Source organism: Ceratotherium simum, chromosome 26 (assembly GCF_057802395.1).
Source record: "Ceratotherium simum simum isolate JZ-2026a chromosome 26, ASM5780239v1, whole genome shotgun sequence".
NCBI lineage: Eukaryota > Metazoa > Chordata > Mammalia > Perissodactyla > Rhinocerotidae > Ceratotherium > Ceratotherium simum.
Genome location: NC_141925.1, coordinates 38,628,438 through 38,772,616, shown reverse-complemented (window position 1 = coordinate 38,772,616; position 144,179 = coordinate 38,628,438). Strand labels below are relative to the sequence as shown.

The following is a 144,179-nucleotide window of genomic DNA, read 5'->3' as shown; positions in this document are numbered from 1 at the left end:
CAGGTTCTATTTTTATATATGGTCTGGCTACTGTCTGTTTTTATATTCAGTCTCTCAGCTCCCTTCCTTCTTTCTGGTCTCAGTTTTAAATTTGACTTCCTTAGACTTCTTCCTTGTGCACCAATTTAAAGTAAGTCCCTTTGTTATTTATTCGCATTATACCCTGTCCTTTTCATTTGTGATATTTCCGAAAATTTTTAATTATTTGTACTCTATGCTTTTAGTTAATGTCACACATAGTAGGTCCTCAACAGATATTTGTTGAATACAATGATGAATGAATAAGTGAATGTAGATCAGGGTCTCTTTTTCCCATTTATATCTGACTCTGAAAGGTCCCAGAATTATAGAGTTAGAGCCAGAGGGGCCTTAAGGCTATTTAATCCAACCACCTCACCTTTCCCATGAGAAAAAACAAGGCCCAAGAGAAAGTAGTGACCTGCTCAGGGTCACAGGTAATAGTGGGAAAGCCAGAGCTAGAAACCAACCCTCTGGTTCACAGAACAAAGCACATTCCTCCTAATCACAAAGCCCAATAATGAGGATACTGGGGCAGGCTGAGTTTCTTTATTCTTCATCAGGGGTTCCTAACTTTCCTGTTTTAGATCACCACTGTCGTGTTAAGCTCAGCTTTTTAGTTCCAGCTCTGCTAATAGGTTTGTTAATCTTAGATAAGTTACTGAATTTTTCTGGGTCTATTTTATTTATTTATTTTTTTAGGGAAATACACCTGAACCCCATCTAATTTTTATTTATTTATTTTTCCCCCAAAGCCCCAGTAGACAGTTGTATGTCATAGCTGCACATCCTTCTAGTTGCTGTATGTGGGCCGCGGCCTCAGCCTGGCTGGACAAGCGGTGCGTCGGTGCACGCCCGGGATCCGAACCCGGGCCGCCAGCAGTGGAGTTGCGCACTTAACCGCTAAGCCACCAGGCCGGTGGGTCTATTTTATAATACCTGCTCCATCTTGCTTACAGGGAAACTGCAAATTGAAAGTGAGATAGTGGATGTGAACACACTTTATAATCATTTAAACCGCCAGTACCCTTAATACATAACAAAGCAGAACTTCCCTACTGAGCTACAAGTGCACAGGAAAGAATTGGAAGCAAACTAATATTCTAAGACTGTAACTAATATTCTAATATACATGCTAAGCTGACTTCTTACCCTTGTTACTCAGGTTTTGAGAATAAAAAATCAGGCAAATAGTCCTCCAAAACCATAAGGACCCCCAATTAAAGAGATGATCTCTTTCCTAAGAAGAAGATTAATGTTGAAGATGACAGACAAAACAGGAAAGAAAAAGCTGTTCCATGACCCTCAAGGCTGGGAATGATGCACTAATAATCCACTTTCCATAGCTGCTCCTGCCCTGGTTTGCTCAGAGTGCCTCAGAGATAATTCTGGGGAGCTGTCATAAATTGTCTAAGGTCATACTCCAGGCTTCTCATTCCTGGACTAGGACTGGCTAGGGTCCCAGAATGGAAGGCAGTTTCTCAACATCTTGCTGTCTTAAGGGAGAGATATGGCAATACACTCCCTTTTGAGGTGAACACTATGCCAACTGAAGCCTCCCTGGGAGGCTGGGAACATGCAAGGAAACAGCCCCAAGTCTCCACATCCCAGTCAACCCTCCTTATCTGGAAAGATGTTGGAATGGGGAGGGGAGATTCGAGCAATTTTCTGCCAGAATGAGAGAATTAGAAAGCTGTGAAAACATCATATCCCAACCTTCTTTTCTCCCACTGTAGTGTAGAGCACTACCTAGGTTAGGATTTGGGAGACCTGAGGCTCCAGGCTCCATTTCAGAGTTATGGTCAAGTCATAATATCACTGTGCCTCCATTTTCTTCATCTACAAAATGGGACTATATTGCTTGCTTTCCCTGAAGAGCTTTTGAAGATCATATGACAATGCTTTGGAAACTTAAAGCACTATATAGAGCATAAACATTCATCGAAATACATAAGAAAAAAGATACTCCACATACTGCAGAGAAATAACTCAGGCTTCAGAGCTGGGTACATCAGGGTCATAGCCTTGACTCCAATTCTTGCTACCTATCTGACCATGGACAATTTATTAACTTTCTGAGGCTCAGATTGCCCAACTGTAAAATTGGTATACACTCAAGTAGTTATTGTAAATACATGGTAAGCCATGTGTTATGGACTGAATTGTGTCCCCCCAAAATTCATACATTGAAGACCTAACTCCCAGGATGACTGTATTTGGTGATAGGGCCTTTAAGGAGGTAATTAAGGTTAAATGAGGTCATAAGGGTGGGGCCCTCATTGATAGGACTGGTGTCCTTATAAGAAGAGGAAGAGACACCAGGAGTGCACACGCTCAGAGGAAAGGACATGTGAGGACACAGCGAGAAGACAGCCCTCTGCAAGCCAAGGAGACATGGCTCAGTAGAAACCAACTCTACAATTTCTGTAGAAACCAACTCTACCAATCTCTGATTTCCAGCCTCCAGAATGGTGAGAAAATAAATTTCTAAGTCCCCAGTCTGTGGCATTTTGATATGGCAGCCAGAGCAGACTAACACAACATGTAAGGTACTTAGCACAGAAATAAGCACATGATCAGGTGCACAACAAATCTAACTTTCTTTCTCTTAGAAACAAGATTATACTATTGTCCCAACGGCTTGTCAAGGTTATTTATCTAGGCCTGGTGATGGGTTTGTGCTAATCCAGTCATATTCTCTCCTGGTCGCCCTCATGATCAGTGGTATATATTTGTAATATTTCCAGCCAAGGATAAAACAAAGCAGTTACCATATTGCATCAACTCATGATTCATCGTGCTCATCGTTCTGCCTCTGTCAGAGGCACCAAGGGACAGACAGGTTGTGAAGAGGTAAAATTGTCCTTGACATCAATTCCAAAACACACTAGTTCCTCCACTTTGGTGCTCACCCTTGAATATCCCTAATTTTTTATCTGCTATATTTTCTGTATCTCTGTAGGTACTTCATTAGTTTACTACCCATGGAGCAAGTGTACTTCTGATAATTTTTCTCCTAATCTCATTCCGATTTCAAGGAGTGTCTCTTAGTTCTACTATCTGTGATTTGGCAGGTTCAAATCTGTGACCACCCTAATTTTTGTAGCTTCCTTCTTCTGGAACTTCTCTAGGTTGTTCTTTCTCCTTGGATCCAAACCACCAAAGCTGCACTTGCTGGTGAAATTTTCCTATGATTTGTACAAGGGCAGAAAAATACTAGTGTCTTGTTTTGTCTCCACTGCCCTTCCTAATCAATCCCATCATTTGGGTTAACTCAAAGTACATAGCTGGATTGGGCAGGGGGAGAGTGAAATGTGGGAGAGGGGCTTCTCTCCACACCCTGCTGGAGCCAAATGCCAGAGACAGTGACTATGCACCTCAAGTCCCCTCCACCACCTGCAGCCAAGAACTCAGAGCCGTGGGCTCGGCCCGGGAAAGACACAACAAGCCGAAGACCAGACCTTCAAGACAAATAGAACAAGTCCTGGAAAGCTTAGCGGAAGTGCGTCACAGCACCGCCCCTCCCCCGAAGCTCCACCCCCTCCGTGTTCTCTAGGAATCCGGGAGGTCTCGCTGTCTCAGTGGTTCCCTGAGCCTTCCTAAATCGAGGAGAATTTAACCTCCTTCCTCAGTCAGGGGAAAAGACAAAGGTTTAGAAGCAGCTCCTGACCAAGGAGATAGAAATAACGGACTGATGGGGAATCTAGCCTCCTGGGTGGAATGTGCAGGTCACAAGTTTTGAGAACTAGCACATGGTGTTTCTAACTGTTCCTTCTGCAAGGAAAGAACCCAAGCTAATGACTGGATCACACTCAGATGGCTCCCATGCTTTTGTAAAAACAACAAAAATTTTTGATAGAATCAACCACAGGCTTCCCCTGCCCCAGTAGTGTAGCAAATATCTCTATCGAATTCAACCAGCATGCTCCATGCACCCATTTACTGATGTAATTGGAATGCAGATTCTACTGTTCTGTTCCTTTTTTGCTTTTATTCCTTTCCAACATTTTGATGTTAAAAAGAATATGTAGCGTCTTGAGAAAACAAATCTTGCTCTAACTTGCCCAAACTTGAGCAAACAAAATATGACCCTAATATTTTGTTTCCCTTTCCTCTTGCAGGTTGAGAAGGGAAGGCTACGATGGATGTGGTGACTGAAGGGCAGCAAAAAACTTTTCAGTCAAATGTTCAAATCATAAAATTGTCTTAATTTTTTTCCTGCAACTAGGAGCAATGAGAGAAAGACGTTAATACTACAGATCAATGTAGTTTTCAGCAGAGAAAGAAGCTTCTGGCAATCAGAGCTGTTTTAAAATAGAAGAGGCTGGGGCTGGCCCGGTGGTGTAGTGGCTAACTGCACACGCTCCGCTTCGGCAGCCTGGGGTTCGTGGGTTCAGATCCTGGGTACGGACTTACACGCTGCATCAAGCCATGTTGTGGCAGCGTCCCAAATACAAAGTAGAGGAAGATTGGCACAGATGTTAGTTCAGGGCCAATCTTCCTCACCAAAAAAAAAAAAGGGGGGGGGGGAAGAGGCTGCCTTCAGAGGCAATGAACTCCCCATCACTGGAAGACCCTCATGCAGAAACTGGATAATCTGTTGCCAGGAAATGTCTTCTCTAGTTCAACACAGTTATTAAGCATTTGTTACAGGCACGTGCCTACAAGTTGAATGGGGACTCCTCCAACCGGTGGGAGGTTGGGTTTGATGATCCCATGGGACCCGTTACAATTCTAAGATTCTCTAATTGTATGATTTTATCACATCTTGGATCAAAACTGTTGTTTTTTGTTTTTTGTGAGGAGATCAGCCCTATGCTAACATCTGCCAATCCTCTTCTTTTTGTTGCTGAGGAAGACTGGCCCTGGGCTAACATCCGTGCCCATCTTCCTCCACTTTATATGGGACGCCGCCACAGCATGGCTTGCCAAGCAGTGTGTCGGTACATGCCCGGGATCCAAACAGGCGAACCGCAGGCCGCCACAGCGGAGCGCACACTTAACCACTTGCGCCACCGGGCCAGCCCCAAAACTGTTTTTCACACAGATGACAAGAACATAATTTCACCACTTTGTAATGCTTGCTGTTTAATAACATAAGGCATAGTATTAAGAGCTCAGCTTTTGGAGGCAAAATGATCTAGGTTCAAATGCTGGTTCCGCCACATATTGGCTGTGTGACTTTGGGCAAATGAATGAACTAATCTGAACCTGTTTTTCCCAACTGTAAAATAAGGGTGCTATTAAGTGCAAATATGAGCAAGTAGTCATCATGTTGTGAGGATTAAGTGAGAAGGTCTACCTAAAGTGCTTAGCATGATGTTTAGAACATGGTAAATGCTCAATAAACATTAACACCAGGCTTTATTGACATCATTCTCAATTAAGTCTTACATCTGACCTTTAGCTCTGTGATTCTGTTTGCAGGAGACAACAGTCTCCTTAAATGCCATCAAGGAGGCCCTCTCACACACTTTGCATTAAGTTGGTGGTTATTTGTCACGAGTGTGTCATTTTTCTCTCTTCAAGAAATTGGTGGCTTTCAGCAAGAGCCACCTATTTCCATAATCCTTATATAATTTTCATTTTTCCCCCCAAACCTTACCCAAGTCAGTATACCCCTTTCCACACGTATCCCATCCCAATTCACCACAGTGAATGTCTCACAACTGAACAGCCACCACATGCCAGGGAATACAGATACTCCGCCCACCATCAGTGACCGGGTCCCCATCGCCTCATGGAGAGTGGCCAACTCCACAGTCCATTCTTACAGTCAGCCTCCTAGGACCACTCATGGCACCAAATGTCTTAGATTGGGTTCCCTAAAGCAGAGCCTGAGACAGGAATTCAAAGCCATGTGACTTGTTGAGGCATGCTCTTTAGGAAAAGTCATTGTGGGAGGGAATGAATCAGGACAGAGAAGGGCAGAGCCAAACACAGATGTAGTCTGGTCAAGTCTAGCCCTGGCCTCATTCACAAAGGGGGGGGGGGTTGGTTCTGGAGCATAAACTGAACGTTTCCCCCCACTTGAGGTGAGTGAATCAGCCTTCTGTACCCCATGCCAATCAGTCATTGGCTGGGGGGTGGGGACGGCAGGTAACTCCTGGGTGAGGCAGCTCCCATCACCTGAGGGCAATTCTCCAGAGTCTCTGGAGAAGAGGGACAGCTGCAAGCTCTTAGCAGCCAAAACTCAGAGCAGCTGGGGGAAGGGTGGGCCAGCAGGGCAACAGGGATCTGGGCAGGACACCAGCGTACAACAGACACAAACAAAAAGTATTTATTGGGCGTTTATTGTAAGCCAGGCAGTCAACAGAAGCAGGACTTCAGCAGAGCCCAGAAGCACTCTCTCCCTCTCTCTAACACATCAAGTTAACCCTCTTTTCCATGTCATCTTTCTCCCACAACTCCTACCCAGACCTTCCCACAAGGTAGGGCTAACCAGGCCATGTCCTCCCCGCTCCAAATTACCGTTTACTTTCAAATCTAGCTGCAACTCAAATTGAAACTCATTCTATCTGCCATTATCCTAGGGGACAGCCCTCTCTCCGGGCACTCGGAATTGGGACACACACTGCTTGGACCACAATTCTTAATTCAACTTAGTCCAATTCCTTCTCTGGATGCAGCTGCCTTCATTCTTGTGGGTCCACAGTGGTTTGGACTGTTTTCTCTTCTCTGTTCCCCTAAGGTCCCTCTCCCCTCAACTCAAGATGCGACTGACCAACACAGCTTCTTCTCCACTTACAATCTTAACTCCTCTTTCTACTAGCTAACCTTGATGCTAGAATCAAAACAGAACAAAAAGGCAGAGAGGGTTCCATGGAGAAGTTGTAAATCGAATAAGGCAGCAGGAATGCATACCATCCAGCCTCCGGATCCCAATTTTGCCAAAATATAAATACCTTAAGTCCATTGCTTTTCAAAGGGTTTAATACTCCAGATGGGAACAATGACTGAAGTATTCTAGTGGCTGGGGTAATCATTTCTAGAAAAGGCTCATTGCTGAGGTACCAAAACAGATATCATGCCAAAGAGCGCTTTCTCTTTCTGTGTGCTCTTCCCTGACTAGATAAGCTGTCAAACAAGGCAGAAACCACAAACAAAGCTTATTTCTACTGCATTCATGAGGCTTTTCCCAGTGTCAATGTTCTGAAATTCAGATGAAGAACGAGTGCCATCTGAAGGCTTTCCTTCACCCTCCATATCCGCAGGTTCTCCTTTGTCTAAAATCTCAAGTATGAAGATGCTAATGAAAGCATTTCTTGACGGGAAAAGCAAATAGATACCTATTTATTGTGCATTCTCCAGTGTTCCTAAGTTCTAACTGAAGATTTCAACATATCTGTAGGTTTGATGGTTAAGTTGGAGAAATGCCTGAAGTTGTTATTACATTCATTACAGGAGTAGGGTTTCTCTTCAGGAACGTTTCTCTAAAACTGCGGAAGAGCTGTCCTACAATAGAAACATCTATACATTTAAGGTATTTATGGGATCTGTCCTCTCATGACTTCTCAGATGTTTAAAGAGGCTACAACTCCAACTGAAACTCATCCCACATTCTTTACACTGAAAGGGTTTCTCGCCAGTATGGATTCTCTGATGTTGATTAAGATGTGACTTCAGAGTGAAGCCTCGGCCACACTCATTACACTGATGGGACTTCACGTTGGAATAGGTTTTTTGATGTTGTTTTAGGTGGGAACACTGGCCAACATTTTCTCTACATACATCACATTTACGGGTTTTCTCTGCAGTATGAGTTCTGTAATGCTGAATAAGGTCTGAACTGTAACTAAAGGCTTTGCCACATATATCACACTTATAAGGCTGCTCTTGTAACTCAATCTTCTTATCTTCAATCACTGTTAAGTTCCAACTATATGCCTCCTCACAAATGCCATTTTTTTCATTTCTCTGACCCATGTGGAGCACCTGATGTTCAATTAGGCTAACATACTGAAAAAAGATTTCTCCACATTCATGGCACTGATGGGATTTCTCTCTAGAGTGGAGTCTCAGATGCCCGGCCAGGTGTGAACGCCTCCCAAAGCCTTTCCCACACTCGTTACACTTAAAGGGTCTCTCCCCACTGTGCACACTCTGATGCTGAACAAGATGGGACCTCACTCTAAACGCTTTCCCACATAAATGACAGGTATAGGGTTTTTCACCAGTGTGGACTCGCTGATGTTGAGTTAGGTGCACACGTTGATTGTAGCTTTTCCCACATTCATCACACTTAAAGGGTTTCTCCCCAGTGTGTATTCGCTGATGTTGAATAAGATGTGCACTCTGAATAAAGCTTTTTCCACATTCGTTACATTTATGCGGTCTCTCTCCTGTGGAAGACTTTTTGTGGACGTATGTGACATCATTGAAATTTATCCTTTTTGAAGAGGGTTGTCCTAGTATCTCTTTCATAGGAATTCCCTGCTTTCTATCCAACTTGCCTTGGTGTTCATGGCCTTCTCCAAAATCTTGACCTTGAGAAACATCTCTTTGGATTTTTCCTGAGAGTTCTATGTCTGCTTCTGAAAATTCTGAAATTTTCTTCTTAACATTCAATTTTGTATTCTTACTTCTTTTGTCATTGCCTGGAAAAATAAAGAGGAAATGCAACTGTCATCAGTTCTTTTACAGAAGAAAAATAAACTGTCAGGAAAGAGGATAATCAGATGAAACTATGATGCAATAGGAGTAACAAAGGGGGCTACATGTATTTACTTGATGCCAACAGGAACAAAAAGAACCTTTTGGTATTTATCCAGTGAAAAAACAAGACTAAGGAGAGGCTTGGGGGCCACGCCGGAGGCACAAGCGGTTAAGTGCGCATGCTCCGCTTCGGCGGCCCAGGGTTCGCAGGTTCAGATCTCAGGCGCACACCGATGCACCGCTTGTCAAGTCATGCTGTGGCGGGTCCCATATAAAGTAGAGGAAGATGAGTATGGATGTTAGCCCAGGGCCAGTCTTCCTCAGCAAAAAGAAGAGGATTGGCAAAGGATGTTAGCTCAGGGCTGATTTTCCTCACAAAAATAAAAAAAGAAGAGGCTTGATTAGAAAGGTGGTGAGAATGACTGAGGTTAGGCAATCATAGGGATAAGCAAAACACTTTTATTATATAGGAAGGAGAGAAAGGAGTTCTGAATTGGGAGTGGAAATGTGGAGGGGATCATTACCCCAACATGAGGTAGGCAGACAGAATGAGATAGATCAGAAATACACAATTGGGTGGTCAGAAATGACATAAAGTGGAAGAATGGGAAGGAAGCAAAGGATTATGAAGGGGCTATGGAGTTGGAAGAATACCTGATTAGGAGCCAAGAAAAAAAAGAAATGAGCCAGTAAAAATATCGTCAAGAGGACGGGTAATATATCAATTCCCGCTCTCTTCACCCTTAGTCAACACTCTAGCTTCAGTTTCCTGCCCACAGCACCCGATACTTCTCCTTTGGGAATGCTCATCACCTTCAGTATCTGCTACTCCCACCAGACCATCAGCTCCACGAGGGCATGAACTGTATCTGTTCTGTTTACTGCTGCATCCCAAGAACTTAGCACTAGAGGCTCTCAATAAATACCGCTGGATGAGCACACAAGGTATTCCTCCTTTGATCAAAAAACATGGAGGGAGGGAGGTCATAAGAACAATTAGTTAATAACTTGTCATAAGAACAATTGCTGGGAAGATATAAAAGAAAAGATACTATTTTAAAGCAATTGCTTTCCAAATCCAGAGTGCTATTGGATGCACTTCCCTAATGAGGCGGCCACCAAGTAGAATGGGGTAGAACTGGCTGAGGAGACAGCTCAGCTCAACCCAGAACTTTAAAGACACTATGAACTTCATAAACTTCTATCCCAAGATGGAAGAGGTGTCAGTGGCGGTGAACATGAATGACAAGTAGCTGGGCTTGGGGACATCAAAGGCATAATTTAAAAATAAAAACTTTGGCCAGTCTTAGAATTTTCTGAAGAATATAAATAAGAGCCTTTAAGTTCACAGCAACAGTTTACGGTGATCTCATCCTTATACAAATCACTTGAAGGGATAAAAAAATAAGTAAACAAGTAGGAAAATTACTCAAACTTATTCATAACCAAATTACCAAAAATGGATATAGCAAAGAATTCTCTTCTGCTTACTCTATTTGTTAAAAAAAATTTTTGATAACCCTGGAAGAAATTTAGTACAACTGATACTCTCATGTGTGGTATGATTGTTTTAGAAAGCAATTTGGCTATATGTATCAAGAGCCATAAAAATGTTTTTGGCTTTTGTCATCCACTAATCCCACTTCCGGGCATCTACTATAAGGAAATAATTCTAAATACATATAGAAAAAGGCATACACTCAGTTATGAGGAAAAAAGAGAGAAAATTAGAAGTTCAACTGGCAAATAGTTGAGTAAATTATGATGTCTCCACACAATGGCAGGTTGTCAAAAATGAAAAACAGGAGGGCAGAGCAACACCGGAAAATGTGTATGTCTAATACTTAATTGTACCCTCTGAGTACACATATATAAAAATAGGCTTATGAAGACAGAAGGAAATACACTAAATAATAATAATTCTACTAGTTGGGATGGTGGGATTATGGATAATCTTTTTTTCTCCCACTTTCTTTCCTCCAAACTTCCTGTTCTATTATTTTATCATTTACAATAAGTGAAATAACTAAATTAGGAAAAGGGAGAAGAGGGAAAGAAGCATGAAAGAGAACCAAAATCCTCATTTACTACAAATGAAGTCAATAAATAACGTCTAAAATTGATGAGTCCAGCAACAGCAGAATTATTTAAAAATATGGAATTACCAGAAGAAACAGGTAAGAGCTGAAAGCAGGTATCTCTGGGGAAAGGGAAGTTGTGGGGATGGTAGAGAGGGCATAGGGTTTTGCCTACTAACTTGACAATGAGTTAAAGTATAAATAATAATAATGAAATAAACTATAATCTTTGCCCCTTCCTACTGCTCCCAGTATCACAATCCATCTGTCCTATTGTTCTAATAAGATAAGTTCTGCCCCCATTTATTCTCCGAATACAAACTCCTAACACATACATCTTTGGGCTTTCTCTCTGAAGTGGCGCTTCAGGTGCTCAATCAGATGGGAGTGCCGGCTGAAGTTTTTCCCACACTCGGTGCATCCATAGGGTCTCTCTCCACTGTGCACGCTGTGATGCTGGACAAGGTGGGAGCTCACACGGAAGGCTTTTCCGCACACCTGACACTTATAGGGTTTTTCACCAGTATGGACTCGCTGATGCTGAGTAAGGTGCACACGCTGATTATAGCTTTTCCCACATTCACCACACTTGAATGGTTTTTCTCCAGTGTGGATTCGCCGATGTTGAATGAAGTTTGAGGCTTGAAGGAAAAATTTACCACAATCGTTACATTTGTGACCTCTCTCGCTGTTTGTGTTTTGCTTACGATTAATGTCTGTGACGGCACCAATATCTCTTTTCTGGGAAGGGCTCTGCCTTGATTTCCCCACAGTGGGGTTTACCTGCCACCTTTCTACCATGCCATGAAGGTCACTAACTTCTCCAAATTCTTGACTCTGGGGAACATTTCTTTCAGTGCCTCCTGATGTCATCCAGTGTGATTCGGCTTCATCAGAAATCTGTTTTACTATGAGTTCCATATTGTCATTCCTGGACTCATAATCTGAAATAATACAAGGAAAAGGGAAAATTAGCTATTCCCTGCATTAGAAGAAAGAAAATGACTGAGGGATATGGGATAATTAAATGAAACCAACATGTGCTAGCAACAAATGACTTTGCAAAGTCATTTGTAAAATGACTTGACAATATAGGGATGGGATAAAGAACATTTAAGCAGGAAACTGAGACAGGTTAGGGAAGAAAGAGCTGGCAAGAATGGTTCAAAGGGATGAGACTGGGAGAGCAGTTATTCTATTTAATGAAGATGATAACCTCTTGGTATGGTACTTACATACAGTACCTGTTTGTGAATACCTGTACAATATTAACTATTCTTAATAAAATTTGTTAATGGGTTATGCAGCTAACCCAGTCTTCACCTTCCTCTTCCTGTTTGTTCAGAGCCTAGAGAAGAAAGAGGATCTTTCTAGCTTTTAAATCCCCAAAGAATCTCAGTATGGTATGAATTAGTCTAAAGGAAAAAAAGGCATTCTTTCCAAACCCAGAGAACCTACCACTGTCAAGAGCTAGCTTTACAGTCAACAGTCATTGACGAATACAGATGTTTAAGAGACTGCATTCAGCTCCCTGTGTAATTGGATTGGCAACATATATTTCACTCAAAACACGTTTAATGTGGTTTGCAGAGACAAATCTTCAGTAATTAACAAAAAATAGGGAATATTATTTTTGAAATGCTAGAGAGATAGATCATGGCCTACTGAGAACTTTCTAATAAAATTTTTTTGTAACCTAATAACAGTAATAAGAGCTAACATTTGCTGAGTGTGTACTGCGGACAAGGCACTACACCCCTAAGTGCTTTACGATTTCGTGGCATTTAATCCTCACAATGACCCTTTGAGGCAGATACTATTACTATCCTTTTTTGAGAAGTTATAATTCTTGTACCATGAAGACAACTCCAATTTTAATTTATAACTATTTTTAGTTAATTCTCCTCCTAAAAAGACATTTTAATAGTGGAAACAAAAAACCATATAAACAAAAAAGTCCTCTCACAAAATCAGACTTTTTACATGTTTGTTCCTCCCCCATTTAACTAGGCAAGTAATCTCAGCTACCAGGGTACTTTTCTCTGTTATCACACCTACTTATGCTCACATGTTTTAAACTTATTAGAATTCTCTCCCATTCGACAAGTCAAACAAACTCGTGGCTTTCTTTTCCTGGGGGTGAATTTGAAAAAAATCAGATTAGCCCAGTGCACCTCTTTGGGGCCATTAACAACTGCCCTTTCCCAGAGAAGGCGATGACACAAGTCGTTATACCAGTCGGCTTACAGGTTTGCTTCGTTCCCCTTTCCCCGCCTCTTCTCCACGTACATGACAAGCTTTCTGCTGATTCTCCTGGTTAATTTGTATATTTGACAGAGAACTGTGCTCCTTGCTCAATGCTATGCCCAGCTGCTTAGTAATGCAGTGTGTGTGTTGGGGGGGCAGGGATAAAAATCCCAATCAGGCAGATTCGGTGCTTTACAAATTCACGCTCTTCAATCTCACCATGTCCTGTCTGACTTTCTATGTTTCTAAGGTTGGCTAGTTTCCCTACTTATTTTTCTCAGCAGCTACATCAAAACATGTCCATCATGATCTCCAAGACATATCATTATATTTAAAAATAGAATAGTGTGTATGGTATGCTATTTTTGCATGAACTTCCATATACACAGAATATGTCTAGTGATACAGTCAAGAAACTGGTAACAGTCACTGCCTCTGTGAAGGACTAGGAGACTGAGGACCAGGGACAGGTGATTCACTCTTCCCTTTATACCCATTTACACTATTTCAGTATTTTTTACTATGTGCATGCATGACCTTTTTAAAACCAGAGTTCTCCACTGCACTCAAACCTCTACTCCACGCCCTGTTCCATCACCTGCTCACTCCCAACACGTGACTTGTCTCCTATTTCAGGGAAAGTCAAAGCTATCCAGTCAAGAACTTGAACATCCTACAACCACAAACTTGCTGGCAGCCTTATTCTTTCATCCTCCCCTTGTTTCATAGTGGAAGAGGTCAATCTATCTAATCAAGGTCCATCCTTCCTCCTGGACCCTGGATCTCACCATGCTGTCCTGTTTTCCAGGGACCTCCCTACATCAATTATCCACTCTTCCTTGCCCCAGTATTTCAAACTCACTCCCTACTAGCTCTTTTCCAGTAGCATTTAAGTACACTTAAAACTGCTCCCACCAAAAAAAAACAGAACACAGAGAAATAATCCATCCATCTAAGCCACGTACTCTTTCAGTGACCAGCTCCCTCTGCCCCTTCACAGACAAAGTTCTTGAACATTTATCTACAAGAGCTTTCTCAAATTTCCTCTCCTTTGCAATCTTAATGAAACTGTCTCTTGTTCCCAAACATCCCAGTCACTCCATGGAAACAGCTGTTTCCAAGATTCCTTTATTTATTTTTTAAAATCTCATTTCTAAATCTGATGGATACTTTTCAAATCTTGACCTTTTCTGATACTATTAGGAACCCATAGGCATGAAAATTATCCAATGTGGCCTTCCCTGAGAAGTTAAGGAGGCAGAAACCACTGAACATATATAGAAGAGTATACTGAAGATGACGCAACGAAGAGATGGATAATGAGAAAAAAAAATCAGAAAGTAAGAATTTAAAACTGCTTGGAGAATGGTAGAGAAAAGAACTGTGCCAATGGCCAACAGGCACATGAAAAGATGTTCAACGTCACTAATTATTAGGGAAATTAAATCAAAACTACAATGAGATATCACCTCACACCCATCAGAATGGCTATTATTAAAAAGGCAAGAAATAACAAGTGTTGGAGAAGATGTAGAGAATGGGGAAACCTCATACACTGCTGGTGGGAATGCAAACTGGTGCAGCCACTATGGAAAACAGTACGGAGAGTCCTCAAAAATTAAAAATAGAACTACCAGATCCAGCTATTCCACTTCTGTGTATTTATCCAAAGAATACAAAAATACTAATTCAAAAAGATATATGCACCCCTATGTTCATTGCAGCATTATTTATAATAGTCAAGATATGGAAACAACCCAGATGCCCATCAACAGATGACTGGATAAAGAAGATGTGGTGTATATATAGACAGTGGAATATTACTCAGCCATAAAAAAGATGAAACCTTGCCATTTGCAACGTGAATGGACTTTGAGGGTATTATGCTAAGGGAAACAAGTCAGATGGAGAAAGACAAATACCGTATGACTTCACTCATATGTGGTAGATAAAAAACAACAACAAACACAGATAAGGAGAACAGATTGGTGGTTACCAGAAAGAATGGAGGTAGGGGTAGGGCAAAAGGGATAAAGGGGGACATTTGTACAGTGACAGATGGAAACTAGACTTTTGGTGGTGAACACAGTGCAGTGTATACAGAAGTCAAAATATAATGATGTACATTTGAAATCTATATAATGTTATAAACCAGTGTTAACTCAATAAAAAAAAAAAAAACTGCCAATAACCTCCAACTCTGAAACCCATTAAACACCCGTAAATTGAAAAATATAAAACAATATTAATAGACTCAAATTAGACAAGTCAGGTATTTGAAATTCAAAAAGAAGAAAATAAAAAGATGTGCATGAAATATGATAATATTTATACTATATAAATAATTCCTTGAGATGAAAGACCACCACTAAGATCCTAATAGATAAACAAGCAGAGGGCATGCACAAGTAAATCAAAGAAAAGGAAATACAAATGCATGTCAATTAATAAAAGAAATGGAAAATTTAAAAGAGCAGCGGTCAATTTTACTTTTTAAATAAAAGCCTATGAGTGAACTAAAATCTTTAGACAATGTAAATTGGTATAATGCTTTTAAAAAGAAATTTGGCATTATACATGTATTTCATCTAAAGTCTGCCACTGTGCTTGATAGACAGTGGTTCTTCTAAAAGAATTCATTCAAAAGAAGCTAAAAGCCATAAGCTCCAAAATGTTTGCCACAGTGCTGAGATTTTAATAAATACTCCAGGCAATACAATCGAATATGTATTAGTTTCCAGGATCATAAGTTAGTTAAAAATAGGTTCAAAACCTCATTTGGGGCAAAAAATCCAAGAAGGGATATGACATGTAAAATGTCGACACCAATAAGGCAAATATCATCAAACACGTATGAGTGATCTGAGAATGGTAATGGAGTGAATAACTAGCCATCCATGCATCAGAGGAAAGGAAAAGAATTAATGCTATTGAGATAGACTGTAATAACTACTATAATGAACGGTTATTCAGCCAAGTCTGAGATGCTTTCATAAATGGGAATTACTCAGTTAAGAATTATTCAATTCATCAAGGAATACAGTACCATGACTGTGGAATTTATGAAAATCCAAACCTGTTAGTTTCAGGCTCTTTTATTTTAAAGTGGTAAAAAGATAACATTTGCTGGATTGCAAATACTATCCCCCAACCATTATCAGTCTTCAATCATACCCTTATTATGATAAAAATAATCAGAATAAGCTGAATAAGAAAAAAAAGCGAAGGCTGATTTACTTTCACAGAAAAAAATAAGCAAAGTCGTAGCAATTAAAACATACATGCTTTTATAGGATGTGCTAGAAATACTCTTTATAACAAAATTTAGATGTCCTAATCCATGCAGATGAAATAATTCTTACCCACGGAAGTAATACTCCCATAATTCTCCTTCCTGTCATCCCTACAGAGGGACTTCTGGGACTGGTCCAAATGTCCCCATTCCTCCAGGATGAAGGACACAGCCACATCAGCCACATCTTCAATTTTCACCAACTTCTGAAACATGAGATCTCCACTAAATTCCCATTCCCTATGTTCAAATTTGGAGTAGGGGGAAGAACTGGGAGCATTACAGAAAGAAACAGGGGAGGGACTATGCTTCAGAGAGGATGGGAGGGAAGGTACTGGGGAGAACGGAAAAAGACACTGAAGTACAAACCCAAGATGGGCCCGGTCTCTGGTGAAAGAGACAGAACTCCTAACAAAGATTCAGGATTAAGGCAGCTACGTGTCCAAGAACAGACATGGGTCCTCACTGCGGGCAGGGATGTCAGCTCACCTGGGACCCAGCTGAGAGAAGTGAGGCTGTCAACTCCTGGCTGTCCTTCAGGGGAAGAGAAGGAACTTGGAGAGCAGGAAGGGCTGAGGGGGCAGAAAAAGAGGTGTCAGTGAGAACATCTCTGCCCAGTTCCAATTGCCACCATGTTCCACTTTTGCTCAAGAATCCACAATGGGGCCCTGCGGCATCAAGGCCAAATTCTTCTGCTTGGCTCTCAAGACCCTCTACATTCTGCCCCCTCTCACACCTATGCTACACTCACACTTCTCAAACACTAGACTCCCTACTTCGGTCAGGCTAATCCCTGCTGCTGACCTCAGATTGTGTCATCTCCTGCAAAGGATGCACTGTGCTCTGCCAATCAAACCTAACCCTCTCAAAGAATACCCCAAGTCCCACATCTCTCATGAAGCTGAAGCACGGCCTAGAGCCCAGGGCTTCTCGAGCTTTAATGTGCAAACAGATCACCTGGGGGCTGGGTACAGGGCAGATTCTGGCTCAGTAGTCAGGGGCGGCCTCCATATTTTGCATTTCTTTTTTTTTGTGAGATCAGCCCTGTGCTAACATCTGCCAATCCTCTTTTTTTTTTTTTTTTTTTTTTTGCTGAGGAAGACTGGCCCTGGGCTAACATCCGTGCCCATCTTCCTCCACTTTATATGGGACGCCGCCACAGCATGGCCTGACAAGCGGTGCGTAGGTGCGCGCCCGGGATCCGAACTGGCGAACCCCGGGCCGCCGCAGCAAAGCGCGCGCACTTAACCGCTTGCGCCACCAGGCCGGCCCCAGTAGTTTGCATTTCTAAGAAGCTTCCAGGCAATGCTGCTGCTGCTGCTCCCTGGACCACATTTTGATTAGCAAGCCCTTAGTCCACATTCTCTCCCTTCAAGGAATTACCATGGTTGGTTTTTAGTCAGCCATTTAGTACGTATTAAGTCTACTCTGTGTGTTATAAGAATAGGCAGATAAAACAATTCTTGCCTTCAAAAACTTCACTGTCTAACGGGGAGGGCAGATATGTAAGCTGTTCCTACTTCCAGCTCAGGGTAAAGACTACTATAACTGAAATTCACCCAAGTTCCCATAAGAACACAGAGGCAGGGCACCTACAGAGTGGAGAAGGGGAGGCAGAGCATCAGGAAAGCCTTTCGACAGGCAGTGACTCTGGGAAGTAGGGGTAAGGTGGGGCAGGGATGAGGGTACTTTCCAAGCAGAACGAATCAAGTGTGCAACACCTAGAGGGTCTGATCTCTAGAGGCTGGTGACCATCTGACCCTCTGCTGTCACCTCTGCTTGTTCTTTGCCCAAGATTCATGGTGCATCTAGCTCTCACTGTCTATGTGTGCCCTGACTTGGACAGTTCCACTTGGTATTAATCTTTAACCTGACAGTTTAGATCTTGCTATGGCTTCCCCAGTCCTGGAGCTATATGTGCACATGCAGCCTGCTTGTTTCCGAGGACTAGGAAGTAATGAGCAATGACACAAAAAGTAGGAAACAACAGTTAGAGATGAAAGCCAAAAACAGAGACCGGATGTGAAACCAGAAGTGTGGCTGAAGAGTCAAAAGGGGACTCGAAGAAAGGGATGAATCTAGGGGCCGGCCCCCTGGTGTAGTGGTTAAGTGCACGCGCTCTGCTGCTGGAGGCCCGGGTTCGGATCCCAGGTGCGCACCGACTCACCGCTTGTCAGTCCATGCTGTGGTGGCATCCCACATAAAGTGGAGGAAGATAGGTATGGATGTTAGCCCAGGGCCAGTCTTCCTCAGCAAAAAAAAAAAAAAAAAAAAGAGGAGGATTGGCATGGATGTTAGCTCAGGGCTGATCTTCCTCACAAAAAAAAGAAAGGGATGAATCTAGTCTCTATCTAAGCAAACAGTAATTTTGTTGGAATAAAGAAACTTACTAGGTCTGGCTACCAGGGCAGAGAAGAGAAGCAGCACATAGGAAGAGAAGAAAAGAACAGCTTGATCTGAGGAGACTCTGAGAGTGAACGGAGGATGACAGTGATTTAGGGAGGGCAGGATTCTGTGCTGGGAGAACCTGGTGGGAAAGCAAAGCCAGGACAGCTCAGATTGGGGTAAAAGTATAGGCTGAGAGCCGGACTCCTTGGGCTAAAATCCCAGCACTGTCACGTAATAGCTTTGTGACCTTGGACAAATTACTTAACTTTTCTAGGCCTCAGCTTCTTAATTTCTGACATTTTTTAATATTAGAAATTATCCTGATATTAATAGGATAACAATAGTATCTATTCCATTAGGTTAGTGTGAGCATTAACCCTTGGTATGCCAACTAGGTCTATGTGACATAATTTTGCGTTTTGGGTTTCTTTTTGGAATAGTTTTAACTATTTTTAAAGACCAGTATTACTTGACTTTTACTCTTTTAGAGGTTTTCTGAAGAACAAAAAGAAAACATTTTAGTATTATTAAAAATAGAATAAAACTCATTCTATCTTGTAATTTCTATATGGATCCCATGGACCCTTTTACAAATCTAGGAAACATTTTGGGACCTGAGTGATCTTATTTTCTCTTGTATCTTGAAACATTTTTCTATTTCATCATCCTAGGAATTATTTCACTTATACTAATCATTATTCATTAATTATTACCAATGATACCACAAAAGACTAAAAAAATAAGAAAACGGGAGAATAAAGGAAATATTGAGGATCATACACTAGTGCAATAAATCACCATTCTTCACTCTTCTCAAAGTATGGAATGCACCACCCAGAGGGCTGCATCATCATCAAGAAGGCATAAGACTGTTGACATCTGCTTTTAGCTTTCATTAAGCATAGTTAAGAATTCAGAGTTTTTCATTTTCCACCCATATCAGCAAAGAGAAGAAAATCTGCAGTGGAAGATGTTTCACTATTATTAGATGAATGAGAAGATGGTGTAGAGAGACAGAGAGCAACAGACTCTCTAATGATAATGATGAAACTGCAAGTCTAAGGGAAATCTAAGAATGAATCTACAAATGATAGTATCCTAGATGAATTTTCTCAAACACAAGAATCAGTGATGAACACTGTCTTGCTTATTTTCAAAAGGAAATATAATATTCTCATCCAGTGAGTCATTCAATAGGAAGGACTTCATCACGCAATATTTTGCAACAAGATTCTGGACCATCTCATTTTGCTAAAAGAACAGCATTCGTTTTGTTGAAGTGACAGTATGCTTCCATCTTTTATGATGTTTGTATTATCAAAATGTACTTGATAGAAAGAGGCTTAATTCTTATTAAAATTTCTTTAAAAATTATTTTTCACTATCCTTTGATTCTTCTGCAAATCATTCATAAAATGAGTTAAAAACATAAAAAAAACCTTAAAAGGATCCATTGGCCCCAGACAGTAAATGGTGAGGGTTAAATGACTTCATACAGGTAAAGCCCAAGAACAGCTCCTGACGCATAGTAAGCACCACGTAAGTAATAGCTGCTGCTGCTGCCCCTGCTTTTGTTATCATTACCACAGGGCAGGAAGGCTGGAAATGATCAGAGCCATGGGGCATGTCAAGTGAAAGACCTGATCACTAAGGGGAGCCTAAAAGAAAGCCTGTGGCCAAACAGGAAATGCAAGTTCACAGCTCCTTATCCACAATTCTGACATCCCAAAGGTCTCAATACCAAAGGGTTTTTTTCATTAAGTTAGACATTGAACTAATCTGACTGCAAAAGCTGACCTGATGTGACACCACTTAAAGTTATTTAAATCCACTTACTGAAAATATGCATACATTTCACCGCTGAAATACTAATTGTGTGTGATTACAGGGTACCACCTCAAATCCTGCTGGTGGTGTAATGTATGGACTATAAATCATGTTGTCTTACTAAACCTGAAAAATTCTGAATTCTAAAATATACCTGATAGGGGCCGACCCCAGTGGCCTAGTGGTTAAGTTTGGTGTGCTCCACTTCAGCAGCCTGGGTTCAGTTCCTGAGTGTGGACCTACACCACTTGTCAGTGGCCATGCTGTGGCAGCGGCCCACATAGAACGTAGAGGAAAACTGGCAACTGATATTAGCTCAGGGAAGATCTTCCTCCACACAAAAAAAAAAAAAAAAAAAAAAAAACAACAGTGGGTGACAGCCCAGTGGTGTAGTGGTTAAGTTCGCATGCTCTGCTTCAGCAGCCCAGGGTTTGAGGGTTCGGATCCCAGGCACAGACCTACACACCACTCATCAAGCCACGCTGCGGAGGCATCCCACATACAAAATAGAGGAAGATTGGCACAGATGTTAGCTCAGTGACAATCTTTCCCACAAAAAAATAAAAATAAAAATAAATAAAATATATCCGATAGCAAGAGTTTCTGATTGGGGATTACAGACTTGGACACATATCATCGTAAATAAGACACTCAGCTGTTCAGTTTTCCTTGATGTATCTAATACAGATTAATAAAATTATGAGAGAGAGGGAGGGAAGGAGATAAAAAGCAAATGCTCTCGAGGTCATTGTGAAGCACTGCTTCAAACAAGATTTCAAGGTGAATGACTGAGCAGCCAGAATTGAATGCAATTAGGAATTGGAGAGCTTTTTTTTTACATAAGCATTAAGACACCAAAATCTATGAGGCAGAGTTGGAAACTGTTGCAAACAATTGTGATACTTTTATAAAAGATTTTTGTAGATCTTTTTTTTTTGGATCAACCCTGAGCTAACATCCATGCCAATCCTCCTCTTTTTGCTGAGGAAGACTGGCCCTGGGCTAACATCCGTGCCGATCTTCCTCCATTTTATGTGGGACGCCGCCACAGCATGGCCTGACAAGCGGTGCATCGGTGCGCATCCGGGATCTGAACCCGGGCCACCAGAAGCAGAGTGTGCGCACTTAACTGCTATGCCACAGGGCCGGCCCCAATTTTTGTAGATCTTTTAACAGTGCCTGTACTTACAACTGTCATCATCTGCATTATAGCTTCTGAATAGAACTGTGGTACAGTTTCTAGCCATCCTATAAGCGGATCTCTCTCTCAACCCCAGGGACTCAATTCCAGGTCCTCAGCCATTCTCATGCTCCCGATGCTGCCAGTGCAGAGAGACCTCCCAGCCCAAGTTTCTCTCTTACAGATACTGCTTACCCATGTGGCCAGGGTACCCACTCTCGAGCCACATCTGCTCCACTGAATCACAGATCCTCACCATTTTCCTCCAGAAGATGAGGCTTCTGTGGCTCTTGTTCAGGCTGGGGGTCCACGGACAGGAGCTGGTGACTGAAGGACTCCTGCACAGCTCCAGGTGGCACCATCTTCTGAGGAAGGACTTCAGGACATGCCACAATCTAACAACCACAACCACACCAATCAGCATGGTTAGAGAGAAGGCTATGAAAGAATCCAGTAAGTTCACGTTATTCCTTCATTCATTCCTTTGCCAAATATTTAATGTGTGTCTACAATGAGCCAGGTGCTGATTATACAGTGGCTTAATAAACACGGTTTACATCTAGTTGGAGAAGACTTCCATTAAACATATCAACACAAAAATAAAGACATAATTACAAACCATGTTATATGTTAGGAGATGAAGGTGGTGCCATGAGACAGAACAGATGAGACTTACTTTATATTGCCTGGCTGAGGAAGGCTTTTCTGAGGAAGCATCACTTAAGTAAACAACTAAAGGATGAAAGAAGCCAGCCAGGAGAAAAGAAGTGTCCCAGGCAGAGAGAACGACATAAACAAAGACCCTCAGGCAGAAACTGGGTGTTTGGTACAGTCAAGGAACTATAAGAAGGCCAGTGTGGGGCAAGTTTAGTGAAGAGGGGAGAGAGGTGAGAAAGGACATTAGAAAGGTCGATATAGGACTCAGGAAGCCACACTCGGCTCCTTGGCAGACCAGGTTCAAGTAGGACAGACCAACACCAAGACCTGAGCTAGTTCATGTCCGGCATGCTACAGTTCTCCACCGTTCTGTTGTTGGCTCTTGCTCAACCCTAGGCTCTGCCACAACCAGTCTCTAGAATCTGCCTATTCTGGAAGGTACTAGCTCAGTAGCACCCTAGCAGGTAATAAGAACCTGCATTGAGATAGAACTGCCATTCTCCCTCTCCCCCTCGCTTATGTTTCAAAGTACTTTAAATTTTAACCCTCCTAGTACTGGCAAAATATGGCACAGGAGTTACATTAAGAGGCAGCTGCAGAAGAGGTGTGGCAAATAGCACTCTGCATGGAAGTTTGTGTGTCCTTGTAGACCAGACCAGAACAAGAGTTAAGATGATGCCAAGTAAGTCAAAGGGCATCTGAGCACCAAAGAAAGAGAGCAGGCCTTGAGGTCCTCTGAGACTAGGACAGAGACACCAAGGAGGAGGGGTAAAGGATAAAGCCCGGGAAACAGGCTTGCCAGAGACAAGAACTGCCTGGAGATACGTTGAAGAACAACGTCGGGGATACAGAAGGCAGGCAGAGAGAAAGACAAACAGAGTTAGCTGTGGAGGCCCTCGGGAAGATCCCCTCTATGGGCCTCAAATCCCTGACTACCACTAAGAAATATTTTCTTCCGTGTCCCTTCCAAAAAGAGGCTGCATATCACAATCAGAGAGGTAAATGTGTCAGATCTGTTGTAAATCCTCTATTTTAAATATTCCTGTTGTTTTAAACTATGCTTTTGAATATTTATTACTATAAAAAAGTAGCAAAAAGCTTGTCCATTAGCATCTCAAATTAGGTTAACAAAAGGAATAACTGGATGTCACCATGAACCTGCCTGTCCTGACAGAAGTAACAAAAAGGTTCACACACTGCTCTCTGCAGGACAAGCATTCAACACAGCTGCAGGGTCCCTCTGCTGCCCACTTGCATTATGGAGTGAGCTAAACCAGCTAAAGAGCCTGAGGATATTCTGGAATGTTCAAGTACCCCTTACCCAGAGGTGAAGAAGAAAGAGACTGGTACCTTCCACCGAAGTGCAATGGCTCTAAAGAATGAAGAAAATTCTCTAACTAGCTTCAAACTCTTGTAGACCTAAGACAACGTCATTTTTGTTTCTTTGCTATAAAAAAAAATTAAAGTTTAAGAGACTGTGGGCCTACAGCAAGAGGAAAGTAGCAGGTCAGGTTATAAATGAGAAAGAAAGGACAAGAAGACATAACACAAAAATATCAATCCTCCCTAAATTAACACATGATTTACAGCAATCCCAACAAAAACACCAACAGGATTTTTGGGGTGCCAGAAACTAAATAAGTAATTCTAAAGTTCATAAAGAAAAAAGAAAATATCGAAAAAAAATTTAGAAGGGAGAAGAGTAGTCTTATCAAATACCAAAACATTTTACAGACCTCAAATAATTAAAATACTGATACATGGACAGTAAGATCAAAAAAAAGACCAGAAATGGACCAAAACACATGCAGAAATTTGGTACATAATAACGATGGCATTTTAATCAGATAGTTTAAAAAAAAAAAAAGAAGTTGCTGGGGCAATTGGATAGACATCTGCAAAAAAAATAAAATTGTAACCATATAAAACACTCTACACCAAAATAAATTCTAGATGGAGCAATCATCTAAAAGTGTAAAAAAAAACCCACAGTGGAGAAAAAACTATGAGAAAAGTTTCTCATAACATTGTAGTGGAGAAGGCCTTTCTAAGTATGGCACAAAACCCAGAAACCATAAAAGATTTTAAACTGATTGCATAAAAATTTTTAAAAACCTGCAAAGCAAAAATCTCCATAAGGAAAAACAAACAACAAACTGGAAAAATAAGACTTGCAACTCAGATGACAGACATACTGCTTATTTTTTCTAATAGGTAAATAATATTAACAGATAATTCACAAAAAAGGGTATATGCATAGCTCTTTAAAATATGTACTGTGGTCAAACTCATTCATAAGAGAAATGCATATTAAAATTGCATAGAAATGAAATATCGCATCTTTCAGATTGGCAATAATCAAAAAGTTTGATAAGATCATGTTATCAGGCTGTGGGCAAAAAATTTCTCTCACACATTGCTGTTGGGAATATAAATTGCTATAATCTCTATAGAGGGCAATCTGTCAACAGCTGTCAAAAGTACAAATGCATACGGCCTCTAAGCCAACAATTTGACTCCTACAATTAATAATTAATAATGTACGTAAAAGATATTCATTGCAGCAAAGTTTGTTATAGTAAAAATTCAGAAACAATCTAAAGGAACAACTTAAATGGCCTTCAATAGGAGTCAAATAAATTATGGGCAGCCATACAATGGAATAATGCAGTTTCAAAGAGTGAGGCAGCTCTATTTGCACCAACATGGAACAAACCAAGATATAAGAAAAAAGCAAGCGGCAGAAGTGCAATGATTTAAAGACATCTGTTTTTTTAAAAACGTGTCATATACACATAGGCTTATGTATACAGAATACAGTATCTCTCCATAAGGATATACAAATATATGTCACAGTGGTTGCCTCTGGTGAAATCTAGGCAGCTGGGGAATTAAGGGTGGGAGGGAAACTTACTTTTCATTACAACCTTATGTACCTTTTGAATTTTGTATCATGTCATTCAAAAAACAAATACAGTAATTTTAAAATAAATAAAATCGCAGATTGTCTTCTCCAGGTTAACACACTGGATACTGCTTCTCTTTGCTGGAGTGGCAGGAAATCTCCACAGTGTACCTAATCCCAGGAGAACAAAAGAATATGAATGAAGCACCAGACCGCTAAGGATCTCACCCCTGCTCAGCAGTTCCTTAACTCTCTTCCTCTCCTTCCTCATTGCTCTAATGTCTCCTCTTCCACTCACCTGTTGTCTGCGTTCCTCTAGTTCTCTCTGTATATTTTCTACCACAGCCACAGCCTCTTCTCCGCTTTCCGGGTGATGTTCTCTCACCCAAGTCTGGAACTCTTCTGGCAGGATGGTCAGGAACTGCTCCAGCACCAGCAGCTCCAGGATCTGCTCCTTGGTGTGCAGCTCGGGCCTCAGCCACTCACAGCAGAGCACCCGGAGCTGGCTCAGCGCCTCCCTCGGGCCTGATGCCTCATGGTACTGGAAGTCCTTGAAGCGCTGGTAAAAAGTCTCAAACACTGGCGGATTGTACTCCTGCATCCAGGTGCAGTCTTCTTCTTCCACTTTCACTATTAGAAGGTCTTGCTCTTGTGAAGTCTCAGCTGGAGGGTCTAAGTCTATACCTTCCCCAGATTCTGTCATTATCATTCCAACTCAGAGGGATGTCTCTCCAGGTTAGCTGTATTACACTGACCAAATTTGTCTCCTGCTCTTTAAGATCTACTGAAGGACGCTTTCATTAGTGTGCAACCTACTGATATATTGAAAATCATTATTAGCAAAGAGATGACAAAGAGGTCATCTATACTAAAAATGACCACTCAACAGAGCAATTTTTTTGAAAATATGCACTACAAGACAGCCATTACTCCACCCATAAGACAATTGCTAAGAGAATATTCCATTTAAAAAAATGTAAAGGAGAGCCATAAAAATCTGACATCAGGCCTAACCAAACACAATTTTAGTGATGAAGAACATTAAATGTCATATACATAATAGGACAAGACTTATTAACTAGTCCAGACACAGCCGCTCCTTCTCTCTACAAGCCAAACTTAAGTCAAAACAGGAGTCAAAAACATTACAATGGTCAAAACTGGTCCTGTCCTTCAAGCCACAAGACCTTGACAGACCAACGGGAGACTTCATCGGTCCGGAAGAGAAGTAGGGTTACAAGTACAGATTTGGACCTGGATTCCTGGAAATCGCCCCTGACCCCGAGACACGGGACCGGCCCGGTCAAGGTTAGGGACAGGACCCTCGGCCAGACACAAAGCCCATTCCCTATCCTCAAGGCTTCTGTCCCGGGGAGCTCTCCTGGAAGACCACGCTCCCGCAGCCAAGGCTGGGAAGACGGGTTTCTGCTTACAAACCGAGAAACAACCGAAGCCGACACTTCGCAACACTTCCTCGCCGGAAGTAAGCAAGTCCAATCTTTCCCAGTCCAACCAGGTTGGGCCATAAATCCCACCCCCGAGATCACTTCCGAGGCCTCTCTAGGAATCCCGGAGGTCTTCGCCTCACAGCGGGCGGGAGCTGCCCGCCCCAGGCCCCGCCCCCGGGCCCGCCTCCGAGGGGGTACGGACCAATCGGCGGGGGGGGCGCTGGCCTGGGATCCACCTCCCGCAACCGGGCCGTTTCCCGCCCACCGAGCCGCAGGGTCAGCGTCACTAGAAGGGGAAGAAAACCGAGCCACGCTCTTCCCCACCCCACCCCAAAGCCATTTAAAACGGTCCGAGCTCCGCCCCTTTCCTTAGAGTGGGGGCAGAGGGCGGGGCCCCAGGTGTCTGGAGCGGTTGCTAAGGCAACAGTCGTTAGTGTCTCATTGGCCGTGGAACTTGCGCTTCCCCACCCCCAACGCTCTGCGCCCCAATTCGAAGTAGGTCCCTACCTCTCTGGAAACCCGCAACCCTCACTTTTCTTTAATTTTGGACCCTTAGGTTTCTTCACCTGAATCCTCGCCACTCCCTGCACCCTGTCTGCAGACACACCCACGTCCTCACCACCGCAGTCAGCTCACGAGGCCGAAACCTCAGACAGCAGACCTGCGAGCCGCGGGAGCTAGCAACTCCCGAGACTATATCTCCCAGGAAGCCCCGCGCGGGCCACGCCCACCAGCCAATAGGACCGCGGCTCTCTTTGCAGCCTCGGTCTCGCGGGCCTATCAGAATACGGAAGAGCAGGAAGGCGGTTCCTCTAGTGCCTCCGACTGGAAGGATGTGTGTGTCGGAGCTGGTGACCCTCCCGGCTGGTGAGGGTAGGGACGGAAGCCCCGCATCCCTGCGAAGAGAGGGGAGTCGTCTACGCAAGCCTTCTCTAGCAAAGGGGATCCCATCCTTAATAATCTCTCATTGTTATATCCGTTTGCAAAGCTGTTCGACAGGCAGGACAAGAGCCGCTATCGCCACTCTTACACGTCGCGAAAATGAGGCTCGCCGGCTCCACTCTGAATCAAAAGACGCACATCCTTGGACATTCCGCGAGAGTTATTTTTTAGTGTATGGGATGAATTTTCACTCAAATCAGGGATGGGGTTTTGAGAATATCTTGCTAGCTCTGTGGTGTACCCTATCAGAAAATCCCTTACTATCTCCGAAGAGACTTTTAGCTTAAATTAACACTGCTACATGTTTGGTGCCTTGTAGTAGTTGTATGGTTTCACTTTTTACGCTTAAACTTTGCATAGTTTCACTTTTAAACGTTGGGTCGTTGGTCCATTCAAAATACTCTTGGTGTGTGGTATGAAGTCTATATCCAACTTTATTTTTTTCCAAATCACTACCCAGTTGTCCTAACACTTATGAAAAAGTCTATCTTTACCCCAATTGGTTTGTGATCCTGCCTTGGTCGAGTAATAAATTTGCATATGTTTTGTGGTCTGTTCCTAGATTTTCTGTTCTGTTGCTTTGGTCTCTTTGTCTACACATGTGATAATACCATGCTGTTTTAATTTACTGAGGATTAATAACTGGTTTTAATATCACTTAGGGTGAATGTCCCCAATTGTGTTTCTTTTTCAAAGTATTCTTGCTTCTTTATTTTCTCCAAATTAACTTTAGATTCACTTTTTCTAGTTAAGATTTCTAGAAAGAAATCAGTACTGTGATCATTTATAATTTATATTAACTGAGGGAGACTGGACATCCGTACAAAGTCGATTTACCTGGGGCGGCCCCATGGCTTCGTGGTTAAATGCGCGCTCTCCCTACTGGCTGCCCGGGGTTCGGATCCTGGGCGCGCACTGACGCACTGCTTGTCGGGCCAAGCTGAGGCAGCGTCCCACATACAGCAACTAGAAGGATGTGCAACTATGACATACAACTATCTACTAGGGCTTTGGGGAGAAAAAGGGATTTAAAAAAAGGAGGATTGGCAATAGATGTTAGCTCAGGGCCAGTCTTCATCAGCAAAAATAGGAGGATTGGCATGGATGTTAGCTCAGGGCTGATCTTCCTCACAAAAAAAAAGAAAAAGTTGATTTTCCGGAAAAAAGCCTTATGTTAGATACTTCAGGAATGTTTTAAAAGTTTTCTTCGTATAGGTTTTGCACATATCTTGTTATATTTATTTCTAAGACCTTTATCTTTTTTTGTTAATATTGTGACGTGGGTTGGTCTAGTTTTTTTTTTTTTAATTGATGTTTTAATAGTTTATAACATTGTGAAATTTGGGTTGTACATTTTTGTTTGTCCATCACCATATATATGTCTCCCTTCACCCCTTGTGCCCACCCCCTACCGCCATTGCCCCTGGTAACCACAATACAGTTTTCTCTGCCCGTGTGTTGGTTTATATTCCACATATGAGTGAGATCATACAGTGTTTGTCTTTCTCTTTCTGGCTTATTTCGCTTAACATAATACCCTCCAGGCCCATCCATGTTGTTGTAAATGGGACGATTTTGTCTTTTTTATGGCTGAGTAGTATTCCATTGTATATATACACCACATCATCTTGATCCAATCATCAGTCGAGGGACATTTAGGTTGCTTCCACTTCTTGGCTATAGTGAATAATGCTGCAATGAACATAGGGGTGCATAAGCCTCTTTGGATTGTTGATTTCAGGTTCATTGGATAGATTCCCAGTAATGGGATAGCTGGAACATAGGGTATTTCTATTTTCAATTCTTTGAGGAATCCCCATACCGTTTTCCAAGGGGCTGCACCAGTTTGCTTTCCCACCAGCTGTGTATGAGGGTTCCTGTTTCTCCACATCCTCTCCAACATTTGTTGTTTTTTGTCTTGGTGATTATAGCCATTCTAACGGGCATGAGGTGATATCTTAGTGTAGTTTTGATTTGCATTTCCCTGATGATTAGTGATGTTGAACATCTTTTCATATGCCTGTTGGCCATCTGTATATCTTCTTTGGAGAAGTGTCTGTTCATTTCCTCTGCGCATTTTTTGATCAGGTTATTTTTTTGTTATTCAGTTGTGTGAGTTCTTTATATATTATTGAGATTAACCCCTTGTCAGATATATGTTTTGCAAATATTTTCTCCCAGCTGGTGGGTTGTCTGTTCATCTTGATTCTGGTTTCATTTATCATGTGGAAGCTCTTTAATCTGATAAAGTCCCACTTGCTTATTTTTTCTTTAGTTTCCCTAGTCTGGGTAGGCATGTCATCCGAAAAGATTCCTTTATGACCAATGTCAAATAGTGTGTTGCCTATATTTTCTTCTATGAATTTTATAGTTTCAGGTCTCACCTTCAGGTCTTTGATCCATTTTGAGTTAATTTTTGTGAATGGTGATAGCAGATGGTCCACTTTCATTCCTTTGCATGTGGCTGTGCAGTTTTCCCAACACCACTTATTGAAGAGACTTTCCTTTCTCCATTGTGTTTTCTTAGCTCCTTTGTCAAAATTTAGCTGTCCGTATATGTGTGGTTTTATTTCTGGGCTTTCAATTCTGTTCCATTGATCTGTGTGTCTGTTTTTGTAGCAGTACCATGCTGTTTTGATTACTATTGCTTTGTAGTATGTTTTGAAGTCAGGGATTGTGATGCCTCCAGCTTTGTTCTTTTTTCTTAGGATTGCTTTTGCTATTTGGGGTCTTTTGTAGCCCCATATGAATTTTAGTATCCTTTTTTCTATTTCCCTGAAGAATGTCATTGGGATTCTGATTGGGATTGCATTGAATCTGTAGATTGCTTTAGGTAATACAGACATTTTAACTATGTTTATTCTTCCAATCCATGTGCATGGGATGTCTTTCCATTTTTTTATGTCATCATCGATTTCTTTCAATAATGTCTTGTAGTTTTCATTGTATAGGTCTTTCACCTCCTTGGTAAGATTTATTCCTACATATTTTATTCTTTTTGATGAAATTGTAAATGGTATTATCTTTTTGAGCTCTCTTTCTATTAGTTCGTTATTAGCATACAGAAATGCAACTGAATTTTGTAGATTGATTTTGTACCCTGTGACTTTGCTGTAGTTGTTGATTATTTCTAATAGTTTTCCAATGGATTCTTTAGGGTTTTCTATATGTAAAATCATGTCATCTGCAAATAGTGATAGTTTCACTTCTTCGTTGAGTATTTGGATTCTTTTTATTCCTTTTTCTTGCCTAATTGCTCTGACCAAAACCTTCATTACTATATTGAATAAGAGGGGTGAGAGTGGGCAGCCCTGCCTCGTTCCTGTTCTCAGAGGAATGGCTTTCAGTCTTTCCCCGTTGAGTATGATGTTGGCTGTGGGTTTGTCATAAATAGCCTTTGTTATGTTGAGGTACTTTCCTTCTATACCCATTTTGTTGAGAGTTTTTGTCATAAAAGGATGTTGTGGGCCGGCGCCGTGGTTTGGTGGTTGGGTGAGCGCGCTCCACTGCTGGCGACCCGGGTTCGGATCCCGGGCTCGCACCGACGCGCTGCTTCTCCGGCCATGCTGAGGCCACGTCCCACATACAGCAACTAGAAGGATGTGCAGCTATGACACACAACTATCTACTGGGGCTTTGGGGGGAAAAGTAAATAAATAAAATCTTTAAAAAAAAAAAAAAAGGATGTTGTATCTTGTCAAATGCCTTCTCTGCATCTATTGAGATGACCATGTGGTTTTTATTCTTTGTTTTGTTGATGTGGTGTATCACGTTGATTGATTTGCAGATGTAGAACCATCCCTGCATCCCTGGTATAAATCCCACTTGATCATGGTGTATGATCTTTTTAATGTATTGCTGTATTCGGTTTGCCAATATTTTGTTGAGGATTTTTGCATCTATGTTCATCAGTGATATTGGCCTGTAATTTTCCTTCTTTGTATTGTCTTTGTCTGGCTTTGGTATCAGGGTGATGTTGGCCTCGTAGAATGAATTAGAAAGTGTTCCATCTTCCTCTATTTTTTGGAATAGTTTGAGAAGGATGGGTATTAAATCTTCTTTGAATGTTTGGTAAAATTCACCGGAGAAGCCATCTGGTCCTGGACTTTTATTTTTTGGGAGGTTTTTGATTACTATTTCAATCTCTTTACTTGTGATTGGTCTATTCAGATTCTCCATTTCTTCTTGGTTCAGTTTTGGGAGGTTGTATGAGTCTAAGAATTTATCCATTTCTTCTAGATTGTGCAATTTGTTGGCATATAATTTCTCATAGTATTCTCTTATAGTCCTTTGTATTTCCATGGTATCCGTTGTAATTTCTCCTCTTTCATTTCTAATTTTATTTACTTGAGCCTTTTCTCTTTTTTTCTTAGTAAGTCTGGCTAAGGGTTTGTCAATTTTGGTTATCTTCCCAAAGAACCAACTCTTTGTTTCATTAATCCTTTCTACTGTTTTTTTTGGTCTCAATTTCATTTATTTCTGCTCTGATTTTTATTATTTCTCTCCTTCTGCTGACTTTGGGCTTTGTTTGTTCTTTTTCTAGTTCTGTTAGGTGTAATTTAAGGTTGCTTATTTGGGCTTTTTCTTGTTTGTTAAGGCGGGCTTGTATCACTATGAGTTTCCCTCTCAGGACTGCTTTTGCTGCATCCCATATGATTTGGTATGGCATATTTTCATTTTTGTTTGTTTCCAGACATTTTTTATTTCTCCTTTAATTTCATCAGTGATCCATTGGTTGTTCAGTAGCATGTTGTTTAATCTCCACATTTTTGTCACTTTCCCAGTTTGTTTGTTTTTTTCGTGGTTGATTTCCAGTTTCATAGCATTATGGTCTGAAAAGATGCTTGTTATGATTTCAATCTTCTTAAATTTGTTGAGGCTTGCTTTGTTTCCCAACATATGGTCTATCCTTGAGAATGTTCCATGTGCACTTGAGAAGAATGTGTAGTCAGCTGTTTTTGGATGCAGTGCTCTGTATATATCTACCAGGTCCATCTTGTCCAGTTTTTCATTTAAGTCCACTGTTTCTTTATTGACTTTGTCTGGATGATCTATCCATTGATGTAAGTGGGGTATTAAGATCCCCTACTATTATTGTGTTGTTGTTAATGTCTCCTTTTAGGTTTGTTAATAGTTGTTTTATGCACTTTGGTGCTCCTATGTTGGGTGCATATATATTTATAATTGACATGTCTTCTTGGTGGAGTGTCCCTTTTATCATTATATATTTCCCTTCTTTGTCTCTCTTAACCTCCTTTATCTTAAAGTCTACTTTGTCTGATATGAGTATGGCAACACCTGCTTTCTTTTGTTTGCCATTAGCTTGGAGTATTGTCTTCCATCCTTTCACTCTGAGCCTGTGCTTGTCTTTAGAGCTGAGATGTGTTTCCTGGAGGCAGCATATTGTTGGGTCTTGCTTTTTAATCCATCCTGCCACTCTGTATCTTTTGATTGGAGAGTTCAATCCATTTACATTTAGGGTAATTATTGATATATGAGGGCTTAATGTTGCTGTTTTGTTATTTATTTTCTGGTTCTTTTGCATTTCCTTTGTTTCTTGTCCTATGTATTTTGGACTGCCAATTCAGTTTGGTTGTTCTGTCTTATCACTCTTCTAGTTTTCTCTTTGTTTATTATATGTGATTTTGTTTTGATTATTTGTTTAGTGGTTACCTTGAGGTTTGTATAAAAAATCTTGTGTATGAGATAGTCCATTATCTGATGGCCTCTTATTTCCTTATACTAAGTCAAATCAATCTCTTTCCTCTTCCCCTTCTAAATCGTTCTTGTTATACGTTATTCTATCTTGTGTTGTGGGTGTGTTTACAGTGATGAGGTTACATTTATTTTTGGTGAATTCCTTCCTTTGATCTTTGATTTTGGTATTTAAATGGTTGCTAACCTATTCCGGTAAAAATCTACTATTTTTCTGATTTTGTCTACCTATTTTTCTCCTTGCTCCAAGCTTTGTATTCCCTTTCTCTTCTTTTTTTCAGGCCTTCTTGAGTATTTCTTGTAGTGGGAGTCTCATGGCCATGAACTCCCTTAGCTTTTGTTTATCTGGGAAAGTTACTATTTATCCATCATATTTGAAGGATATTTTTGCTGGAGAGAGTATTCTTGGCTGAAAGTTTTTGTCTTTCAGTATTTTGAATATACCATTCCAGTCTCTCCTAGCCTGTAAAGTTTCTGTTGAGAAATCCGCTGAGATCCTGATGGGAGGTCCTTTGTAGGTTATTTTTTGTTTTTGTCTAGCTACCCTTAATATTGTTTCTTTGTCATTGACTTTAGCCAGCCTTACCACTATACGTCATGGAGTGGGCCTTTACCTGTTGACGTATTTAGGCGACCTATTGGCTTCACTTACTGGTATTTCCTGCTCCTTCCTGAGATTTGGGAAGTTCTCAGCTAATTATTTCACTGAATAACCTCTCTGTTCCTCTTTCCCTCTCTTCTCCCACAGGAATACCTATAATTCTTATGTTACATTTCCTAATAGAGTCAGATATTTCTTGGAGACATTCTTCATTTCTTTTTAGTCTTAGTTCTCTCTCCTCTTCCTTCTGGAGCATATTTGTATTCCTATCCTCTATAATGCTAATTCTTTCCTCCATATTGTCAGCTCTGTTCTTTAAAGATTCCACATTCTCCTCTATCTCCTCCATTGTGTTCTTCATCTCCATCAGTACTGATTGGTTTTTCTTTATGATTTCAATCTCTTTTGTGAAGAAACTCCTAATCTCATTGAATTGTTTGTCTGTGTTATCTCGTATTTCATTGAGTTTTTTATTATAGCTATTTTGAAAAATCTGTCATGGATTTCTGTGTCTTCAGGGTTGGTTTCTGGGTGCTTGTCATTTTCCTTCTTGTCTGGTGATTTCATGGAACTTTACATTGTGGTTCCTGTATTCGCTTTGTTTTTCCTCATCCTGGAAATATCTTGTTGCAATTTCCACCCACCGCCACTGTATGAACGTTAAGGGCTGTGTAATCAGAGCACCCTGCGCTCTGCCCTGGCTGCTTGCTGCAATCGGTGGGTCGCTTGGTCTGGTCTGGTCGGCTGAGCTGCAGTGTCTGGCATGTGGGGAGGGGGGAGGGCTCTCTTTTTGCCCACTGGGTCCCTGGCATGGGGGGCTTCTCACTCGCCCCTTGTTATCTGCTCTCCTGGGGTGCTCAGATGTTGATGGTACCCCTGTAGCAGTTCTGAGTCCTCTCTGCCCATTTCCTCTGGGGGCCCCAGCATGTTCCACTCTCAGATGTGCGGCAATGTGGATCTTTCCAATCTTCCTTTTCGCTGTCTAGGAGTTCATTGTTGGTCTGTGACTGTTCCTTTTGATGTATCTTATCGGGGGAAAGGTTTACAGGAAAGCTCACTCCGCCATGACACTGACATCACTCCTTGGGTTGGTCTAGTTTTTAAAAGTATGTCTATGAGAGGGGCGAACTCAAGATGGTGGCATAAGCAGACTCAGAACTCACCTCCTCCCATGGACACAGCCAATTTACAACTACTTGTGGAAAAATTACCCTTGAGACAGAACTGAAAACTGGATAAGAGGAACTCCTGCAACAATGGACAATCCTAATTGGGGTGGAAGAGGCAGAGACTCCCTTCTGGAGAGGAAAAATGCTGCCTTCACAAGCCACCAGGTTCACGGCCGGCGGGAGCAGCGCACAAGTACGCAGCTGCCCTGGAGGAGTGGGGCCCTAAGCCAGGGAGCGCCCCCGCTGTGGGCATTTTGTGGACCCAGCACAATCGAGACGAGTGGCAGAATATCTGACTTTGCCTGCTGCTAAAACATTGGGGAGTACCTCCAGAAAAGCTGGTTCACAAAGAAACTAAAACCGGCTCTTAAAGGGCCCGCGCGCAAACTCACCCGTTTCAGAAAGCATCCTAAAATCACCAGAAAGAAAGGTGCACAGTGCTGTGGTGAAAAGAGACTCACCTAATAGGCCCTAAGTGCATCTCGGTGAGAGGTAAGACCTCTCCAGGGACTGGGACATTGATGGCGGCCATTGTTGTGGCCTGCTGTGGGCGTACTGACACAGATGCCATTGGAGTTCTCCCTGAGGCCTGCTAGCCCAGGTCTGCCCCACCCGCTAGAGCACTGATTTAATCCAGCTCAGCCAGGGCAGGCAGCCCACCCTAGAGACTGGCCCCAACCAACAACAAGCCTTCAGGCAACTTGTGGGCCTGCATAGATTGGTGACTGGATTCTCTGCAGCCTGGCAAGTGAGCTGACTTTAGCAGGGCAGGGTGTGCACAAGGAGCGGGTGGAGAGTGTAGGGCGGTGGCGGAGTGTGTGGGGCTCCCGCTGTGGAGAGACTGGGTCCGCATCGGAAGGTCGGGGCGCGCACACGGGGCAGGACTGTGTTGACTGTGTGTGTGGACCTGTGGGCGGCAGGGCTTGTCAGCTGCAGAAGACTTGTGTTTCTCAAAGACCCACATAGGGGGTTTGCTCCACCTTCCAAAGCCTGAAACAATTGGGTGCTCCCGTGCCTGAGGCCAGCCCCATCCAGCTGCAATCCTCAGAGAGCTGACAAGAGACCTAATAGGCTAGAGGCTTATAGCAATTGTAAGGCCCTGAGCCTAACAACCTGCCACACTGGGGGCCTACTCACTTAAAAGAAATACTGCAACACAAATGTGGTATTAGAACTTGCAGCCAACTGTGCTGGGGCTCCCCACACCTGATAAAGGGACTGAAGGGCCCACAACAACTACAAGCAGCTGAGCATTACAACAGCTGACCAGGAGCATAACTCGGCCTCCCTGGGCGCCCACAGGGAGAGCAAACAGGCCACAACAGAAGGACACACGTAGCCCACATAGGGGTCACCCCTGGAACATTGAGAACTGAGGGAAGCACACTGGAAGCCTCCTAAGCCATCACTTACATAAGGTCACCTACCCAAGAGCAGGAGACGTAGCTGACCTACCTAATACGTAGACACAAGCACAAGGAAAGAGGCAAAATGAGGAGGCAAAACAATACATTCCAAGTAAGGGAACAGGACAAAACCCAGAAAAGGAACTAAGTGAAACAGAGATGAGCAACCTACCCGACAGAGAGTTCAAACAAGGAGTGTTAAGGATGCTCACTGATCTGGGGAGAAGAATAGATGAATTCAGTAAGAATGTCAACAAAGAAATGGAAGATATAAAAAAGGACCAATCAGAAATGGAGAATACAATACTGGAAATGAAAAATTCATTAGAGGGACTCAAAAGCAGAGTAGAGGATACAGAAGAATGGATCTGTGAGCTGGACGAAAGACTAGAAGAAATTACCCAAGCTGAACAGGTAAAAGAGAAAAGAATTAAAAAGAGTAAGGACAGTCTAAGGGACCTCTGGGACAACATCAAGTGTACTAACATCGGTGTTATAGGTGTCTTGGAAGGAGTAGAGCGAGACAAAGGGGCAGAGAATCTATTTCAAGAAATAATAGATGAAAATTTCCCTAACCTAAGGAAGGAAACAGACATCCAGATACAGGAATCACATAGAGCCCCAAACAAGATAAACCCAAAGAGGCCCACACCAAGACACATCATAATCAAAATGTCCAGAATTAAAGATAAAGAGAGAATCCTAAAAGCCACAAGAGAATGTCAAGTTACATACAAAGGAAACCCCATAAGGCTAGCAGCTGACTTCTCAGCAGAAACCTTACAGGCTAGAAGAGAATGGCACGATATATTTAAAGTGCTAAAAGGAAAAAACTTACAGCCAAGAATATTCTACCCAGCAAGGTTATCATTCAAAATGGAAGGAGAGATCAAAAATTTCCCAGACAAGCAAAAATTAAAGGAGTCTGTCACTAAGAAACCAGTGCTAGAAGAAATGTTAAAGGGACTGATTTAAGGGGAAAAGAGAAGACCACAAATAGGAAAAATTATCTATTTCCATGATAAGAACGTAATGGATACAAATGCACAAAAAAGAGGTTAGATATGATATCAAAAACATGAGGGAGGAGGGGAGTTAAAGAGTACAGCTTTCAGACAGAGGTCAAACTAAAGTGACCATCACTTCTGTATAGAAGAAGAAAGGAACAGAGAAGGACTACTAAAACACTGAGGAAAAAAAAACGTTAAAAAATGGCAGTAAGTACATACTTATCAATAGCTACTTTAAACGTCAATGGACTAAATGCTCCAATTATAGGCATAGGGTGGCTGATTGGATAAAAAAACAAGACCCATATATATGCTGCATACAAGAGACACACTTTAGACCTAAAGACACTCACAAACTGAAAGTGAAGGGATGGAAAAGATACTCCACGCAAATGGCAATGAAAAGAAAGCTGGGGTAGCAGTACTCATATCAGACAAAATAGACTTTAAAACAACAACTGTAAAAAGAGACAAAGAAGGGCATTACATAATGATCAAGGGAACAATCCAACAAGAGGATATAACACTTGTAAATATCTACGCGCCCAATGTAGGTGCACCTAAATATATAAAGCAATTATTAACAGACATAAAAAGAGAAATAGACAGTAACACAGTAATAGTAGGGGACTTTAACACTCCACTTACACCAACGGATAGATCATCCAAACAGAAGATCAATAAGGAAACATTGGCCTTAAATGACACACTAGATCAGATGGACCTAGTAGATATATACAGAGCATTCCATCCAAACACCGAAGAATACACGTTCTTTTCAAATGCACATGGAACATTCTCCAGGATTGATCACATATTAGGCCACAAAACAAGTCTCCATAAATTTAAGAAGATTGAAATAATACAAAGCATCTTTTCTGACCACAACGGTATGAAACTAGAAATCAACTATAGGAAGAAAATCAGAAAAGCCACAAATACGTGGAGATTAAACAAAATGCTACTGAACAACGACTGGGTTAACGAAGAAATCAAAGAAGAAATCAAAAAATACCTGGAGACAAATGAAAATGAAAATACGACATGCCAGAACTTATGGGATACAGCAAAAGCGGTTCTAAGAGGGAAGTTTATAGCGATACAGGCCTATCTCAACAAACAAGAAAAATCTCAAATAAACAATCTAACAATGCACCTAAAGGAACTGGAAAAAGAAGAACAAACAAAGCTCAAAATCAGTAGAAGAAGGGAAATAATAAAAACCAGAGCAGAAATAAATTAAATAGAGACCAAACAAACAATAGAAAAAATTAATAAAACCAAGAAATGGTTCTTTGAAAAGATCAACAAAATTGACAAACCTTTAGCTAGATTCACCAAGAAAAAAAGAGAGAAGGCACAAATAAGTAAAATCAGAAATGAAAGAGCAGAAATTACAACAGACACCTCAGAAATACAAAAGATTATAAGAGAATACTATGAAAAGCTATATGCCAACCAATTCGACAATCCGGAAGAAATGGATAAATTCTTAGAATCATACAACCTTCCAAAACTGGATCAAGAAGAAGTAGAGAATTTGAATAGACCAATCACCAGTAAGGAGATCAAAACAGTAATCACAAACCTCCCCAAAAATAAAAGTCCAGGACCAGACGGCTTCCTGGTGAATTCTACCAAACATTCAAAGAAGACTTAATACCTATCCTTCTCAAACTCTTCCAAAAAATTGAGGAGGCGGGGAAGCGCCCTAACTCATTCTATGAAGCTGACATTACCCTGATCCCAAAACGAGACAAGGACAACACAAAAAAAGAAAATTACAGGGCAATATCACTGACGAACATCGATGCAAAAATCCTCAACAAAATACTAGCAAATCGCATACAGCAATACATTAAAAAGATTATACACCGTGATCAAGTGGGATTTATTCCAGGTATGCAGGGATGGTTTAACATTCGCAAATCAATCAACGTGATACACCACATTAATAAAATGAAGAATAAAAATCACATGATCATCTCAATAGATGCAGAGAAAGCATTTGACAAGATACAGCATCCATTTATGATAAAAACTCTGAATAAAATGGGGATAGAAGGAAAGTATCTCAACATAATAAAGACCATATATGACAAACCCACAGCTAATATCATCCTCAATGGTGAAAAACTGAAAGCTATCCCTCTAAGCACAGGAACCAGACAAGGATGCCCACTGTCACCACTCCTATTTAACATAGTACTGGAAGTCCTAGCCACAGCAATCAGGCAAGAGAAAGAAATAAAGGGGATCCAAATTGGAAAGGAAGAAGTGAAACTGTCACTATTTGCAGATGACATGATTTTATATATAGAAAACCCTAAAGAATCCACCAGAAAACTTTTAGAAGTAATAAACGAATATGGTAAAGTTGCAGGATACAAAATCAACATACAAAAATCAGTTGCATTTCTATACACGAAGTAGCAGAAAGAGAAATTAAGAATACCATCCCATTTACAATTGCAACAAAAAGAATAAAATACCTAGGAATAAACTTAACCAAAGAGGTGAAAGATCTGTACACCGAAAACTATAAAACATTTCTGAAAGAAATTGAAGAAGACAAAGAAATGGAAAGATATTCCGTGCTCTTGGATTGGAAGAATTAACATAGTTAAGATGTCCATACTTCCTAAAGCAATCTATAGATTCAATGCAATCCCTATCAAAGTTCCAACAACATTTTTCACAGAAATAGAACAAAGAATCCTAAAATTTATATGGAACAACAAAAGACCCCAAATAGCTAAAGGAATCCTGAGAAAAAAGAACAAAGCTAGAGGTATCACACTCCCTGATTTCAAAATATACTACAAAGCTATAGTAACCAAAACAGCATGGTACTGGCACAAAAACAGACACACAGATCAATAGAATAGAATCAAAAGCCCAGAAATAAACCCACACATCTATGGACAGCTAATCTTTGACAAAGGAGCCAAGAACATACAATGGGGAAAAGAAAGTCTCTTCAACAAATGGTGTTGGGAAAACTGGACAGCCACATGCAAAAAAATGAAAGTAGACCCTTACCTTACACCATAACCAAAAATTAACTCCAAATGGATTAAAGACTTGAATGTAAGACCTGAAACTGTGACACTTCTAGAAGAAAACATAGGCAGCACGCTCTTCGACATCAGTCTTAGCAACATCTTTTCAAGCACCATGTCTGACCGGGCAAGAGAAACAATAGAAAAAATAAACAAATGGGACTACATCAAACTAAAAAGCTTCTGTACAGCAAAGGAAACCATCAACAAAACGAAAAGACAACCTAACAATTGGGAGAAGATATTTGCAAACCATAGATCTGATAAGGGCTTAATCTCCAAAATATATAAAGAACTCATGCATCTCAACAACAAAAAAACTAACAACCCAATTAAAAAATGGGCAAAAGACCTGAACAGACATTTCTCCAAAGAAGATATACAGATGGCCAACAGACACATGAAAAGATGTTCAAAATCACTAACTATCAGGGAAATGCAAATCAAAACTACAATGAGATATCACCTCACGTCCGTCAGAATGGCTATAATTAACAAGACAGGAAACAACATGTGTTGGAGAAGATGTGGAGAGAAAGGAACCCTCATACACTGCTGGTGGGAGTGCAAACTGGTGCAGCCACTATGGAAAACAGTATGGCGATTCCTCAAAAAATCAAGGATAGAACTACCATATGATCCAGCTATTCCACTGTTGGGTATTTATCCAAAGAACTTGAAAACACCAATTTGCAAAGGTGCATGCACCCCTGTGTTCATTGCAGTGTTATTCACAATAGCCAAGACTTGGAAGCAACCTAAGTGCCCATCAAGGGACGAATGGATAAAGAAGATGTGGTATATATACACAGTGGAATACTACTCAGCCATAAGAAACGATGAAATCCAGCCATTTGTGACAACATGAATGGACATTGAGAGTATAATGCAAAGTGAAATAAGTCAGAGGGAGAAGGTCAAATACCGTATGATTTCCTTCATTAAGTAGTAGATAATAACAACAATAAACAAACACATAGAGACAGAGATTGGATTGGTGGTTACCAGAGGGGAAGGGGGGAGGGAGGAGGGTGAAAGGGATAATTCAGTACATGTGTGTGGTGAGGGGTTGTAATTAGTATTTTGGTGGTGAACATGATGTAATCTATGCAGAAATAGAAGTATAATGATGTACACCTGAAATTTTTACAATGTTATAAACCAATGTTACTACAATAAACAAAAAATTAAAAAAAAAAGAATTGGAAGGGGGATGAAAATTAGACATTGTGAGCGATAGGGATTGTACAATAAAAATTTTCTTATAAAAGGAAAAAAAAAAAGTATGTCTATGAGCTTTGGTTGCATAACAAACCACCCCCAAACTTAGTGACCTAAAAAGGCAACCACTTGCTTAGCTGACGACTCTGTGGGCTGGCCATTTGGTCTGGGCTTATCTGGGTGGCACTTCTGCTGGGCTCCTTCTCTTGTCTCCAGTCAGCTGCTGGTGAGCAAAGCAGTTCTCCTTCTGGGGATTGGTTGGTTGTCAGTGGAGTGACAGGAGGCAACTGGGCCATCTGTCTCCCATCATGCAGCAGACTAACTCGGACTTGTTCACTTGGTGGTGGCAGGCTCCAGGAGCAAGAGAACAGAGGTTGCAAGGGTTCTTAATACCTAGGTTTGAAACTCACACAATGTCATTTCTGCCACATTCTGTTGGTCAAAGCAATCTACAAGGCCATCCAAATTCAAAGGATGGGCAAATAAACTCCATTTCTTGACAGGAGGAACTGTGAAGTGTATTCCTAGTATTTTATCTTTTTTGTTTTACCTTTGTGGCCATTTTTGCAACACACTACAATAAGATAGGTGATCTTAAGAGGAGAGAAAAGGATGATGAGCCAGGTAGTGCTGGGAATGGATTTTTTACATAACTGTCTGCCTGTAGCCTGGTAGAAGGTCTGGAAAGTGCTGCTCTAGGCACTTTGAATTTTGTCCTTATATTAAACCAGACCTTAAGAGAGCTGAATACTTAAACTCCACTCTTTTCTTCCTTCACAGAATCAGCTGTGTGTGTGTGTGTGTGTGTGTGTGTGTGTGTGTGAGGAAGATTGGCCCTGAGCTAACCTCTGTGCCAATCTTCCTCGATTTTGTATGTGGGTCACTGCCACAGCACGGCTTGATGACTGCTGTAGGTCTGGGGCTGGGATCCAGGCCTGCGAACCCAGGCCGCTGAAGTGGAGCACGCCAAACTTGACCACTGTGCCACCAGGCCGGCCCCAGAATCAGCTGTTTTGAATTGTGCTTTGATACCTGCCAGCAGCTAACTTTGAAGGGGTATTAAAATCCATTAATCTTATTTACCACAGAGATTTTGTTAAGATACTGTCCACTATGTCACACAGTGTCCTTTTCCTGGGCACTCATGGGAAATTCCTCTTCCCTCTTGGTACCAAGAATAGCTGGGTTTCTCCTAAGTCACTATTTTCAGTTTGCTTTTATCCAAGATACATTGCAAATCATGTAACTGATCTTGTTTTCTTCTTGAATTGGCTGCTGGGGCTTTTCAGAGCCAAATTGTGAGCTATCTTTTGCCAGTACATAGGAGTTTACAGCAGGCAATTTGTAATCCCATCTTATCCCTGGCTTCATCTTATTTTCCTTTCTCACTTAATTATTTCATCACCTAATTCTCTTTCAAAGGTGAAGCAGCTAGCATTTTTCAGTTAACTTCTATATACAAAGCACCAAAAAAGGCATTGGGAACATGGCAATATACCATTCAGTGATATCAGTGAGAGCAGATGAAAGCACTGGACACTCTGCAGATGAGGGGAAAAGTTTCATCACAGGAGAAAGGGAGGTAAGAGCTAAGCAAACTAGCATATCATGATCAGAGTTGATAGTCACACAACCCTGAGACAGGAGCTGATAGAGTCAGACTGGTAATCAGCTGGTGTGCAGATAGAACTTACATCTCCTCTTGCTGGGAGGAGAGGAAATGTGCTTTCACTGTCCTCAGAGTACTTGATATTCTCTTCTAAATTCCATAATTAGTTACATAGGTGGATATTTTCTGGAGCTAGGTTTGTCTGTACTATAAAGGGTTCTCTTATTTATAAATTTGAATTCTGCGCTTAATTCCCTGCCCATCCTTGGCTACCCGACTCTAGTCAAACCTTGTCCTGCAATACTGGGGAAAGCACTTTTGACTTCCTGCCAGATTATGATAGCTTTCCCACACAGATGAATAAGTAGACTTGTGCAAAGTTTCTGCCCTCGAGGGACTTTCAAACCACTTGGAGAAATCAGATATAAACGTGAGACAAGTAATGTCATTAAATTATTACATATAGCTCCAAATTTCTAGAATAACAAATCTGAGTTTGGAGAGTAGTGAATTTGTTTCTCTAAAAGTGGATTTGTCATAAAGACTAATCCTGAAAAATCTGTCTGCCTGTTTCATGTCTTGTTAACATCTAATCAAAACAGATCATGACAGACTGGTGCACAACCACTTAGGTGTTGAAGCCTAAAGTAGCAGTTGACTATCTGTGCTTTTGCACAACTTTTGGATAAATTACTAGTTTATAATTTAAACTTTAGTCCATAGAGATGTCATATGGAATTCTCACCCTGCCTGTGACTTTGCATTCACAAATCAGGACATTAATTATACTCATTTAAATAAATGAATTTTAAAAACGAATTTACCACCTATAACATAACTTGGATGTCTTCACTTGTTAAATAATGCAGATGATTTAACGTAAATGTTAAACTAATGTAAAGTATCCTTCATTTAATTGCATGATTTTTTTCTGAACATTGTTGAAATATAAATGGATATGAAACATGTAAAAGATGATTATTCTATTTTTATTATATATTCTGTTTCTTGAAGCAAAAAACAAAAAAAAAAACACTAGAAAAAAATCTTCCACTATTAAACACCTAGATTATTATCTGCTTCTGACATTTCTGAGTACAGGGGATCCAAAGGTTCAGTTATTTCCATGATACTTAAATAAGTCTTTGGTATTTTATATTTTCAAACATCTTAAAATTAAGAGTTACAGTCATATAGAGTCTACGGTCAAAATCAAATCATGACAAAATATTTTAAAATGAACTTTAAAAACATGACCAAAATTACAGTTTGTCATTTACTCCCGTTGCAGACTGAATGAAAGCTTAGTTTCAAACACTCGCAGGCAGATGCCTGCCGGTGGAGCCTTAGTCCTCCCAGGATTCCCTCTGGGATACAACTCTGTTTCACATCGTCTCTCAGAAAATACTTGTGTGTACCAATAGCAGGGAACTGCAACACAGAGAACTGAGAATAATGGATATGGCTTATGTGTGCTACAGATAATCTATATGGACACAATAGTTAACTGTTTTGTACTGGTCAGAAAGGTTCAGCTGATCGCTGCTTCTCAAAATTAAGTGTGGACACAAATCACCTGGGGATCCTTTTAAAATGCAGATTCTGGTTTAGTAGATCTGGAGCGAGGCTTGAAATCCTGCATTTCTAACAGGCTCCCAGGAAATGCCAATAGTGTCTGTTTCTGCATTCCACAACTCAGCCTACAGTAAAGTGCTTGATTAGTCTGTTTACAATGAATAACCATCTACAATAGCTGTTTTCTTTGGTCTTTGTCCTTGTAGCAATAAGAGTAAATTAATTTGATTGTGTGCTGTTTGAACTAGAGACAGGGAGTAAGCTGCACTCTTTATATTTCTTCTGCCCCAACCTCAAAAAATAGTTATCCTTCTTCATTTTTCCTCAATTATATTCCTCTTAAGTATCTCAAACTCTTCAATTTTAAAACTAGCAATTAAAAGAAAACAACACAAAGATCCTGGAGGCACGAGGAGGAAATAGGTAGACGTGCATAGACTGTGCCCATCACCTTTTCTTTCTTAGTGAAAAGTACTCTTTCTTATGAATTGCAGAGAGTTTGGCCTTTTGGCTTTGCTCTTTCTTTAAAGTTCTAGTACATCAAGGATGCATTTTTTTAAACAACCTTTTGTTTGAAACAAAATGTTATAACGCAAAACAATCTGGATGTCTTTCTACCTGCTTCTTACCTCTAAGTTCTTTAGAAAGTGACTGATTTGTATATTCAACATGAGGCCAGAAAACAGATATACATAATAGAAACCAGAGAAGCATAGAAAAGAGGAGAGACAACAAGGTCCACGGTGATATTTAAAAGTGAGGGAGAGGGAGTCAATGACAGGACAGAGGAGTTGGGCTTAGAATAGGACAGAATCTTTGGCAACTTTGATACTGTGAGGCATTGCAAGGAAGCTCAGTGTGGGAAACCTTAATGTTGGAGGGGATGACAATCTTTTATGGATTTATTGCCTATAAATTTATCTAAATCATTTTTGAATTAAAATGTCTTCAGTCCACAGATTCTTTAAACTTTAATTTCCCCTGTGAAGTCTTTCACTGTACCCTCCCCCTCAGGCATGACTGATTAATTCCACCTCTGGTTATACAAATGGACACTGTATATATCTCAAAGTGTTGCTTTTACCACACTGTCCTGTAAGGATTTAAGTGTTTGTCTCTCCGAGGAGACTGTGAGCAACTTGAGGACAGGGACTATGTCTTCCCCGGTGTTGTATCTATGGGGTCAAGCACGATGCCTTGGCGTGTAGAAGATACTCTACCAAGCTTTCTTGCATAAATGAATACCCAGATGGATGAACGACTGCTTACCACTCATGGTACAGCTGGACCTTTAACTTTTCCTAAAACAAAATTTACAAAACTTTATTCACAGAAACTGTGTTAAAGAATGACATCCAAGCTTTAAAAAAGAGAATATCCTTTAGTTCCATAACCTTAAGGCCTATAAGTTCCACAAGGCAAGGTACACTGGGAGAGTACCTCTAGAAGAGGCAACGACAGCAAACCACCAAGACGCATCTCACTCCTCCGGGGCGCCTAGAGAGGCCCCGGAAATGCCCGAGAGAGATGGCTGCCGCAGGGAGTCGGTGACGCACTTCCTGCCTGGGTTAGTTGTGCATTATTTTTTGTCGCCAGACGAAGCGAGTTCTGGGTGGATGAGCTGCAGGTGGGAGGAGTCCCGGAGGGGCCGGGCGAGGTGGGGTCCTGTTGGGGACTGGACAGGCATGCGCCCCTGCTTTGGGGAGGGTCGATGAGCTCCGGGGCGTTTTGCGGGGTTTGCTGTCTTCTCACCTGAGGGCAAAACTCCGGCAAAGTCAGCACGTGCGGGAGGAAGATGAGTTCCAGCTTGACCGCAGGTCCAGGCAGTGACGCCGCGGCGGGGGCCCGGACGGTGGCTGCGAGGGCCGGGGTCGCCGCGCCGCCCCTGCGTGATGGGCTTTTGGTAGTGAAAGTGGAGGAAGACTCACCGGGAGGTCTGGAGTCCGCAGCGCCCCGGGACTGTCAGGATCCCGAAACTTCTCGACGGCGTTTTAGGCAGTTCCGTTACCAGGAGGTGGCCGGACCCGAAGAGGCGCTGAGCCGGCTCAGGCAACTTTGTCGTCGGTGGCTGAGGCCTGAGATGCACTCGAAGGAGCAGATCCTGGAGCTGCTGGTGCTGGAGCAGTTCCTGACCATCCTGCCCCGGGAGCTCCAGGCCTGGGTGCGGAAGCACTGCCCGGAGAGCGGAGAGGCGGCGGCGGCCACTGTGCGCGCCTTTCAGAGAGCGCTAGATGGGTCCTCACCCCAGCTGAGGAGTGAACGTGTTCTTGGGGTAGGATGTGGGGAATGGAGGTGTAAGGGATGCTATGAGTTTCAGAAGTTCTTTCCTGCCTTAGTATGTTTTCTGTGAACTTTAGGATGTGCATGAAACTTTCTTTCCTTTCCGTAGGAAACTGTGACAAGTGAATCCATCCAGGACATGATCCTTGAGTTATAGACCTCTCAGCACAAACCAACAGGAGAGTATTGTTTACCCACTGTAAGACACCCTCTTGTCTAACTAGATTATCTGGGAAGGCAAGATGTCAGAATGGAAAGTGGGCTTGTGTCGTTCAGCTGCTTATGCCAGAACAGCAATTCCCCACCACTTTGTGAGGATCCCTTTTTAGTTTTTAACGGTTGGGGACCCCCTCCTCCCACAATTGATAATGGTACTCTAAAGAAGGGAGAGGGGCTGGAAATGGAGTTTATAATTGATCATGCCTACGTGATGAAGCCTCCATAAAATCCCAATAGTATGGGGTTTGGAGAGCTTTCAGGTTGGTAAAGGTATCCACTTAGCGGGAGGGTGACGCACCCCAACTCCAGGGGGGCAGAAGTTCCTGGGCTTGGCACCCCTCCAGACCTGGCCCTATGTATCTCTTCCATCTGGCTGTTCCTGAGTTATATTCTTTTATAATAAACTAGCAATCTAGTAAGTAAACTGTTTTCCTGAGTTCTGGAGCCCCTTTAGCAAATTAATTGAACCCAAAGAGGGCATCATGAGATCCTCTGATCTAAGCTGGTTGATCAGAAGCAGGTCCATAGGTGACAACATGGACTTGTGATTGGCATCTGAAGGTGGGGAGGGGGCAGTCTTGTAGGATTGAGCCTTTAACCTGTGGGATCTGACGCTGTCTCCAGGTAGGTAGTGTCAGCATTGAATTAAACTGTAGGACACTCAGCTGGTGTCACAGAATTGCTTGACATGTGGAAACGCACTCATCTGGTGTCAGAAGTGAAATGTTGTAATAAGGTATTCAGAGTATTGAGAGTAGAGGAGACACACAAGAGTGTGGTTTTCCTTTCAAGGAGACAGAGGAGAGGCTCAGGAAAACACAAAACTTATGACATTCAGATGTTAGAGACAGGAGGCACCCCCTGCCACACACAGCTTCATGTGAAGGAGACCAGGGTGGTCAGGAGGCAGATGACAGGAGCTAGGGGAAAGTTTAGGCCAGAACCTATATTGGCGTTTCAGAGGGAAAGGCAAGACAAGGCAGGGTGAACAGTTTAGGATTGGCGAGGTTGAATAATTTCAGTGGGCTCTGAATTATAGCAGCGGTCGGTAGTTGCCTGGTACCTAGCCCTGGGATGATTAAGGCAGAGAAATGATGCCTCCTGGGTGTACGGGCCAGACAGAGGAGGTATGGCTGCATTAACCAGTCTCAGCTGAGCCATTTGCTCTCTAAGAATTGGCTAGCCCTATGAGGGGCAGTCTCCCTAGTCAGAAAGTTTTTTTTTTTTTTTTAAGATGTCAAAACATAAAGTATTACAAATCGTAACAGAAAATTTAAAAAATACATTTCCCTTCCCTGTCATTGAATGAGATGCCTGGAGTCAATTTGTGACCCATCACTGGAACCTACACAACCGTCTCCCTGCACCAGTTTTAGAACTTTTCCTTTCTAAGAACTGTGGCTTTACCTCCTGTGAATGGTCAACTTACATTTAAATAAGCCATCTCAAAAGACCATCTTGTTGGATAATTATCTTATTGTGCAGTGGTCAAGGGAAGGGAAAGGAAATTTTACTGAGCACCTGCTGTCCGTGAGGTACCTTCATCTTCTCTAGATAGATATTTGTATCCACTTCACACTTGAGGAAACAGTGTCTCAGAGCCAACATGGGAACTCAGGACTTTCGGGTTATCTGTATATTCTCAATCCATATCAGGTTTCCATTTTGATAAATCACAGTGATATAACTCAAATGAATATTTTGCTCTTACCCCAAATTAGTGTAGACAGTCCACAGAAAGCCTTCTCAGGATTGCAGGAGAATGTCAGCCTCTGTCTTTGGTCGCTTTGAAAGTCCCCCGTCGGTACAAGACTCACTGAGAAAGACTCAGCAGCCACGGTTGCTGCTTGATTCTCAGTGCTTCCTCCTCGGTGCTGGCAGACTCCTCTCTGGAGCCCAGCCTCATCTTGAGACTGCTGATAACACTATCCTGGGACAGTAGGTGCTGAGGGGAGGTCTCGTGTTGTTTCAGGGGTTGGTGCCGGTCGAGGACGTGGCTGTGTCTCTAACCTGGGAGGAGTGGGAGCAGCTAGACCCAGCTCAGAGGGACTTCCACAGGGAGAGCGCACCAAAGGATCACGGGAACACGGTCTCGCCGAGTAAGTGCTATGGGTGTCTCTAGCTGTGTGTGACTTGTGAAGAGCTGGCTTCAGTAGATCCCTGAGCCAGCCTGCCATTCACAGACAGAGTTGAGAGCCTTGGTTGGAGTCTCTTTTGTGACCCAAGCAGAACCTTTCTGTTCTGTATTGTTAGGTGATAGAGTCAGCTTTTAATTTTGGTTCACTTTTAATAAAATATATACAGAAAAAAATATATAATGGGCACCTATATATCTATCACCCAGGTTTTTTAATTAGATTTTAATATTTGGCCATATTGGCTTTGTATATTTTTTTTTCAAAGCAATAATATGTAACAGCTATAGGTGAAGCCCTGTGTACCCTCCCTGAAGCTGTTCCCCTTGTTCCTTCTCCAGAGGTAACGAATATCCTGATTGTGGTATTTATCATTTCTATGTGTGTTTTATGTTCTTTCTACATATACATGTAGCCACATAAACACACACATTCTCTTTATATGAGCGTGTATGTAAACATGTATATAAACATGTAAATATATAAATGTGACCATATACATCATATTGTACATGCTTTTATGGTATATAAATTATATTACTGTATGATTCTTTTGCACCTTGCCTTTCTCTCAACATTACATTTTTGAGATTTATCCGTGTTCATACATGTAACTCTAGTTTCTTCATTTTATCACCTATATATTTCATTGTATCAATATTCTAAAATTAATTTATCCATTCTCCTGTCAGTGGACATTAAGGCTTCTAATTTTTCACCTTTCCAAACAGTATTACATTGAACATTCTTGTATCTTTCTCCCTGTGTTTCTTTTTTTTTTTTGTGGGGAAGATCAGCCCTGAGCTAACATCCATGCCAATCCTCCTTTTTTTTTTTTTTTTTTTTTTGCTGAGGAAGACTGGCCCTAGGCTAACATCCGTGCCCATCTTCCTCCACTTTATATGGGATGCCGCCACAGCATGGCCTGACAAGCGGTGCATCGGTGCGAGCCCAGGATCTGAACCCGGGCCGCCAGCAGTGGAGTGCACGCACTTAACCACTACGCCACGGGGCTGGCCCCTCCCTGTGTTTCTGAAGAGACTATACTTAGGGATATTTGCCCATCTTGCTGTGCAAAAGGCTTGTAACCAGTTTGTACTCCTACCAGCAGTATATGAAAAATCTTCTTTCTCCAGATCCTTGTCAACACTCGGTGTTCAGCTGATGGTAAGATATCTTAATACAGTAGCCCAAGTGTTCCCTTTAAGATGTTAGGTTATGTCACACCTCTGCTCAGAACCTGCAATGGCTCCCCATTTCAGGCAGAGTAAAAGATGCCTAATGTGACGTGGCCCTGCGACCTCGCCAGCCCATCTTCTACTCTCCCCTCACTCACTCTGCTCCAGCCCCACTGACCCTGCCGCTCCTTGAACATGGCAGGCATCCTGCCTCATGGACTTTGCTCTAATTGATCCCTCTGCCTGGAATATTCTTCCTCCGGATCTCCACAAAGCATACTCCCTGTGTTTCAAGTGTTTGCTCAGATCTCACTTTTCAGTGAGGCCTGACCTGACCATAATGTTTAATACTGCAGTTTGCCTACCCATCTCCTCCTCCCACACTGCTGACGCATCCCTTACTTGCTTGACTTGATCTGTAGCATTTATCACCCTCTAACATCCTATATAATTTACTTTATGTTTATTTATTGTCTGACTGCCTCTTCTGGAATGTAAACTCCCCAAGGGGAAGGATTTTGTGTGTTTTGTTCATTAATGTCTCCCAAGTGCCCAGAACAGTGCCTGGCACAGAGTTGGTTCTCAATAGATACTATGTGGATGAATGACTGAATGGTAGGTATCCTGTTGCTTTAACTTGCCTTGCCCTGATCTCTACTGGGTTAAATATCTTTCCAAATATCTTTGGGACATTCTGTTTTCCTCTCCTGTGATTTCCTGTTTATATCCTTATCCCTTCTCCTTTCCTCCATTGTCATTTTTTAAAGTGCTTTGTGATTGCTCCATATTTTTTTTTTCTGAGGAAGATTCGCCCTGAGCTAACATCTGTTGCCAATCTTCCTTTTTGCTGAGGAAAAGTCTCCCTGAGCTAACATTTGTGGCCAGTCTTCCTTTATTTTGTATGTGAGCTGCCACCACAGCATGGCCACTGAGAAGTGGTGTAGGTCCGTGGCGGGAACTGAACCCGGGCCACCAAAGTGGAGCATGCCAAACTTAACCACTAGGCCACCAGGGGCTGGCCCTGCTCTTTATATTTTTGATACTAATCTTTTATTTTATTGGTATATAGGTGGCTTGTCTTTTCACCATGGCATCTTTTGTTATGTGGAATTTAAAATTTTTAATATAGTCAAATTTTTCAATCTTTTACTTTCATGGTTTGTGTTTTTCAAATCTTCTTAGGAAAATATCAGGCCTTCTCAATCCTGTTTCCAGCTTTGCAGAGACAACAACTTTAAAATCCTTTAACTTTCTAGTGGTATTTATTTTCATATTTCTAAATAAGATGGTGCAGAATAACTGCTATTTTTTCCCCAATTTCAGTTATTATCTCCTGACTGCCTACTGAGGAAGACGAGAATTCTGTCCCCTCAACATGCACACATTTAGCAGTCCATAATTCTCTGATTATAGTTAAATCAGTCTTTTTGTTCATTAATATAATGTTTCAATATTCTGCTTATGTAAATATTATCTGTATTCACCCACATCATATATACAACAGTATGTTCTTTTATTTTACAGCTTTTAGTTTTCCCTGGAATTAATAATGCTTTGTTTTACGTGTGTTTACTTTTCTGATTACTGAACACTAGTTCACCCCCATGCTCTCTGTTAGAAATGTAAAACTCCTCTCAGCGTGTTCAGATATATCAGATACGCCATCACTTTTGTTTCCCCCTTGGAGCAATCCTCCTGGACCTTCCTCTGCTCCAGTGTGAACGGGCTTCTTCTCCAGGCCTGTTACACAGCTGTTGTCCTAGAACTTTCCTTCATTATCACCTGGGAATTCCTTTTCTCTTTCCTGGATCCCATACCATTTTCTTCCTTGGTTTACCCCCTTGATTTGATGGAGAACATCCTCCAGTATCTTCCAGAGAACATATACTTGGGAGCTAAATTTTTTGAAAATTTGTGTGTCTGAAAATGTCTTTATTCCTCTCTCACATTTGGATTATAGATAGCTAGATATAGCATTCCATGTTAGAAATGATTTTACCTTTGAATTTTGAAGACAGTGCATTTTCTAGCTAGCTTTCCAGGTTGCTATTGAGAAATCTGAGGCCACTGTGATATTTGATCCATTTGTTCTGTATAGAAGCCTTTAGAATCTTTTCTGTATTCCTGCTAGTATGAAATTTCACAATGGATGTGGCTTAGTGTGAGGTTTTTTTTTTTAATTCATTGTTCTGAGTAGCTGGTGGGCCCTTATAATTTAGACGCCCCTGTCTTTGAGTTGTGAGAAATTCTTTATAATATTCTTTTATCTATCTATCTATTTTTATCTCATTTTTTTCTGTTTTCTTTCTGAGATTTCTTTCAGTTGGCTGTTGGAACTCATGGATGGATCCTCTAAGATTCTCCTCCATCCCTTCCCATTTCTTATCTTTTGTTTCACTATCTAGGAGATCCTTAGCTTTATCTTCCAGCTCTTAATGCTGAAATATTTCTGCTTTCATTAATATTTTCAAGAGCTTTTTCATGTTCTTTATTCTTTTCTTATAGCTTCCTTGCTTCCTGGATGCAATATCTTCTCTTATTTATCTGAGAATATTAATTATAGGTTATTAAATTCTCTGTTTCATGCATCGCATGTTTCACTGGCATTTATATTAGACGTTTTCCTGAAGTGTTGGTAACCTTTCACTTTCTATTTGTTTAATAGTCAAACATAAGAAATCTGACTGGAAACTCTGTGTTGGGGTAGAACTTGTGAACTGGTGATCTTCACTATAGGGTTGGTCACCAGGTGCTGATTTACTGGGGAATTCCCATATGTCGGTGTCTCTAGGTCTTTGGCCGGGGCTGGGAAGTTTTACCATAGAGAGAGTCATTCAACAAATATTTTATTGAGTGTCTGCAATAAGCCAGGTGCTGTTCCAAGTGCTGGGGGTACAATGGGGAATGAAGCCTATGAAATCCCTGCCCTTCTGCCTGGAGGATGTAAGCTTTGGAGCCAACAGTTTGGACCTGAGCAGAGGACAGTGCACTGAGGTTTACCAATTAGTGTGTCTGTTTTCACTTGATTTTCCTGATGTGAAACTGGTACCCATCCCATGTTCTCAGCTGTGCCTCATGTCCCCAATCCAGAATTTATCTGGTTCAGGCTTCCGGGAGAGTAAACTGCAAAAGTTCTGGATTGGGGGATGGAAGCTGGTGGCTTGACTCTTCCTTTATAGACTTTCAGTCTGTCTTAGATGTGTCTCCCACCCAGACCCTGCCTTCAGACCTTGGTGGTACTTGGTATGTCTATTACTCTAACTCATCACATGAATAAAATTTCTCTCGTTAAACCATCCTTCATTCATGGGGTAAAGGCTGTACTGCCCTCTTGACACCCCTTCCAGATTGGCCTCTCATGATATGGTGACTCATACAGCAGTGGAGTGGGGCAGGGGGAGAAGAGATGGGCTGGTGGGTGTAGGCACAAGTATAAAAGGAAAGAAACAGGGTTTATGCAGGTAAATGTGAGCACCTCTGACAGGTTAATGAAAATATTTAACTTTAGGAATGGTTTCATGGAGAATATTAAAAAGGTTTTTTGTGGGTATTCTGCTAGCACTTGCTTATTTCACTCTTGCACAGGGATGGAATGTCAGCAGTTTTTTTTTTTAATGTTTCAGGTTTGGAAACCAGAACCAAGAACAAAGAGTTGATTCCAAAGCAAGAAATTCTAGAAGAAGTAGAGCCACAGGGGAAACTACGAGAAGGTTCCCAGGGGAGGGCTCCCTTGCTTTCAGAGTGTTGTGATACCCACGAGGACAGGGTAAAAAAGCAGTCGGGAGACCCCTCCTTGCTGAAACTTGAAAATTCTCCTGAAGAGCAAGGACTCACCAGCATCTCAGATCTCAAGAATGGTCCCACAGAAGAGGGAGACTCCAAATATAATGAATTTGGGAATAGTGCCAGAAGTTCAGACTTGGTTCATTGTCAGTGTGTCCAGGCAGTAGAGAGGCCCGTTAACGGTGATGAACGTGGGAGCAACTGCAAACAGAGTTTAGACAGGGTGAAACATCCAGCAGTGAGACCTTACAAATCTACTGACAGTGATGAAAATTTCCATAGTCCAGGCCTTTTTAAGACCCAGCGGCGGTTCCAGGAAGAAAGACCTTATACATGTGATAACTGTGGGAAGAGTTTCAAACAGCGTTCGGACCTCTTTAAACACCAGAGGATCCACACTGGGGAGAAACCCTACAAATGCCAAGACTGTGAGAAGAGCTTCAGTCAGAGTGCTGCCCTGATTAAACACCAGAGGACACACACAGGGGAAAAGCCATACACGTGTTCCAAATGTGGGGATAGCTTCAGACAGAGCTCACATCTCAATCGGCATCAAAGAATCCACATGGGAGAGAAACACTATCAATGTAACGAGTGTGGGGAAACCTGCCGTATTTCCAGCCGCTTTAGACATCAGAGACTACACAAAGGGGAGAGACCCTATACATGTGAAGAGTGCAAGAAGAGCTTCAAACGGTGCTCTGACCTCTCGAAACATCAGAGAATCCACACCGGGGAGAAACCTTATGGATGTTCTGTGTGTGGGAAGCGCTTCAGTCAGAGTGCAACCCTCATTACACACCAGAGAACTCACACTGGAGAAAAGCCTTATATATGTCTTGACTGTGGGGAAAGCTTTAGACAGAGTCCACACCTTATCCGACATCAAAGAATCCACATAAATAAAGTCCCATCATTTTGACATGCTTCTGCATGAGCCGTGTTCTTTCTTTCTTTCTTGGTTGTTTTCATTGCTCAGAAACTACATTCTTTGGCTTTGAGAGTATTTCAGCCAATCGTGGATCATATTTCCTTGGGCATCACACCCAAGATAGATTCAATCTGACTTAAGTCTCGATACAAACATTGATAAAGTATGGCTGTGAAGGAGGAGTGTGGAAGTCGAGCCCCTCCCAAGATGGTTCTGTGGAGGAGACTTCTGATGAGAGCAGGGCTTACAGAGTGCTGTTCTTGTCTCTTCACTCCCTACGTCTGCGTTTGTGCCAGATCTTCCCCACTCCAGTTGCTTCCCTAAGAATTGTCTTTCTTCTTAGATGGTAGAGAGGATTTCCAATACTTTATAATCCAGAACACCTTGTAAAGGTCAGTGCATACAAGAGGTACTCGGTATTTTTGGCTTTTTTTTTTTTTTTTGGAAGACTGGCCCTGAGCTAACATCTCTTACCAATCTTCCTCCTTTTTTCCTTTATTCTCCCCAAAGCCCCCGTAGGTAGTTGTATGTCATAGTTGTATATCCTTGTAGTTGCTCTATGTGGGACGCCGCCCCAGCATGGCTTGATGAGCAGTGTGCAGGTCCGCACCCAGGATCCGAACCAGCGAACCCCGGGCCACCGAAGCAGAGTGCAGGAACCCAACTGCTATGCCACCAGGCCACCCCTATTTTTGGCTTTTTTAAAAAGTGCTTTTGTAGACTCCCTGTTCTTTCCCACTCTTTCCCTGTTGGGTTAAATTGTAGGCACACAACTAAGAACTTGGATTAGAGCCTAAATCTATCTTATTCTCTTTCCAGTTCTACACACTGATGACATGCATTGCAACCGAATTCTTTTTGAACCTTTTTTTTTTAACTAAGGGAATATAAGCACATTATGGGATATTTGGGAAAAGAATAGGGGAAAAAACTACCTATAATCCCACCACCCTGATCCACCTGTTACTGGCATTTTGTTGTGTTTCCTTCTGACTTTTTTCTGTGCCTATTTTTTATATAATAAAAAATCATAGTGTTTATATTTTATATATTTAATATTATTATGTCTTAAGGATTTTACATGGTTTTCATAACCTTAATGCTTAATGGCTGCATCATTTTCCATCAAGTGGATGTAACATTTGAGCCATTTTCCTTTTATTGGACATTTCAGGCATTTCTCTTTTTTTACTGTTGCAAGCAATGCTGCACTGAATATCAATGTAATTATAGCATAATTTGGATCTTTAGAATCTAAGGCTAGGTTCCCAGAAGTAGAATTCCTTGAGCAGTGTGTGAGCTATTTTATGGCTTTGAATATACCTTCCCAATTTCCCCCAAAGCGAGTGCCAAATTACAGTCTATTACAAGAGTTCTACTCTAGCATTGTCACCTTACCTCATATTAATTTTTTCCCTAAATGTGCAAAAACCAAAACCAACTTAATTGCCTTTCAGAACTCACCTCCTTGACCTTGAACGTGGTGGAATAGGAGTGCGTGCTTTCTCCTTTGACCCTCCTTATAACCAACAGGAGGAATTGTGAGAGGGCTGGCCTAGGTATATTCAGGCTTTGGGGTGTCATGTGGAGAATTTAACTTATTTAAATGAGATTTAGTATCAAGAGTACTGGGCTCACACTATCAGTTTAAGCAGAGTGTGAGCTGTATCATACTGGTGTTTTCCCCAAGCTTATCAAGGTTACTTGCCCAAGGTCATATAACTAGTAAGCAATAAAGTCATACACATATAACCTGGTACAGGTTCTGATCCTAGTGTTCTTTTTACTATAGGAACTCTAAACTTAGAATGGACTGGCCTCTCTGCATTTTTAGTTTTTCCTCCATTCTTTTTTCTTCTCCCTTCTATAGACATCTACTGTTGTCTACCTACTACTTGAATTTCCCACATATAAGCCTTTGGTCAAAATGCTTCCTCAGCTTTTAATCCCAGCTCCCTTCCCCCAGCCCCTAAACCACCAAATTAACACAAGAAAACTCCATTCTGGTAAAACAATTTTAAAATGTCAAATCTCAATTATCCTACCCCAAAATATTTCCTTTACTGAACTAACACTGTCTGTAGGTTTGTTTGTCACTTACCATGCAAACCACTATATACAGTAAGCGAATGTGTATATGCCACCTATGATCCCTGGATTGTAGGGATGAGTGTATTAGTCTGCTCTGGTGCTGCAACAAAATACAGACTGGGTGGCTGAACAATAGACGTTTCTTCTCAGTTCTAGAGGCTGGAAGTCCAAGATCAATGTGCCATCAGGGTTGGTTTCTGTTGAAGCCTCTTCCTGGCTTATAGACAGCTGCCTTCTCACTGTGTCCTCACATGGCCTTTCCTCTGTGCAGTGGACAGAGGGAGATCTCTGGTGTCTCTTCCTCTTATAAGGACACCAGTCCTATGAATGAGGGTGCCACACTTACGACCTCATTTAACCTTAATTAGCTCCTTAAAGGCCCTGTCTCCACATACAGTCACATTGGGGTTAAGGCTTCAACACAAGGATTTTGTGGGGGACACAATTCAGTCCATAACAGTGACGAACAATCTTGTATTCCCCCATAGCACCTAGTACAGCATCTTGAAAAATGGTAAATCTAGATTTTTGTTAACAAAGTGATAGAAGACCTGATTGAAGCTAGGAGGGGAGTTATAAAGTTATTTAAATCTATTGTCTTAGCATGTCTTTGTTTTAAACATTTCCAAGGTCTATTCTTCTGGAAGGTCCTGTGCCCAGCTTGGGACTTCAAGGTCTCCAGGGCAGTGGCACACTTAAAAGAGAAGCTCCTACGGCCCAAGGTGGGAACTGCAGGGGAGGGATCTGTGCCCTCTCACTAACCCTACCAAAGTAAGGAACTGGAGGGTCTCGAAGCATCTGGCGGCTCCTAGAGGGGAAGCAGGGCAGGGCTGTCCACCAGGCAGCACAGTGGGGCAGGCGAGGCTGAACAGGTGAGCCCCTGCTTCCCACATGCTTATCTTCTGGCAGGATTCTGAACAGCCTTTGGCAACCATTTTTGCCCCAGCAGATGTCACAATGGATCTGGAGATCACAGCATGGCTTGGGGGCCTCTGCAGCCACTCATCTTGGGTGCCCAGATAGCCACACTGCCACTTTGAATGGACTGGAGCATCTGTTTTGGCACTCCCGGCCTCTTCAGAACCTGCTCTGGATTCTTTTGGTGAGCAAAGGGCTTCTCATAATTGGGCTCCTCATTTTGATTATTTTTAATTATCCAAGGCCCACTTGCTGGATCATATGATTAGCTATTGGCCACAAGAATAGCCCTTAGGGCACCTTTCTGGTTCTCTTATAGCTAAGTGTACTGCCCACAATTCAGTCTTCTGTCAGGCCAGAATCCTGATTTCCAGATAGTTCTCATCCATACAACCCAGAGCTGCCATCAGGAAACCAAGCTGCCATTTTTTGCTTTATCAGAGAGTTCGATAGCTTCCACTTCAGTGGGGGAAAGAAAGTCCTTGGGAGGGGTTATTGCCAGTCCAGTAGCAGGGCTGCTGCTCTTCACTGATGTAACATGTGCCCCCTCAAGGCCTTTCTTGTGGAGGGGTGTGGGGAGGTTAATGCTCCTCTGAGCTCTAAAATCTCCACTACACATAGGTCCAAAATCCTTGATCTAAAGCCTTGGGGCCATATGTGTTCCAAAAATCAGAATTTTTCAGCTTTTAGAAAGGTAATGTATTTACATAACACCACTTAGGGGTTTGGGCCAGTATTCCATAATCCACTACACTAATATTTCTGGAACAAAATATATGAACATGCATGCCAATTGGGATAAAGACTATAAATTAGTCTTTATTTCACCACCAGATGAGTTCAGGTCAGCTCAGGTTTGGTAACCAAATAGATTATGAGAAAACATCTTTGCCCTCAGAAATTTTTGGATTTTGGAATTGGAAAAAAAGGGATTGTAGACATTTATATAAATATAAATATATATATATATGCACCCTGGATATTTATACATGTATATTTATAAATATAAATTTATATATAAATATCTTTATCTATCTACCTAAAATTTTAGATAGATATCCAGAAACACACCAACAAGGCTAAATTTTAAGGACAGAGAGTCCTTCCTTACCCAGCAAGACCTGTTTCCCTAATTCTCCAGCATTACATCTCTGTAGATATCCTTCTGAGCCAAGTGCAAGTCCTCCCACTTCTCTCTGGTGAAATACACAGACACATCCTGTAATGACAGCAACTCCTGAAGAAATAGTGAATAATTACAATTCTTGTACTAAAGTTAAAGAGGATGGACATTTTAAAGATCTTGGTATTTGAAAGTACCTCTTCCACTGTATCACTGGACCCCTCAGATTTTTTTAAAACTTTTTAATAAAGTACAATTTACAATATAAACAAACTAAATGAATTTTCACGAACTAAACACACTCATGTAACTAGCTTCCGGATCAATAAACTAAACATTACCAGCCCCCAAAAGTCCCTCCACCTTGTGCTCCATTCCACTCGCTATCTCCCACCCCAAAGCATTAACTTCTCTTCAAGCAACACAGATTAGTTTTACCTATTTTTGTATTTTATATAAATGGAATCATCCAGTATGTATTCTTCTGTGTCTGGTTTAATTTCACTTATATTTTTGAAATTTATCCATATTGTAGTTGTGATATTTGTTATGACCTGAAGGTGTGTGTCCCCCTAAAATTAATATATTGAAGCCCTAATGCCCTGTGTGGCTGTATTTGGAGAAGGGGCCTCTAAAGAAGTAAAGTTAAATGAGGTCATAAGGGTGGGGCCTCACCCAATAGGATTAGTGTTTTTAAGAAGAGACATCAGAAAGCTTGCTGTCTTGGGCCGGCCCCGTGGCTTAGCGGTTAAGTGCGTGCGCTCCGCTGCCGGCGGCCCGGGTTCGGATCCCGGGTGCGCACCGAGGCACCACTCCTCCAGCCATGCTGAGGCCGCGTCCCACATACAGCAACTAGAAGGATGTGCAGCTATGACAGACAACTATGTACTGGGGCTTTGGGGGAAAAATAAATAAATAAAATCTTTAAAAAAAAAAAAAAAAAAAAAAAAAAAAAGAAAGCTTGCTGTCTCTCTACCTGCGTTCACCAAGGAAAGGCCATGTGAGGACATGGCCGCTGTCTGTAAGCCAGGTAGAGTCCTCACCAGAAACCAAATCAGCCAGAACAGAAATTTATTTTCTCACAGTTTGTAGGCTAGAGGTCCAAGATCAAGGTGTTGGCAGGGTTGGTTCCTTCTGAGGGCTTTCTCCTTGGCTTCTAGATGGCCGTCTTCTCCTGTGTCTTTACATGGTCTTCCTTCTGTATAGATCTGTGTCCAAACTTCTTTGTTTTATAAGCAAACCAGTCAGATTGGATTGGCGCCCACCTTAATGACCTCATTTTAACTTAATCACCTCTTTAAAGGCCCTATCTCCAAATACAGCCACATTCTGAGGTACTGGGGGTTAGGACTTCAACATGTGAATTTGGGGAAGAGACAAAACTCAGCCCATAACAGATGGGAGCTGCAGAAAAGACCAAGTTTAGTTATTTGTCCAATAATTCATTCAGTTTTTTACTGAAATGCTTCATCTTTTGCGAAAAAATGTAGGAGGTATTGTTGTGATCACAGATTAGAATATCTTAAACATGTATTAAGTTAGCTTAATGATAACAGCTCTAACAAACAGAATCAAAAAGGTATAGTTGCTCAAACACAATAGAAGTTTATTTTTCACTCCTGTTAACAGTTTAAGGCCAATATACGTGACTGGCGGGGTGGTTTTCCTATAAGCAGTCAATCTGATGGTAGTCCTGCCATCTTCCATACATGGCTTCCAAGATCCCCTGGGGGTTTTCTAACCTGGTCAACTGGAAGGGAGAAAAGAGCATGGAGATGTGAGAGGGCTTTGATGGGCCAAGCCAAGAAGTGGGACGCATCATCTCTACTCACACTCCATTGGTCAGAACTCAGTCACCTAGCCACATTTAACAATACAAGCTATGAAATGTAGTCTAGCTGTGTGACCAGGAAGAAGACAAAACAAATTTTTGATAAACTGGTAGCAATCTGCAATAAGACTCAGAAAGCACGAACTATAAAAGATTGATGAATGCAGCTACATTAAGATTAGGAAAAGACAAGATAGGAAACACAGCCCACGAAGATGAAACATGCTCAATCACATCAGTACAAGAGAAACGCAAATTAAGCCACAATTAGATACTATTTCACCCCTTATAGATTATCAAATCTTTAAAAATCTGTCAGTACCAAGTATTGACAAAGATATAGAGTGGTGGGAACTCTCATCTATTGCTGTTGGGTGTGTAAATTGTTACATTTATTAGGGAAAACAGTTTGGCATTACTTCTTAAAGTTGAAAATGTATATATCCTATTTCCAGGTCTTTTCGCAGGGAACTAAGAGGCATGTTGACATGTTGTTTTATAATAGCCCCAAACTGGAAACATCCTAAAAGCCCATCAAAAAGAATAGATTCATCAAATGTGGTATATTCCTGCAATGGAATTCTCAGAACCAGTGAATATGACTGAACCACAGCTACACAGAAATATGGATGGTTCCCAAAACACATATGCGATGAAAAATCAAGAGTATGATTCCACGTTTGTAAAGTTCCAGAAAAAGCAAAACTAAGTAATATACTGTCGATACATAAACAGAGAGGTGGTATGAATACATAATCCAATGGAATGGTTTACGTCAAGCTCAGTATCTGTTAACCTTTGGCGAAGGAGGGAGATGAAATTGGAGAGAATTTAAGGGGCTTTTGTTATTCTGAAAATGATCTATTTCTTAACTAGGATGAAGATGCATGAGTGTCCTTTTATTACTATTATTTACTGTCAGATATCTTCATACACATTTGAATTATGATATTATTTCACAGTAAGCACAGACAAGTTTATTCTGAAATATTGCTAACATACAAGCATAGAAAATAGATTTTAAAGTACATTCATATCTGCACCACACAGATTTCTTTTTTTTTTTTTTTTTTGGTGAGGAAGATCAGCCCTGAGCTAACATCTGTTGCCAATCCTCCTCTTTTTGCTGAGGAATATTGGCCCTGGGCTAACATCTGTGCCCATTTTCCTCTACTTTATACGTGGGACGCCTGCCACAGCATGGTTTGATAAGTGGTGCATAGGCCTGCACCCGGGATCTGAACCTGTGAACCCTGGGCTGCTGAAGCGGAGCACGTGAACTTAACCACTATGCCACCGGGCAGGCCCCCAGATTTATCAATTCTTAACACGCCATGTTTGTTTTAGATTGTTTTTAAAGAAATAAAACAATATATGCTGTTAAGGACCCTCATGTGCCCTCTCTATTCCCATTCCTTTCTCTCCCCCATCAGAAGGAATAACTATCCTGAAATTATGTATCCTTCTTTTCCCCATTTTATACTTTATGTACAAGATCTTGCATCCATAAACAATATATGTCCTGCTGCAGGTTTTAAATTTTATGCAGAGCATATTATACTCCAAATGTCATTTTGGAACTAGATTTGCCATTTTTAGATTGATTTATGTTTATGCATACAGATCCAGTTTATCCAAACTGCTATAAAGTAATCCCAGAGAGAGAAAGGTGGCAAAATGTTAAATGTGGTGCATCTCGGCAGATGGTGTAAAGGAGTTTTCTGTATTACTTTTGTAACTTTTTGAAAATTGGAAATTATTTCAGAATAACAACATCGGTACTGATTCACATACACTAGCAATATGGGCTTTGAAATGGAAGTGGGGAAAACATCCATTTATAATAGTGACACAGATAATTAGCCATAAATTTAATTTTAAAAAAATAAAAGAACTTATCTGAAAATTTATATTTTGCCAGGAAGTCATCTATTTCTACTTTAAAATTTACTTTAGAATTTCAAGTAGAGGGCCGGCCCTGTGGCTTGGTGGTTAAGTGCGCGCGCTGCGATGCTGGCGGCCCGGGTTTGGATCCCGGGTGCGCATCGAGGCACCACTTCTCCGTTCATCCTGAGGCCGAGTCCCGCATGCAGCAACTAGAAGGATGTGCAGCTACGACACACAACTATCCACTGGGGCTTTGGGGGGAAAAAATAAAATAAATAAAATCTTTAAAAAAAAAAAAAAAAAAAGAATTTCAAGTAGAGTTTCTGCTTTATACTTGCTTGCACCCAGTTTCCCCTCTTCTTCATTTCCACCAGCTAACAAATGTTAACAAATGGAGAACTCACCTTGATGAGAGCTACAGCTGAGAATGAACTTGAACAAGGTCCAGATCCACACAGGTGTTGTCAAAATTCAAATGGTGTGAGCTGCATACTAGTCTTGCATATGATCACGTTATGTGACATTTTAGTCAACTGTAACCCGATTGTAAAAATATGAGAAAATGAAAGCATTTATCAATTTTTATCTTATTTTCAGTCATTTAAATTTTAAAACAGCCTGTTTTTTAATTTATAGTTGAGGATTATTAGCTAAAGTAGACAAATTACATTTGTATTATTTATTTTTCTCCTTGATTTAAATGTGGTGAAAAAAGGTTCACTGGTCTTGTCAAGAAAAGATGTACCTTTTCTAGTCCAGTGGAATATTCTAGACCGTCGATGCCAGACTCTCTCAGCCTTCACCGATTGAGCTGATGCTTGCTCAGTCTATCCAGGCATGGAGCACAATGGGTCCAGCCCATTAGCCAAATAGGAAAGCCAAAACTTGAGCATTTCTTCCCCATTATCTTCTCTGGAGGGCTAGTTTGGAGCTCTTGCCGTAGTGCTAAATGCTAACGTGACCACATATTGACAGTGACGTTGCTAATCAGTGCTCTTGGCCTGCGACTGTAGTCTAGACTCTTGGGGAAGGCAGGAAGCCTAACCTGCGCTCACTCTCTTGAGGTGGGGGCTCCTTTCTCCCAAAGCAAGTTAGTTCAGCAAGGCTTCCAGACTAGCTCCATCTCTCCCTCCCTTGTGTCCCAGGAATTCTACTGAAAAAAATATTTTCAGCAAGCCAAACATTTTATAAAGGTCATTTATAAAGGGGAAAGAAGTTCATTTAATTTAGTTGTAAACAGAGAAGGAAGTGACACCAAGTGCAAGCTCCCTTGTTTCTCCATAAGTCCTCAGGGTCTACTAGGGCTGTCCAATAAAGCTGCCTGTGAGGATAGGAATGTTCTATATCTGTGCTGACCCTGAAATGCAGCTTTTGACTGAAGAACTTCATTTGCTCTTGTTTTTTTTTACTTAAATAGCCTCATGTGGCTAGTGGCTACCATACTGAATAGCACAGCTCTTTTCTTTCCCTTGGGACAGATGTGGCTGATGGTAGGCACGTTTCACGTTAACCCTGGATCCTTTAGTTGTGCCCTTCCTGGAAAGCTGAAAGCTTGTGCATTATCTGAACAGAATAGATTTAATAGCCTGGGCCAGACTTCTGTGTACTCAAGCCTGGATCTGCTTTTCACAGGTCATCTCCCACGGTTGTTTTAAGGGGGACTTCTCTCTCAGTCGCTTACTTCCTAACCAGTCAGAAGTCTCAACTTCTTAACTTTGCTTAGGGAAATACAATTTGGCAACGCTTTCTTGTAGCCAACTCATGCCGACAAGTACAAAAATAGCGATTAGGTATTTTTGAACCTAATATACAAATCTAACACTAATCATTATTTTCCTTCTGCAAGGATTAAGATTCCTCGATTTTATGGGGTGCCACTTGCTTTCTTCTCTTTCTCAATACAACTTTTTTGTTTTTATATGCTGGGTAAGAAGTTCATGGAATTGGGAGGAGCAAGAAAATAAAATCAAGAAGAAACTAGAGGGGATTTGAACAATAAGAGAGGGTCTAAACATGGGGCTGGCCCCGTGGCATAGCGGTTAAGTGCACCCGCTCCACGTGCTGGCAGCCCAGGTTCGGATCCCGGGCACACACCGATGCACCACTTGTCAGGCCATGCTGTGGCAGCGTCCCATATAAAGTGGAGGAAGATGGGCATGGATGTTAGCCCAGGGCCAGTCTTCCTCAGCAAAAAAAGAGGAGGATTGGCATGGATATTAGCTCAGGGCTGGTCTTCCTTACAAAAAAAAAAAAGAGACAGAGGGTCTAAATAGCAGCAATTTTTAACACAGACCTAAGAGGATGCTTAGGATATTAGAATTTCAAATGGATTTCTTGTGTTGGTGAGCTGTAGGGAAGAGTAATAGAGTCAGCTCAACCTGTTTAACCTGAACCTCAGAACATGGTTGGAATAATTATGGAAACAAAAGGGATATGGCTCCTCAAGGACTATAGTCGACACTTTTTGAGTACAATCAACTTATTTGTGGGGAGAAGTGTTGAAACACTGGTAGAGACACACAGAAGGGAAGACAGCTAATAAAGCAGCGACGATGGTGAGTGAATGGGGGTAATCGCACGGGAAAACTCTGAAACAGTGTAAAACACATGCTTCAGAGATATTCCACCCAAGGGGAGAGGGAGATCTGGTATTTATCAATTTCCCATCAAGCACTGATTGAGGCCTGCTCCCAGGATGTGCTAGTTAACCCACAGAGCAGTGGCATGGTTTCAGAAAAAGCCTGCAGGCCAAGAGACACAGACAGTGCAAGTCAGACGAAGCACGCAGAAGGCGTAAGGCCGGAGGGGCAGGGCCAGGCCCCAACAGCACCTGCTATAAGCATTGGCTTAGAACTCTCAGGAGGATCTAGCAGCACACTAATTTTAGTTTATAAATTTTAGTAATTCTTAATACCTCACTAGTTACTAGTGAGTAGCCCTTACTTTATTTTTAAAAAGTCTATGCAGTATCAGGTCATTCTTCTATATGAAACCAAGTAAAGCATTCTTAAATCATTCATGATCCATCACATGGTCTCCAGCCTGGGGGACCACAGAGCAAAGCTTCTATGCCTCCCATCTGCCTTAACCTGACTTGGGGGAATGAAAGTATATACAGGGGGCTCAAGGGAGACTGGACACAACAGCCTATTACAATTTCTATTAAGTACTTCTGGACTACAGCAAGAACGTCAGCTACAAAAAGAGGGTCCCCCAGAAAAACAAATTTCAGGTCCTGTTTATTTTCACAAAACAATGGAGTTACATATACTTGCAAAAAGTTTAAGTTCTGGTCTTTAAATAGTCGCTTTTCCGGTTCATATCAAGTAGATATCTGCTCTCTGTGAGTACCCTGATGCTTAATAAAGCTTGTGCGCCAACTGAAAGATTTCCCACATTTGTCACATCTATAGGGTCTCTCTCCAGTATGAATGACCTCATGCCGATGAAGATTTGCCTTAAAACTAAAAGTTTTTCCACATTCTCTACATTCAAAGAATTCCTCCTTGGTATGGATTCTTTGATGCTGAATGAGATCTACATTCCGACCAAAGGATTCTCCACATTCACCGCATTTATGAGTGTTGTGTTTAGTGTGAATCTGTTGATGGCTCATGAGGGTTGAATGCCGACCAAAGGCTTTTCCACACTCAAGGCATTTATGGGGCTTTTCTCCACTATGGATTAACTGATGTCGAATAAGGGTTGAATTCTGACTAAATGACCTTTCACATTCACTACATTTATAGGGTTTTTCTTTGGTATGGATCCTCTTGTGTTCAACAAGATATGCCATCTGACGGAAACATTTTCCACAGTCATGACATTTATATGGCTTTTGTTGAGGGTGACACCGTTTATGGACACTGAGAGCAGACTTCTGTTTGAAGGCGTGCCCACACACGTCACACTCAAAGGGATAGTCTGAAGTGTGCATTCTTTGATGTCGAACAAAATTTGCCTGACGCCTGAAGCCTCTTCCACATTCACTACATTCATAAGATTTTGCATTTGTAAGAATTCGCTTATGCCTCCAAAGCAATGATCTTTGATGGAAGGGTTTTCCATATTCATCATATTTGCCCCGCTTCTTTCTTGTTTGAGCATTCTGACCTTGAATAAGGTTAAGATTTTGAAGGAAGTCCTTGTTGCATTCACCACCAATAGTAGGGAGTGCAAGTCTGTAAATGTCCACAAATTCATTACATTTATGTAATTTTTCTGAAGGTATCTTGGCCGTTTTCTGCTTTACCGCTGATATCTTACATGATTCTAAATCTTCAGAAATTTTCTGCTTTGGAGTTAGCTTTTTCATCCTGTATCTGGCTTCAGAGCCTAGCCAAATAAAAAAATATATATAAATGACCTGTCCACTACAGAAGGAAAAAAGAAAAAGAAGCCAACTGTTTGTGATATCAGACACTCAAATGAAGCTAAGAAGTGCTCACTTAGTGACATCATCATACTGAAGTGGCCAAAATTCAGATTTTCATAAGACTCTCAGCTTTCGTTAACAGAAGAGCTCTTAACATCAACCAACTAAAATGCACAAGAATGTGTGTCAAAGAAGGCGAGAACTGAACCCATTATAGGAAAAACAACTTACTCTAGGCACTCGGTAGTGTCACATAAACGTAGGAGAGGTAGCATCTTAAACTTTCTAGATAAGCATGTTTTTAATAACCGGGAGAAACAACTCCTTAAAAATGGAGAAAGAGGGGCCGGCCCAGTGGCATAGTCATTAAGTTCACATGATCTGCTTTGGTGGCCCAGGGATCACAGGCTCAGATCCCAGGTGCGGACCTAGGTACCACGCATCAAGCCATGCTGTGGCAGTGTCCCATATACAAAATAGAGGAAGATGGGCACAGATGTTAGCTCAGGGCCAATCTTCCTCACCAAAAAAAAAAAAAAAAAAAAAAAAAACAGAAAAGGAGAAAGTATAAGATAGAATAGAAAAGGAACCAGAGGGAGTAGGTACAAAAGCCAAGGGAATAGAGCAGTGGTTCTCAACCACAGAAGGTTTTGCCTCCTGGGGAACATTTGACAATGTCGGGAGACATTTTGTCACAACTAGGGTGGTACTACTGGAATCTAATGGGTAGAGGCCAAGGATGCTGCTAAACATCCTACAATGCACAGGACAGCTCTCCCACAACAAAGAACTATCCAACCCCAAGTGTCAACAGTGCCGAGGCTGAGAAACCATGGGGTAGAGGGATGTGAAAAAGGGTAGACGCAGCAATCAGGACACAGCAAGTAGTTAAAAGTAGGTCCATCAAGAAACACCGAGGGAATATGAAAAACAAAATGGAAGCAAGGGAACAAGAGAAAGGATAAGAAATGAAGGTAGAATAAAGGAGTATCTAGAATGGCATAAGAGCTGTCAGAAAACAGAGAGCAACTGCTTCAGAGAAGCACTTTACTGCACTAGAAAGAGGAGGAGCCCTGCAGACTTGAAATCAAATCCCAACTATCAATCCACTAACTGTGTAACAGATGTCTTAACCTTTCAGTGTCTTCATCTGGAAAATGGGGATGATGGTCACACCCGCCACCATCAGAGGGCAGCAGGGATTCATGAATAAGTGGGAAAATATAGGCCCACCCCTGGCTCAGTATCTGGGGCACAGAAAGGCCTTCATTAACGTGACTTCCTTCCTCTGCAGGACTTACACTGAACTGGGGCTTCTCCTCACCCACCTGGGCAAGCACTACTGGAAGCCTTCCTAGTCCCAGCTCTTGGCAGATCCAGGATCCACGGCTCTTCCCACTGCTCCAGCTGACAGATCACCTCAGGTTTGGGAAACTGAAATCCTACTCACGGGGAAGTAAATGGGATGTGGCAGTTAGTGAGTTACAGAGAGACATCCTAGAGTTCAGCTGAACCCTGTTGGGTCTACAGTGGTGGCAAAGATAAGGACACTAACCAAAACGGCTGGTGAGAATGGAAATCAGCACAATCTTTGTGAAAATCAGGCAATCTTTATTGACAGCCTGAACAATATCCACACCCCAGGATGCAGTAATTTCCCTCTTATAAATACAGACAGTCCCCGACTTACAATTTTTTGACTTTAAGCGATATACATTCGGTATAAACTGTACTTCAAATTTTGAATGTTGATCTTTTCCCAGGCTAGCGATATGCAGTACGACACTCTCATGAGCTGCAGCTCCCAGTCAGCCATGTGATCACGAGGTCAAACAACCAATACACTTACAACATTCTGTACCCAGACAACCATTCTGTTTTTCAATTTCAGCACAGTTTTCAATAAATTACATGAGATAGTCAACACTTTATTATAAAATAGGCTTTGTGTTAGATGATTTTGCCCAACTGTATGCTAACGTGAGTGTTCTGAACACATTTAAGGGAGGCTAGGCTAAGCTATGATGTTGAGTAGGTAGGTGTATTAAACGCATTTTCGACTTATGATATTTTCAAATTACAATGGGTTTATCGGGACATAACCCCATCATAAGTCAAGGAAGATCTACACAGCGTAAGGAAAAATTAGGACAAAGATTAATGTACCTGAGATGTTCAGCTGACTTGTAATAGAGCAAAACTGGAAATAAATAAACTAAATGTCAATAGGGGAATGATTAAAGTGTAACATTTTAACACAATGAAGGCAAAAGTATTAGGCAGATATTAAAAATCCATGTGTTCAAAGAATATTTATTAAAATAGAAAAATCTCCCTATATATATATATATTTTTTTTAAGATTTTATTTATTTATTTTATTTCCCCCCAAAGCCCCAGTACATAGTTGTATGTCATAGCTGCACATCCTTCTAGTTCCTGTATGTGGGACGCGGCCTCAGCATGGCCGGAGAAGCGGTGCATCGGTGCGTGCCCGGGATCCGAACCCGGGCCGCCAGCAGCGGAGCGTGCGCACTTAACCGCTAAGCCACAGGGCCGGCCCATCCCTATATATTTTAAAACAGACTACAACACTCATGTAAAGTATGATTCAACTTTTATTTTTAAAAACTATATATGTGTGGGTATATGTATATAAGTGTACATACATACGAAAAAGTACACCAAAATCTTAACATGGGTTATATCTGGGCAGTGGGCCAGCCAATGATTTTTATTTTCTATTCAAACATTAAAAAATCATTCAGTAATATATATTAAGAGATTAAAAGTGCCACACCATTTAACTCCAAAATTCCAGTTCTGGGAATGTATCTTGGGGAATAATCAGAAATTCATGTAAGGATTTATAGTCAGAAACATCCACTGGAACATTGTAATACAGAAAATGATAAACACATAAGCAAACCAACAAATAAAAACCAAGCTAAACACCCCCAATGGGAAAATGATGAAATACTATGGATCATACAATAGAATTATATTATGATCATTTACTATATTTATGGGGTTTTTTTTTTTTTTTTGTGAGGAAGATCAGCCCTGAGCTAACATCTGCCAATCCTCTTTTTGCTGAGGAAGACTGGCCCTGGGCTAACATCCATGCCCATCTTCCTCCACTTTATATGGGACGCCGCCACAGCATGGCTTGCCAAGCGCTGCGTCAGTGCGCGCTCAGGATCCGAACTGGCGAACTCCGGGCCGCCACAGCGGAGTGCGTGCACTTAACTGCTTGCGCCACCAGGCTGGCCCCGATGGGGGCTTTTAATAACAGGGGGAAAATGCTGATGCTATCAGGTTAAGTTTTAAAGGGATTACAGAATTATGCAAAGAACATGCTCAGCTACATTTTTTAAAAGCATAGGGGAAAAAAACTGGAAGGAAATATTCCCAAATAGCAAGTGTTAGCCCTGAACGTTTTCCCCGGCTCTCATCCTATACCTTCCATGTTTTCAAGCATGCTTTTGTAATACTTTTAAAAGGAAAATAAACATTAAAAAATCCAGTGGTGGTTGGACAACCCCACAAGAAGTGGTCAAGACTCTGTGCCAAGAGTGTCAGTGTGGGGGCCAAACACGCGGCCCCAAAAAGAAGCTATTTAATGAGGAAAATCCCACAGTAGGAGCCTCGGCGTTGGAACAAGACAAAGGCAGGCTCCTGGCAAGATAGAAGCAGTGAAGGGTCAGAAATGAAGCCAGTTAAGCATTTCCTGGGCACCCAGTGATGTTGCAAACAAGGAAGGAACCCAATTCCAAAGAGAGGAAAGAAAAAGACTGTTCAAGAGAAAAAGAAGCTCGCCTTTGGAATCCAAATCAGCCACAGTCTTTTCACCTCCTAGAGGTCTTACAGACATGGAAGATGCAGGTGGGGGTGGGGAATGGATTAAGCATCCCCGACTTCTAAAACAAAAGGAAACTATTCATTGTCCACAATCCCTTATTTGAAAACCTTGAGACCAGATGTGTTTCAGGATTCAGGATTTTTCCAAATCTTACAAAGGTGCCTTGGTGTTTATATTTTCTATCATGTACCACCCCAAACAGGGTCTGGAACTGTACTTATAATCAAACACAGTGATATTTCTGATGCTAAATATATAGATACAAAGACCAAGTGGGAAAAATAAGGATGACAAATAGCCTCCTGTAGGATGAAATCAGGTTTTACCACCTGATGACTTGAGGGTGGGTCTTGTAGCCAAACGAGCTATGAAAAAACTTCTGGTTTTCAGAGCTTTTTCTGATTTTGGAATTGCAGATAAGGGATTGAGGACTCGTGCAGACTCAAAGCCAAATCTTCAAGCTGAGTCCTTACCCAACAAGATCAAGTTTCTGTAATTCTCCAGCATCACATCTCTGTAGAGGTCCTTCTGAGCCCAGTCAAGCTGGTTCCACTCTTCCCTGGTGAAGAACAGAGCCACATCCTCAAAGGACAGCAACTCCTGAAAACACAGCGACTAATTATAGCTCCTGTTCTTGCCATAACTTTGTGAGCTATTACTATTCTACAAGTGAGGTGTGATAAGGTAAAGTGACTTGGCCAAGTCAAGTCATTGGCCTACTCATTCAATTAACAAGTAGATTCAGGGCTCGACTCAAGTCTTCTGACCATCAGGCCAGGCCTCTTCTTTCTTCTATACTACAGAGTCGACAAACTTTTTCTCCAGAGGGCCATATGGCAAATACTTTAGGCTTCTCAAGCCACTTAGTCTCTGCTGCAATTATTCTGCTCTGCTGCTACAGCACAAACATACCCATAGACAACAGAAAGCGAATGGGCGTGGCTATGTTCCAATAAAACGTTACTAACAAGTCCAGGTCAGTTTGCCGACCCCTGCTCTATACGATAGTACCTTTGACAAATAATATATTTCTTCTGTCCCAAATTCCTTTAGGAAAGAGATGGCACACTCAAATGAGGTTAGTGAGGATAGGTTAGCATGCAGACCACTCACATAGGAATGAACAGGCTTAAAGGAAACCAACAAGGCACACTGAAGCACCCAGGGGTTGGCTATCATGGGGAACCATTACCCACTAGGTCTGAAGGGGAAGGTAAGGGAGGGGTTATTGGAGTCTAGAAAATTGTTGGAGAAGGAGCAAGACTGGAGCCCAAGGCCTTAGAGGAATGCAGCCACTGTCATCCTGCAGCCCAGCAGGGAGGGAGCTGTGGGAATAAACACCCGACATCAATTTCCTCCAGGCCTCTGGTCCCCTGACCCCCTCCATCCCATTGCCAAAAGCCAACCAGAAGCCAGAGGGCAAGGGAGCCCATCAACGGTGAATATAAAGGGCAGCCTGCCAGGATACAGACCAAAGTAGGGAAGGGTGGAGAGATATATATATCCAGAGGGGGCAAAGGGAGACTGTTCAGCACAATGTCCATGGCAGAAGTTTCCATCTGCAATTGTGTTCAACTCCTGTTGAACAGGTGCCTCACTCACACGCTCTTGCAGCCCTTGGAGCAGACAGGCCATGTCTGCCCCTCGCCCTTCTCTTACGAGACACTGCATGAGTTCACAAGGTATTTGTGCAGGGAAAGGGCGATGAGTAACAGGAAATACCCATCCCCATCCTGAGAAGCTTCACGTAGCTAGCTCCCCTCCGGAGACAGATATCAGAATCTCCCAAATTACATGGTCTTTCTTTCCTTCGTACCAAAGCTGATTTTCAGGGTTATGGTTTCAAGCTCTCTCTCACCACCATCCCAAATGTCCCTCCCTTTACCGCAGCTGCCCTGCAGATCTTCTCAACCTGACCCCAACTCAGTGCCTGCATTCTCTGCACCTCCGTGAAGATTAACAATCACTGGGGAATAAAATGGTTTAATCTCCCATCAAGTTGTCTCTGTACATTTAGGTTTACAGTTGGCCCCTTAATGTTGCTCAGCAACTCCTTCTCTCATATTCCTCACCAGTGATATTCTACACCTTTATCACTCTTGTTTCTTCAAGAAACATTTACTGAGCACTGATAAGTCGCAAGACTTCATGCTGTAGGTTACAGCTCCTGCTGAGGCCACAGGATATAGCTATTCAGGCTGTGCACTGCTCAAGTTGTGTGAATGGGGCCCCCTAGAGTTGTTCAATGCACAACCTATACAACCCCCTAGCAGCCCTGGTCCCTGCTCCAGGCAGTGAATGGCCCAGTCAGGGAAGATGGAGAAGTCAACTGCTAATGATCTAGTGGTCAATGCCCCATGGGAGGTAATCAGAGGGGGCTATGAGGACATGTTGCTCACCCCCAACCCCTCCCTTTCAGGGGGCACTGCCCAGTTAAGTCCCAGAAAATAGCCCACGAGGCACACGCTCTTTAACTCCTCACACATTCCCACCATCTTCCCCAGACATTACCCATATTTTCACTCATCCTCCTCTCTTCTGTCTCAGAGGAAGAGGTCGCTCTTCTAGTAATCCCTCCTCCTGTGCCTTTGATTCTATTCTCTCATGTCTCCTCCAGGGTCTTAATCTAATGACGATGACTCTTCCTTTTCTATATCTTTACCCTCTTTCCCTTGTGATATTGTGATTTATAATGAGAAATATATATTTGGTCTTCACCCCTGATTCTGGGACAGAGCTCCTAAAAAACCCTCAGAATTTCCTAAGGGATAAGAGCAAAGGAGCATCTTTTTGGTCTTTTGACCTAGGTTTCCGAAATAGCTCCAGAGCCATAAGTGAAAGGAGCGTCTTGTTACTCATAACAAATCTCTTTCAACCACACCTGAGTCCATTTTAATGATGTGATCTCTGGAAAGCTCCTAAGGATGGGGGCTGGTTGCCAGGGGACCAACCATGTGATTAGAGGGTTAGAATTTTCATTCCCCTCCACCCCCCACTCCAACACCTTCAGGGAGAAGAGAAGGGCTGGAGGTTGAATAATCACCAAAGGCCAATGATTTCATCCATCATGCCTATGTAACAAACCTCCATAAAAACCCAAACACGCGTTACTGAACTCACGGAGGTGCTGGAGGGTGGCGTGCCTGGAGAGGGCATGGAAGCTCTGCATCTCTTCCCACATACCTTGCCCTATGCATCTCTTCTATCTGGCTATTCCTGAGTTACACCCTTTTACAAGAAACCAGTAATCTAGTAACTAAACTGTTTTCCTGAGTTCTGTGAGCCACTCTAGTAAATTAATGGAACTCAAGGAGTGGGTCGTGGGAACTTCCAGTTTATAGCCAGTCGGTCAGAAGCACAGGTGACAACCTGCTGCAAGGACTATAGCGAGGAAGCAGAGGAAGAACCACAGCTCACCTTCCACCGGGCTGTCAGGAACACAGCTTCCATAGCCTGGTCTCTGAGATGGGGCAGGACCCCAGCCATCAGGCTAGGCTGAAGGAGAGAAAAAGATAACAAGTAAGGCCAGCCCAAATTTGAAGCTCTCTCACTAGGCAGCCCCGGGACAGGGAATTCCAACTGGCGCCAACAAACCTCAGCTAATACACAGTCACTGTGTTTGGTGTTGGAATATGTGATAAAATGAAAGGAGCCGCTAGAATATAGTCTTTTTAGGAATTTCTGAAGCTAGTTCAATTTCCAAACCTTAGTCCAGGAGCACCTGTGGCCCTGCCCTCCCCTTCTTGCTAGAATATATTCTGCAGCACCTCACTGAGAGATTGAATATACACAAGGACCAGAGCATAGATAAAATAGAACTCTGACCCGCAACCTGCAGCAACCAACCCAGAACCCAAACCACAACCAATGCAGCAACAGGCCCCAAATCAGGACCTGCTCAACAACCGGCAGCTTATCCCTAATATGTGCCCCCACTCCTCCAATTTAAAACCAACAGAGAAAGTCCAATATGCCCCCTACCGAATCACATAGGACGTCCCACTACTACCTATTTAACCTGCCTCCAGCTTTCCCAAGCCAACAACCTCCAAACTGGGCAGATCGGAGCTTTCTCTTTTTCCCCACTCTAAAGCTTTCCCCTGCCTGTCTTTGAGTCTCTGCCAAATACAGGTGATGGCGGCCGACTCCCTTGCTAGAGCAGGCTCTGAATGAAGTCTCTGCTGTTCTCACTGGGGTGGTCTTCCTTTGTTTCTCCATCAGACAGAATCAGCTCAGAGTGTAAAAATGACTGTAGGGTAGTTATCAGAGATTTCAGGCTTATATTATACACACAGAGGTAATTTCTGTCTAAATAAAATTCAGAGAGCTTTACTTGATATGAATATTTCATTGAGGGAGAAACAAACTGTAAACAAGGAGACTTCAAAACTGAAAGTGTTCAGAAGGTGGGCTCTCAGCAGTTCAGCTCAGCGTATAAAGCATGTGAGGGGGAGCAGAACATGCCACCCCAAAATATGACTGCAGGAGTTCAGGACATGCCACCCCAAAATATGACTGTAGGAGTTCAGGGCACGCCACCCAAAATATGACTGTAGGAGTTCAGGGCACGCCACCCCAAAATATGACTGTAGGAGTTCAGGGCACGCCACCCCAAAAGATGACTGTAGGAGTTCAGGGCACGCCACCCCAAAAGATGACTGTAGGAGTTCAGGGCACGCCACCCCAAAATATGACTGTAGGAGTTCAGGGCACACCACCCCAAAATATGACTGTAGGAGTTCAGGGCATGCCACCCCAAAATATGACTATAGGAGTTCAGGGCACACCACCCCAAAATATGACTGTAGGAGTTCAGGGCATGCCACCCCAAAATATGCCACTTGGGAATATTTTTTTGAGCTGGAGGCAATTGAAAAACCACAAATATAGGGAGAGGCTTTCTCTTATGGAATTATAGAGGACCCCTAAAAGAGAAAGACAAAACAGACTTTGTGTGGCTGACCGGGACCTAAAAGAAAACAGGGTCAAGCGGCCACGCCACAACCAAGGTGCAGCCACATACTCTGTTCTCAGAAAAACCACATGTACCCTAAACTGAGCGCTCCTTCCTGACAGATGGCCAGAAGCCTGACACAGCTGATTTTAGAACACTACTGTCTATGGGGGAACCAACAAACCAGTGGGCTTTCAAAACAATCCCTGTGGTCCATGGTTTTGCCTTTATAAGCTCTGCCCTCGCATGCCCTCCCTGGAGCGTACTTTCAATTTGTCCTGGAGGCTGCGTCTCCCCAGTTTGCAAATTATATGAGCAATAAAGCTTTCCTAACTAAATTCTTGTATTGAAGATGTTTTTATTGACACTCTGAACTCCCCTTATTTGCCTAAAAACAGATCCTCCAAAAGGAACTCAATTGTCATAAATCCCTTCCCAGGGAGTTTCATCAACCAGGGAAGATTGACTCTTGTCACAGCAGAGGAGATGAGAAGTTAACACCACACCCAGACAAACTGTCACAAACCATCAGACCTCCCATCTTCTATTCTTCTAAGGGCCCACTCATCTTTCCTAAGAATCGTTTACTCTCCCCTAAGATCCCCAGTCCCCTTTCCCTATTAAGATGGTATTTAGGTCTGAATTCTAAGCCACCTCAAGGAGTTACTCATTTTTCCCTGGGTATCTCCCATGTATACATCAGGTATACACGTTAACAAACTTGTTTTTCTCTTAATCTTTTATTGCAGGGGTCTCAGCTAAGAACTCAGAAGGGTAGAGAGGAAATTATTTTTCCTCCCCTACACGTGAATGAGGAAGTACATCGTTTTTATTGTGACTGGTTACTAGAAGCTTACATTCCTTTTAGAGGAGTAGCACTGTACAAGCTTACTTGTTGGTTCAGCTGTAGCTGATTGGCTAGGAAGCTGCAAGGTCACCCTGACATGAAGAAAGCTTAAGTTTCCTTTAAGGGCAGAGGCAGCATTTTGGGGAAATTAGGACAGTTTAGGTTTCCGTTCCCCAGTTATGGATGGTTGGCCTAGGGGTATTCCCAAACTGGGGCCTCTATTTTGGTTTGTCTTTAACATGATAAACTCAATATTGTTACTCTCAGGGAGTACAGAAGTGATGGGATACAGGGGATTTTCACTTTTTTCTTGTGCTTTTCTGGCCACCGGTGAACTCTGCTTTATGCAAGTGCATTTTTAAGCAAGTTCCTCACACACCGTTCACGTTCCCTAAAAACACTGTTTGGAAGACCCTCTTTAGCAAGGAGGCACTCCAAAAACGTCCTGATCAATGGCTCCAAGGCTGGGACAGGGGCCTCATCCCTTTCGTTATGTAAACTATATTACCTATGGTGAACTCTTTGTGTTTGCAAGTCAGAACCTAAAATGCCATTTCACAATGTTAAAAACAAGACAACAGACCCCAATTGAAGTCACTTATGCTAAGCCCCAGTCACCAAGCCTGGAGACTTAACCTAATGGCACTTTCGGCCGCTCCCAGGAGTGAAATCTTAAACCAGCCAATCTGGAACTACCTGGTCAGCACTAGTGAGGCCATCTGCCAGCCCCTAAAGGCAGGTACAACCAATCCGCTTTTCGCTAGTGTAACTTCCTTGTCCCGCTCCCTTCTGTCTACAAGTCTTTGCTTTTGCACCGCTCCTCGGAGCTCCCTTCTATCTGCTAGATGGGATGTTGCCCCACTCGTGAATCGCTGAATAAAGCCAAGATGATCTTTAAGATTTACTCAATTGAATTTTGTTTTTTAACAACGATAATGGGAATCCTTTAAACTTTTAATCACATCTCGTTTTCCCTCATAAAACCAAACCAAACAACAGGATTAACCAACCATTCATTCATCGGACTCTGTTCTTCCTTAACGCTCAAGACCTGACACCGCGGAAAACATCCAAAGCTGGCGTCTTCAGGAAGGCTCTCAGTCAATGAAACTTTCCCTGAAGGCCCGGGGGTCTCTCGAGCCCTGACACCTGCCGTGGCGCGGCCACCGTGGCTTCCCCGCGGCACCCACCCCTCCCATCACACTAGCTTCTTCCTCCCCAAACCTGCTCGGCGCGTCCGACCCTCCGCCGCGCCGCCTCCTCCAGGAAGTCCTCAGTGTCCACCTGCAGCGGCCATGGGGACTGGGCTCCCCTCTCGAGTTTCCAAGCCACAGCCGGCAACTACTCGCCGTCCCTCCGCTAACCCCAACATGAAGGCGCGAACGCGGAAGGTCCCGGCGCCTCTCACCCGCCCCATTGGTGCGGTCCGAGCAGAGCGTCCCCGCCCGCGTACCTTCTAGGAACCGCGGAGGCTTCGCAACTCTCTGGTCGGGTTAAGAGAGCGGCGGCCTCGCGTCTCACGCACCCACAGCACTGGCCCGGGCAAATCAACGGCCGCAGAAGGCGCCGGCTCAGCCACGTGACTTCCAGGCCCCGCCCACTCGGGCGGGCGGGAATCTCTAATAAGAATCACCTGGGGGCTTTAAAAATGCTAATATAAAGACCCTCCCCTTCCACACCAATTGCATCAGAATCTCTAGGGGTGGGCTCTTGTGCAATTGGGTATTTTCAAAAGCTCCTCTTGTGAGTTTAACATAGTGACCAACTTTTTATAGAGCCAACCCTGGACACAGCTGTACCAGACAAAAAACATATGTTGAATATAATGAATCAAAATATAAATATGTGTTATTACTTTAACACAAAAATATGAAAAATAGGTATTTATCTGAAATTATATTATTTGAAATTACTTAATTTTCTGTTACATGAATTCTGTTATTTATACAAAGCAACATAGGACTATTTCACAGTGGCAATTAGTTGTAATTGATAGTAGAACTAATTAAAATCTTTGATAGGATTCCATATATTTAGTAAAGAAAAAAAGTAAGAGAGAATACAGATTTTTTTAAAAAGAAAAATCTTTTTGAGGTATTCTATGAAATCTCCCTTTAAGTCTTGATTCCCATGGATCAAAACCACTATAGATATATAGCATTTTACCAGTATCATAATAGTTGTTTGACCTGGGACAAATTGCTTAACTCCTTTGTGCCTTAGTTTCCGTGCATGGAAAATGAGGAGATTAATACTATGAATTTCATAGGGTTGTTATGAGTATTAAATGAGTTAATATATGTAAAGTGCTTAGAACAATGCCTGGCACACAGTAAATGTTCCTGAAGTATTAGGAAGAAAACCTTCAGTTTTCCAAACATCTTTAGATGAATACAGATATTCATTGACTCAGTGTTGTAGCAGCTGAACTTCCAAAAGACACTTAAGAAAATCAGGAAAAACAATGAAATTCATTCATTCACTTAATATTTGAGTGTCTACAATGTGCCAGGCACTCTTAAGTTTCAAATATTACACATTTAAATGTTACTCAGAGTATTTAGAACTTGGTCCAGGCACAAGGCCACTGATCTCAGACAGAAAAATCAGTTGAGCTTTTGACAATTATGCTGTGCTAAAAGTGACAACATTGGAGACTTGGGGGCCTCAAACTCAGGGATAGTTTCCCTGTCTACTGATATCGAAGCTACATGGAGCAGGAGGCTAAAGAGTTATGCTAAAACATTGGAAAAAGAAGAGAGGAATTTTCCAGTCTCCCAGTGCTTATGAGATAAGACCATTATGGGGAGGAGATCAATAATAAGCACTCTTTAAGCTCACTGATCCTTTCAATATTGCTGCTGTTGTTTTTATGTATAGAAATTCCATTTATTTCTATTACCTTGTACTTTTCTGTTCATTATGTTTATGCTTTCTTTTAAATCTTTGAACATATTCATAATAGTTATTTTAAAGTCTTTGTCTCCTAATTCCATAATTTCTGTCATTTCTGGATCTGTTTCTATTGACTGATTATTTTCCTGGTTTTAGATTACATTTTCCTTTTTCTTTATCTATTAATTTTTTATTGGATGCTAAACATTATAAATTTTACATTGAGTGTTAGAATTTGTTGTCTTCCTTTAAAAAGCATTAGAACCACATGATCCAGAAATTCCACTTCTATGTAAATACCCCAAAGAATTAAAAGCAGTGACTCAAACAGATATTTGTACACCCATGTTCATAATAGCATTATTCACAATAGCCAAAAGGTGGACATAACCCAAGTGTCCTGGACAGATGAATGGATAAACAAATTGTGGTATATCCATACAATGGAATATTATTCAACCTTAAATAGGAAGGAAATTCTGACAAATGCTACAACATAGATGAACCTCAAGGACATTACGCTAAGTGAAATAGGCCAGACATAAAAAGACAAATATTTTTTATGATTCCAGTTATATGAGGTACTTAGAGTAATCACATTCAAAGAAACAGAAAGTAGAAGGGTGGCTGCCAGGGGGTGAGGGGAGGGGGAAATGGAGAGTTAGTGTTTAATGGGTGCAGAGTTTCAGTTTGGGAAGATGAAAAAAGTTCTGGAGATGGATGGTGGCAATGGTTGCACAACAACGTGAATGTACTTAATGCCACATATCTGTACACTTAAAAATGATTAAAAAGGTAAATTTTATGTTATGTATATTTTACCACAATAAAAAAAAAAAACACTGTTTTGCTGTTTTTTAAATTTTCCTGGCAGACAGTTCAGACTACTTTCAGATCAGCTTAATTCTTTTAAGGCTTGTTTTTAAGATTTGTAAGGGTGAGTCACCCCAAAAAGAGTATAATCTTGGCTTGAAAGCTTGAGCAGATCTTGAAGTATTCTAGGGCTCATTTAGTACTCTTACTAAATTATTAGTATCAGCATTTTACTAAACTACTAGCATTATCCTTCTAGGATCTCTACAAAATGTCTCAGGTGTTCAGTGAGGACTCTCTATGTATCTCTAGCTCCATGATAGAGAGTGGGATAGAGCTCTATCCCAGCTCTGGGTGAGCTCTGAGAATTATTCAGGTTATAGCTTCCTGCTCATTCTTTGGCTGGCATTGAGGCTGCCAGGAACAGACTCAAGAGGACCCCTTATGGAGATCTCCAGAGCTCTTTCTCTATGTAGCTTTTGGCTCTCTAGGATTCTCTACCCAAGTCCCAGCTACCTCTGCCTCCTTGAATTCAAGTCTCTGTCTCCTCAACTCCGAGAGCCTGCTATGGTCTGTTTGGGTTCTTCCTCCTTTGCACTGTGGTCTAGAAAGTGCCTCCAGTTAGAAGGCCAGAGCAATCATAGGCCTCACCTCACTTATTTCCTTTTGCTCAGGGAATCATGGGTCTGCACTGCCTGTTGTCCAAGGCCTGAAAACATTTTTTAATATATTCTGTCTAGTTTTATAGTTTTTTATGAGTTCAGTAAGTCAGTCTGGTCCCAGTAACTGCATCGTAGCCAGAAGAGGAAACTCAGTATAGTTTTGTGGGTTTTGGGAGGGGGTTTTTTGGTGAGGAAGATTGTCTCTGAGCTAACATCTGTGCCAATCTTCCTCTATTTTGTATGTGGGACACCACCACAGCATGGCTTGATGAGCAGCGTGTAGGTCCATGCCTGGAATCCAAACCAGCGAACCTCAGGCCACTGAAGCACAGCACGCAAACTTAACCACTACGCCACCAGGCTGGCCCAAACTCAGTGTAGTTTTTTTTTTTTTTTTTTTTTTTTTTTTTTTTAAAGATTTTATTTATTCAGTTTTTTCCCCCCAAAGCCCCAGTAGATAGTTGTATGTCATAGGTTCACATCCTTCTAGTTGCTGTACGTGGGACTCGGCCTCACGTTGGATGGAGAAGTGGTGCCTCGGGGCGCTCCCGGGATCCGAACCGGGGCCGCCAGCATCAGAGCGCGCGCACCCAACCGCTAAGCCACGGAGCCGGCCCTCAGTGTAGTTTTAATGTGCCCTTCTTTTATCATTAGTGCAGTTGAAATTTTCACATGTTTAAAATCCATTTGCATTTTGTTTTAATGAACTGTCTATAATTGTATTTGGATGTTTTTCTCTTGGGGTATAGGTTACGGATTTTGGATTTTGAGACATCATTAGAAATACTTCTCCAAGGTCAAATACCGTATGATCTCACTCACAAGTAGTAGATAAAAACAACAACAAACAAACACATAGAGACAGAGATTAGATTGATGGTTGCCAGAGGGGAAGAGGGTGGGAGGAGGGCAAAAGGGATAATTAGGCACATGTGTGTGATGATGGATTGTAATTAGTATTTGGGTGGTGAACGTGAGAACATGATGCAATCTATGCAGAAATAGAAGTATAATGATGTACACCTGAAATTTATACAATGTTATAAACCAATGTTACTGCAATGAAAAGAAAAAAAAGAAATACCAAAAAAAAAAAAAGAAAAAGAAAAAAGAAATATTTCCATTCCCAGGTTAAAAGTGAATTCACACTTTTTTGGCTTCTTCTTCTTCCTCCTCCCCCCCTCCTCCTTCCCCTCCTCCACCTCCTCTTCCTTCTCCTCTTCCTCTTCTTCTCCTTCTGCTTCTTTAATATGTAAATCTCTAATCCATTTGGAGTTTAACCTGGTATGTGGTGGAAGTCACGGATTTAAATTTAACCTTTTTCCAAAAAGTTATCCAGTAATGAAAAAAATATATTTTTAAAAAGGCTGTCTTTCCCCATTGATATAGGATGCCACTTATATCATACACTAAATTTTCACATATTCTTGGACCATATCTGGACTTTCAATTCTGTTCCATTTGTCTGTCTATCTATTCATACGCCAATATCACACTGTTTTAATTAGAAAGGCTTTATGTATGTTTTTATAAATGGTAGAAAAATTTATTTGCTCTTTTTCAGAGTTTTTTTATTATTGTTATTATATCTGCTTTTTTATTTTTCCACGAGCTTTAGAATCAATAAATACAGCTGCAGAAAAAACCCTACTTATATTGGTATCATGCTAACATTATAAATTAACTTAGGGATAATTGACAACTTTATGACACTGAGTCTTCTAAGAATAAATGTCTTTTCATTTATTCAAGTGCACTTTTTTCTTTCAGAGGTGTTTTAAAGTTTTCCTCATAAAATTTTTTTCACATTTCTTGATAAATTATTTCTTGGAGTTTTCTCTTTTTTGTTGCTATTGTAAATGAAGTCTTCTCATTTACAAATTTTCTAACTAAGAGTTTTGTGTATATGAAGGCTACTGATTTTTGTATGTTAATTTTATAACTTGCTACATTGTTACCAAACCAAAGTGGGTTTGCTTCTTGGTGAGTTGAAATCAAAGCCGTCACCAGAAGTAGTTGTCATACAAAGTAAAATTTATTTGCAGCAAATAAAGGAGACCATGGGGAATCACTTCCAAAGCCATGGCTCCTCAAGGAAGGGAAAGCAGGGGCCTTTATTTTGGATGGGGAATGAACATTCAAAAGAAAAGTTTTGTCATCATGTGTAGAGCTGGGTATAAGCTCACGCAGGTGTAGTTTGAAAACATGCTTTCACATACATTATATGTTATACTAACAAGGCTTAAGCTCCTCCCGGGGCAGAGACCTTAACATCGAAATGAAACAAAGGTAACTTTTGGACACTTCTTGGCCTGTCTGCATATGCCTCGCTGTTGCGGTGGGGTTTGGACCAGTTCAGGGCAGTTGGTGATTGCATCTCTTAACATAACCAAAAAACAACTTTGAGAAACAGTTAAGTACTTTTGAAACCTTCTTTGAGTTACTCAGGGCAGTTAGTCGGTGACGTTATTGAATCCTTTTTGGTTTGTAGTTATTGTTTTAATTCTCTTAGGTTTTCTAGGTACACAAGATCTAGTTTTCTTTTGCCTTTAGAAATTTTAGGCTTCTAGTTGCCTTTTCCTGTCTAATGGTTTTGGACAATGTCTCCTATATAAATATTAAATGGTAATGGCAATAGTAATCATTCTTGCATTATGCCCAATTTTAGTAGACTTGCTACTAGTGTCTCCCCATTGAATAAAATGCTGGCTTTGAAATGACTTTATATATATATATTCTGCTATGTTAAAAAAAGACTCTATCAATGCCTATTTTAAGGAGCTTTGTAAAAAAAATTAATAATACGTTTATTTTATATTTTATATTAATATAAAAATTAATAATTTATTTTTATTAAATGCCATTTTATTATTTGTAGAAGTGATCATTTTTTTTCTCCTTAGACATGCTAATAGGTTTGCTAATATTGAACTATTCTTGCATTTCTGTAATAAACTCAATTTGGTCATGATATATTTTTAAATGTGATATTGCATTCTGTTGGCTAATTTTTTTTTTAGTACTTTTATATTGATATTCATAAGAGAATGGTTTGTAGTTTTATTTTTATGCAATTTCTATTAAGCCTTAATTTTATACTTGTTTAAAATATAGAACTTTCTTTTTTTCCCTCATTCTCTGTTAAGTTTAAGAAGTATTGAGATAATCAAATCTTTACAAATTTTGGTAGAATTCGACTGTGAAACCATCTGAGTCTAGATTTTTTTTCAGCATTCTTTATTTCTTCTCTAAGGAGATTGCTCTGTTTAGACTTTCTTTACTGGGGCCACTTTTGGCAAATTATATTTGCATAGAAAATTATGCATTTCATCTAGGTTTTAAAAATTTATATTAATGGAGCTGAGAAAATTAATATATTATTCTTTTTTTTAATTTAGAAATATGATATTGGTGACTCAGATTCTCTCAAGATGCTTGAGTGGATGAGCTCAGAAGCATAGGAATACCAATTAGCCTTGAAAAGGAATGGGATGCCCTCCAAGACAGGAGGAATGGATGGGTTAGGATAGAGTTAATCTAAAAAAAGTTAAAGGTTTGATTGTTTCTGATTATCTGCATGGTCTGATGCAAAGCTACCTGCTGAGTTTGAAAACAGACAAAATGGATTTTAGAAACTTCATGTCACTTGTTCCATTTATTTGGGTCTCCTGCTTCTCTTAAATTTTGGTAGTGTTACTCATAACACATTCTGTTAAACTGAAATGGAATCAGAAGGATTCACTGAGCACTTATGATGTATCACTCATCCTTCTTTGATCTCTCTATCCTCTGGGAATTGGATGTTTTTTTTAGATGTATGAACTTCCACATAATTGTATTCCTATTCTTCACAGAAGGTGGAGACCAGGAATAGGGATGGAGCTCTGAAAGAAAAGCTTTAGTTTTTCAATACTATCACACTATGGTCTTCTGTTTCCTCCCAATCAATACTTTATTTTTCAATCCATGTCTCATAAAAAATCTGTCTGCTCACAATTAGTCCTCTGCAAATATCTTTTATACCATCAATTTAGTAAAAGTGGGGCTTTTTTTCAACTGGCACACACCACTACAGTATTCCTGCCACCATCTATTCTGATTATGCAGGGTCTGTTCAGATTGGGTGGTGCTCATGCCATACACTGTTAAATATTTTCAATATTACTCAGAACTTAATATGCCCTGTGTTGGAAGAGTACCTTTATGAGGAGTCTCTGTGCATTTGACATTTCTCATCTGTCTATTTTCTTAACTTAATGGCATCTAATAGCTGAGACAATTTTTTTTAATGTACTATTGAATGGATGTGCCAGTGTTTTATTTCTCAAGTCAGACTAAAACCGAGAAGGCCCGTGGAAGATGAGGGAGCATAGAAAGAGGTGGAGAAGGGAGAGGCAGAGTTCTCATCTACTTCCCAAACTTACGGATGCCCATTTCTGCCTGCCCCAGGACCAGCTCCACCCAGCTGTTATTAATATCACAAACTGCTTACAAGATGGGCCCTGCTTCTCCCTGGAGCTTTGAGAACTTTCATAGCATTTTATTTGAGATTTTTCCAACTAACAAATAGGGTCTGGAAAGAATCTGCCTCTTTGTTTGCTTGCTTGCTTCCTTCTCACTTTCAACATTACATGCCAGGCTCATCACATGCAGGCCATAGGAGTAACAGCAGTGAACAAGAAAGTGAGGACATTATAATCTCTTCCATCTGTCTGGGAATGAGCAAAGCATTTATTAGGTGCTCAGATGAGCCTTGAGACCTGTTTTCCTGCCTGTCTCTCACCTTGGTAGGACTTGTGTCCCTGTTGCTTTCTTCTTAGTTTACACTCTAATTCATCTCTGGGACTAGGCAGAACACAGGTACCACTGTCACTAGCTTTAAACCAAGTTTGCTGGTGTCCTGACTCCCTTATCTGGTTCCTGCCAGCCACTTCCTATCTGTACTGGGCTATAGAACATTATGTTATTTCTCCTGCGAAATCTGAAAGAATCTCAGTCCATTATGTGCAACTTTAACAAAGGCCTCACCTAGACTGTCCACCAGCCCTTAGACTGGACCCTCCTAGATATTGGTCCTATCCTGGATCTTACTAGAATTTGTCCCACTTCCTTAAATTTGGTGATTTAAATAACTAATCCTCCCCTGGAATGGGCCAGTCCTTCTGTCTTTCTTTATACTGGCAGAGTATGCTTTATACCCCCTCACGTGCTGTATAAAATGCTTGTATCCATGCCTCTGTGCTGCAAGATGTATCTCCAGGCTCTATTCTTAATCTCTTTCTCCAGGTTCCTGTTATGAGGTACCTGTGTTCTGCTTAATGTCTAGTATCTTTGCACTGGCATTTCAATTTTACTCTTAACTACCTTACTACTTCGATCTTACCCACAGGCTCTGTCCGTTGGATCATCATTGGTCCACATTTTGCAGCCCCATGTATCAAGTCAACCATGAGCCTCTGCCTATCCCAGCCTTCAAAACTCCAAACTCCAAAACAATTGTTCAGAAATTTCCTTCCTGAACCAGTGGAAAATTTTTGCTTATTTCTACCCCTAAAGCCATTTGCAAACATCAGCCTGAGTGTGCTACATGTTTCCTTCTGGACTCTGTGCTACTGGAGCTGGTACCTGTGCAACTGTGAGCACTGGCTTTCTGGCTCTTAGGGGAATTTCCAGAGTTTTAAGCATGCTCTCCATGACCCCAAGCTCTGTCACCTACCAGTACATTTTCAGGCCTGAAGTGGCTGGGGATGAACTTGAGGTCCGTGTCCAACAGAGTTCCAAGCCCCAGGCTTGATCCCATTTCCCACAGTGGCCTTCAGCTCTAAGCATTCAGAGTGCAGCTCACAGTACTGCCACCCAAGGTTCGTGCCAGCACACCAAGTGTCATCAACACTGTAGCTCCTGCAACTTCCTGGCAGAAGAGATTTACCAGTGATACCAAGACCTTGATCCTCTTTTCCCTTCAGATGCAGTTGTACAGGACAAGCTGTAAGTCAAGGTCACTTGCAGGTTGGAGGGGGATGGGGAATGCAGATTGGGAGATTCCGTTATGTGTTTCTGAGCTCAGTTTGTGAGTAGGCCCAGAGGTCAATAGTGCATCTTCCTGTCCACTTGTCTGCTTTCCGAGGACCACCATACACATACCTCTGTGGTCAGCCTGCTAACACAACCAGTGAATTGGTGGAAATCCATGTGTTCCTGCTAGCTATACCTCCCACCATGGAGAACAGAGCCATCAGCAGACTCTGTGGTAAACTAGATTCCTGGCCTGCAGAAATAGTATTTCACTTGCTAGTAAGGGCCATGATGGCAAGAATATGTTCCTCCTTTTCACCATTCATAACTCCAGTGCCCTCACTCTTTCCTGGGGTTAGAGAGAAAAATCGAGTTAGGACAAATAGAGATTCTACTTTATCTGTTTTGTCTTACAAAATCAACCATGAAAACATGCCTGGATCCAAAACACAGTTTGGCCAAATTGTAGTGTGCTACTAAGGAAACTACCTTGTTTGAGGAATATCCACTAGAGCTGCATGAGAGAGGTCAATAATCCTATACCATGAAGCATTCTTATCAATGAAAATCCAGTTTTGGGTACAGGTTATGGCCTTACCTAAGTTGAGAGACATTTATTCTATGTATTTTTTCCATGTACTCTGTCATATTTTTACACTTTTACATTTGACAGCTGACATTGGCTCAAAGACTCCCTGAAGGCTTTCCTGGACTTTCCTTAGACTGCAGGGCAGCGTAGGATGCTTCCACTGACCTTCTCTCTCTTCTCCTTCACTTGCAGTCAGACTTGCATCTTGCATCTTGGGCTCTACCTAGCTTTACAAGCTCTCACTCTACTTCCTTTGTCATAGGCATGTCTCCTGATAAAATCCTTGCATGTTTCATCCCATCTTGGTATATGCTTCTTGGAAGACCTGGACTAACATCACAGAAAGAGTAATTTTTCAAAAGCCCACACTCTCAAAGGGAAAAATTCAAGCTATTTCATGTACACTTAGGTTGTTCTCTAATTTACAGGGAGATTGAAAGCTGAAATCATATCAGGAGGACTTCTTGGTCCTGGATGATGGAATTACTCTCCTATTTTCACCCCCTTTCACCTCTAGCACTATCAAGCAAGTGACCTGTCTAGCAGAGAAGACTGTTTACTGATTCCTACCAGCCCAGGAGTAGTAAATTGTTGAATTTGATGGACCAGAAGAAGGAACTGGCTTACTTGCTACCATCTCGTGAAGGTTCAGGTTAGTTTTCCCATTGCAATTCTATAATCACACTCTTTCAAATCAGGGGGTGGGAGCAGCAAAAAGACATGCTGGAAGGAGAACAGACACCTTCTCCCAGCATTGAGTAATCTCTTTGAAGGCTGATTGTTTAAGTTTCTCACCTGCCAGAGTTGGACATCTCTGTCCTTTCCACATGTCCTGTTTTTAAAGGGCCTCCTCCCATCATCCCAAGAACTCAGGTCTTGAAAAGCATGGGCAATGCTGTAGACAGCAGTGTAGGTGTTGTAAGTCTGTACCAAAGTACTCATGAACTGTCCTTGTAGATGCTCTGTTTTTGTGCAAAATTTGACCTCTCCAGTGTCCGTGCTATTTCTCTGGAGATCAAGGTCTTGACTAGGCCACTTACACCCAAAATTCTCTTCCCAAAATGTCTCTATGAACATATTTTCCTTGTACTTGGAAGGATGCATTTGATTAAGGAATTCTGAGGGGCCGGCCTGGTGGCGCAAGCAGTTAAGTGTGCGCGCTCCACTGCAGCGGCCCGGGGTTCGCCGGTTCGGATCCCGGGCGCACACCTACGCACTGCTTGGCAAGCCATGCTGTGGTGGCGTCCCATATAAAGTGGAGGAAGATGGGCACGGATGTTAGCCCAGGGCCAGTCTTCCTCAGCAAAAAAGAGGAGGATTGGCAGATGTTAGCACAGGGCTGATCTCCTCACACACACAAAAAAAGGAATTCTGAGAAGCCTGGAATTATGATCTCAGATCTAAAGATGGTGATGGTCTGGGGGGTAATGTGGGACTTGCCCACATTAGACAGTTTAACTTCGTTTTCTTGGACACTGCTTCTTATCCATATCTTCCCCCTTATATCACTCAATGAGACTCTCTCATAGGTACAGGGAACACTCAGGCTGATAAGAAACATCACAATGACCTTTGCAGTTGATGCTCTTAGCAGTTCCTTGTTATATTCTATGTTCTCCCAGGACTTGGAGGTGGGAATGGTAATTAGGAATTCCTTACAGGCTCCCATTTTCTCCAGCTCAGTGATCAACAAGGAGCTCCCTTGGATTCCAAAATCATCATCTTGAGTCACAATGCCCACCCGAGTCCAGTTAAAGTAGCTCAGGAGTAGGGCCACACCCTGGGCCCAGGATTGGTCACTGGATATTGTCCTTAGGAAGGAAGGGAACTCAGTCTTATCACTGAGGCTGACTGCAGTAGATGTATAACTGACCTGGAAAGTAAACACATCTTTTTCAGAAATCAGAAATGAATTCTGACAGAAGCACATAGAAAGAATACTAAAATTTATTCTTTTTATGATGATTTTCTATACTAAATCATAACATACATGTAAATTTTTTTCTCTAGTTTAATTACATTCTAAATAAAAGTGGAACAATTCTCAGCCCCTGTAAATAATTTCTCCCTAAACTTCTGGGGGGAGGCAGTATAGTGTGTTTAATTCATTTTCATTATAGTGTGAAGAATAGTAGTCTAGTAATAACTACCCTGAAAGTGTATCACAACAAGGTGATGTTGGTTCCACTAGTGCATACCTCTTAGAGTTTAATTCCCAAGATTGAAGGCAAACCTATTTCTGATACTAAGGGACAGCCAGTTTAGAAGATAGGGCCTAAGAACTCAAAGTACTGATGGAAATAGAGCTTCAGAATCATAGCTTCTCTATGCAAACAGCCTTGAGAAATGAGATGATTTTTAATTGGAAAACCATTTCTTTTGTCTTCACACATTTGTAGATTTTACAAGTGTTTTACAAATCGTGGTCAGTCGTCTGCATCAGAAATTATCTGAGATGCATGTTAAAATGCAGGTTCACTGGTCCCAAGCCCAATCTACTGAATGAGAATCTCTAGAGGAGAGGCCCAGCGGAGTGAATTTTTTCAAGCACTGCAGGTGATCCTCATGCCTGCTAAAACTTGAGAACTTCTCCTTTATATAATACACTCAGAAGGCTCTTTCTGTGCAAATGGATTTAGGCCATGTGATAGAAATATAATAGGTTTCTGAGTTAGAAATGGGGGTTGAACATTCTTTGGATTCCCAGAGTCTAAAGACACCCACCAAATAGGAGGGTATGACTTGCAATAGTCATATCCCAAGTTAACCATCTAATTTCCTGCTTTATTGTAGAGGCACATATTATATTCTCTTCATCCTCCAATGCTTGTCAGACTTTTTCATTTATTTGTCTTTCTCTCCCTTCAACGTTGACTTCCTAACCTAACTTCCCTTTTTGCCTCAGTGGTGTCTTGTGTACCTAACTTAGAACATCTTGAATCTATTATATCCCTAAGCTTCCACAAGTTCTGCCAATAATTTACATGTAATTTATTTCATATATGCTCCCTCTTTCCATTCTCTCAACTACCAAAGTAAGTTTGGCTTTAGGTGCCACTGATGTATTACAATCACATCTTCTTACAATCACGTATTACAATCACGTTAAGTGATGACGTACAATCACGTCATCTACTTGCTGCTTCTTCGCTAGAATATTTCACCCTAAATCCTCAAACATTTCAACCTAAATCCTGATGACAAGTTAATCTTTCAAATACAACTGACTCTCAGTTAAACAGGGTAATAGATCTGGAGGCAGAACAAAGTCAGGGATAGCCTCAAATTACAATTAACTTTTAACTGGTCAAAACATGGTTCAAGTGGGATTTCATGCAAATATTTGATTTTGATATTTGATTAAAGCTGAATTCAGCATTTAGGAACACATTTATTAGGTGACAACATAATAGTGTAAAACTGGCACAAGTGTAAGGACCTAGGCACACAGAATTCCACATAATTTGACAAAAATAGTCAAAAGTTGATAACCTGTTCAAATAAATTGTTATTTTTGTTTCTTAACTGAACTTTCTTTTGGTAGAAAATTAGAACGTGGTGTGATGTGGCACAATCCCAGTGACGTACCCTCCCTCTGCCTTCCATGCACTCACCTTCACAGTTTTAATTCCTGTGAGAATCCTCAACCCTGCAAATACCCTCCCTCTCCACTCCCAATTATGCATGACTCTTACTAGCCATCACTTTCCTCTTAGGCAGGTCTGTGGGAGGAAGAGATGGCACGTGATGGATGTGGGACCACATGAGCTACATGTTTGATTGTCAAGGGGGAGAGGCATTGCTATAGTGCAGCACAAATAAGGTGGAATCCATTGATTTCAATCATATAATTACAATCAACAGATGACTTTTAATACATAGTTGCTTTGTAACAATTTTATTCTTTTCTTAAATGCTCTGGTTATTGTTTTTTTTAGTGCAATTTGTCTGTAAATTGGTCGGTCCATCGCTGAATTATCAAGAATACAAAAGAAGATTGATTGACTGATTTACTTTACATCTGGGAACTTAAATATAGAAAGTAGCCAAGTAAAAGTAAATTTCTAAAAGGATTTTTTCGATGATCACCCATTAAAGAAAATCACGATTGAAACAACTGAAGCAAGATTTCCTATGCATGTGAAGCAGGGAGACAGTAAATCTGAGAGCTGAATGTGACCAATAGGTGATGTAACAATGGCTCTGTCAGCATGATATGGACAAGCTGGTGTGTATCACCAGCTTGTGATAATTGCAGTAACCTCACAGCTGTGCTACTGAATGATGCGTAAGCTGTGATAGTTTTGGCCACTTTATGTTTTGGTAAGTTATAACCATTTCAAGAAGGTGAATTACAATATTGTATTCTTAATTCACATGTTGGGAAGAAAAACCAAAAAATGCACCCAGAAGATGCTGAGGCTGAAATAATTATTACGACTGTACTTTTACAACTTTGGAATAGGTATGTCCCCCAAAATTTTGGTCTCCTACTATATGATATTTCACCAAGGTCATCCCTCTGCTTAGGAAAAAAATTCATTGGCTTCTTAAGGCCCAAAAATAAAGTCCATATTTCCTACCCTAGTGTTCAGGATCCTCCCAATATGAATCATGCCTTTTTCTATCATGATTCAGCCAAACCAGTTACCTTATTATTTCCCAAACATTCTAATTATTGTGAAAATACATCTTAAGTGGAGGGTAGGTTCTAAAAATTAGATGGTAAGATAAATTAAATGACTTCAAAATTACTTTTTTAAAATCTTTTACCTTGCCCCAAAAGTACAGTATACCGGATTTTGAATATACAACTGTATACGGCAAATATATATATAAAATATATACAGTAATATACATCATTCTCTATGGGGACCATACTCTGAGATTAAATCAATTAAGTGATCACTGCTTAGCTCCTTTCAGCAAACACATGAAGATTCTAAGGCCCTTCCTGGCTTAAACATCTTCCTAGTCATCAACATCTTGGTCTCCTGCAGAATACTTTAATTATTTCCCTGAACTTCTCTTTGGTCAGTGTTTTCTCATGGCTCTCAATTACTTCCCATGACTCTCAAAAATTTTTCATTTTCCTCCTTGAAACTATGAACAAAGTTGTCACCGACCACTTAACATTTATTGAGGATTTCCCTTTGTGCCAGGGACACATGAATTTTATGTACTTTCCATGAATTTATTTACTGGATCCACATAACAACTCTATGAAGTAGGTGCCATCATTGTCCTCATTTTACAGATGAGGAAACTGGGTCACAGAGACATTAAATATTTTGCCCAAGATCACATGACAAGTAAGTAGCAGAGCTCAGATTTAAGCCCAGGCAGTTTGGCTCCAGAAATGTAGCAAACACAATTGTTTTCACCGTTAAGAATGTTAATATTTCATAATTGCCTTTTCTTCTCAGTTTTGATTAAAATAAAGAAAACATTACAGATAAGTTGAAGTCCATTTTATTTTCATCCTCACACACACAAAAGGAACTCCTTTTTCTGCTTTTGAGTTTGGATATATAATTTTAATTAAAAAAAAATACTACCCAGAAAAGGAATTTCTGCCCAGCCCACTAGCATAGCTGTATTTCCACACTCTCAATGTCATTTTCCTCACTGCACAGGGACTGTTTCAGGCTTCACTGTATCCATTGCCTATGAGCATAATCCCTCTACGTAGAAGGACAGACAACCTCCAGGACTACATAAATTACCGTTTTCTTTCCTCCACCTCTCCTTTTCTTCCTTCTCATTTTTCTCCCACTCCTTCTTTTTTGGCCAAGCCCATACAGTTGGATTTGTTCAAGTTAAATGACTGTGAAGCAGCTTCACTGCACATTTATATCATTATTTTTCTTTGTCTAGATTAGCTTGCCTCCTCTCTACCTGAGTGAGTATTACACATATGTTTAGAAAGGCAGCAAAGACTCTGGAGCCAGATTGCCTGAATTTAAGTCGCAGGTCTGCCACTGACCAGCTGTGACTTAGGGTGGTCACCCAACCTCTCTATACTTCACCCTCATCCGTAAAATGGGAAAAATAATAGTACCTATCCATGGTTCTATGGATTAAATGAGCTACTTACTAAATGTAAAGTGATGAGAATAGTACCTTACAAAAAGCAAGCACTATATAAATGTTACCCACTATTCTTATCCTTAGCTCCTGTTTTAACCCATGCTTACCTGAGCACTCATTTCTGCCAGTTTTCAAAGCTCTTAGTTTTAGTTGAACTAAGTTGTCCACTATCATATTCAGTCCTGCAACATTTCTTCCCAATATATCTAGATCATGCTTTTAATGATAGGAAGTATGCCTTATAGTACTTTTTAATCATGATCAGTCGCTTGTGGTAATCAAGTAAATTGAGTCAATGTTATATTGAATATAAAATCATATATTCAATAAATACATTGAATCAATATGTTTATTCACAACCTCATATTCTGTAATATTTAGATTCATCTTGAAACCTTAAGGTTTGAGATTTTAATGCCATATAGGTCCGTGCACTTTCAGATGATTCAGTCCAGAGTTGGATTCTCCATGCCACAGATGTCATTCTGCGATTCTGTGGGGCAAGTTCGAGAGGTTTCCTTGGCTAGTTTTCCTTTCATTGGACCTTCTTATCTACAACTATGGATGGCAAGAATCTTCACCTGTCTCCACTCATCCTCACGTTGCCAAAATCCTATATTCTGAGCAACTTAAGATGGGTTGTGGAAAATTGCAAGATGAATGCTAGTTGGATATTTAACAATAGGATAGTATAATATTTTGAGGGAAATGTTTGCTGAATCTGTAGGAATGAATGCCTGTGTGCTTGTTTATATTTTGAGCAGGGCTGCTTTCTGTAACGAGAGAAAGAACTCTGACTTTGTGACTTTGAGAGAAGAGTCAAGTTGGTGGGTAAAAGGTGATAAGAAATGAGAAGGGGCTTCCAAGTCACTCACCTGGGGAAATTTATATAGTCGCAGCAGTCTCGCCATGGGGATGGACAGTGCTGACTGAGATTCCCCAATCAGAGCAAGGAGAGGAGGGTGAGCACGGCAGCTATAGTTGGGTATTGGGTTCTTGGACCTTGTCAGGAGGCTCATGATTCCCTCAAGGGCCCCGGAAATGAGGCTTCCAGAGTCCCAAATGGAGAATCCTAGCATGAGACTGGGTAACAAACGGATGTCTCTGTTGATTTCCTTAGTCACAAAGATGAAGACCCGAATTGCCCAGTAACTCCAGGCTGTAATCCTGAGTAAAAAAAGTACAAACGAAGTTTTAGAATTTTCCTAAATCTTCCAATATAGTCCCTTAATGAGTTTTTTAATGTGTATGTCCACAAAGATTCTTTGCTTTCCTTGAGCATGATGAAAATCACTCTGAATCTCCTCCCATTCCAACTCTCCCAGCTCCAAATGGTCCCACATAATGTGTTCCGAGTGGGGAATAGGGTGAGGCAAGCGAGGCATTCATTCACCTTGGGTGCAAAATTTAAGAGGGCACCAAAAAACTCAGTAATCAAGATAAATACTATAGGGGCCGGCCCGTGGCTCAGCGGTTAAGTGCACGCGCTCTGCTGCTGGCGGCCCGGGTTCGGATCCCGGGCGCGCACACACGCACCGCTTCTCCGGCCATGCTGAGGCCGCGTCCCACATACAGCAACTAGACGGACGTGCATCTATGACATACAACTATCTGCTGGGGCTTTGGGGGAAAAAATAAAATTAAAAAAAAAAAAAAGATAAATACTATTGTAATCAAGATAAATAAGATTGTAATGCAATATGTAGTTGTTTTTTTTGGTGAGGAAGATTAGCCCTGAGCCAACATCTGTGCCCATCTTCCTCTATTTTGTATATGGGTTGCCACAACAGCACGGCTTGATGAGTGGTGCATAGGTCCACGCCTGGGATCCAAACCCGCAAACCCCGGGCCACCCAAGTGGAGCGCATGAATTTAACCACTACACCACCAGGCCGGCCCCTGTAATGCAATATTTTTAAAAAATTAAATTAATGCAAAAAAATCCATGATGAACAAAATATCAAAATTTTAAATGAGAAAGCTATTGCTTGTTTTATAACCCAGAGTTATCGTGTGTTGGGAACAGTCATTTCCAATCAGCTCGTGGTTCCTGGGCCATGAGGCCATCGCATCCTACTTTGTGCAGGTTGACAATGTTGTGCAAACAGACTGGGCAATGTGGACTTTATATATAGTCATTTTTTTTAATTGTAGTGCTTTCATTAACTTTTCCCATCTTGTTCAAAACATAGGAAGATATTTTGATAAGTGTATATAGAGGCACATATGTTTTGTGATTTTTGGCCTCAGGATCCAATATGGTTTGAAACAGCACTGGATGGGTATTAAAATTTTTTTAATAGATAATGGCTCAGAAAATCAAAACAAAGTACAGTGAAGAGTTGCACCCTTCATCCCCCCAACCCCTCCACATGTAACGCTTAGTTTCTTGTGAGTTCTTCCAGTTTCTTTCTGCAAATACAGTCATACAAAAAGCACCAACTTTAGGCTTTGCTGATTTTCTGTATTATGTATTTGCTTTCCATTTTAAAATTTCTGTCCTTTATTATATATTTCCTTTTACTTTATTTGTGTTTAATTTGCTTCTGCTTCTAGTCTTTCAATGGAAACTGAGATGATTGATTTTCAACCTTCTTTTGTAATTTTAGGTAATTTAATGCTACAGATTTCTCTATATACAGTTAGTTGTATCCCACAAATTTGGATATGTTGTATCTTCATTATTACTCAGTTAAAATATTTTCTAATTTCTATTTTTATTTCTTCTTTTCTTTTTGGTTATTTAAAAGCATATTTCTTAATTTCTAGGAAGTTGAGGGTTTTTTCCCCATTACCCTTTTGTTATTGATTTCTAGATTAATTCCACTGTGGTCAGAGAATATAATATATATTATTTAAATCCACTGAACTCGTTGAGATTGCTTAATGGCTCAGCATATGGTCTATTTTGATAAATGTTCTGGTATGGACTTAAAAAGAATATATATTTTGCAGTTATTTGGGTGGCAGTGTTCCATATATGTCAATTAGGTTAGATTAGTTATTTGCATTGTCCAGACCTTTCATATTCTTTCTGGATTTTTTTTTCTTCTTTTTTTTTTTTTCTTATCAGCTATTGAGAGATGAGCTTAACTTTGTCAATTTTTGCTTGCTGTATTTGGAAGATAAATTATTGGTTGCAAACATATTTAAGTTCTTCTGTTTTCCTGTTAGATTTGACCCTTTTATCTTCATGAAAGAGCTGTCTTTATCTTTAGTAATATTCATTGCCCTATAGTCCACTTTGTTCAGATTAATATAACTACATCCATTTTCTCTTGATTAGTGTTTGCCTAGTATATTATTTTACTTTCACCCTCTGTCCCTATATTTAATGTGTCTCTTAAAAGTAGCATATAATTGCTTATTTATGCAGCCTGACAACCTTAATCTTTTTTTTAGAATGTCTATGTTTTTTCTTTTTCTTTTCTTTTTTTTTTTGCTGGGAAAGATTTGCCCTGAGCTAATATCTGTTGCCAATCTTCCTCTTTTTGTATGTGAGCTGCTGCCACAGCATGGCTACTGATACAAGTGGTATGGTTCTGCGCCCAGGAACCAAACCCGGGCTTCTGAAGTGGAGCATGCTGAACTTTAACAACTAGGCCATCAGCGCTGGCCCTAGAATGTCTATTTTTATGTTTAATTTAATTGCTGACATTTACATATACTATCTGACTTTTTCAGACCAATATATTCAATGTTCTTTTTTCTCTCTTTTTTCCCCTTAATTTGGATTAATAAGATACTTTTATCATTCTATTATTCCTTTCTACTAACTTGTTAGCTATCCAAACTTTCAGTGTTGTTTTGATGAGTAACCTAGAGATTACAAAATGCATATTTGACTTATTACAGTCTAATTTAAAGAATGAGTTTTAGAACTTGATTATACTAAAATCTTAAAACGCTACCTCCCTTCACACCCTCTGTCCCTTTGCATTATTGCTGCATTTTAATTCCTCATGCATTTCAAACTCCACAGGACTACTACTGTTATTGTTTTGGGCAGTCAATATTAATTTTCTTGTACACATACATTTATCATTTTCATTGGTCATCATTACTTCAGAATACATTTTCCATGTATTTGAATAACTTCATCTGGTATTTCTTTTAATTCTAGTCTGTGAATTACAAATCCTCTCAGGTTTTGTTTGTCCAAAAATATTTTTATTTCTCCTTCATTTTTAAAGGACATTTTAGTAAGTACAGATTTCTAGATTTCTTTAGGCACTTTAGAAATGTTATTCCATTGTCTTGCACTTCCATAGTTTCTGTTTAAAAGTCCTGTTAATTCTTATTATTGTTCTTTGAAGGCAATGGGTCTTTTTCTCAGGTGGATTTTAAGATCTTTCTCCTAATATTTTTATTTGGATTGCTCCTGTTTTCTGGACTGCAGAACTTCCTAAATCTATGGGTCAATATCCCTCATTTACTTTGTAAAATGTTTCGCTATTGTCTCTTCAATGTTGTTTCTCTCCCATTTTCTCTATCCTCTCCGTCCAGGACTTTCAACCAAAAGCCTAGCATATCAGCAAGGTCACTCTTCCTGTAGAACCTGAACCTTAACCATGGCCTCCTCAGCACTGTACGGCTGCGAAAACTCTTCTCTCCTTTACAGAGGTTTTCAGTACAGAATTTTATCCTCCTATTTCATACAGCTCTGAATCCAAGAAAGGTATTAAGGGGAGAACAGTTCTTCTCTTTGAGGCTCCTAAAGTGTCTCCCATTCTGTCACTTCATTTCTAGTAGACTTCATAAAGCCCTGCTGGTTTTTATGCTCCCCAGAAGCATCCCTCTGGCTGGTCAAAGCCTGGATTTTTGCCTCTTGCCCATGCCTAGAGTCAGCAACTGACCCCTGAAAAAAGCAGCAGCAGATTTTCAGCTCAATTCTCTGCAGTTCTCTCTTCTCTTGAATCTTAGTTCCTTTAGTCCTCATTGCTTCAGCAGCTCTCTCATACCTTTAAAATAGACTGTTGTGCATTTTATGTAGCTTTCATGGTAACACTGATCTTCTCTGAGATACCATTCTACTCAGAACCAGAAGATTCCAAATTAGATGATTCTATTTTCTTCTTACTGTTTAAATCTTTATGTTATATATTTATTAGATTTATTAAAATAGTGCAGGATCAAAGTAACAGTTCCATTAAGGTGGACATGTATAGATGTATTTGGGCAAGGGAAGGGAAAAATAGGTAACTAAAATAGTTGCAACAAAACCTGAACTATCCTCAGGGAGGAAACGCCTTATAGGAGTTTACAATTAAGGAAGACAAGGCATAACTCCCATATATTTTGAATCTACGATGCCACTGATTGTAAGATGGACCACTATTTTATGTACCAATAGGAAGGAAAAAGCACTGCCAATTATAATCATAAAATGCTTTGATTATAAGATCCATCTTATTTTCAGCTGTGTTAAAATTTGAAAAACTAAGGCTCTTAGAATCAATAAATATAGTATAAAAGGAGATAAGGATCACAATATAACAGTGAGATGGGGGTATTGAGAAAAAAACTCATCCAATACACTAAGTACAATGATATTTGAGAAGGGATAAAGCAGAGCATGCTACAGGAGATAGAGAAAGAAATCTGACTTAGTGGCACGAAGGGAGGTTTTCCCAGATCTGTTCTAGTTCCTTCTACTTTTAAAACCTTTTGACTTGATAATCTCTATGGATCTTCATACCTCAAAAATTCTGTGTTCCAGACTATGCATGAAAAGAGACACTATGAATTGTTGTGGGCTTAAAGAGAGATCTCATTGGAGGCAAGGGGAAGAATGGTAAATATTTCTCTGATTCTTCTTTGTTCCCTGGTATCCTCCAATATTAACATCATTTGTTCCCTCTTTTCTCTGATCACCTTTCTAATGTTGGTCTGCCACCCTCCAGGATGTTAGTGTTTCTCTATTCATGATGGTTGGGAGTCCGGGTAGCACATGGACGTGGGGAGTGGATGGGGAGGAATGGCTTAGTATTGTCCAAAGCTGTTCACTAAGAATCCAAATCACATCCCCTTTCCTCCTCATTCTGAAATTCTGTCTCTGTCTAGAGCAGACTCCCTGACAACTCCCTCATCTTACTGCCCTGGCTGACTAGACATCTCCTTGTTCCTTTCCAGTTGTACCGGCAGGAGACTTTCCTCAGAATTCTCCTATAATAAAATAAGATCAAGCTTGATTTACAATCCTCATTTGTTATTCTTCAACTAGTCACATCCTCATTATCTCCTGTTTACTTATTTGAGACGCAGTTTATTACAGCGGTTTAGACTGTAAACCACAAAAACCACCTGGATTTTAATCCTAGCTCTATCATCTACTAGCTATGTGACTTTTGGTAAATTCTTTATTTTTGCATTAGTTTGTCCTATGTAAAACAGGGATAATGATACTACTTACCTCATAGGGTTGTTACGAGGATTAAATGAGTTAATATATGTAAAGTGCTTAAGACAGTGTGTGGCACATAATGCCACATAAACTTTAGTAATAAAATAGTAATAATAATTGTACTACATCAATGCCTAGATTCTTGGTAAACCTCTCAATTTCATTTAGCAGCTGTCTCTTATAGCAACCTGCTTGTTTTAGAGGCTTTCCTTTTAGGAGTCACATTCTAGACACTATATACTTATGAATGAGATACAAGATTATGACTGTAAAAATATGTGAAAAATATAGATTAGTGACAACTGAGCATTTGATTAGATGCCACAGTCAGATCTTTTATATATCTTGTTAGGAACCTTTTAATCGGCTTTTTCTATTCAGCAACTCAATCTCTTACATCACTCAAACTCCTTTTGGGAATTTCTCTAGTAATTTTAGTTGGATTTAGTCTTCCATTCTCAGACAAGTACTTCCTGGAAAGTGGACAACTTGAGAATGCTTTCCTTGCTGAGAGCTAACAAAACCTGCGTCCTTAGAAAACTAGGCTTTTTATTATTGTTTTGTATCTTGTATGGGATATGCAAGCTTGAAATGAGAATGTGGAAACATGAAGGTTCTGTATCCACCAAATTTACATTAAATCATCTTTGAACTGAAGCACACCACCAAAAATTTTTGAACTGATAGTGCCATGGGGTTGAAGAGTGTTCCTCAAAGTATGGCTCTTGAAAGAACCACATCAAGTGGCACATGCAGTATAAAACTGCTGTTTCCTGCATTCTTCTTCATATCTACTGAAGGAAAACCTCTGGAGGTGAGCCTAAGAGATCTAAAATTTTAACAAACATTTGTTGATTCTTATATAGACAACAAAATTTGAGAACCACTAGAATAGAGCTTGACCTGCAACCAGCTGTGTTAGGTTATCCCCTCAAAGCCAGAGGCCAGTTGAGGAAATGATCTGAGAGGAGCATTTGTGGGCAAGCACAACTGACAGTCGCTGACTCTCTCATATACCACAGGGAGAAATATTACTTTCTGTATTTGTGGAAAGTAATCTGGCAATTTTTATTAATATAAAAAAACATGTTCATAGTGGCCCATCAATCCCACTTTCCAAATCTTTTCTGTAAAATTAAAAGCTGGTGTTGAAAGAGAAAAACAAGTTACATAATAATTCATATAGCACAATTCCACTTTTGGTAGACACTAAATAAACAGTAAAATTAATTTCAAAAAATTCATTTATACATACTTGATCAAGATTTAAGAAAGGTATAGAATGATATACACTGTGCTGTCAAGGATGTGAGTAAAGAAATGGAAAGTAGAAGCTAAACACTGTGGCTTTTGTGTGTGTGTGTGTGAGGAAGATCAGCCCCGAGCTAACATCTGATGCCCATCCTCCTCTTTTTTGCAGAGGAAGACTGGCTCTGGGCTAACATCTGTGCCCACCTTCCTCTACTTTATATGGGATGCTGCCACAGCATGGCTTGACAAGTGCGCGCCCGGGATCCAAACCGGCGAACCCTGGACCACTGAAGCAGATTGCGCGCACTTAACCGCTGCGCCACCGGGCCGGCCCCTCACACTATGGCTTTTTAATATATATTTTTATATTGTTTCACAGGTTGTGGTAAACACGCATTTTTGTTGTAATTTTTGAGAAAGAATTTAATAAAATTAATTGCTAAAAATCCACTTATATATAAAATCACTCATATAAAAGTCTTTGTTAAAAACGTAATCAAGAATATACTGGACAGCTTAAAATGACATTTAAGAAAAAGAATGACATTGAACACAGTAGAGCAGGACAAGCTGGCCTTCACTCAAAGATGGGCCAAGATGTTGTTAACATTAGTAATATTTAAAATAAAAGTAGTTACAATTTACTGAATGCCCCCTACATGCCAGGATATTTGAGGATATCGTTAGAAAACGCACCTCACCCTCTCCTTCCACATGCTAGACAGCGGTCATAACTGACCGAATTACTCACTTTGATGAGCACAGTCTAATCAGCCCGGTGGTGAAATTCAATGGTGATGAAGGCTCTACCATGTAAATGGGAAAGATGCCTCCAATGATCACATCCCCTGGTTGCTCCAACCTTAGGATTCCCATATTTTTGTTTGGATTCACTAATTCTGTGGTGTTGGTGACAGGCAGAGCACTCAGGAATAAGGAAAGCCGAGAGCAGAGAAACATTCTGGGATATAGGTCACTTTCCCATTGAGGGGTGAGAGGTACAGAGGATCAAGAAAGAAGAGCCAGTGGTGCCTCTGATGGAGCCTGTGGTAATGACCCTGTAGGAGACTGTTGGGCACCTGATGACCATTTATCTACATATTCAGATTCCTATCCCATTCATCCCTCTCAAGATCTTTAGGGATCAAACAGTATTTGTCTGAGAAGAGAAATTAAAATTTTACAAACATTTTCTGGCTCCCTAGATGTAAAAGAGATCTCGAGGGGTCCTGGGAAAGGAAATGAGAGCTAAGTGAAAACAACTCAGGGCTGTGGTTTTTAGAGACCCTGAGACTCAATAACATGAAATTTGTGTTGCTCTTGGTTTTCCCTATAGGGGACCATTTTCTCCTCACTCATTATCCATATAAGTGGACTTAGAAATGCCTCCCCCTGTTCCCCAGACATTCCCTCCCAACTCTGATACAACTCCTCACGGAACCTCAGAAGGACTCAACTCTCAAGAGCCTTTCTGGGCCTAGGAGAGAACTCAGACTCCACTGCAACTAGTCCTGAGCTCAAGGCCATGGGGACAAAGGTTTTGCTTCAGAGCTGCTAGTGTGCTAATTGGAATCAATTCAGCTAATTCTGATAATTTCAGGGGGCTGACTTCTGTACTTACTCCCCCTTGGGTTAGACCATTAGGAGCAGCTGGATGAAACTGCTTGGAAATAAGGTGAGAAATGTCTCACAGTAACATCAGGGTTATGGCAACAGATGGAGGCCCATGGAGGCTTCTGGGAACTCTTCAGTAACTCATTGAATTCGTTCATTTCTCACCGAATGTATCATCTAGAGGGCTAGGAACTGGGGTTGCGAAGTATAGAAGCTGTGTTTAAAATAATAATCTATCCTTCCCCACTTTGAAAGGGAATGAATTTTCCTCTATGTGGATAAACTATAGGGCAAGTTATGGGATCCTAGTGACTCCAGACATAGAGAACACTGAGCATTAAAGACTTAGAAGACATTTAATTATGTAATTCATAATTTTCATGATCCAGAACAGGATACTGTGGCTCCCTAAGTTAAGAGACTTGCCCCTAATCATGGAGTGGGTTCGTGGCAAATTAAGAACTACTACTGAGTCCAAATCCAAGGCTCTTTCCATGTTGATTCTAATTCCAAAGTAAATATATGCATTCTCGGTAACTGTAAGATTAGGTGTTGTTCATTCACTCTGTCATTTGACCATTACTTATTAAATACCTAATAAGAGGTAGGCAATCGAAATGAAGCAGTGAACAAGCTAGACTATTTCTTTGCCCTTACAGAACTCATAATACCATTGGAACGACACTCGACAAGTAATTTATATGATAAAGTATCCGCTTATCATATCATGAGAAAAACATTGAACAAATAATGATGATAAAGTGTGATGATATCAAGAGAACTGAAGGTGGTTATAAGAACACAGTATTAGAGGTAAGTGACTTAGCTTAGAGTCAGGGAAAGTCTTCTTGAGCAAGTGATAACTTAAGTTGATACCGGAAGGATGAATAGGAGTAAACCAGATGACGGGAGGTGACGAGAATGTTCCAGGCAGAAGCTACTGCATACACAAAGACCCTGAATCAGAGAGGGGGTGATGTTTGAGGAAATGAATGATCATAAATGCTAGAGCATAATGTGCAAAGAGGGATAGTAGAAAGAGATGACACTGGAGAAGAAACTGGGATACAGGAAGGACTCAATCTTTCACGGTATGTTTTTACTCAATCTGCAGGGCAATGATGTGTCTTATTTACTGTGTATTCTTAGAGTGGAGATATGAAACTGAGACTTAGCCAGGTTCCAGGTGAGATGACAGACAATGAACACATTTCCCCTTTTAGTCTCAAGCACATAAAATACTAGATAAAATATTTTAAAAATCTATCACTGAGCTAAAAATCATGGAAGTCTCTAAGACTAGAAACAAAGAGAGAAGAGAGAAATTATAATGGTGAAGAAGAATTAAAGCAGCAGAGCCCAAATCAACACTGAACATACATTTACAGCTTGGTATTTTAACACCTACGCAGAGGCAAGAGGTAAGGCTGCAGGTCCTATGCCTTGCGTGAAGTTGGAACTAGATGCTATGAGAAAAAGGAAGCCAGGAAATTAATGTACCAGTGAAATCTCTTTATCAGCCTAGAGCTATGGTCGGAAGAGCAGCTCATCTTAAGCCATGCGTATAAAAGAGCTCACAGGAGTGATATCTGAACCCCTAGTTTATCCAAATTAAGTCACAGGCACTCCACACCCTGAGAAAAGAATCAAATGTAAAATTGGCTTACAATTTCATATTGTCTGCTTTCTAAACTTCTGGCCTTTTCTTTTGTTCTCTGTCCTTACTGCACTGGCGGGGTCTGTCAGTATGGTGTTGAATAAAAGTGGTAAAAATATACATCCTTGCCTTATTCCCAATCTTACAGGGAAATCATTTAGTATTTTACCTTTAAATATGTTATCTGTGGGTTTTCCATAACTGCCTTTATTCAGAATGTGGAAGTTCTCTTCTGTTTCTAGTTTGCTAAGCATTTTATGAATGGGTGTTAGATTTTGTCAAATGTTTGTATGCATATATTAATATAGCCATATGGGATTTGTTTTTCCTCCTGTATCCTTTTAATGTGATAAATTACATTGATATTTGACTGTTAAGCCAACCTTGCATTTCCAGAATGAACTCCATTTGGTCATGATATTACCCTTTCCATATATTTTTGGGTTCATTTTTCCCCATATTTTCATAATAATTACTATATTTATCTTCTTGAGGGATGTGGTTTATAATTTTCTTTTGGGAGAGGGGAGGGAGAATAGGGGTAATCTCCTTATCAGGTTTTGCTGCAAGAGTTAAGCTGGCCTCATAAAACAAGTTCTTATCTGAAAGAGTTATGTAAAATCGGTATCATTTATTACATAAATGTTGCCAAATCTACTGGCATAAAAATGTCCGTAACATTCCCATCTTATCCTTTCAATGTCTGTAGACCCTACAGTGATTTTACAGCATCTTCTTTTCTGATATAAGTATTTAAAGATATACATTTCCCTCTAATCACTGCCTTAGCTGCATCCTGCAATTATGCATCTCATACAATTAGAAAATGTTTTGAACTGAGTATAATTTCCCTATCATTCAAGCTAAAGTGTTTTCAAATTCTCCTTTTAAATGTTTTACTTGGATTAGTTAGAGGTGTGGCATTTAATTTCCAAGTATTTGGAGATTTCCTAACTATCTTATTTTATTGATCTCTACTTTCATTCAATGTAGTAGAGAATACCCCCTTCCTTTTGTTTTTATTTTTTAAAGATTTTATTTATTTATTTATTTTTCCCCCCAAAGCCCCAGTAGACAGTTGTATGTCATAGCTGCACATCCTTCTAGTTGCTGTATGTGGGACGCGGCCTCAGCATGGCCGGAGAAGCAGTGCGTTGGTGCTCGCCTGGGATCCGAACCCGGGCCGCCAGTAGCAGAGCGCGCACACTTAACCGCTAAGCCATGGCGCCGGCCCACCCCCATTCCTTTTGAATTTATTAAGCCCTGTTTTAAGGCCTAGTGTATAGTCTAACTTGGTGAACATTCCATGTGCACTTGAAAAGAATGTGCATTCTGAAGTTGTTGTGTGGTCTATACATGTTCTATAAAGTACTCTATATATGTCAATAAGTTCAAGATGATAGTGTTGTTCAGATCTACTATATCTTTAATATTTTTTGTCTGGTTGTTCTATCAATTGCTAAGAACAGAGTGTTAAAATTTCCAACTATAAAATTTCAGATATTTTTTTCTAATTTAGCTCTGTCATCTTTTACTTTGTGATCTTTGGAAGCCCTGATATTAGGCACATAATATATTAATAACTTAAAATTATACTGAATAACTATTGGATCAATGAAAAAATCAAAGGATAAATCAAAAAATACCTGGAGACAAATGAAAATGAAAACACAACATATCAAAACTTATGGGATGCAGCAAAGGTGGTATGAAGAGGGAAGTTTATAGCAATACAAGCTTACCTCAAAAAATAAGAAAAATATCAAATAAACAACCTAACACTATACCTAAAAAAACTAGAAAAAGAAGAACAAACAAAGCCCAAAGTCAGCAGAATGAAGGAAATAATAAAAATCAGAGCAGAAATCAATGAAATGGAGACTTAAAAAAACAATAGAAAGAATCAGTTAAACTAAGAGCTGGTTCTTTGAAAAGATAAACAAAACTGACAAACTCTTAGCCAGATTCACCAAGAAAAAAAGAGAAGGCTCAAATAAATAAAATCAGAAATGAAAGAGGAGAAATTACAACGGATACCACAGAAATACAAAGGATTATAAGAGAATACTATGAAAAGCTATATGCCAACAAATTCGACAATCTGGAAGAAATGGATAAATTCTTAGAATCATACAACCTTCTAAAACTGAATCAAGAAGAAATAGAGAATCTGAATAGACCAATCACAAGTAAATAGATTGAAACAGTAATCAAAAACCTCCCAAAAAAACACAAGTCCAGGACCAGACAGCTTCTCTGCTGAATTCTACAAAATATTCAACGAAGATTTAACACCTATCCTTCTCAAACTCTTCCAAAAAATCAAAGAGGACACGATGCATCCTAACTCACTTTAGGAGGCCAACATTACCCTGATGCCAAAACCAGACAAGGACAACACAAAAAAGGAAAATTACAGGTCAATATCACTGATGAACATAGATGCAAAAAATCCTCAACAAAGTATTAGCAAATTGAATATAACAATACATTAAAAGGATCTGAAAATCAATCAATGTGCTACAACACATTAACAAAATGAAGAATAAAAAATCACACGATCATCTCAATAGACACAGAGAAAGTATTACACAAGATCCAACATCTACTTATGATAAAAACTCTCAATAAAATGGGTGTAGAAGAGAAGTACCTCAACTTAATAAAAGCCATTTATTGCAAACCCACCGCCAACATCATACTCAACAGGGAAAAACCGAAAGCTATTCCTTGAGGAACATGAACAAGACAAGGATGCCCATTCTCACCATTCTTATTCAACATAGTATTGGAAGTCCTAGCCAGAGCAATTATGCAAGAAAAAAAATTAAAGGGATCCAAATTGGAAAGGAAGAAGTAAAACTGTCACTATTTGTGGATGACATGATTCTATACACAGAAACCCTAAAGAATCCACCAAAAAACTATTAGAAATAATTAATGAATACAGTAAATTTGCAGGGTCCAAAATCAATATATGAAATTCAGTTGCATTTCTATACATTAACAATGAACTAGCAGAAAAAGAAATCAAGAATACAATCCCATTTACAATTAAAAAAACGAATAGGGGCCAGCCCCGTGGCTTAGCAGTTAGGTGCACGCACTCCGCTGCTGGCGGCCCGGGTTCGGATCCCGGGCACGCACTGACACACCGCTTGCTGGCCACGCTGAGGCCGCATCCCACGTACAGCAACTAGAAGGATGTGCAACTATGACATACAACTATCTAGTGGGGCTTTGGGGAGAAAAAGGGAAACAAAGGAGGAGGATTGGCAGTAGCTCAGGGCCGGTCTTCCACAGCAAATAGAGGAGGATTGGCATGGATGTTAGCTCAGGGCTGATCTTCCTCACAAAAAAAAGAAAGAAAGAAAAAAAAAACAAATAAAATACCTAGGAATAAATTTAATGAAGGAGATGACAAACCCATACACTGAAAACTATAAGACATTATTGAAAGAAACTGAAGAAGATATAAAGAAATGGAAAGATATTCCATGCTCATGGATTGGAAGAATAAACATAATTAAAATGCCCATATTACCTAAAGCAATCTACAGATTCAGTGCAATACCAATCAGAGGGTGCCAGCCCCATGGCATAGTGGTTAAGTGCATGCACTCCGCTGCTGGCAGCCCAGGTTTGGATCCTGGGTGCGCACCAACGCACCGCTTGTCAAGCCATGCTGTGGCAGCGTCCCATATAAAGTGGAGGAAGATGGGCATGGATGTTAGCCCAGAGCCAATCTTCCTCAGCAAAATGAGGAGGATTGGCATGGATGTTAGCTCAGGGCTGATCTTCCTCAAAAAAAAAAAAAATACCAATCAGAATCCCAATGTCATCTTTCATGGAAATAGAACAAAGAATCATAAAATTTATATGCAACAACAAAAGACCCCAAATAGCCAGAGCAATCCTAAGAAAAAAGCGGGAAGTATCACACTCCCTGAATTCAAAACATATTACAAAGCTATAGTAATCAAAACAGCATGGTACTGGCACAAAAACAGACATACAGATCAATGGAACAGAATTGAGAGCCCAGAAATAAAACCACACATCTACAGCCAGCTAATCTTCAACAAAGGAGCCAAGAACATACAGTGGAGAAAGGAAAGTCTCTTCAATAAATGGTGTTGGGAAAACTGGACAGCCACAGCAAAAGAATGAAAGTAGACCATTATCTTACACCACACACAAAAATTAACTCAAAATGGATTAAAGACTTGAATGTAAGACCTGAAACCATAAAACACCTAGAAGAAAACATACGCAGTATGCTCTTTGACATTGGTCTTTGCAGTATCTTTTTGAATACCATGTCTCCTCAGGCAAGGGAAACAAAAGAAAAAATAAATAAATGGGACTACATCAAACTAAAAGCCTTCTGCACAGAAAAGGAAACCATCAACAAAAGGAAAAGGCAACCCACCAACTGGGAGAAAATATTTGCAAATCATATATCTGACAAGGGGTTAATTTCAAAAATATATAAAGAACTCATACAATTCAACAACAAAAAAATGAACAACTTGATCAAAGAATGGGCAGAGGATATGAACAGACATTTTTCCAAGGAAGATATAAGATGGCCAAAAGGCACATGAAAAGATGTTCAACATCACTAATTATCAGGGAAATGGAAATCAAAACTACAATGAGATATCACCTCACAACCGTCAAAATGGTTATAATTAACAAGAAATAAGTGTTGGAGAGGATGTGGAGAAAAGGGAACCCTCATAACTGCTGGTGGGAATGCAAACTGGTGCAGACACTATGGAAAACAGTATGGAGATTTCTCAAAAAAAATTAAAAATAGAAATACCATATGATCCAGCTAGTCCACTTCTGGGTATTTATCCAAAGAACATGAAAACACTAATTTGGAAAGATATATGCACCCCTATGTTCATCGCAGCATTACTCACAACAGCCAAGAATTGAAAGTAACCCAAGTGCTTATCAATGGATGAATGGATAAAGAAGAAGTGGTACAATGGAACACTACTCAGCCATAAAAAAAAGATGAAATCATGCCATTTGTGACCACATGGACAGAACTTGAGGATATTATGCTAAGCAAAATAAGTCAGACAGAGAAAAACAAATACCATATGATTTCACTCAGTTGTGGAAGATAAACACATAGATAAAGAGAATAGATTGGTGGTTACCAGAGGGGAAGAGAGTAGGGGAAGGGCAAAAGGGGTAAAGGGGCACACATGTATGGTGACAGATGGAAACTAAACTTTTGGTGGTGAACACGATGCAGTCTATACAGAAGCCAAAATATAATGATGTACAGCTGAACTTTACACAATGTTATAAACCAATGTGACCTCAATAAAATATTTTTAATGATAAATATATTTATAACGTAAGTCATATTCATAATTGTAACCCAGTTACACATTATAACAATTACTAATCTTGATGAATTGACCCTTTTATAATTATAAAATGTCCTTCTATATCTACGATAATATCCCTCTTCTTGAATTCTATTTTATCTGATATTAATATATCAACTCCAACTTTCTTATGCCTAGTGTTTTCAATGTATATCCTTGTTCATCTTTTGAACTTTCAACCTGTAAGTGTTTCTGTATTTAAAGTGTGCCTCTTTTGGATATAGTTGAGTTAGGCTTCTTTATCCAGTCTGACAATCTCTGAGTTTTATCAGAGGTGTCTCTTTTACATTTAATGTAATTACTCACATGGTTGAATTTAGGTCTACCATTTTGCTATCAGTTTACTATTTGTCTCATCTTTCTTTGCTTCTCTCTTCCTCCTTTCCCGCCTTCTTTTGGGTTAAACACTTTTTAGTATGTAACTAAATTCCTCTACTTGCATTATCTGTTAATGGATGTTCTATAGGGATTATGATATCATCTGTAACTTCTCATAATCTCCTTAGAGTTACTATTGTACTTCATGTTAAATACAGGAACATTCCTGATTTACACTTCCTCCCACCTACATCCCTTAAAATTCAGTATTAATTTATGCATGCAACTAAATTTTATTATAATTTCTGGAAATTCTAAGATACAAACTATACAGTTGGAGTCAAAAGTTTAACTCTTTGAAAGTCCTTTCCCGTCACTCTGTCTTCACTCCTAATTTCTGGTCTTTAGGTCCTCCTCTAAACTTATTTATTACAGTTAATTTTTGCTACCACTGAGCCATGGGTAGCAAGCACAATATATGACCCTGGTAGGTAGAAATGGTTGAGAAAGCTATAACCAGGCTTCAAGGAACACATTTAGCAAGATTCATGGTCAGAGCAGAAGTTAGTATCAGGCAGGTCAGTTCACACACAAGACAGAAAAAACAAAAAAGGTCCAAGCAGAAGGATCCAAAATCAGTCCAAAAAGATGACGTTATATAATTAGCAAGAGAAAGAAAAAGCAGCAACAAGGACACAAAGAGCTCTTGAGAGCTAATGTAGACTGTCATTATCCTTTCGGCTGCCTGTAACCCTCCTATCTTATTAAGTTGATCTTTGTGCAGAAAGAGTCTGAATCAGTGGTTCTTAATCTGGGCTGCACGTTGGAACTATTTGAGAAGTTTTAAAAATTCCTGATGCCTAAGCTACACCCCAGTCCAATTTTCAGAATCTCTGAGGCTGGGATCCAGGTATTTTTTTAAAGCTTCCCAGATGACTTCAATGTGCATACAGGGTTCATAATCACTGGTTTAAATGTCTGCAAATGTGCAAGTGAACAAGTGGAGTGTAGGGACAGAGAAAGGAGGATTTTCTGGGCTTAGATTTTTTTCTTTTTATTTCCCTAGAGAAACCTCCTGGTAATTTTCCTCTTTGGGATCCTGATCCTCCCCACTTTGGTTTCAGGTTGAAACTACTATTTAGAGAGTTATCAGCCTCAAGTAATGCTCAGTCTGCTCCTCTGATTAGTTTTCCTACTGATATAGATGCTTAGCTCTTTATTCTGTTTCTCTGACTAAACTAGACTTTCTCCTTCTGTACTTCCCTAGCAATTCTCTTCTCCACTGCTCCAGCTATTCTGATTTTGTAACTGAGATATCCACATGTATCTCTTGTCCTCTTCCGTATCTAATAACATTTCCAGGAACAGGGCTAGTTTTTGTGTGACACAGCCTCATGTTTTTGTAATATACCCTGTAATATTTAGAACAGGTCTATACAATCAGGAGAAAATACTTAATTATTTCATGAATTCACTGCATTCCATTCATCATGAATTTCTTTATATTGATGAAAGGCTGAGCACACACTGAAGGTTTTCTCACATTTCTTACATTTGTAGGGTTTTTCTCCTGTATGAATTTTCTGGTGTTGAATAAGAGATGAACTCTGGCTAAAGGCTTTGTTACAATCATTACATTTATACAGTTTCTCTCCAGAATGAGTTCTCAGATGCTTTGTAAGGGAAGAGCTCTGACTGAAGGCTTTCTCACATTCTTTACATTTGTAAGGTTTCTCTCCAGTATGAATTCTCTGATGTCTTACAAGAGCTGAGCGGTCACTGAAAGCTTTCCCACATTCATTACATTTGTAAGGCTTTTCCCCAGTATGGGTTCCTTGATGTTGAATGACAGCTGAACAGTAACTAAAAGCTTTCCCACATTTGCTACCTTCATGTGGCTTTTCCCCTGTATGAGTTCTCTGATGTTGAGTAATGCCTGAGCTGTCACTAAAGGCTTTCCCACACTCTTTACATCCATAGCATTTTTCTCCTGTATGAAGTCTTTGATGTTTAATAAGGGATGAGGTGTCACTGAAAGCTTTCCCACATTCTTTGCATTTATAGAGTTTCTCTCCAGTGTGTATCCTGTGGTGGTGAATAAGGTAGGTACTTTGGTTGAAGGCCTTCCCACATTCATTGCACTCATAGGGCTTTTCTCCCGTATGAATGATATGATGTTGAATAAGGGTTGAGCAATGACTGAAAGCTTTCCTGCATTCGTTACACTCATAGGGTTTCTCTCCAGTGTGAATTCTCCAATGCTGAATAAGTGATGAGCTCCGACTGAAGGCCTTTCCACATTCATTGCATACATAGGGCTTCTCTCCTGTATGAATTCTCTGATGTAGGATAAAGGCTAAGTAGTAAGTGAAGGACTTCCCACACTCATTGCACTTCCAAGGCTTTTTCACTGAGTAAACCTTCTGATATTTAACTGGGATTGAACTTTCCCCCATATCATTACAATCTTCCTTAGGGGTTTTCTTGTGTTTAATTATGACTTGCTTTAAATCTTTCTTCTGATTTCCTTGCTGCCTTTCCAATGTGCCTTCACATTCCCAGGCTTCTATCAATCTGGAGTCCCAGGAATCATCCTTTTTAAGTCTTTCTACTATCAGCTCCCTTTCAGATGATACTTCTTCATAAACTTCCTGCTTTGAAAGGGACACTTTAGTTTCAGGTATAGATTGAGAATCTGAAATAAATAAAAAGTACAAGCGTTTGTGTTCTCTGCGCTGAGAGAAGGAAAACTGCTGACATGGCAAGAGAATAAAGAAAATAAAAGTGATGCCTATTAAAAATGTTTATTTGAGGGGCCAGCCCGGTGGCACAAGTGGTCAAGTACACGCGCTCTGCTGCGGCGGCCCGGGGTTTGCCGGTTCAGATCCCGAATGCGCACTGACGCACCGCTTGTCAAGCCATGCTGTGGCAGCGTCCCATATAAAGTGGAGGAAGATGGGCATGGGATGTTAGCCCAGGGCCAGTATTCCTCAGCAAAAAGAGGAGGATTGCCAGATGTCAACTCAGGGCCGATCTTCCTCACAAAAAAAAAAAAGTTTACTTGAATGTTTTCAGAAAGAGCCTCGTGGCAACAGTGGATGAAGAAGTTTCAGGGATAACAGAGATGGAAGAATAATATAAGGCACAACAAAAGGTCAGACAATGAGGATGCTCTACCTAAGAGAATGGAAAACTGAACAGACTAACCAGGGAGGAGGATAAGCAGAAGGGAGGAGAATAAATGTTAACATAAAATAACTGAGAAAGGAGGAGAAAGATGAAAACACAGGTTGAGATTGGGCAGTTTTGAAAAAGTATTAGACAAAAAATCACTTATAATAATACCAGCTGGAGACAACCACTTTTGACTTTTTAAATCATTTCCTTCAGTCTTTTTTTAAAGGCACAGATTTTTTGTTTGTTTAGCATATGCTTTAAATACTATTTTGCTTCTCCACTAACCACAACTCCCTCCTTCCTTCTTTCCTTCCTTCCTCCCTCCCTCCATCCCTCCCTCTCCCTTTCTTTCTTCTTTCTCCTTCCTTCCTTTTTTTCTTTTTGTCATAGCAAAATTTGTCAAACAGATTTTGTACCTTCTCTCATCACATACTTGCTCCTGAACTCACTGCAGCATGGTTTCTCTCCCTACCACTCGATTGAAACTGCTCTCATTGATGTCACTAACCTTCTGTAGGTCACCTAAATCCAGCGGATCCTTCTCATTCCTTATTTAGCTTGGCCTCTCAACAGCACTTGACAGTGTTGACCGTGCCCCCCTAACAACATCCTCCCTTTTTTTTCCAACTTTATTCAGATATAATTGACATATATTCTCTCCTGACTCTATGATTCTAAGCTTTCCAGGTTTTTCTCCTGATCTCTATTTCTTTGGAACTTTTTCTGCTGTTTCTTCTTCTTAAATGTTGATGCTTCTCAGTGTTCAGTCTTAGGCTCCTCTCTTTTGCCCCTGCCCCCACTCCCCCCGCCACATTGTCTCCTTTTTTTTTTTTTAATACTTTTTTTTTTTTTTAAATTTTATTTATTTATTTTTTTCCCTCCAAAGCCCCAGTAGATTGTTGTACGTCATAGTTGCACATCCTTCTAGTTGCTGTATGTGGGACGCGGCCTCAGCATGGCCGGAGAAGCAGTGCATCGGTGCGCGCCCGGGATCCGAACCCAGGCCGCCAGCAGCGGAGTGCGCGCACTTAACCGCTAAGCCACGGGGCCGGCCCAAAAATTTTATTTTTATTTATTTTTTTCCCCCAAAACCCCAGTAGATAGTTGTACGTCATAGCTGCACATCCTTCTAGTTGCTGTATGTGGGACGCAGCCTCAGCATGGCCGGAGAAGTGGTGCATCGGTGCGCGCCTGGGATCCGAACCCGGGCCGCCAGCAGTGGAGCACGCGCACTTAACTGCCAAGCCACGGGGCCGGCCCTCACATTGTCTCCTTTAAAGACATCATCCAGTCCATGGCTTTAATTGCCTTTTTTATTGAAATATATTTGACATATAACATTGTGTAAATTCAGGGTATGCAACATGTTGATTTGATACATTTATATATTGTAATATGATTGCCACTGTAGCAATAGTTAGCACCTCTATCATATCATATAATTATGATTTCTTTTTTGCAATGGGGATAATTAAGACCTAGTCTCTTAGCAAGTTTGATGATTATAATACACTGTTGTTGTCTATATTCACTATACTGTGCATTAGATCTCCAGGACTTATTTATCTACTAGTTGCAATTGCCTTCTATATATCAATGATCTCAAATCCATATCTCCAGCTTAGTTCTCTGTCCCCCACACCCATATATTCAACTATCTACTTCATGTATTCACTTGGAAATCTCAAATTCATTATGTCCATACCCAAACTCATCTTCTTCCTCAAGCGGTACATTCCCCAGGTTTCATTGTCTAAGAAAATATCACCACCATCGTTCTTGTTAATAAAAAGACATTAATATAAGAATATAAACTCTACTATCAAAAGGTAAGTTTTCTGAGGATAGGAATCACACTTCTTTTGTTCACTGATATTTCTCAGGGCCCATCATAGTGCTAGTATGTTAAATATATGTTGTATGAACTGAGTTGAACACAAATAATACAAGCAATGAGGCAACTCTGGATGATGACAAACCTTTCTTAAGATCCTTTCTCCCATTATAGAAACATAACTGATGTTTGAGTAAAATATATTTCTAATGCTGCCATGATTTTCAGAAGTTGAGAATATCATCGTACATAAAGTTTAATATATGCTGTGAACTATGTTAGACAAATACTTATATAGTGTTTATTATGTGTAAGCTACTATTCTGAAAGGTTAAACATATGTACATATCTAATCCTCACAAAAGCCCAAAAAGGTTTTCCAGCTGAAAGTCGGAAACTTGAGAATCATATTGAACTCTTCCCTCTACCCTACCAATCACAACAAATAAACCAAGTTTTATGGATTATATCTCCCAAATCTCTCTCAAATCCATTCTGTACTTTCCCTCCCCACTATTACCACCCCAATTCAGCCACCACCCTCTCTCACCTAAACTAACGTAGCAGCCTCATAACGGGTCTGCTTGCATCCTCTCTCCACGCACCCCTCCCCAACCCCATCCAAATCTAATTGTACAAAACCATAGTCAGAGTAATCAACAGAGCCAAATTCAATGATTACCCAGAAATTAGAACTATAAGGGAACTGAAGATAACTATGATTAATATGTAAAAGGCTCTAGTGGAAAAGGTGGACAATGTGCATTAACAGTTGGGGAATTTTAGCAGAGAGATGGAAACTATAACAAAAAGTCAAATTGAAATGCTAGAAATGAGAAAATATGGTCACAGAGATGAATAATGTCTTTGATGGGTACACCAGTAGAGTCAACAGAGCTAAGGAAAGAATCAGTAAACTCACAAATAGGTCAAGAGAAATTACCCAAACAAAAACACAAAGAGGAAAAAAGAGTGAAAAACAAACTAACAAGCCAGAAGAGAGCATCTAAGAGCTGTGGGACAATATCAAACGCTCAAACATACATGTAATTGGTATCCTGGAAGGGGAAGAGGCAAAGAGAATAAGCAGAAACAATATTTGATGAGTTAATAGCTGATAATTTTCTGAAACTAATGAAAGACATCAAACCAAAGATCCAAGGAAGCTCAGACAACCCGAAGTACGATGAAATACACACACACATACACCTAGATACATCACATTCAAACTGTTTAAAAGCAAAGATAAAGGGAAAATCTTAAAGGCAGCCATAGAAAAAAGATACATTACATATAGAAGAACAAAGATAAAAATTACAGAAACTTTTGGTCACAAACTATTGTAAACCTGAAAACAATAAAGTGACACATTTAGGGTGCCGGAAAAAAACCTGTCACCAAGAATTTCATATTCAGTGAAAATATCTTTCAAAAATGAGGATTAAATATAGACTTTTTCAGACAAACAAAAGCTTATAGCTGCACTATAAGAAATGTTAAAGAAAGTTCTTCAGGCAGAAGGTATCTGATAGCAGTCAAAAACTTGGATCTATACTAAGGCTCAGCAAATTATGGCCCACAGGCCAAATCTGGTTCACCATAGAACAAATCTGGCCACCTCATTTGTTTACATATTGTTTATGGCTGTCTTCATGCTAAAATGGCAGAGTTAAGTAGTTGCAACAGAGAGTGTATGGCCCACAAAAGAGAAAATATTTACTATCTTGTCCTTTATAGAGAAAGTTTGCCAACCCCTGCTCTATATAAAAAATGAACTGTGCTAGAAATGAAAAAAAAAATTCATTTTTTCTTATTTTAAATTGCTCCAAGAGATAACTGACTGTCTTAAACAAACATAGTAGCATATATTGTAGATTTATAGCATATGTAAAGGTAAAATGCATGACAACAACTACACAAAAGATGGGAGGGAGTAATTCGAAGTTTATAGAAGTAAGGTTTATATAATGTATGTGAAGTGGTATAATATTCTGTAAAGGTACACTGTGATTAATTAAAGAAGCATATTGGGAACTCTAGGACAACCACTAAAAAAATCTTTAAAATTAAGGTTTAATGATAAGCTAACAGTGGAGATAAAATTGAGTAATAAAAAATAATCAAAAAACAGGCAGCAAAAGAAAAAAATGAAGAAAAAGAAGGAACAAATAGAAAACAACTAGCTATATGGAAGATTTAAACCCAACCATACCAATAATTACTTTATTTATTTATTTTTTTTGTGAGGAAGATCAGCCCTGAGCTAACATCTGCTAATCCTCCTCTTTTTGCTGAGGAAGATCAGCCCTGGGCTAACATCCGTGCCCATCTTCCTCCACTTTATATGAGACGCCACCACAGCATGGCTTGACAAGCGGTGCGTCGGTGCGCACCTGAGATCCGAATCAGCAGCTGAGCGCGCGCACTTAACCACTTGCACCACCAGGCCAGCCCTACCAATAATTACTTTAAATGTAAATAGCCTAACACACCAATAGCAAATCACAGAGATTGTCAGAATGGATTTAAAAACCAGACCCAATTATATGCTGTCCACAAGAAACTCACTTTAAATAAGTTAAACAAAAAGAATGGAAAAATATACTATGCAAACACTAATTAAAAGGAAGCTAGAGTGGCTATATTAATATCAGACAAAATAAACTTCCAAACAAGGAATACTACCAAGGTTAAAGAGGGACATTATATGATAAAGAGGTCAATTCACCAAGAAGACATAACAATTCTTAATGTGTATGTACCTAACAAAAGAGTTTCAAGATACATTAAGCAGAAACTAATAGAACTAAAAGGAGAAATAGACAAATCCACAAGTATAGTTGGAGAATTCAACACTCCTCTGTCAGTAATCAATAGAAACCAGTAGACAGGAAATCAGTAAGGATACAGAAGACTTGAACAACACTGTCAACCAACCTGACAATAATCGATATTTATTTTCAAGTGCACATGGAACGATTATCAAAATTATATTATGGATGATACAACAAACCTCAAAAATTTTAAAGAACTGAAATCACACAAAGCATCTCTGACCACAGCAGAACCAAACTACAAAATCAAAACTAGAAATTTATTGAAAAACACCTAAAATTTGGAAACTTGTAAACAACACAGGAGTCCAAGAGAAAGTCACAAATGAAAATAGAAATTATTGTGAACTGAATGGAAATGAAAATACCACATATCAAAATTGTAGAACATAGCTAAAGCAGTTAGAAGGAAATTTATAGCATTAAATGTTCATATTAGAAGAGAATAAAGATATTATATTATATGAAGATCTTATATTAATGATCAAGACATAATAAGAGAGATATTACATTATACAGTCATGTGTCACTTAATGACAGGGATACATTCTGAGAAATGCATTGTTAGGCGATTTCATCATTGTGCCAACATCATAGAGTGTACTTACACAAACCTCGATGGTATAGACTACTACACATCCAGGCTATATGGTACTAACCTTATGGAACCACCATCATATCTGTGGTCCATCATTGACCAAAAGGTCACTATGTGGCACATGACTGTGTTATATTATATTAACATCTTACATTAATGATTAAGCTTCCACCTTAAGAAACTAAAAAAAGAGAGCAAATTAAACACAAAGTTAGCAAAGGGGAAGAAAATAATAGATAAGAGTAGCAACAAATAAAATTGAAAACATAAAATAGAGACAATCAATGAAACCAAAAGCTGGTTCTCTGAAAAGATCAATAAAATTGTTAAACCTCTAGGAAGACCAACAAAGAAAAAAGAGAGACGATACAAATTACCAAGATCAGGAATGAAAGATGGGAAATCATTCCCAGAACTTACTCAACAAGAAACAGATAATCTGAATAGTCTTATATCGAGCAAAGGACTTAGATTCAAGGTTAAAAACCTTCCAACAAAGCAAACTGGAGATCCAGATGGCTTTACTGGATCGAGCTTTTGATGTCATATATAATAAAACTTTGCCTTACAAAAAGTCACAAAGACTATCCCTAATGTTTTCTTCTAGAAGTTTTATAGTTTTAGATTTTATACTTAGATCTGTGACCCATTTTGAGTTACTTACTACACATGGAGGGAGGTATAGATTGAGGTTTGTTTTTGTTTTTTAATATGGGTGTCCAATTGTTCCAGCACCATTAACTGAAAAGATTCTCTTTTTAACACTGAATTGCTTTTGCATCTTTGCTGGAAATTAATTGATCATATAAGTGTGGGTCTATTTCTGGACTATCTGATCTGTTCCACTGATTTACATCTATCCTTTCACCAATACCACACTGTTTGAATTACTGTAGCTTTATAAGTCTTAAATCAATAATAATGAAGCTGTTCTTTTCCACTTCCACATATGGTGACTTTTACTAGCCAAAAGAGAAAAGAAGCCCAATTCTGAGCTCAAAGTTATGAGGGATCCCCTAGGGGATCAGGGCTCTCTAGATCATAAGCAAAACTATGGCATTTTATATGCCATTAGTTATTAAGGAGGTTTACATCTCAGCAAGCACTCTGCATTACAAAATGACTTCCTTACCCCAAAATACCAGGCTTCCACAATTCTCCATCTTCATATCCACACCCATGTACCTTTGGGCAGAATTCAGCTGTTCCACCTGCACATGGGTGAAGTCCATTTCCTCATCCTCGACTGTCACCAACTCCTGGAAGTACAAGCACATTCTTCTAGGGCTTGGTAATCCTTGAGGGAAGAGAACAATATAGAAGAGGAAGTGTTTTTTAATCTAAAGGTTAAATCTTTATTTTAACCATTTTAAGGGAAAAATCTAAAATTTCCAAGTATTAAACTGTGGTAGGGAAAAGAATAATAATAGCTAACATTTGTAATTTACTTTCTAGGCTAAGTCCTCTGAATGAACTATCTCTCGTAATAGTAACTACATGAGGTAAGTTCTATTATTAACATTATCTACAGATGTCAGGATCAGATCTGAGATTTAGACCCAGACAGTCTGACTCAAAAGCTATACTCTTAACCATATTCTTCTGCCTCTTACATATTTTGTTAAATAAATGTAATATAAATTAACCATTGAATGATAAACAAATGTTAATTACTGATTATGTTGTAGATGGGATAAGGCTCAGATATGTAATTTATACCGATTCCTGGAATATTCTGAGATTTTATAGAAATTCAGCTTGATATCCTGAACGCATATAGATCGTCACACTGCTCTAGCAGAGGCTCCTTCTTTCTCTGTACTTAGGGCTATGACTTTGAGATTTATTTAGTTATCCTTTACTAATTAAAGTTGTTCTGAAAGAGTGAATTTACTGATTTTAAATTGAAAATGATCAAATGTTCTAAGATAAGATTCATACTTTATGTATATTGACAGTCATGTGAGTGGACTTTCTTGACCATAATTAACTGGAGAGTACTTGTGGGAAAGTCAGTCAAAAGAATGGCATAGTTAGAGACACAGGATTTAGAATGAGACATACCTGGGTTCTATCAGGGCTCAACCATTTATGATTCTGAGCATGCTACTGTGAGCCTCAGCTTCTTCATCTGTGAAACAGATATCACCCCTAACTCACAGGATTATTTATTTAAAATAAAGTAATGTTTGAAAAGTGGCTCTAAATGTTGGAGTTCTCCAGAGCTCAGTCCTTAGACATCTTCTCGTCTCCATTCACTCTTACATACCCATAAACAATCTGTTATTTCTCCTGTCTTTAGGGAAAAAAAAAAAAAACTTTTTGGTCTTACTACTCCTTCCAGCTTCTCTCCTTTCCTTTAGAGTAAAACTCTCCAAAATAGTTATCTGTAGTCCCTGGCTCCAATTTCTATCCTCCTATTTTTTTTTGAACCCATTCCAATCAGGCTTCACTCCTACCACTCCATGGAACTGCTCTCGGCAGTCACCAATGATCTTCATATTTTAAAATCCAATGGCCAGGGCCGGCCCCATGGCTTAGCGGTTGGGTGTGTGCGCTCTGCTGCCGGCGGTCCGGGTTCGGGTCCCGGGCGCGCACCGACGCACGGCTTCTCCGGCCATGCTGAGGCCGCGTCCCACGTGCAGCAATTAGAAGGATGTGCAGCTATGACATGCAGCTATCTACTGGGGCTTTGGGGGAAAAAAAATAAATAAATAAAAAATCCAATGGCCAATTCTCAGGCCTCATCTTCTTGACTTAGCAGCAGCATTTAACACAGCTGATCATTCCTTCCTCCTTGACATACTTCTTCAATTGGTTACCAGGCTGCCACACTTTTGGCTTCCCCCTACGTCACTGGCCACATCTTCTCAGTCTCCTTTGCTAGTTCCTCTTCATCTCCCTGACCTCTAAGTGTTGGAGAGCTACAGGACTCTGTAATAAGATCTCATCTCTTTTCTATCTACACTCATTCCCTTACTGATCAGTTTCATGGTTTAAAATACCATCCACACAGATTATTCCCAAATTTAAAGCTCTAGCCTGAGCTCTCCCCAGAGCTTCAAGTCTTCAAGGAAAAAATTACTTTGGTTCAGTTCTCTAGATGGGATTTCCGTGGACCTCAGAAGCAAGATAAAGCAAGAAACGAGGACACACTGTGAACACCAAGCCAAGATTTCAGGGGAGGGAAATTAAACCCAAACTCGCCTGGAACTTAACAGGAAGGAGCTCAACAGCAGATTCCATTTCTTCTGTGCTCTGTTTTTGGGGCAGAGAAGCATCCTCAGTAGTCATGGCTGGAAGGAGTAAGAAAAAAGCCATGAAGGAAGTAAACTCGATCTTCTCACTTCCAAATTCACTAGGACAAAAGCTATCACAAGCTACCTGAATTATATATATAAAGTCTTATATATATAATTACTTAACTCAAAAAATTCAGATGAGGATAGGGGAAGATAATAAAGTGAAAGTGCTTTAACCAAAAAGTTAAAACTCACAGACCCACAATACATCAACCTTCTGGAACAGTCTAATGGGGGTGGAAGAGTGTGACCTGCCCTGTATCACAAAAGCAAGCACTATGGAATATCCTCCTTTCCACGGCTTCAGAGGGAATGTGGATGAGCACAGAAGTGCTGAAAGAGGAAAATGGGACTGGAGAGTGCGTTACAAGGAGCCCACTTAGTGATTTCCAAACATGGTAGCTCACTGAGAGTTTCTCTACTTCCGGGCTTTCTCCTGACATGTGTCTGCTTCCCTTTTCTATCACTGGGGGGCACCTAACCTTTTCATTCTCACCAAGGCTATTTCCTCCACTTGTCCCCACTTTCAACTCCATGTTTGTTTCTGTAATTCTTACCTTCCTGCTCAACTTCAATGGTCAGATAATCCACAATCAGCTTCTCTACTTCGTCCTGTTATTGCTATGGCTTCCTCCTTATTCACTGTTTCAGATGAGATAAACATGGAGTTTTCAGATCCATTAGGTGATCTGCTTCTTTGTGTAAATCATTCAATTCTACTCTGAAGCTCTGGAGGGAGACTTTGAGGTTAGGCTTGCCCTCCTCTGGAACTGATTCCTGCTCCCTGGGGCATCTTCCTCTCTCTCTATTCCTAGGAGGCTTATCCCTATGCATTTAAATCCTAGGGGCTCAGAATAATTCGACTTTGCTTGGAACCTTTATTGTTTAGGCTAAATTAATCTCCACAGCTGGAAGACCATCCTCTGGAGTACCAAGATCAGTCACTACATGCCACACCAGGGCAAAAACAGGAGAGAATCAGGGCAGTGAAGTGTGAGCCTCTGTCACACACCTGGTTCCAGACCGTGCAGAAACTCCCATGAGGACCCTAAAGCACACTAGTGGCTACAGGAGGCCTGTGATTATGGTAGCAGTAACTACAAGCAGGGCTCCCACAGTTGGTTCATCCTTGCTATTCATAAACACAAGGCAGTTGATAGATGGGGTGCTTATACAGCCTATCTCTCACTCGCTCTTCAAGACTCTGAAAGATTCCCTTGCACGTTCAGAGTCGAACCCCTTGAACTGGCCCCCAAATACAGGCAGGCCCAAAAACTCAGAGCAAAGCACAGAAAGGGAATAAGTAAGACACGGACCCCATTTTTCCCTTTCTGTCCCAAAACTTCATAATCTTAAGGCTCTCGGTGAAGCGACAAGATTTAAGGCCAAAACCACCGGGAGGCACGCGGTCCACTCACTCCACACGTTGGAAGCCGAGCCCTCAGACCTCCGCACTCCAGCTCCCAGCATCCCCCGCTCCGCTCCGCCCCCTTCACGCTCCCGGACTCCATTTCCCAGAGGGCTTAGCGGCAACCCCGCTTCCGGGACGCCCTTCTCTCAGAACTAACCCCACACACCTGGCTCGAGACCCAGTGGGAGGAGCGCGGGGTGAGCCAGGGGGAGGGCATGGGCCTCAGGCGGGGCCTAGCCCTTCCCACGCCGAGGCCGGAACCCGAGAGCCCGGCCCGGGCTGCGGCGGGAGGCGTTAAAGCAGCTCACACGGACGGGCGGTCCCGGAGACCGTGCGCAGGCCCGGCTTTCTCTTACCCCGGGACGCGCTGCGGACCCGGCTCCGGCCACAGGGCTGGATCCCGCCGGGCTGCGCGCTGGGAGGGGCGAGAGGGGCGGACAGAGTCGCCTCCCGGACCCACGGAGCTGCGGGGAGACAAAAGGGTGGAGCCAGAGGCTCCGTCTGGAGTCGCATCTGCGCACTTGGTTGCGACCGCGCCGGGTCGGGGGTCCCGCTCAAGGACTCCGCAGAGGGCTCGGGGACACCGGTGCCTGTCCTCGGGGCGTCTGCAGAGCGATGGGAGAGAACTGCGGGCCTTTACTGTCTGCCTTAAAGTGGAGATAATTCCTCACCTGTGATAGGTCTCCTTCCCGAATACAATGAGCAGCTGTCGTTAAAAAGCTCCACATGATTTTAGTGTCTGATTATTAATTGGAGGTGGGGGGGGTGAGGACCTGTTACACAAAGTCTTTTCCTTAGTATTTCTCATTCTTTCTTAGAATGAAGCCCCAAATGTGTAAACTGAGTGCTAGTGCTGATTTTGTTCAAAGCGTTCTGGCTGATAAATAAAAAGCAGAAGCAGGGTTGATTGAAGAGATGTAAAAGAATAAACATGATTAGGAATGAGTTCACAAGGAAAAGTTAGATGTGAGAAAGAAGCCAGTAGGGAGGTTGGCTTTGAAGTGGAGAATTGTGCGGACCTGGAGTTTAGGAGCACTAGTATGGGAAGAGCCACTCCTGCTGAGCCCAAAGTCAACCAAGACGAAAGATACTTTACTCAGTGTCGGGCTGTAGCTCCAGTTCTTCACGGAAATCGGAAATCCGGAGAGACCAATTGTATCACAAGTGTCATTCTAGTCCAGATTACTATAGTCATCTGAATGGTCTCTCGACATCTAATCTTGCCTTTCCTCAATCCATGCTATTCAAAGCAGCCAAGATGAACATTTAAAAATTAATCTATGTATGTCACTCTTCTCAGAACGCTTCAGTGGCTTCCCTCTGCCCTGGAGTAAGATGTAAACTCCTTAACGAAGTCTATAAAACTCTGCATAATCTGGCTCAGCCAATTCTGAATTATCTGCTGCTATCTTCCTATCATTCTCTATACTCATCACATGGGCTTTTTAGTATTTCCCACATCCCAAACTTCGCTGTCTCTTAATCTACACATTCCCTCTGCTTAGAACATCTCCCTCTAGTCATGCTTCAGATTTCAGTTCAAATCTCACTTCAGAGAAGCCTTCCCTGACCTCCTTAATTCAAACTAAGTCTCTCACAGAACCCTGTTCTTTCTCTCCATAGACTTGCCACAATTTGTAATTATACATTTATTTTGGCTGCTATTTAATGTATGTCTTCCCCACTTGACTAAGTTCCATGAGAACAGAGACCATGCATGTTTTGTGCATCACTGCACCAAGTGCTAAGCACAGAGCCTGACAAAGTTGAGTGTTGAGAAGGTGCTGTTCCACACTTATTATTCCCAACCTCAGCTAGGCCCTAGCATAATTTAGCAGTCCTTTATTTATCCCTGGTTCTCTCCTTTTATCTGTGGTTTTCTTTTTTTCTGACTCCATTCAACAGCCTTTCCAGATACTCTCTCGTAAGCTCTCTACCTCATCACCGAGCCCCTCTTTCTTAGTCGATGAATTCACCACCATCTATTTCACAGAAAAATGAGAGGTTTTCAAGTGGGAATATATGCAACTTCTGGGAAGGTTAATTTTCTGTGTTTAATTGACTGGGGTAAGGGATGTCCTGATAGGTGGTAAAACATTTCTGGGTGTGTCTGTGAGAGTGTCTCTGGAAGAGATTAGCATTTGAATTGGTAGACAGACAAAGAAGATTGTCCTCGCCAATGCCGGTGGGCATCGTCCAATCCACTGAGGGCCTGAATAAACTAAAAGGGTGGAGGAAGGGTATATTTACTCTCTGCTTGAACTAAGACACCTATCTTCTGCCCACGGACATTGGCGCTCCTTTCTTTGGTCTTCTGACTTGGAGCGGGACTTGCCATTGACTCCGCTGGTTCTCAGGCCTTTAGGCTTGGGCTGGAACTATGCCACTGGCTTTCCCAGGCCTCCAGCTTGGAGAGGGCAGATCATGGGACTTCTTAGCTCCACAATCGCATGAGCCAATTCCTCACAATAAATCTTCGTCTATCTATATATATCCTATTGGTTCTGTTTCTCTGGAGAACCCTAATACACAACTTCCCTGTACTCAATTCTGAAGGCATGGGGTGGAAGGAAGCACAGATTACTTCAAGGTTGTCTCTCCATAGGTGTAACTTATCTATGCACCCATGGTAGATTATATTATTCTTCAAAGTCTTTGCTGTCCCTCCTTGCAAGTGGATCATACTTCCCTGCCCGGTTAAACTCAGGCTGGGACCTGTGACTTGCAATAACCTTTTCCTTGAGAGAAATATGCATCTTTGTCCTGTTGAAGAGTCAGCTTCTCATCTGCCATTTCTTTTCCTTCTGCCATGAGACTCAGAATGTCTCATATAAGCTGTTCCATCGGTCTGTGTTCAGGAGTGAAGACATGCACATGTAGCATGAGTAAGATAGACACCTTGGTTGTTGTCTCTGAGAGTTTTCAGGTTGTTTGATTCTACAGCATAACCTAGACTATCCTGACAGAGTCAGCAATCAAGATGCTTTCTGAGCACTTTTAGGATAATACTTTTCAAATGCACGTATGTTTGTTTTACTTGGTTTTATTTTAAATAACAAAGAAATATATTTTTCCCAGCAACAGTATCAACATGTTCCCCAACATAATCACAGCAGCCAGCTTTAGGTCCTATAAGTTAAAGTTAAAAATATAAAATATAAATACCAGCTCCCCAACTGTGGAACTCAATGTGAAAAGAAAGTGGTGCGGGGAACCTAATAAGAAGCGAGGGGTCCCTTGATTTGTAGCACACTGGACTTACAAGACTGTTACACTCCCACCCTCCAATCAGATCCAACAAGCTAGTGTTTTGCATAACCACTCCACTCCCAACTCCTTAAAAGTCTGTCCCCATTTCAGCTCAGGGAGACAGATTTGAGCATTGCCTCCTATCTCCTTGCTGGTCGACCTTGCAATAAAGCTCGTTCTCTCAAAAGCCAGTGCTGTAGTATTGGCGTCCATGCAAATCAAGCACCGAGCCCTTGCTCAGTAATAATATCAGACACAATAGTGGAGCATACTTAAGACTTGCTGTATTACTAATACTCTTGTAGCAAGGAGAACGATACTGAGTGGAAATACATGGGCACAGACAACACTGAATGGAAAAATGATTCAGAAGAATAGGATTCTGAACGTGAAAGGTTTAGCAATGCTTTAACCATTGTATTTTCTTTTTTATGTGAGTACAAGAGTCACATATCATTTTAAAATGTATGATTAAAAATATGTCTAAATAAGTCTAAAAGGGATTTATTAATAATGTGAAATAAAAGGTCAAAGTGATAAGAAAGTGTTATGTCATAAATTAGTTGGCAGTGTTTTTCCTTTATTGGTGGCACAGAAGATAATGGTGCATCTTGTAACTCCACGGTGCCTTAGAATCTATGGAATACTCCATGTTGTTTACTACTTACTTCATGAGCTGTAAAATGAAAAATTCTAAAATAAATCATCTCTAATACGTCTTCTTTTTCTATAGCTCAGTGCTTCTCTGTGTTGAGGCCTGGATCTCAGCGCTAGTGAAGGGCAGTGTCAGGGGACTCAGGTCCACTTATTAAGGGCCATTATTCTGCTTTGCTGCTCAAGGTAATGATGTGATTTTGAACCTTCAGATCCCAGTTGACTGAGTAGAGTAAGTACTATGCACACAGAATAAATGAGGTAACTACTTGAAAAACAGACTTAGAGGCAACAAGGGTCTAGAGCACAGGAAAGAACGTTCTGGAGCATCTTAGGGATTCCCTCATGTTCCTCTCCAGCTGTGGTTAAGGGGCTATGTTTTTCTCTCTTTCCCCAGGAGTTTCATTCACGTGCAAACACTATGCTGCTCTGGGAAGGAGTTTGTTTGCCTCGATCCTTGAAATGTCCAGAATTAGCTCCAATTAACCTAATGAGGGCTCTTAAGGAATCCTGAAGTCCTAAGCCAGGGGACTTGACAAAAGTACAGGAATGCAAGTGGGAATTCTCTTGAGGTCAGATTGCTCCAGATACAGAGCTCCCTTAAGATTCTCATAGGAACCAAGTAGTAAGCAGGACTATTTTCAGGGCTATTCACATAGATATTTGGAAAGTGTATAGTAGGTATCTAAGGGGAAGGCCAGGAGAATTGGATCTTTTAATGTTTCAGGAACAGATGGGCCCAATGACTTCCAGCCCCAAACCATTTCCAACTCAGTCCCACTGTCTGGACTCCTAAGACCTTTCTATGCCTCCTACCGTGACCAGAAACCAGGAAAGGAAAGGGTTACTGAGAATCTGATCCATAACTAACGTGGTCTATCAAATGTTTTTCAGACCAGGAGAAAACTAAATGTGCAGTTCTTCAGAGGTTGATGTCCCCTTTGCAGATGTTGCCATCCTACAGTGAAACTTACATGATTGCAGCAAGACCCCCTGCAAATTGCTCCAGCTCTAAGTGTCCAAAAGTTACCACGGACCCATTACATAATGATATGTTCCTTGAACTTGTTATGTAATGGCATGTCGCATTGAACTCGTTATGTAATGGTGCCTTGAACTCGTTATGTAATGGGCCCTGATTGGTCCCAGTTGTTACACAGTTGTAACATATCCTCTGCACTCTGATGTATAAAGTCTCCACCAGCACTAAGCTAAGAGAGACTGCTTTGGGAGCTATACCCAGTGTTCTCCATTGCTTGTGCAAGCAATAAACCTTTTTCTTCACCCACTTCAGCCTTGGTTGTGCTTTGCAGCTCTGCACTCACCAAGAGGCGAACACATTGGGTTGGGTTACACTATGAGCTGCAGAGGATCCATCAAAATAAAAGTGATGTCCTCAGGTGTGTTCCCCTATTCTCCAAGGAGCTCATCCAGGAGGATGGACTCTCTGTAAAGACATAAGTGGCGGAGGACACTTCAATGATGACCTCTGCCTCATCTCCACAAACAAGTTCTGTAAAAATCATTAGCAATTCTGCTCTGATTCTCTGCCTCAGCTTCCCTCCAAATGGAAAAGTGACCCTGTGCTCTTTTATTCCCTCTCCCTGAATGTTTTGTATCTATTAACCCAAAGCAAGAAAGTGCAAACTCAAAGATGGAAGGTCCAAAGTTGGAAAGGGCAGGTGAGGTGATCATTGAGAGCATCTAGCACAGAAATTCTTCATCCCTGTTAAATTTCACTGTTCAACTTGTTGCTTTGAACTCCAGAATGAGTAACTGCATGGGTTAAAAAGAGCGTTTATGGGGGCCGGCACTGTGGCATAGCGGTTAAGCGCTTCTGCTCCGCTGCTGGCGGCCCAGGTTCGGATCCCGGGCCCGCACCAACACACTGCTTGTCAGGCCATGCTGTGGTGGCATCCTACATAAAGTGGAGGAAAATGGGCACGGATGTTAGCTCAGGGCCAGTCTTCCTTGGCAAAAAGAGGAGGATTGGCATGGATGTTAGCTCAGGGCTGATCTTCCTCACAAAAAAAAACAACAAATAGTAAGTGAAATTATATATGAGAAAACACGAAATATGTGGAAAAATTAAAACATCACTGAGAACACCAAATTCAGTGATATTCAATAAATTGGAAGGTGAAAATGAAATGGTGAAAATGAAGTAATGAGAAATAGACAATCGAGGTTTGAGCTGGATTTCTATCCTGGAGAGGTCTGGTCTATTTCTGGTTCACACTGTTAACACTCCAGCCCCCCACTCCCCACCCCACTCCCCACCCCCGGTGCTCCTGGTGAAAGCCTGCAGTTTTCACCAGGGATGCTCCTCCATGGTGAGCTCTGGACTCTGATTTTTGTCCCTCCAGCCCAAAGAAGCTGCTGAACAAAATTTAAGGGGGTGTCCAAAACCTCCATAATCAACATCGTAACATTTTAAGTGTACAAAGTACACACAACATAAAATTTATCATCGGAACCATTTTTAGGTGTACAGTTCAGTGGCATAAAGTACATTCATGTTGTTGTGCAACCATCACTACCATCCATGCACAGAACTCTGCATTTTGCAAAACTGAAACACTGTACCAAACACTCACTCCCCATTCCTCTCTCCCCCAGCCCCCAGTAACCACCATTCTACTTTCTGTCTCTATTTGACTACTCTAGGTACTACTTTAAACACATGCTCACAAAAGTCCTGAGAAGGCCCTAAGCTTTCACCTCTGGCTGATCTCCAGGCTCAGTGCAAGCAGGAAGTGGAGGCTAAGGCAGGGTTGTAAATGGCCTGGCTGTGTATTGAATAAGGGCCCAAGCACAGAGCTAATCTGCAAAGCATGAGAGAGTTTCTCTCCCTCTCTCTCTCTCTTTGGATCATGGCATTAAGGAAAATCTCTGTCAAAACATGAGCTCAATGCAAGCTAAAGGAACAGAGACTTCAGAGACCACATAGGACAAAAAACACAGACTTCACAAAAATAGTTTAGAAAAGACACTAAACAATGAGCTGCGGCCTAAAGCAAGCAACAACAACAAAAAACCCTGAAGAGGGGAAAAAATCAGATTTTCAGAGTTACCACATTCTAATATTCAAAATGTTCATTTTCAACAAAATGTTGTGAAGCATGCAAGGAAGTAAGCAAGATGGCCCATTCACAGAAGGCAAGAGAAATTCTTGATCAGCCTGAGTGTAGAAGTTTTATTTTACTCTATAATTATAGGAATATACTAGAGTCAGAATTTCTAATGTTTTACTTTTTAAAAATGTAATTCAAGCCTAGAGAAAAGTTGAAAGAATAGTAAATGAATTCCCATATTCTCCCCACTTGGATTTACTAGTTTTTAACATTTTGCTACGTTTGCTTTATAGGTATATAAATTCATACACATACATACACATATAAGAGGTAAAGGGGCACATTTATATGGTGACTGACAAATAATAACATACAAGTGAAATTTCACAATGTTATAAACTATTATGACACCAATTGAAAAAACTGATTGCATGAAACAATACATATTTGCAAAAACTATAGAAACAAAGAATGATTGTCAATACTGGATGGCTTTTGAGCTCAGGTGTTTTTGTTGTTCATTTAATCCCAAACACTGAGTATTCTCCAGTGGCTCAGAATTCGCCGCTGGGACATCTTCCTGTCCTGAAAAGGGGAACTGTTTGTCCCTTACCCGCGGAGCTTCCCACTGAAGCACTGACACCTAATTTCTCATCTCTACAGCGGTTCGGCTCCCTGAATCCCCCATTCCCAACCTGGTTTCCAGGACTCAGCAGCTCCCCTGGTGGCCTCAGACGGATATGCACAGGAGGCCGGGAGCTGCAGGTGTTAGCGGGGTGGGAAGCCTGGTATTATGAGCTGGACCCGGGAGATGCCAATGTGGGACGCAGCAGCCCCAACCCTGGACAGAGACGGGGGACACGACCGAGAGGACGGTGGGCGCGGGAAACTCAAGACCCGAGTCTGTGCCTGTGAAATGCGCTACGGGGCGAGGGTACGGGAGATTCCTCAGCAGAGTCAGCTCTAAAGGGCTTCTGGAAGAAAGGGATCAGCAGGAGGCCCAGAGCTGGAGCCCCCTCTCTCGGCGCCCAGACCCCATCTGTCCAGGGTCTGGCCTGGCACCTGGGCTTTTAACGTTGCGGTTCACAAACCTGGCCAGTCGAGGGCGCGTCACAGTGGGACCCTCTGGTCCCCGTCCCCATCGTGACTCCATCCGTTGAAGACCCTCTAGAAGTGCCTCGTCCCTCTCCCTGCCCTGAGCGACCTGTTCTGCCACATCCTTGCCCTTCCAGCTCCTGCCTCCGTCTCCCCGTCCTGCCTGCTCTCTCTCCCGTGCAGAATCAGGAGATTCCCAGAGAAATCGCAGCGGCTCGGAGACAAGGACTGGCAACGATCACGACGTCAGGTGGAAGAGAGGCAACCCCCAGATCCGGAGTGCCCAAGGCGCGCTTCCTCCTGGGGCCGGCTGATCTCGAGACAAGCCCTCGGGCGCAAGGTCGGGCCTGATGGAGAAGCCAAGCAGAAGCGCTTCCTGAAACCGCCCTGAGGGCTGGGAGACCACCTGCCCCGTCGCGGTCCCAGGACTCTGACCCCGCCCCTTCCGAAGCTCCGCCCAAGGGGCGCACGGTTGTCATGGTGACGGTGCGTCACCATGAAACAAGCCTCGGTGCGGCCCTGTCCCCCACCCTCACTCGAGCAAGTGAGGTGACCCAGAATAACAACGTAGATGCCCAGATGGGAAGAACTGGACCACCGAGAAAGGGAGCCCAGGTGGGGGCGAGGCCCTGGCATGGGTGGCCTGGGGTTCAGGACACCCAGACCTGGGGCTCCGTTGGGACGGGCTACAGACACCGGGAATGGGCAGCAGCTCCTCGGGAAACCAGGAATCGGGCTCCGAGAGAGGACAAGGGCAGACGGAGCCCAGATGTGCACGTGGCCCCACACGGCAGAGCTGGGGAAGGTGCGAGGGCCTCACGCCGAGCACGACTCCTGGTCATAACATTTTCCTAGAAAGGAGCAGGGGCCTGCCCAGGAAGGGCGCTCTGGGACAGGAGGAGTGTGAGCAGAGGCCGGAGAATTGAGAGCAAGAGGGTCAGCGGGACTCAAGCACTGGAGGGTCGTCAGAAAGAGCTGCTTCATTGTTAAATGTTTACTTTGAAATCAAATTATACATTCACGTCGTTTAAAGCATTAAATCCTTTAGTTTTTTTTTAAGACACAGCACTTTTATCCCCTTCGTCCCATTTCTTTTCCTACAGAACACCCTTCTCCAACCCGCCACTTGTTTTTTATTTGAATTTTTCCCATCTGAGCACTGCTACCTATATTTCATCTCCTGTCACCCTGCCGTCTCTGGGGCCCTGGGACCTGTGCATTGGTCTCCTGTTGTAGTAAGGACGGCTTTGGTAAGTGTTGTCCATCTTTAATCATAGTTTTCAATCCTTCTGGTGTACTGTGTTCTGGGAGTGTTCTTAGGGAAACTTTTGTTTTTCCTTTCTTTTTTTAAAATCATAGTTTGCTAGATCTTGTTGCTTTCTTTTTAAATAAATTCCTCATTATATTAGGTGAGTTCTCTTGAAACAGATTTTTTTTTTTTTCCGCAGGAGATAGTTATATTCTCTCTATCTGGAGAAAAAAATGAATTATCTGACACTAACACTGTCGTTCAATATGGTAACCAGAGTTACTTTTTGTGGCTATTGAAGTTTAAATATGAATTAAGTAATATGTAAAGTGTAGTACCTCATCTGCATTAGCTACATTTCAGGACAATACATAGAAGTCATAACTTTTATATCATTTATATATAATAATAAACAAAAACAATTTGTAAACCAACTCATCTTAAGTAGAACCATATCATTATCTTTGATGCTTTCTCTGTGCCCTCACTCGTTACAAGTCTTCCCTCACCCCTAGACATGATCAATGTTCTTAATTTTGTGACCATCAATTGCTTTCTCGTCTTTAGATGTTTATCATATTTTAAAATCACCAAACTATATCTGTATTTTTTTTTTATCCCTTGAGCCTCCTTTGCCTCCTTCTTGTTTCAGCAGCCCAGATTTGACTCATTCCCTCCTCTGATCTTAGAATAACTTTGTAGGAATGTCTGTCTGGTCCTTAAATAAATCTTATTTCCCTCTCCTCGATATGAGTTTCATTTCTCAGAGTCACTGGCAGGGCTGCATTCCTTTGGATCTCCTTCTGCTGATGTCCCAGGATAGTTTCAGCTTATCGAGCCAAACTTTTGGGCGCATTACTGCAGGATTCAGGAACACCAGTCAGTGCTCAGTAGCAGGGCTGGGGAGATGAGGGTTATCTGTGTGGGAAGAAACGTCTAAGACATGGATATGGCCAGAGAGGCAGGCAGGACCAGCTGATGAGTTCTCCAGGAGAAGTGCATGTTAGGTTGGTAAATTAGAGAGCCACCATGTGGTGAGCAAAAAGGGAGCAGGAACACAGACATCAGCAAGGACGAGAAAGAATAGCGAGGAAGGCTATTGGCCTCACGCATCCCCTTCCCCTGCAATCCCCTTTCCTCTCTCCTACATTTCTGAAATTCTATTCCTCTTTCAACCTCAGCTCAAATGCCATCTCCCCCAGGAAGGCTCCCCTAGTTGCATGTTTGGTATCCAGTCCCCCTACCTTGCCCTCCCCCTGCCACGTCTTTGCTAACACCTCTCTCTTGTCCTTGCCGTACTCTGTCTCAGTTATAGGCAATCGCTTGTGGTCCGTCTCATGTGATAAATAACAACTCCATTAGGACAAGAACAGTATCTTTTAAAATATTTTAATCCCCATGACTCTCAGCGTGGTGTATTGCACACAGACAGTTATTAATAAATGTTCATTGATTGAATGACCACAAGAATTCATTAGGAGAAACAGTGCCATGTGCAGAGTGGGTACTTGAATTATTCAGCCGCTCAATAAGTATTTATTGATCATGTTATGTACTGGCGTAGGCACTGGCACCGGAACCCTGAACAAAAGAGACAAAAACGTTCATCCTCAGGGAACTGACACGGAAGTTATGTGTTAGTTTTCTGACTGCGTGCTCTTGGGGAGTTCCCCAGGTGTGCTCTAATGGAGAAGTTCCCCATGAGGAACCTCGTGTGGCCCTAAATCCTCACGACATCACATCTTACATTCAAACAGTAGAGGTGGGTTGTTATCCAATTAGCCACCAGGGGCCCCCCTAGCCCCAGGAAAAAAGTCCTGTGGCTGATCCCCCCCCCCCCCCCCCCCCCCCCCGCCCCCACTAAACTAATGACTCAGAATTTGATTACAGCATTCAGACCCTCAGACAGGGACAGTCTGCAGCTGCCCGCATTTCCTTTAGGGGGAGCACAAGCAAGGAAACCACCAAACGACATATCTGCTTTTTGTGAAACAAGAGGGAGAAAGATTATGTGCTGCTGGATTTGTAATAGGTGATAGGCACCCAACTTACATCCATGCTTTTGTGTCTATTCCCAAATCTTGAATTGCAGTGTGATCTTAGACAACCATTTCTTCATTTGGTCACAGGTTCTCCATTTCCAGATGGAAATTTTGGAATGGGTGGTGTGCAAGGTCACATCTGGGTCAGAATTTCTGGGGGGTCGGTGGTTTTCTTGGTGCAGGGAGCCTCTGTCATTGGGTCTTGATGATTTGGGGAATCAGATAAAAGCAATGAGCCTCTCTCCATGCATTGCCAAGTTCATGATCTGTAACCACTTCAGGGTGTTCACTGTATCCTGAGGCCACCCATGGTCCTTGGTTAAGCAGCTCTGCCCTGTATCCTGCGTGGTGCCCACCCTGACGGGTCCCTCCCGCCCAAGGCATCGATCACGGCCCAAGCCCTGAGCGTTAGAGGAGAGGTTCAGAGACTGACCCACTGGGAGATGTTGGCTTTTGTTTTTAAGAACTGAGACACTGAGAAATGCTTCTTTGGGCAGAAGAAATGTGTCATCCTCTTGTTCTCCAGCCCCACCAAGCCCTGCCCCCCTCCAATGCAGTCTCATCAAGTGATTGTTTTCTAGAAAGTTGCAAACAGTTCAAGACTGGTCTCTGCAGATTCTCTCTCAAAAGCATTGAGTTGTCTCATAATTGGAAGTGAAGTCCTCCTAGCTCTCTGCGCCTCCCTGTGGGGACAGTTAATCCAAGAAAGATTTTTTTCTTGGTGTCCCAGCAATATGACCTGCCTGAAGTTGGCTGCTCTGGGTCTCCTTAACCTGGGAGCTTCCCTCACCTTCTCCATGCAGGTGAGGAACCGGGCAGAGGAAGCCAGACGGCAGGGGCTCCCTGGGTCTAATCAGAAGTACCTACCGACACCGACATTGTCATTCTGAAAGTCACGCTGCATGAAGAGGCACATCAGGAAGCCTAAACACTGTAGTTGTAGTTTAACGAGTGAAAGCTATTGGCTGAGAGTACACACAGAGCCACTTATACATACAGACACACACAAACAACTTCTTTCTCTCTGAAGCCCAAGGGATAACCCTGGTGCAGGAACCCAGCACTGAATATGTCCCAGAGCCATTTCTGTCCAAAGGCTGGTGAGATGGAGCAGGACACCAGAGGAGTATCCCCAAGAGGCCATCATGCAAGAGACCTTCCTGCTGAGGCATCCTGCCCTCAATCGCCTTCTTTGGAGCTGGATTCTGGGAGGAAAGAGTGTGCAGGATCCTGTCCAGAGCTTGCACAGAGCATGACTCTGGGGCTCCAAGAATCTACACCGGAAATGGAAAGAGCAGAGGGAGGAGGGGCCGCCCCATCTTCCCTTTAGCCACTACAGCTCTGAGTCACTGGGGAGTCCTAGACGGTGGAGTTAATCCCTTCCTTTACACATGGGAAAAGTGAAAGCTGTACCATGATCATCCTGGGAGTCAGGAATTTGATCTGGTTTCCTTCCCAGGCCTGCTCATAGCCTAAGCCCAGGCTAAGGGGGAAAGAGGAAAATCAGTCCTCTTTCTCCAGCTCCGCCCCCCGGAGAAGCTTGAGTACTAACCTCTGTGCTGTCAGATGGACAGCACGGACCCGGAGAAGGTGGAGTAAGCAAGTCCAAAAAAAGAAAAAATTACAAACCAAAGATTACAGTTATACTAGCTTTTAGACTAATAATTAAAAACAAATGTACTAGTCTCAAATCATGTAGATAACAAAAGGTGATGTTACAAATGATTGTTACAATAACATTAGCTTTTATAATTGCCAAAAAAAAAAAAAGTCCAGCAGCCCTGGCTCCCTCTGAGCTGTGGTCAGGAGTAGGGCCCAGCAGGGGCACGAATCACTGATGGTGGGCTGCTGTCCTGGATATGCGGGGAGTGTGTGGCCAAGGGCAAGTTCCCTCGCTGGTCTGCTGGTCTCAGATTCCCAACACATGATTCTGATTCTGACACCAGTTCCAATATGTGGGTATTTTCCCCCACAGCACCAAGCAATTCTCTGACGCCCAGCTGAGTGTCCTACAATTCAACTCAACTCTGACACTATCTACCAGGAGACAGCGTCGGATCCCGCAGGTGAAGGGCTCAGCTCTACAAGACTGCCTTCCCCCAACTTCAGACACCAGTTGCAAGTAGTCCAGGTTGTCACCTGGGCTTCTGACCAACTGGCTAGAGATAGGGGGTTCTAATGACCCCCTCCTCGGGTTTGATTAATTTGCTAGAGCAGCTCACAGAACTCAGAGAACATTTGACTTACTAGATTATTGCTTTATTATAAGACGACATAACTTAGGAACAGGCAGATGGAAGAGATGCATAGGGCAGTGTATGGGGAAGGGCACGGAGCTTCCATGCTCTCTCTGAGCACCACTCGCCCAGCACCTCCACGCGTTCACCAACCTGGAAGCTCTCCAGACCCCATCCTTTTGGATTTTTATGGAAGCTTCATTACATAGGCATGATTGATTAAATCAGTGGTCATTGGTGATTAAACTCAATTAACATGACATTCATAAGGCAAAACTTAGCCACAGTAGAAAAAAAAACCAGAGCAGTGTTGTTTTTGTGGGGATAGAGGTGAGGATTGACTGGGAAGGGACATGAGAATTTTGTGGCGCTAAGGTAAATGTTCTATAACTCCTCAGAGATTTGTGTTACACAGGTATATGCACTTGTTAAAACTCATCACTTAAGATATGTTCATTTCACTGTAAGCAAATTCTAACTAAAATGAATACTGTAAAAATGTGGAACTCTAGTTAACACACATTCTGAATTATCTAAGGAAAAGTGTACTTATGTCGGCAATTTTCTTTGAAATGGATAAAATAAGATGGGTTGATGGTTGGATGGGGGCTGGATAGATATGTGATAAAGTATATTTAAACGTTAATGATAGAATTAATGTTGCAGGGATACAAGTGTTTTCAGTCATCCATTAACTTTCAAAATTTTCATAATTTAAATGCTGGGAACAATCTTTAGGAGACCTTTCCTACTTTCATCTTTTGTGGAGGTGCCCCATTCAGAGGAGCGTGATGTTTTAGGGTAGCTGGATCTGTCGGGATGCCAAGACAATGGAGGAAGAAGCCTGTTCAAAGCAAGAATAGGATACTAAGCCATCATGCGGATTCCTTTAGGGACTTTCAGAGACCTCCCTCCCTCAGTGTTCACTTCCCTCCAGGTAACTGGACATGTGGAGGGAGGCCTGCACAGCTCAGAGGGGAGCCGTGGAGTTCAAGGAGCATGGATAGGGCCCCAGGAAGGGGCACTGCTCCCTGAGTGTGCCTGGTCGGGTAAGTGTTCATGTGAGACACCCTTTGTGCTGGCAACTCCCCCATAAAGAAATCACTAGTGTGGACTCACGTGTTCCCTCATCCACTTTGAGGGAGAAGAAAATGCACTAAGTGAGGCTGAGTGCAGCATCCTTTCCTCTCCTCCTCCTCTCGTAGACTCAGAACGTCTGACGATGGCGCTCGTCAGGGCTCTGATTTTTTTGTTCCAGGATTCTACCTACATTTCCTCCCTGGCTTGTGCCACCTGCAGTGAGCACCTGTCATGATTCAGCCCCCTCAAGCTTCACACGGCCCCTGCCCACCTGACCCCTCCATTCTCCTTTGGGCGGGAAGAGGTCTGCATCTTTTTCAACACTGGGAAGACTTACTATGAGAAATACTTGGCACCCGCCCCTTCTGAGGCTCCCTTCTTCACCCCGCTGTTCTGCAAACAGATTTTACTGCCGACAGCACTTGCACACCCTCACTTCCATTTCCTTTGTCAGCCAGAGTTCTCGAAGCTTTCTGAGATTTCCCATAACACCGGAGATGCTGAGCTCACGATGCTCTTCATTCTGGCGATGCACTTCCTGTGGTCACCGCTCCACCAGCACTGGAACCTTGGTATTTCCCTCCACACCCAGTGGGGCTCAGCTTGGTGTTTCTCTTTTTCTTTAGCTTCCCCAAGGGCAGAGAAGGTAGATAGGGATGAGAAGTGGGAGACAAGTCTACGCCTGAGCTCAGAAGAGGAGCTGCGGGTCAGAGCGGTCACCTCAGTAGAGTCTGCTTTAAAGGGCTCCTGGAAGGAAGGGACCAGCAGAAGGAGCAGGAGCTAGAAGGTCTCCTTCGGGTGCTAAGACTCTGTGTCCAGCACAGGCCCTGGCGACCTGGGCTTTTATCCCCACCCCACGGCCGACCGGCCAATCCCAGGCTGAGGATCCTAGCGCGTCAGAATGGGGCGTGGTGCTAGTCCCTACCCCCACCTGACTCTTTGGAGATGTCACCCCAGAGTCCTTTCCCCAACCCACCTACTCTCCGCCCACTTTCTAGTCAGGAGACGTCCCACAGCTTATTGGTGAATTTATTGGAGCTCAGAGATGGTGACCTGTTCCAGGATCACACTGCCAGCTGGAAGCCGACAGGCCATGGAACAGAGTACCCCCAGCTCCAGGGCGCAGACAGCAGCAGGGATCACAGAAGCCCAGTACTAAGGCTGCTTAAGTACTGGTGGTGGGTGGGCCCGCGAGCCCACCGCCCTCAGAAGCCCCGCCCCGTGCGCATTTTCCTAGGTGACGGTAAAGCAGCCTCAACAAGCCCCGTCTTAATTTCTTAATTTGTTCATCAGTGTGTAGTTCCCGCCGTGTGTCATTTGTCGGCCTGAATCACGGAGCTGTTTTTCCTGGTTTGTTAGTGTTTCTATTCTTTGTACTTAACCTTTATTCTGGCAACAGGGGTAATTATATTTTAGTGACACTTGGGGTGGTGTTTAGTAACGAAAAATAGCAGGTGAGGACAGAAGTTTTAGAGGGTGTGCTGTGTCAAAAAATAAAGATTGATGGGGAGAAGACTTCCTTGAACAATGCCCTTTCATGCCTGTTGTCCATGGTGTTGGGGATGAGTTGATTTAGGAATAACGCTAAGAAGATCTGAGAACGCAGAAAATGAGGCACTGAAACTCAGAGAAGACTCTACTTCCTGAGATGGTATGGCATGCTGTGGGTTTTGCTCTTGAAAGTTGCTAGGTAGCTGTTACTGCAATAAGTGAACACAGCTCCCAGGGAGTGAATAATTAACAAATGAATGAAAATGGCAAACCAGGTTTACCCTAGAGCTCTGAACCCTCTCTTTGTTCTCCAGGGGCTTTCCATCAATGTTAGCCAAAATGTTAGCCAAAACGTTTACCTTTTTCTCTCTGCAAGTCCCTCTCCATAAAGGATCCATCCAGGATGCACCCAACTTCTTCCCCTCCAAAATCTAAGGGCAGTGTCGCATTTCGTAATTCAGAGGTGCCGTTCCCAGAGTTGGTTCATGTGTGTTCCCTCCTTAGCGGTGACGAGGCAAATGAAATCACTTGACCGTAAGACTCCTGTAGGTGTGTGATGTTATCCTGAGCATCCCAACGGGAAACAGCTGGGAGGGTGGGCGTGCCTCACTATAGAGCATATAGACATAGAAGACTAATTATAAAAACCGGCACATACAGTGGAGCGGTGCACTAGGAGTCTTCTGCGCCCCTGACTCAGAGTTTGATGGGTCAAGACCCTCCCCCACAAGGCCTTGGTCCTTATCTTTCCACTCCAGTGTTTGAACTGTGAACTCTGAAATACCAGAATAATCTGTTGAGCATTCCTTTGACTTGGCCACCCCCAAGTACAATGTCTGCCTCCACCTCAATGACTCCCACGTGGTTTCCACTCAGAGGTGTTTTCTCTGTTAGGAAAAGTCAGGGACTGGGTTTGCCCCGGACTGTCTGAGTTTTCCCAGATACTCCGCGGTTTTAAACCTGCAGCTGAGGGATGGGGTAGTTGAAGACAGTCCTTTGATGGAGAGAAGCCTGAAGCTATATCAGAAGCTCTATCAGAATTTCTGCATTTGAGTTAAGGGATTAAAATCAACAAGTGGATTTGGGAACAAAGGCCAGAGGTTTCATCTTCAGTAGTTACCTAGGCACCTAGGCCACAGTAAATCGTCCACAGAAAACTATCAGAACAGGGATGTTCTGGGAATCCACAATAAAGCTCCTCCACGACCTTTCATCCTGGCTCGGAAGCTTCCTACCGAATATCAAATGCAACCTGTTAACCATGAGACATCCGTTTAATGGCTACAGCTGCATCTACCTCCACAGGTGGGTTCCTTCTACCAGGTGGGTGTGGATGTGGACACCTGCCTCCACCTCAGTCTCATCCCTGGGAGGGGGATGGAAGGGTCTCATTTTTTCTTTGATACATTGGAGGGCACGGGGCCGGGGGCGGGGGACACGTGCGCCTCTACCCTGCGCATGCTTATAGAGACCTATTAAAGCTGAAAACTTTTCAGGAATGAGTTGTAGTTGGTATTTCAGACACAGCGGTCAGGGTTCAGAGAGATTTCAGGATGGGACTCAGGCTGGAACTGCCTCCCCGTCCACCTCTACTTATGGGTCTTTCCACTTGGGCTGCTTGTCTCTGACTGAGGGAAGTTCAAGGGCTCCCCGGGAGCTGAGCACAGTCCTGTTTTCCAAGTTGCTTAACACCAACGAGAGGCTCCGGTACCACAGCTGTTTGCTGGCTGCAAATTTCACTTTGTTTTGAAACACTGGGAGTGCTGTCCTGGGCCAGGGTAGCTGGACTCCAGGCGTCTGTTCTGACATGAATCAAGGGCTTGGACTTCACCTCTCTGGATTCAAGCTCCCTATTGCTATTGGGTGGATCATCCAAGGCTTGGTGAACCCTGCCTCACAGTGATAGTGAGAGTTGTGGTCCAGGATCAAAGAGTGGTGACTAGCCAGTTATCCAGTGGTAATTTTGATGACACCTCAAACTCCCAAATCAGAAGGATCATGGGGCTCTGTGTTCACCATCTTCTTTCATGCTGAAAATCAAGATCAAGCAAACTTGTACCTTGTGCATCCGGGGAAGTTTCAATCCTCCCTGAGCCATCATAGGACACCTGCGTTGCCCACTGACAGGTGTCCCTCCTCCCCAGCCAAACACCCCATCTGGCACTGTGCCCCACCCCCATCCCCCACCCCCACCCCCCGCCCCACCGGTGGATCTGGGCCACCAGAGCTGGGCAAGAAGGGAAAGTCCCTCGAGGCTCGCATGCCCTCACTGAGTCAGTGAACAGAGGATAGCCGCGAGGGACACCTCTCACATCTCCCCATCTGGCTAGACCAGAACCAAGCTCAACTCGTCCTTCTTTCTCGCTGATGCCGCCCGATCCCTTGGCTGTGCTTTTGCTGTAGCTGGGGAGAGTCACCCAGGGCCGGGCTAGTGTCCGGAGTGGCCTGCCCTGCAGACCAGGATGCCCGGCCCTGTGACCCGGCTGCCCGCTCCTGTCTGGGCCAGCCACGGTCGGCATGTCAGACCGACGGGCCTGCACCATCCGTCTTCTGAACTCTCTCCTCACCCACCCCCGCAGCTATTTGACTTCCACGGCCCACCGTCCTGTGTCTAAACCAGCACGCTTTCTGCGGGCTGATGAGCGTCGGGATTCCGCGCCTTAACCCGGCCTTGCGTTCGCTCCCCCGCACAGTTCTGTGGCCGGCAGGGCTTCTTGGCCATTTCAAGTCGGAGAATAAGTTGAGCTCTTTTGGGCCCCAAGAGCTCCAATCGTTCGCTTCATCGGAGAAAGCTGCGTATTTCCTGCTAGGGAGACAGCTACTAGACGGTTCCGTGTCTCCTTTGCGGGTGTATCAAGTTGTGCCGGCCGATGTGCACGCCGGCACCACTCGCGACCTCCGCCGGACTTGACCATCTTGCCAGTGCTGACCCGGCTCCTGCTCCCGGTTTCCCGCGCGCGCGGCGGGCAGTGCGGGCAGTGTTGCGGCCCCGAGGGGCCTCGCGACCCCACCCGCGGCCGCCAGCGCACTGGCCTTCACCCTCTTTACTCCCCCTCGTGCACGTGTCAGGGTTGCATGATCATCTGGGTGGCGAGGCGACAACGCTGCCGACCTGGTGCGCTCGCTTGACCACAGCACCTGGTCTCCATCCTCCACACCGCCGCTGCGGCCGGCAGGCGGCAGTCTCCTCCCCTCCCCGGCCCGCGTCTCGGGATGGGGGTAGGGGAGCGGCTGCGCCGTGGGAGGGGCCGCCACCGCGCCCGGACTTGGGGCGCCGGCTTCTGGGATGAGAGGCGGAGTAGACGCGGAAAGTGGGGGGAGAGCTCCTCGATAGTCTTGCTGATGTGGTGATCACCGCTGTGGGGGCTGTAACACCCTCCTCCAGGCGGAGGGGGCAGCTAACTTTTCTTCCACCCTCCTCTCCCCCCAACCCCGCTTCCAGCCTCCCCGGAGCAGGTCCCCGCGCACCGCGGGGTGGTAATGCTTCCCAATCCCCTCCCCGACTCCCTCCACACCTGGGAACAGGGAGGCCTCTTCCCGGGACAGGACCCCTGCGCAGTGAGCCCTCCAGGCCGACTCCCTTTTCACATCGAAACGGCTTCACGCGCCCCTGAACGCTCCCTTCAAAAAGCTCATTTCAGTTTTTCCTTACGGTGTTTGTAATGACCGCGGGCGGTGTCTGCGCGTAGAGCTGAGCCTGAAATGGAGTTGAC

General features: G+C 41.7%; 4 protein-coding genes across 24 annotated transcripts; 1 reads left to right on the top strand and 3 right to left on the bottom strand.

The window, feature by feature from the left end:
• Positions 1–6,273: 6,273 nt before the first annotated feature.
• Positions 6,274–27,357, bottom strand: ZKSCAN5 (zinc finger with KRAB and SCAN domains 5). Of its 8 annotated transcripts, none has more exons than XM_087417587.1 (7): positions 27,262–27,357; positions 25,546–26,059; positions 21,942–22,080; positions 16,780–16,862; positions 16,361–16,496; positions 11,087–11,695; positions 6,274–8,615 (listed from the first exon to the last, which is right to left on the bottom strand). In XM_087417587.1, the coding sequence occupies exons 2-7, from the start codon at positions 25,954–25,956 to the stop codon at positions 7,489–7,491; spliced, it is 2,505 nt and encodes an 834-aa protein (XP_087273713.1). In that variant the 5' UTR covers positions 25,957–26,059; positions 27,262–27,357; the 3' UTR covers positions 6,274–7,488. The 8 variants fall into 8 exon arrangements, with proteins under 8 accessions (XP_087273713.1, XP_087273712.1, XP_087273711.1 ...); XM_087417586.1 differs by having other exon boundaries at positions 25,546–26,062; positions 27,203–27,356; XM_087417585.1 differs by having other exon boundaries at positions 25,546–26,062; positions 27,262–27,356.
• Positions 27,358–46,622: 19,265 nt separating this feature from the next.
• On the top strand, positions 46,623–55,708 carry ZNF394 (zinc finger protein 394). Its single transcript, XM_087417584.1, has 3 exons — positions 46,623–47,277; positions 49,477–49,603; positions 54,441–55,708. Exons 1-3 carry the CDS (start codon positions 46,801–46,803, stop codon positions 55,520–55,522), a joined length of 1,686 nt encoding a protein of 561 aa, XP_087273710.1. The 5' UTR covers positions 46,623–46,800; the 3' UTR covers positions 55,523–55,708.
• Positions 55,709–61,245: 5,537 nt separating this feature from the next.
• On the bottom strand, positions 61,246–78,959 carry ZNF789 (zinc finger protein 789). 7 transcript variants are annotated; one of them, XM_014797148.2, is made up of 5 exons: positions 78,872–78,959; positions 75,035–75,112; positions 72,091–72,217; positions 69,085–69,198; positions 66,594–67,716 (listed from the first exon to the last, which is right to left on the bottom strand). In XM_014797148.2, exons 2-5 carry the CDS (start codon positions 75,101–75,103, stop codon positions 66,704–66,706), a joined length of 1,323 nt encoding a protein of 440 aa, XP_014652634.1. In that variant the 5' UTR covers positions 75,104–75,112; positions 78,872–78,959; the 3' UTR covers positions 66,594–66,703. The 7 variants fall into 7 exon arrangements, with proteins under 7 accessions (XP_087273708.1, XP_014652634.1, XP_004442887.1 ...); XM_004442830.3 differs by lacking the exon at positions 78,872–78,959 and adding an exon at positions 78,643–78,855; XM_087417578.1 differs by lacking the exon at positions 78,872–78,959 and adding an exon at positions 78,429–78,596.
• A 10,869-nt stretch (positions 78,960–89,828) lies between these two features.
• On the bottom strand, positions 89,829–124,831 carry LOC101400417 (uncharacterized). Of its 8 annotated transcripts, none has more exons than XR_015548615.1 (5): positions 124,652–124,831; positions 122,790–122,878; positions 120,715–120,841; positions 95,358–95,649; positions 89,829–90,265 (listed from the first exon to the last, which is right to left on the bottom strand). XR_015548615.1 is itself a non-coding variant. In XM_087417575.1 (5 exons), the coding sequence occupies exons 3-5, from the start codon at positions 122,874–122,876 to the stop codon at positions 112,603–112,605; spliced, it is 1,446 nt and encodes a 481-aa protein (XP_087273701.1). In that variant the 5' UTR covers positions 122,877–122,878; positions 123,442–123,526; positions 124,462–124,635; the 3' UTR covers positions 110,817–112,602. The 8 variants fall into 8 exon arrangements, 7 of the variants coding, with proteins under 7 accessions (XP_087273703.1, XP_087273701.1, XP_087273700.1 ...); XM_087417575.1 differs by lacking the exons at positions 89,829–90,265; positions 95,358–95,649; positions 124,652–124,831 and adding exons at positions 110,817–113,834; positions 123,442–123,526; positions 124,462–124,635; XM_087417574.1 differs by lacking the exons at positions 89,829–90,265; positions 95,358–95,649; positions 124,652–124,831 and adding exons at positions 110,817–113,834; positions 123,442–123,526; positions 124,201–124,318.
• Positions 124,832–144,179: the final 19,348 nt, after the last annotated feature.

Bases quoted from the DNA above. Each gene is read 5' to 3' on its own strand.
- ZKSCAN5 (XM_087417587.1), bottom strand. From the start codon at position 25,956: ATGATAATGACAGAATCTGGGGAAGGTATAGACTTAGACCCTCCAGCT. The intron at 16,497-16,779 runs GTGAGCTGACAT...CTCATGTTTCAG, and splicing joins TTCTCTCAGCTGGGTCCCAG to AAGTTGGTGAAAATTGAAGA. The intron at 11,696-16,360 runs GTAAGAATTATT...GTATTATTTCAG, and splicing joins TGGGAGTATTACTTCCGTGG to ATTATGAGTCCAGGAATGAC.
- ZNF394 (XM_087417584.1), top strand. From the start codon at position 46,801: ATGAGTTCCAGCTTGACCGCAGGTCCAGGCAGTGACGCCGCGGCGGGG. The intron at 47,278-49,476 runs GTAGGATGTGGG...GTGTTGTTTCAG, and splicing joins GGAGTGAACGTGTTCTTGGG to GGGTTGGTGCCGGTCGAGGA. The intron at 49,604-54,440 runs GTAAGTGCTATG...TTAATGTTTCAG, and splicing joins CGGGAACACGGTCTCGCCGA to GTTTGGAAACCAGAACCAAG.
- ZNF789 (XM_087417578.1), bottom strand. The intron at 69,199-72,090 runs GTAAGGACTCAG...CCCCGTGAGTAG, and splicing joins CAGAAACTTGATCTTGTTGG to GATTTCAGTTTCCCAAACCT. The intron at 67,717-69,084 runs GTGGGTGAGGAG...TTATTTGGCTAG, and splicing joins TTCCAGTAGTGCTTGCCCAG to GCTCTGAAGCCAGATACAGG.
- LOC101400417 (XM_087417572.1), bottom strand. From the start codon at position 124,808: ATGCGACTCCAGACGGAGCCTCTGGCTCCACCCTTTTGTCTCCCCGCA. The intron at 122,879-124,651 runs GTAAGAGAAAGC...TACTCCTTCCAG, and splicing joins GGTCCGCAGCGCGTCCCGGG to CCATGACTACTGAGGATGCT. The intron at 120,842-122,789 runs GCGAGTTTGGGT...TTGTACTTCCAG, and splicing joins TCCTTCCTGTTAAGTTCCAG to GAGTTGGTGACAGTCGAGGA.